The sequence below is a fragment of the Lucilia sericata genome, unplaced genomic scaffold (genome assembly GCF_015586225.1).
Source record: "Lucilia sericata isolate MDLA Ls3-8-SP2 unplaced genomic scaffold, ASM1558622v1 Contig000756F_arrow, whole genome shotgun sequence".
NCBI lineage: Eukaryota > Metazoa > Arthropoda > Insecta > Diptera > Calliphoridae > Lucilia > Lucilia sericata.
Window position 1 is genome coordinate 39632 of NW_023994753.1, and position 106210 is coordinate 145841.

Here is a 106210-nt window from a genome sequence, read left to right on the forward strand (position 1 = left end):
ACAAAATTTCAACTTTTTTGCCATCTTTTTAATCTTATACTATAAAATTATTAAAATTTTAGAAATTACTCTTTCTATTAGTTGTTAAACATTAATATGAATCCTATTTATTATCAACAAAAAATTAATTTTTTTATTTTACTTTTAATCAATAGAAGACGAATTATGAAAGTTAACAGATAGCGAGTTTGTATCAAACAGTTTTGTGTAGAAAAAGCTTAAGTATTAAAGATGATTTTTTTTCGATTTTATCTATTTGAAAATAAAGTAACATTTTTTCGTAATCGACTATGAAAGGTACTAAATGTGTCAAAAAGTCAAATTTAACTGTACTTCTTCTTCATTATTGACAAATATTATAATAACTTAGATTATTTCACCGAAGGTGTAGTCACCGCCACTTGCCCGGGACATCGTTATCATTATAGTTTGATACGTTTCTCATTGTTCACATCAACATATAGTTCATGGTACATATGGTGCTGGTATTCTCCAAAAAACACAGACAGTTCCATATATCTTTCGGAGTATTTTCTTCTCAAAGATGCCAAGGACAGTTTAAATATATAACACTGATAGAGGTACTCATTTTACCGGATATAATTGTTCCTAACATTGGTGCATGTTCGGTTATACTTCTTCTTCTTCTTTATTGACAAATATTTTAATAACTTATATTATTTCACTTACATTTTTTCACCGAAGATGTAGTCGCCGCCTTCCGCGTCCGTCGCTCAACTTTCCCGAGCCATCGTTATCATGAAAGTTTGATACGTTTCACATTGTTCTCGTCATCATATGATGCCGGTATTCTCCATAAACGCGAACAGTTCCATATATCTTTCGAAGTATTTTCCTCTCAAAAATCCGCTATACGCGACCGTCGCTCAACTTGCCCGAGCCATCGTTATCATTAAAGTTTGATACGTTTCACATTCTTCACGTCATCATATAGTTCTTGGTTCCATAAAAGCGGATAGTTCCATATAGCTTTCGAAGTATTTACCTCTCAAAGATGCCAAGAACAGTTTCATTTGCCTATACAAGTACCCATGCTTATGGTTAGGATTATGTAATGCATTAGTTTTGTCTGTCGAGAAAGGCTCTCTTTCTAAATTGCTTTGCTAAGTCTGAAGTAACATTTAATTGGGAGTATTACTCTTCGCTTTATCTTCAAACATGAATTCATAAGTCTTAGTTATGGCGGTACTGAGGTATATAAATGTTTCTAATAAGATGAAGTTATAATCATCATTGTCGAAACCATTAACTTTGTCTTAACCTCTTTCACTGCCAGACCCACTTTCACTCATTCCTTCTAAATTCCCGTAATCTCTTGCAATATTCGAGAATCATATGGTTTCTGGTGGTAAATTTTACTTATACCAGTAATCGCAACATCGCATAATTATTTTTCCAATAGTACGTTTAAAGCGATAAACTAACCCATTATCTGAAACCGTGTTCAGTGTTAAATAGGTCTGATGAGGTCTAAAACCACACTGATGTGCTTCGAGTATTTCGTTGACTCAATTTTTCACACAACACGCTTGAAAAAATCTTGAATGCGATGGGGTAGAGACTTCTAACTCTGGCTAACAGAAATGACTGATGTTCTCAACTAAAGTATAAACAAAATTCGAAGAAAATTCGGAAATACAAATGGAAATTGTGTATAACTGGTCCTTGTTTAAACTTTTCTGCAACCATGTAGAAAGTAGTAATTCTGAAGGTGACTATTTCAAACAATAAAGGTGAAAGAAGCTCCTAAACTCATTGCCGAAAAAATGTATTTATGAATGAAAGAATAATTTCCACAACTTGTGGAACTAATACATACGCTTTTTAACAATTGTTCCTCTTTTTATATGAACTCCTAAAAATATGCATTTAAAATTATTTATTCATGTTAGTGTTCATGGATGGAACATTGAAATGTTTAAATAGTACATTCTAAGAGTTCTGCAGTTCTGAAAATGTATTAACAAATCCGTGTAATAATGAAAATTAGTATATTGACAGGTATCTTAATCCATAGACTAATTTATGGACTCGTCTATAGACTAGTCTATGGTCTTGCTTACTAATTTCTACAGATTAGTCTATGGACTAGTATATTTACTAGATTATGGACTAGTCTATGTAGTAGTTTGTAAAAGTATATGATCTAGTCTATTGATTAATCTAGTGGCTAGTCTATATTATAGTCTATTGATTAATCTAGCGGATAGTCTAGTGAATAGTATATTGGCCAGTTTAGAATTAGTATATTGACTGGTGGTATACCAGACTAGTTTATGGACTCGTCTGTAGACTAGTCTATGGTCCTGTTTACTTCAGTAAACTAGTCTATTTACTAGTTTATGGACTAATCTATGGAGCATTCTATGTTCTAGTGTATTGATTAGTCTATGGACTAGTTAATGGTCGAATCTGTTGATTAGTCCATTGACATGTCTATGAACTAGCCTGTTCAGTAGTTAAGTTGATGTTTAAATCGTTTCATTAGTTAGTGTATTGATTAGTCTATGGACTAGTTCAGTCTGTTGATTAGTCCATTGACATGTCTATGAACTAGTCTGTTAAGTAGTTAAGTTGCTGTACTAATCTTTTCATTAGTTTCATTGACTAGTCTATTGATTAATCTAGTGGATAGTCTATGTACTAGTGTGTTATATATTCTATGGACGAATCTATTAATCTAGTGGCTAGTCTATGGAAAAGTCTGTTGACTAGTCTATGGACTAGTCTATTGGCTAATCTATTGAATAGTCTAGTGAATAGCCTATGAGCTAGTTTATGGAACAGTCTTCAGTCTGTTGACTATTATAGTGCCTAGCTTATAATCTACTCTATTGTCTAGTCCAGTGAATAGTCTATGGACTAGTGTATTGAGTATTCGACTGTCTATGGAATAGCGTATGAACTAAGTAGTTTATGGACCAGTATGTTCACTATTCTTTTGACTAGAATAGGTACTAGTTTATTGACTAATCTATAGGAACTAGTTTAATGTATAATCTGTGGTCTAGTCTGATAACTAGTTTACGGATTACTTTATTTTACAATGGACTACTCTTTGAACTAGTCCATTGTCTAAATAAGTACTTTAAGAAGGAAAAAGTTGTAAAAAGTAGTAAAATTAATGAAAAACATTAAATTGTAATTTTAATCTATTAACCGATTATTAATCGGTTGTAATTAATAATTCGAATTAGAAAAAGAGTTGAATTAAAGTTTAAAATAGGTAACAAAAAATCATCTTTAATACTTAATGTATGAAATATCCTCTTGAAATTGGCTAAAAGGATTTTAATATTATCTCTTCAATATAGTCTTAGTATCTTATCATTTACTTTTGTATTACAAATCAATTTATCAAAATTTCATAGACTTAAAAACTCAAAATTACCTAAATTCTAAATAGATATAAACAAGAAAAAAAAAAAACATAAAACTTGCAGAAGAATTTTTAAAAGTAAAAAAAAAAAATCATAATTATTTTTGTCCGTCCACATTGTTAGCTTTCATAAATGCAGAAAAACAAAAAGAAAATAAAAAAAACAAATAAAAGAATTTTAAAAATTAAATATTAAAGGCTAAAATTTAAACATAAATCAATACATACCGAGTGATGATTAAAATAAACGTATGTAGTACATATATACAGAAAAACCAAACAAATACATTAAAAAGCATGTTTTTTTTTCTAAAGTATTTAAAAAACAAAACATAAATAATTTTATAAAAAAAAATAAACGAAATTTATATTATTATTAATATTATACTCGTATTACAATTTAGTAGATACAAAGTATATAAAACAAGCTTAATGTAGATTGTTAAAAATAAATAAATGTGTAATTTATGAAAAAAAAAAATAAATAAATAAAAACAATACAAAAATCTATAGGAAGGAATATAACGTATGCTAAAAGGCTGTGAATTCCTTATTAAAATTACAAAAGAAAAGTAATAAGGAAATTAGACAAAGCTAAATTGCAGAATATTAGAAGAAAACACACACAAATACAACACAACAATTACATAATTTAAATTCTATTATAAAAAAAATTATTACAAAGAAATGAAAATGCATGTTACTTAAGCAACTAAAGGAATTATAAAACAACAAAAATATTTAAATAATAAAAAAAAATATTTAAAACTACATATAAAAAAACCAAACATGTATAGAAAGCAATTTCAGGATAAAGTCAACTTTAATTTTACTAAAGCGATTGGCTTATATATTTTAATTTTCAAAACAAATTCTAGGGTTTGTTTATGAAATTCTTGAGTATTTCCAGATAAAATGCTGTAAACATTTTACTTGTATGTTATTTGTTAATTTAGCAACATACTAGTTCTAATTAAAAACGTGATTTTTAAAAAATTTATAACACACAAACTGTTATAATTTGCTACTTGTTTAATTAACAGCCCTAAGGTATGCTTTACTTATAGCAATAATAGATAACATTACCAATTAAAAAGTATTTTTATACCCTACACCACTATAGTGGGAAGGGTATTATGCGTTTGTGCTGATGTTTGTAACGCATTAAAATATTAGTATTATACCCACCTTTAATTAGCACGATTTAACGATGTCCGTCCGTCCGACCGTCCGTGTGTTCATAGAAACGTTGTTATGAAAGTACAGGTCGCAATTTTCAAGATAATTCGATGAAATTTAGAATACATGTTTTAACTCAAGGACGAAGCCTATTGAAAATGGTTAAAATCGGTACATTTCACCTAGCCCCCATACAACTGTATAATATAAATGTATCTCGATGAAAGTTCGCACAACTAAGTTTTATACAAGCCTTTATGACCTTGCCGAATTTCGAAATGATCGGACTTCATTTGACCCTAGCCCCCACACAAAGCCTCCTTCAGAAAGTGACTTGAATATCCGCAATTCTTTTATTAGCACTGTTATTGCAATGAAATTTATCACAGACAAATATTATATAAATATTATATAAATACAAATCTATCCAGCCCATTTTATCGGGATCGGTCCACATTTGCTCCTATCCCCCATATAAAGCTTCTTTTAGAAAATAAGTTTTTCGCCAATAAATTATTTTTTTTTTGTCAATTATGGACCGATCCTCGTGAAATTTTCTAGAACGATTTTAGTTTAGGCAGTAATGAGCGTCAAAGTCATTTTCTGAATGGGACCTGGGTAGGATCAATTATGAACCGATCCTTATAAAATTTTACAAAGCGATTTTGGTTCCTGTAAAATATGTTCATGTCGAATTACATCGCTATAGATGCTTCTTTTAGCAGTTATGAGCGTTAAAGTCATTTTCTGAAGGGGACCTTATATGGGGGATAGGGTCAATTATGAACCGATCCTTATACAATTTCACAATGACATTAAGATTTCTATAAAATATGTTCATGTCCAATTTCATCGCTATAGATGCTTCTTTTAGACATTAAAGTCTTAAAGTCTTTTTATGAAGGGGACCTTATATGGGGGATAGGGTCAATTATAAACCGATCCTTATACAATTTTACAATGATATGAAGTTTCCTATAAAATATGTTCGTGTCGAATTTCATCGCTATAGATGCTTCTTTAAAGCAGTTATGATCGTTAATGTAATTTTCTGAAGGGGACCTTATGTGGGGGATAGGGTCAATTATAAACCGATCATTATAAAATTATACAAAGCGATTTAGGTTCCTGTAAGAAATGTTCACGTCGAATTACATCGCTATAGATGCTTCTTTTGGACAGTTATAAGCGTTAAAGTCATTTTCTGAAGGGGTCTTATATGGGGGGTAGGGTCAATTATGGACAATTTTACAATGATATTAAGTTTCCTATAAAATATGTTCATGTCGAATTTCATCGCTATAGATGCTTCTTTAAAGCAGTAATTAGCGTTTAAGTCATTTTCTGAAGGGGACCTTATATGGGGGGTAGGGTCAATTATGGATCGATCCTTATAAAATTTTACAAAGGTATTAAGGTTGCTATAAAATATGTTAATGTCGAATTTTATCGCTATAGCTGCTTCTTTTAGTCAGTTATGAACGTTAAGTTCATTTTCAGAAGGGGACCTTATATGGAGGCTAGGCGAATTCAAAGAAACTGCATCAATATAAAATGTCTGTGCAAAATTTCAACCAGCTAGCTACGTCCATTTGGACTCTATCGTGTTTTCAACAGACAGACAGACGGACGGACATAGCTAGATCGTCTTAGAATTTAATAAGGATCCAGAATATTTATGGGTCTTAGATGAATATTTCGATGTGTTACAAACGGAATGACAAAAACAATATACCCCCATCTTTTTTGATGGTGAGTATAAAAATAAAACACATTAAATATTCATAACTGGTGTAGGGTATCATATAGTCGGCCAAGCCCGACTATACTTTGTTACTTGTTTTTATATTTGCATTTAAATCTATTTTAACGATCGGATAAAGTTATTTTAATTCTATAAAAGTCTCTCCTCCAGGTCGCTTAATAATATCAGATGAATATAAATAACAATTGTTTCTTTTAAAGTTCGGTAAAAAATTTTACCGAAATCTGTAGCCCTTTAAATTTTGTGTCAGATGTACAATTTAAGAGCAATAATTCAATCAGGAAAAAAATTTAAAATTCTCTCTGGTACCTAATATATTTCCCCAAATCTAGAAAAGAGAAGATTTTGCAGAGATTATCATCCTAACAGATCACATGATGTAAGGCTGAGACTGTTTTCTGCAAGTAAGAGTCCTTCATTCCTAAAAGGATTGTAGGAAGCGTAACTATATAAGAGTTAACCAAAAACTAAACTATTAAACACTTTTCTTTCTTAGACAGCTAAGAACTTTAAACCATAGGGCTGAACATTTATTTTAATTCCAAAAGAACCCTCCCCCCTGACAGGAGCTTCATTTGTGATTCTAAAATCTTTCCTACTGAGCATTCAGACGGAAACCGGAAGGGTCAACCACTAAACCAAGCCAAGCTTCCTGAATCACATACAGATGTCCCTTTGGCGTCGTATGCAGATGATTGCTGCGTTATATCAGATGTCATAAGCGCCAAAATATTGTTTGATTTTGGGCACCATCACAAACTTTTTTTCAGGAACCCAATCTTAGGTTTTCTGCTCCAAAATACTCGGTATCACTTTTCACCTCTTGGTTCAAAACCCGAAAATATTAGGGGTAGTCTTTCACAGCCTCTTTCACTTTTCAAGGCACGAAAATAATAACAAGATTCTTCCAGCCCAAGCTGGCACCTCTTGGGTATGTATGATTTTATGGACATATTAAGCAATTGGTCGCTCTCTTCTCAATTATGCTGTCCCGTATGGACCTCTTTCCTCAGTGATAACAAATGGCCCAGAATAATGCACTTCGAATTGCAACCGGTTTCGTCAAAATGGCGAATGTGGATCACTTTCATGAGTAGAACAGATTACTGTTAGTGTTGTTGACTAGAAAAGGTTGCATCAAATGGCAGTCATAAAAGCCATTAATGGCTACAGATGTAAATGTACACCCTACGGATTGTGAGAGACAATTACCCAGGCATTCGAGAATCATCTTAGCGCAATTAAGAGTCGGTTGCTGCAGTTTCCTAAACTGCTACCGCGAACGAATCGTTCCTGACACTTTAAACTGTTGCTCTGTCTGTCATCCTTACAATACGAAAAACGAGGTTTCTCTATATTCCTGGTATTTTCTCAATGAATGCCGGAAATTTTCTCTGTATTTTGCATTTTTAAGAAGATATAACTGTGGATCTGTCAGAGTCAAGAAGAGATATCTAAACAATTCAAAACATAGAAAAGTTATGAGTTTAAATGCTAAAATTTACTTACACAATAGGCAATTTTATCACGGTAATGACTTTGGAGGCAAGTACTTATCACACTTGCTTACAAATAGGGAGTACGGTAAGTACTTACTACGATCGCCTGCAAGTAAAGAGTTAAGTAACTACATAGTTACGTCTACTATTAGTTTTTACAAAACAAAAATAGTTTGTGTAAAAAACAAAATTCGAAGTTAGGAAGTTTTGTAAAACTACAAGATTCTTAGAAATTTCTTGTAAAATAAAGGTAAACTTTTCAACAATAGTGAAAACTGAGATTTTCAAATGCTTAAGTTAATACTTGGTTGACTTTTGCGTAAATATCCCGAAATTGCTGTCTATACAAACAAATAATACAAATGCATAAAAACAAAACACTCTTTCTTTATTCTGTAATATAAACTTTAGATTCTAGGACAATTTATTTTATTCCCTCCAAATTAAATATTTGAATTTATTATTTCATTCATATTTAACTTATTTTTTTAAATATATTTAAAAATAACTATTTAACTGCACCAACGAATTACTTAAATACACAAAATACAACCACTTTCTCTTAATCACACAAATTCAAAAAGGATATACAATACTATTTCGATTAAAAAAGGATATGCAATACTATTTCGAATTAAAATTTTGTTAGAAAGTTGTTTAATGTCTCTTTTACTCTCTAACACACACACACATACTCTTTCTAAAAATCTCTTTCACACTCTTTTTGAAAAAAAAACACAAAAACTGCCTTCTTAGGGCATTCGCAAAAAAATAAAATTAATTAAACTAAAACACTAAACAAATCTTGTAATTAATTAATACAATTAAATAATAATAATAAAAACATACTACTTAAGTACCTTTAGCCAATTGGCATTAAAATGTATTTTTCTTCTACTTTTATTTCTCAATTTTTTTATATTAACTATTAATTTTTAAATTTTTAACTCTAATAAAACAAAAAACTAACAACAAAATCTAAATAAATCATTAAACAGTTAAATAAAAAACTAAATAAAAAAATTCTAATAAAAAACTCACGTTATTTCAATTGAAAATGAAACTCTATCTTAAACACCAATTAATTTACATTTTAAGCTCTAAACTAGACTCAAGACATACAAAAAGATAAAAATCGAATAGTCTACAAACTTGTAAATTTCGTTAAAATAAACAACTAAATTTCTAATCTAAATAAACAAATTTAACACAATTGTAATTATTTAAAATTTTAAGCAAACAAAACAAAAACAAAACTCTAAAGAAAAACTTAAAACCTCTTTTTTGTAAGAATAAGTCAAGTCAAATCGAATCAGTCACATCATTTTATTACAATTTTCAATTGAATCATTATGAATGAATGTGTAATTTGTTAACCGAAATGAGTTTTATGAAATCTGTATTAAAAATCTATTGTACTTAAAGTATTGAAACATTTTATTAAAATAGATTTCAATTGAAAATTGTATTGATGTTAAAAATATTAAATAAAAACAGTAATACAAAATTCTAACTATTTATCTCTTAATAAATTTAAAAATATATATAAAAAAATTTAAGTGGTTTTATTTCGAAATATTTGTTAAAGGCTTAAGGCCCGCTATCTCAGCCTCCGGTTATCATTTAACCAGGAGATATTCTGCCGATTTAAATAATTTTTATATGAAACTGTCAATCTGTCGTTTCGATAAAATATATTCAGACAATGAGAAAATTGGGGTAAGTGTATTTATTTCATATAATTTGATTTTGGCGATCAAAGTACCAAAAAAGAATTAGACTATAGACTAGACTATAAACTAAACTGTTGACTTGACTATAGACTAGACTATAGACTAGACTATAGACTAGACTATAGACTACACTATAGACTAGACTATAGACTAGACTATAGACTAGACTATAGACTAGACTATAGACTAGACTATAGACTAGACTATAGACTAGACTATAGACTAGACTATAGACTAGACTATAGACTAGACTATAGACTAGACTATAGACTAGACTATAGACTAGACTATAGACTAGACTATAGACTAGACTATAGACTAGACTATAGACTAGACTATAGACTAGACTATAGACTAGACTATAGACTAGACTATAGACTAGACTATAGACTAGACTATAGTCTAGACTATAGACTAGACTATAGACTAGACTATAGACTAGACTATAGACTAGACTATAGACTAGACTATAGACTAGACTATAGACTAGACTATAGACTAGACTATAGTCCTAGTCTAGTCTATAGACTAGACTATAGACTAGTACTATAGACTAGACTATAGACTAGACTAAAGACTAGACTATAGACTAGACTATAGACTAGACTATAGACTAGACTATAGACTAGACTATAGACTAGACTATAGACTAGACTATAGACTAGACTATAGACTAGACTATAGACTAGACTATAGACTAGACTATAGACTAGACTATAGACTAGACTATAGACTAGACTATAGACTAGACTATAGACTAGACTATAGACTAGACTATAGACTAGACTATAGACTAGACTATAGACTAGACTATAGACTAGACTATAGACTAGACTATAGACTAGACTATAGACTAGACTATAGACTAGACTATAGAAATAGACTAGACTAGACTAGACTAGACTATAGACTAGACTATAGACTAGACTATAGACTAGACTATAGACTAGACTATAGACTAGACTATAGACTAGACTATAGACTAGACTATAGACTAGACTATAGACTAGACTATAGACTAGACTATAGACTAGACTATAGACTAGACTATAGACTAGACTATAGACTAGACTATAGACTAGACTATAGACTAGACTATAGACTAGACTATAGACTAGACTATAGACTAGACTATAGACTAGACTATAGACTAGACTATAGACTAGACTTTAGACTAGACTATAGACTAGACTATAGATAGGTTAAAAACGCAAACCCTAAACAACAACGAATATGAAAAAACAATGGAAACAAGGTTACGGTGCAGGGAGTAATAAACCCAGTACCGGCGGCAGTAGAGAGCGAGAGAACAGGCTCTCCGTCGTCGATATCCAGTTACTGTAATACTTCTACTTCAGTAGCACACCTGGCTGAAGCAGAAGCTAATGCTACAGGCAATTCAAAAGACAAGGAGCCGTGGAACGTGGAAAATCCTTTTCAGAGAAGTTCTGGAATGCAGAGGACGCCACCTACACCATCATCGAGATCAACGCCGGCGCAGACTACAACAAACGCGAATTACACCAACCAAGAACACAACGCTAGTAAAAATAGCCCATTCTTGGAACTAGGAAATATGATAGATGTGTTAATAAAACTCATGAAGGGGAAAAATAACATATTTATTCCTATTAAGGAGCAGGCATGGGCCATAAAAAACATGTATAATAAGGCGAAGCTGCAAACGGAAGGAAAAGAACCATCACAAACTATGGAGATAAGCGTGAAGGCAACACAAACAACACCAAAACTGTGCCCAACTGAAGCCCCTCAGAAAAGAAGTAGAGACTCTGGAGAAGAATCGCCGAAAATACAAGCAAAAAAAAGGAGTAAAAAGGCTGATAAATTGCAGAAAGAGAAGCAAGAAAGCGAAGGACCTAGACCAGAAGAGCCTCCGTTAGATGAAAATAAGACGTGGAAAACGGTTAAAAATAAGAGTAAACCTAGAAAAAGGAGGAATGCCGCCATGATAATCACCGCGAAAGGGGACACGTCATATGCGGACATTCTGAAGCAACTCAAAGGAGATCCATCCCTAAAGGACGTGGGAGAAAGCGTATCTCGAATAAGAAGGACACAGAAAGGAGAGCTCCTGCTTGAGATTAATACCAAGGATCAAGCAAGTGTGGATCTATTCCGTGGACAAATGAAGAAGTCTATTGGCCCTAAAGCTGAGATCATGACTCGAAGGCAGGAGACAATTATAGAATGTAGAGATATCGACGACGTCACAACAAAAGATGATATTCGCAACGCCTTTCTTACTCAACTAGGCGTATCCGAAATGAAACTAGAAGACATTAAGAGCTTGAGGAGAGCCTACGGCGGCACTCAGACGGCAACAATAAGTCTTCCTTCGGAAATATGCTACCGACTCCTACAAATTGGAAAGGTGAAGATAGGATGGGTAGTATGTCGCATTAGAGAAAGGGTGAACATTCGGCAATGCTATAGATGCTTGGGGTACGGACACATGGCAAAGTATTGTACAAATCCTCAAGACAGATCTAAACTGTGTAGAAGGTGCGGAATAAGTGGGCACATAGCAAAGGACTGCCCAAATGATCCAGAATGCATGCTCTGCAAACAAAGGCAAAGAGGAGAAACCAACCATGTGGCAGGTAGCGGAAGATGTCCTGTTTTCAAAGAAGCACTGGAAAAAGTCCGCAGATGAGATTTATCCAACTTAATCTCAACCACTGTCGGGCGGCACAGGACCTGCTTTCGCAGACTATCTGCGAAACTGGTGTTGATGTCGCCATTATATGTGAACAACACAGAAATCTTCAAACAAGCGTCTGGGCCAAGGACAAGTCTAGCAAAACAGCGATATGGGCATGTGGAAAGCGTGCGATAGAGAACACCCAAAAACAATTGGAAGAAGGATTTGTAAGAGCCAAAATAGGAGGCATATACATATATAGCTGTTACGCCCCACCTAGCGCATCAATCGAGCCATTCAAACAAATGCTAAACCGGCTGAAAAGAGACGCGGAAACCCACAATCCAAAAATTATCGCCGGAGATTTTAACGCGTGGTCTACTGAGTGGGGAAGTAGATCCACTAACAACAGAGGTCGCATCTTACTGGAAACATTTTCCAGTGATGATTTAACCTTAGTTAATAAGGGCGACGCTAACACCTTCAGAGCAAGAGGTCTAGGTTCAATTGTGGATCTTACATTTGTTAGTAGTTCTATGGCACGAAGGATCGACTGGAAAGTCAGTGAACAGTACACTCACAGCGACCATCAGGCCATAATCTTCACTATTGAGGAATCAAATACGAAGTATAGCGCAAAGAACACAGCACACACGAGTTTTAGAGGGTGGGCATCCAACAAGCTTGATGAAGAATCCTTCAAGGTTGCAATCACTAGTAGCCTAACATTGGAAGGTACAGCGACAGAAATGGCTAGACAACTAATGTCAAAATTAAGAGAAGCATGTGACATATCCATGCCGAGAAGAAGGATCACTGAAAACAGGCCGCCGACCTACTGGTGGAACATGGAAATAAGTAATCTCCGAAAGAAATGCTTAAAATCCAGAAGGAGAAGCCAACGCCGACGAAACCGACATGATTTCATGGAAAGACAACAGGAATACAAAATAGCGAGAAGAGAATTCCAAAACGCTATTTCAAGAAGCAAGCGCAAATGCTTTGGAGAAATATGTCTCGAGGCAGAAGCAGACCCCTGGGGGAAAGCATATAAAGTAGTTACTTCTCGTTTGAAGGCAGGAAGATCTCCACAACCTACCTGTCCCCTCTTAGTAAGAAGAATAGTTGAAACTTTGTTTCCTGAACATATCAACGTTCTGTTCACAAGAGACACAGCTATAAGTCGCGAGACAATAACGGCAGTAACGGAGGAAGAGCTGGTTCAAATGGCAATGCTGTTATCTGACAAAAAAGCCCCAGGACCAGATTGTATTCCAAATAGAGCAGTGAAAATAGCGATATTATGCGCTCCAAGCCTATTCGCTAAAGTGTTCAATAGTTGTTTGGAAGAAGGTATATTCCCAGAAAGGTGGAAGAAACAAACATTAGTTCTAATTCCGAAACCTAATAAACCCTTGGGAGAGCCTTCATCCTACAGACCTATATGTCTTCTTGATTCCATTGGCAAGACCTTGGAAAGCGTTATATACAAACGACTACTTCCTGCTGTGGAAGCAAAGGGTGGACTCTCCGACCGTCAATACGGATTCAGGAAGTTAAGATCCACGATCGATGCAATAAACATTGTAGTGAATACAGCTAAAAAGGCGATTGAAGGACAAGGAGCGGACAGAAAATATTGTGCAATAATAACCCTCGACGTGAAAAACGCATTTAATACTGCGGATTGGGGACGTATCATGGATACCCTATGCAGACTTGGAGTACCCGAGTACTTGACAAGGATTATTGGGAGCTACTTCTCCAACAGAGAGCTTTACTACAACACTGACGATGGCAAGAGTACATACACCATAACCGCAGGTGTTCCACAGGGTTCGGTCTTAGGTCCACTACTGTGGAATATCATGTACAATGATGTATTAAACCTTAAAATTCCAGATGAAGCTAACACAGTATGTTTCGCGGACGACATCGTTATAGTCGTCACTGCTAGATATATTGAAGAAATCGAGCTACTAGCAAATGAAACAGTGAACGCTATTAGAGTATGGATGAAAACAAGCGGATTGGAATTAGCCGAACACAAAACAGAAGCTGTGCTAATAAGCAGTCGTCGGAAAAGGGAGAAAATAAATATACAAATTGGAAACCACACCATCTCATCTCAGCAGCATCTTACATATCTAGGAGTAGTTATAGACGATAAGCTAAATTTCAAACCACATATTGAAAAAATAAGCTCGAAAGCATCTAATATTGCGGCTGCATTATCTAAAATGATGCCTAACGTCGGAGGACCCAAACAGTGCAAAAGAAGACTAATCTCAACAGTAGTAAAATCGACGATCCTATACGCAGCCCCTATTTGGTCGGAAGCCCTCAAAGTCAAGTCAGCTGCAAAAAAGCTGAAATCCGTGTACAGATTATGTGCTTTAAGAGTTTGCAGCTCATATAGAACAAATTCTGAAGAAGCAGCTTATGTTGTAGCCGGAATGATCCCTATCGAGATATTAGCGGACGAAGCAAGACGGGTATATGAGCAAAAAAAATCAAACCCATCAAATGCAAAGGAAATAGCGAAAATGGAAAGATTAAAATCCATGCAAATATGGCAGAAGAGTTGGGAAGAAAGCCTAAAAGGGAGATGGACGTTTAGACTGATTCCAAAAATATAACCATGGGTACTCAGATGTCACGGCGAAGTAAACTACTACCTGACGCAATTCCTCACTGGGCACGGAGGGTACAGGTCCTATCTGTACAAATTTGGTCTGGATACGACTCCAAATTGTCCGTATTGCAAAACCCAAACTGAAGATGCTGAGCATGTTATGTTCTGCTGTCCAAGATTTGAAAATGCGCGTTTGTCAATTGAAGTAGTCATAGGACGGGTTATTAACGTCGCAAACATAATAGATGTGGCAATGGAAAAGAAAGAAAATTGGGACATCGTTTGTAGCTTCATTAAAGAAGTCCACGAAAAGTTACGAGTGGAAGAAAAGCAGAGAAAGCTATTGTTGCAGTTAGAAGCAGAGACTAATTAAGTCTATCCGGTCCTGCGAAGTAATATCGTAATAGACAGTCCCGCAGGGCTCATGGAAGAGAAAGGAGGTGTTTTTAGTCGGTAGAAATCCGACATAACCCAACCAACACCTGGGTATCTAATGCAAAATTTTCACCTACCTATCGAAAAAAAAAAAAAAAGACTATAGACTAGACTATAGACTAGACTAGACTAGACTATAGACTAGACTATAGACTAGACTATAGACTAGACTATAGACTAGACTATAGACTAGACTTAGACTAGACTATAGACTAGACTATAGACTAGACTATAGACTAGACTATAGACTAGACTATAGACTAGACTATAGACTAGACTATAGACTAGACTATAGACTAGACTATAGACTAGACTATAGACTAGACTATAGACTAGACTATAGACTAGACTATAGACTAGACTATAGACTAGACTATAGACTAGACTATAGACTAGACTATAGACTAGACTATAGACTAGACTATAGACTAGACTATAGACTAGACTATAGACTAGACTATAGACTAGACTATAGACTAGACTATAGACTAGACTATAGACTAGACTATAGACTAGACTATAGACTAGACTATAGACTAGACTATAGACTAGACTATAGACTAGACTATAGACTAGACTATAGACTAAGACTAGACTATAGACTAGACTATAGACTAGACTATAGACTAGACTATAGACTAGACTATAGACTAGACTATAGACTAGACTATAGACTAGACTATAGACTAGATAGACTCTATAGACTAGACTATAGACTAGACTATAGACTAGACTAGACTAGACTATAGACTAGACTATAGACTAGACTTAGACTAGACTATAGACTAGACTATAGACTAGACTATAGACTAGAATAGACTAGACTAGACTATAGACTAGACTATAGACTAGACTATAGACTAGACTATAGACTAGACTATAGACTAGACTAGAGACTAGACTATAGACTAGACTATAGACTAGACTATAGACTAGACTATAGACTAGACTAGAGACTAGACTAGACTAGACTAAGACTAGACTATAGACTAGACTATAGACTAGACTATAGACTAGACTATAGACTAGACTATAGACTAGACTATAGACTAGACTAGAGACTAGACTATAGACTAGACTATAGACTAGACTATAGACTAGACTATAGACTAGACTATAGACTAGACTATAGACTAGACTATAGACTAGACTATAGACTAGACTATAGACTAGACTATAGACTAGACTATAGACTAGACTATAGACTAGACTATAGACTAGACTATAGACTAGACTATAGACTAGACTATAGACTAGACTATAGACTAGACTATAGACTAGACTATAGACTAGACTATAGACTAGACTATAGACTAGACTATAGACTAGACTATAGACTAGACTATAGACTAGACTATAGACTAGACTATAGACTACTATAGACTAGACTATAGACTAGACTATAGACTAGACTATAGACTAGACTATAGACTAGACTATAGACTAGACTATAGACTAGACTATAGACTAGACTATAGACTAGACTATAGACTAGACTATAGACTAGACTATAGACTAGACTATAGACTAGACTATAGACTAGACTATAGACTAGACTATAGACTAGACTATAGACTAGACTATAGACTAGACTATAGACTAGACTATAGACTAGACTATAGACTAGACTATAGACTAGACTATAGACTAGACTATAGACTAGACTATAGACTAGACTATAGACTAGACTATAGACTAGACTATAGACTAGACTATAGACTAGACTATAGACTAGACTATAGACTAGACTATAGACTAGACTATAGACTAGACTATAGACTAGACTATAGACTAGACTATAGACTAGACTATAGACTAGACTATAGACTAGACTATAGACTAGACTATAGACTAGACTATAGACTAGATAGACTAGACTATAGACTAGACTATAGACTATAGACTAGACTATAGACTAGACTATAGACTAGACTATAGACTAGACTATAGACTAGACTATAGACTAGACTATAGACTAGACTATAGACGACTATAGACTAGACTATAGACTAGACTATAGACTAGACTATAACTAGACTATAGACTAGACTATAGACTAGACTATAGACTAGACTATAGACTAGACTATAGACTAGACTATAGACTAGACTATAGACTAGACTATAGACTAGACTAGCTAGACTAGACAGACTAGACTAGACTAGGACCAGACTATAGGACTAGACTATAGACTAACTATAGACTAGACTATAGACTAGACTATAGACTAGTCTATAGACTAGATCTAGACTAGACTATAGACAGACTAGACTAGACTATAGACTAGACTATAGAATTAGACTATAGACTAGACTATAGACTAGGACTATAGACTAGACTATAGACTAGACTATAGACTAGACTATAGACTATAACTACTAGACTACTATATTGGTAATCGAATTTTTATACTTTCGATCTGTAGTTTGGATTACTTGAACTGACTGACGGACATGCCTTAATCGATTAGGGAATTATTGGATTTCCATATATACTTAAAGGTCGTTTATTAAAACTATTATTTTCAGCCACAAATGGCTATAACCCTTAGTATTATATCATTCTGGGGTATAATTGTGTAAACGAGTTTAATATTTTTAAATTTTACGGCCGATTATGTTCATGTTGCTTAGTACTTATTAACATACTGTAAAGTAAGGCTGTAAAATTGGTAGTTATTTTAATCTGGCAATGCTTAATGTCAGAGGGGCATGCTGTTAAGTAATTGCTGCATTAACACTAAATATGTACATATTTCAAGATTCAGCTTGATATGAAACATGTTCGATGCTAATGCATGAATGTAATCAAACCATGTTGCAAGGACTGAAATTGTGCTAGTTGCATATATCACCTGATACCAGTGAGCGCACCTTATCAATTTGTTGTCATTTGATGAATTGAAATAATTGACAATGAACACCTTTTGCTCATCTTTTAGTATTATGTACTTTTACATAAAAGTAATTTGAAACTTTTTCCGTTTTTGTTTGTTAATATTTTTAGCTTATTTGTTTTTTGTTTTATAGTTTCCAAAGCCAATAATATGAACAAATAAGACAAAACAATGGAAATCTATTGTCTATTTGGAAGATAATACTTTACAAATAAAACAAATTACAAACAAACATATTGAATTTATTTCATTCATAGAACAAATGAACAAAATACGAATTTTTAAAATTACATATGCTGTTTTTTCCACATTTGCAAGGTGTTAATTAAAGACCTTAAGATCACTAACCATACTTTCACACAAATATGGATGTAAGTAAGTACGACGAACATGGAATGATGAAATGTTCTATCTTGAGAATTTTTCACCTTTTGCATGCATCCGTTTGTACTAACTACATGCAACTAAATTGAGCAGTCTGTGCTAAATTTAATTTGTTCACTTAGAGGTGGGTCTTCTAATCAATCGTCTAAACCTTTTAACAGCTGGTTACTAAAAGGATGCACTACTTTTTTTTTGTGCAACAGGTTACAACTGCCACAGGTAACAGATTGTTAACCACCAATATGGATTTTAACTTTTTTTTAAACTAAATTTGGTTTTGTATGTTTTAGTTTTTTTCTTTTGTAAAGATAAAACATGTTCAACTTTTCTCCTTTTTATATTGTTTGGCGCCAATTTTTTTGTTAAGGAATTTTCATTTCCACTAATTGATATAATATTTTCCACAAAATTTGTTCTTTTTTTGATAAGAACTGGAAAGAGAAATTGAAAGCAAATTGAAAACTATTGATAAAATGTTAAATTACCCATCAGAATGTCACACCCAGATTGCAGCAGCATTTATTAAATTTAATTTATTATTAATCGTTTGTATAATTTATTGAATTTCATGCAGTTCTTCTTATGTTAAATTGATTTTTAAATGAACCGTGAACAAATAAATGCATACGGTAATTAATTACTATTTTAACGAACTAGTCTAATTAATATAATTGGATTATAAGAAGCTATTTGTTTGTTTAGTGCGCAAATGAGCTAAGTCCACTACAAAACAACTATTGTTATGTCGTGTTGTATTGTGGTATTAATCAATTTGTTCAATACATTTTTTATTTGTTTAATAAGAAAGAGCCATGAATTTGAAATATTTATGTCTTAAAAGATTCAATCTAATTAAATTTTAAAAATGGTATTCATATGTTAAATTTATTAACCATTTATGATCTGTTCCGATTGCTGCCTACCTATATTTGTGAATTGTTTTGCACGTTATTAAAATAAATCTTATATAGGTGCTAGAGTCAAATATGGTCCGACAGTCTCTATAATTATTTCGTATTTTTAAACATTATACTAGTGCGGAGGAGGTGGAGGTTATTAAGTATTTTGCTGATGTTTGTAACTCCCAATAATAATAACAATAGGCCCATAACCACCATTTGGCTCAGAATCACTTTTAGACTCGATTTAGCCATGTCCATCTGTACATCCATCTATCTGTGTATTCATGTAATCTTTTGTTTAAGTTACAGGTCTTTTCTATGATCTGGACTGTCTCAGTAATATGTCACTAGTAAATATGATCAGATTAGAAGTACCGGCTGGTTCTTACGGAGACCACAGGAACCACATAGTTCCTGAGGTCCCAATATGGAAAGAAACTGTTCTTCCTTTATGTATGAATTTTCAGCATAAGGAAATAGTAATTCTAAGGGTACCACAATGGTTAAAAGTGATCTACTATTTAGCCTAAATGGTCCATATTCTTCTGGACCTTCTAAATATGATATTGGAGCTCATAAATATGTTAAATTGACTAATATCTCTACAAAACCAAGTTTAATATATAATGGACTCTATACTTGGACGCTTCAAAAAATAACTCAAACATCCATAATTTGTTTATAAACACTAATATCATATTCAAATCAAAGGTAATATCATATCATAATTACAACAATAATTAATTTTGAAAAAATGTTGACCATAAATGTTTGTTTCAAATCCGTTTTGTTGTTGTTGTAGCAGCATCGACACGTGTAAAGTAAGTCCATGTTGCTGGGTTGACAATACTTGGTCGTTGAACTCCGAGTCGTTCCGGTGCGAAAAATCTATATAATTCACATTGAATATATAGTTCATATACAACGGAAATTTTATATCCATAATTATTATGTTTATTATGTCTTTTTAATCATGGGTCTTATAAATATGTGTTTCTCAAATTTCATGCAAATCATTAATTTGATGTTTTCGATGTCTTTTTAATCATGGGTCTTATAAATATGTGTTTCTCAACTTTCATATAAATCATTCAAAAAATAATATAACCACGGTTTATAAGTTTCCAAAGATTGTATAACTTAACTTTGGCCTTCAGAGTTTATGGGTTAGCTTTATTCGACTGTACTCAAACTTCGGATATATGTCTGATTTAATTGTTTTGGTATGGGGACCATATAGTGTATCAATGGTAATTCTATTTGGGTTTTTTTTTCTTCAAAAAACTAGTTTCCACTTTAAATAATTCAATACAATTCCAGATGAGGAGACTAACCCCCCTATTCATAAACAAAATTTTATTTTATAAACGATTTATAACTCAAATTTCGTATGAAAATTTTGTTTTATAAACCTTTTATAAAATAAAATGTTTTTTATGAATAGGGGGGTAACTATTTAACTATTTGGAAAATTTGTGGGTGATATGACTTTTATATTGCTATTTTCGAAATCAACACCAGACATATAACACGCAAACGAATTCGGCATTTTCGTCCCATCTGAAATTTTTATGCGCCCTAGGACACCGGCATATTTTATTGCTGTTGCATATTTTCACGTAGGACTGTTTAATATGTATCTACAAAAAATCCCCATTTGTAGGTTCTTAAAAAGTACAAAAAAGTATCAAAATGTTCCATTTTCACACTTATCTTTTGAAGACAGAAAAAGTATCAAAGAGTTCGTTTTATAGGTTCTTACATACTCTACATGCTTAATTTCTATGTTTCTATGTTCAATATTATAAAAATTTCAAAAAGTACATTTTGAAGAACAAAAAAGTACCAAAGATTTCCCTTTAATAGGTTCTCATGTACTCCGGGCTTTTATTTTATATGTTAAATATTATAGAAAACTCAAAAAGTACCTTTTGAAGTACGAAAAAGTACCAATAAGTCCTCTTTTTTTGTCCCATCTGAAATTTTTTTACTTACTTTGGGCTCTACATGTTTAATTTCATGTTTCCAGGCATTAACAACATACAGCTTCATTCTTGCTCTGTATTGTTTTTATAAACAGGCAAACTAGAATTTGATTAAATTTTCAGAGGTTATCTGAGATTTTTACTCACATTTCTGTTATTTATGGAAAGATTTTGCTGATTTTAGGTAGCGTTCTTTCCGAAAACATGTATGATTGAATTATTGAAGATTCGGAACTCGCAGATATCTGACACCCCCGGGAGCATGTTACCCTGATGAAAGACCATATATTTTTGTGATTGCAATCCCGGGGAAAAGAGGTGCTACCAATACCTCTAGTCTGCCGGGACTATTAACTGGAGATGATCAAATGTTTCCTCGGTATTACCTTGGAATGATTTGACATGGGGTCGAACCAGAGAACCGCATAATTTTTTACTACAGGCGGCCAGTTGCCCGCAGGATTTGTCCTGGCTGGTCAGTTGGTTGAGGTTCCTTCGGGATCCACGTAGTGGTTGTGGTTTAAACCTTAATTCGCGGGAAGAAAATGTCGTTTAAAGGTCTGATGTAGATTGAAATCTATAATTCGGGATAAGTTCGCTGCTGTTGCAGTAGTCAACAGATATCCCACAGAGAAGTGACTGTGCCCGTATACCTAGAATGAGTGTGTCGGATGTTGTTTTCTATCAGTGATTGGTGAAAGGTATCTTATAAAAGCGATGCCATTGAATTTTACTTCCTTGTCCAGATATGTTGAGGGTAAACTATGTTCATACCAGAATTGCCACAGTGTTTTTTGCAAGTAAGAAGAAAGTCCTCGGCTTATTTGATAGATTCGCGTTTCGGACTACCGAATACGTCTCTAGGCGCTGTTGCCGATTCAACAGAGGCCATCCTATCCTATAGCTCGAGTACTTGAGCAAAGTACTTGTACATGGACCGGCAGAACCATGTACAAAAATTGCCACCCGCAATTAAGATACACAAAGCACTTCATACATACGAACAGACAGACGGACATGGCTAAAGCGACTCCGCTAGGATCGGAAAGTTATGTTATAGAATGACAAACTTATATATATCCTTCTCACGAAGGTTAAGGGTAATAAAAAAGTCTATGTATTTACATTTTAGATTCTTGCTGACTTTTACAGACACCTTCACAAATCAACATGTTGTCAATAGAATTGCAACATTGAAACACGCACATCTAATAAATATGTTTCGTATTGAAAATAAATTTTATTGATTTAATAGAAATCACGTTCCGTAATAAAATATCAATGACGGCGGCTCATTAAATCTGTCAAAAATCGAAAGCTAAAAATTAATTTGTCAAAGTAAGACTTACTACAATGTGGGTGAAAAATGCTTATAATAATTTCATATTCTTTCTAATATTATGCTAAACCTGTAAAATGGGTTAATAGGGTCAGCTATTCCAAATCAACAGAATGGATAATCAGATCAGGCTATAATAGATAAAACTAGGTTTTATCCAGTTTAAATTCTTAAATTTGTTGCAATAAAAACATCTTGATTTGAGTTCTGTATAGCTTATCAAGCCCTATGGCACGTGCAATAAATATTTTGGCCTTCAGTATTGCTCAAGAGCTTAGTTAAAATTAAGCTCTTGAGCGATACTTTCAAAAGCATTCAACCACTAGTTAAGTTTCAATAATATGTTACGATAGATTTGATACGATTAACCGCTTGTCTATGTAAATATTATTGACAGTTGACATTTGCAAAAGTTATGGCATAAATTAATAAACTATCTGTGAAACATTTTATTAAATACTATTATTTATTAATTAATAAAAAACCTATACTTAACTATGAAAATTCTAATAATTTATTATTAAAAATGGCACATCTCACGCTCCCATTCGAGAAGAAATATGCATAATTGTTTCTTTCAAGGAGTGACTTTTAAAAGAATAGACAATAAATTATTGGTAATTTTAATTATTGCAATTTTTTGACATAAATTTAATTAAATATATTGTAATGTGTATTGTATTGTGCCAGAATTTCACCCGGGGCAATATATCAATCTTACATAAAATGATTTTGCATAAAAAACCAACAAATACTAAATACAAATCAATAGTCTTTATATGAAATGATTGTTTTTTTTTTTTTGCCGCATTCAATGATTTTTTATAGAGAAAATACATAAATACAATTAAAGATTTATTAATTTATGACATTTTTGCTGAGTTACAATTAAGAAAAATTTATTTTAGACACACCGTTTACAATAAATAACACGAATTACAATAAATCACTCGCTCTACTCTGTAGGTAATTTTCAAAAAGAATAAAAAATGCACGAGATTAAGCGGTAGGAGAATAGTTACTAAAAAATTTATATAGAAATAAAATAAATACAGCAACAAAAAGAAATCTATATTGATAAAACAATACAAAACGAAAGACTTAGGAAACAAACACGAAACAACAATAGACATTAAAAACTCCCCATCGTTTGTTCGTTTGATCACTGGATCGTTTTAATGAATGAGTGGGCGTGTCTTGTTGTTTCCTCATTAAATTCAAACCTAATTAAATAAATCGATAATAAATAACACGTTATTTAAATATCAATTAAGGTATGTGTAAGATAAATCTTGATTCAAGATGACTTTTAAATAATATCTCCCTCTCTTTCTCTCTCTCTCACATTTGTTGATTTCTTTTTGTTTAAATTTAATATTTATTTATTTATTTATTTAATTTTATATACTATTATTTATGATGTTTTTTTTTTGCAAACACCTAATGATTTATTGATTTTTTGTTTAAAGTAACCCACACACACACACATAAACACACTCTCACTCATTCAGTTACACATTCGTATTACATTCATGAAAATCAATAGCCACAACTAAATACATTTATAGATAGATCGACGGACAGTTAGATAGATGGACAGACAAATAGACATACATACATACGATTATAGGTAGTGTCATATTGTATACGAGTATTTATAACATTTAACCAATTTTATATAAATAAATTTACAGCTTAATTGAAATGCTATTTTGATTTATTTTCCACATTTAACCATTCAGTTGACTGGGGCAAATACACATACAACAAGTGTTAAAGAATTAGAAACACTTTTGGTTGGGCTTAGTCGATCTGGTCGGACGGACGGCCGGCCGGCTAGCTGGCAGTTAAGCTGGATTGTTTTACCATACAGTTTTTGCTGTCTCTGTTTTTGTGATGTCCATTCTGTGCCAAGTTAACAAGTCTCTCAGTTTTGTGATTAGATAGATTAAATGTGGCGGATAACAAATAGCTTCAGCCCCTGAGCTAGTGATTGAACTAAGCGATTTAACAAACATCGAAAACAAGCTCCAGAAGAATAAATACAATTCGTTTAAACATGTGCACACATGTACACATGTTTAATCATATTTTACTGTGAGGGACAAATTAATAGCAACAACTTAATGAAATATATATTGGCCTTTTGTGGTTATGATTATGGATATTACAGTAAACTTTAATATATACAAGTTTTCAAAAGGACTGAGTAACACAAGTCGAGAAATATTTAACCCAAAGTCCAAAGTAACTCAGAATTTCTTCATTTTATCTTTTTCGTGGTCAGATTCGGATTCAGAGCTTCTCAAACCTTTAGAAATGTACAACTTGGTCTCAGGGTTTCGTTTTCTTTTTTTCAAATTTGTAAATTCTATAAATAAAATTTTAAACAAGCATTACTTGTACCTTCCTTTTCGATAGAAAAAGGATAGATATTACCTATGTCATTTACTTGACAATTTGATGATCGCTCCGGAACGACAGGAAAGTACGTGGAACTATTTTCTTTTCTTTGAAGTTTTACGCAAATTATAGTCCGAATTTGAGCCTATTCCGTGATTTAAAAATATTCTATTCTATGCAGACATCGTTAAGTATTTTTACTCTGTTATGGATGCCATCGTAAATCTTCATCCCATGAACGGAATATAGGTAAAAAAAGCGAATAAGTTGGAAAGTTTCATATGATCAATGAATTATATTATTGTGCCAATTTGGCCCAATTGAGTAACTTGGAGTTTGTTTAACCTATTGGGATACTCTTCACTCTCTCCCTAAATTGGGTGATTTACAATTTTATGAGAGTACCAATTAGTACTTAGTATCTAATTTTTGTGCAGACTTATTGTAGAGTAGATCAATCGAATAGAACACGTTGTTTCGATGCACCTACAGTAAATATTATATAATAACTCTTAACGACTTACTATCCAGGACCGAGAATATCAAAGCCCTTTTCTTATGTAGACATGGCAAGAGCATTTTGAAATATGTAGGACAGTAAGAATATTAATAAGAGAACTATAAAAAGAATTATTTTTTAATGTTTAAAAAAAGGAAAACGGAACTGGTACTATTTATCAGAAGATACAAGGTAGACAACTTCAGGCTGCCAAAGTTGGATGGCGTCGAACTATGTTTATTTAGGGGAGCTAAGTATTTAGGAACTTTCCTTGATAGCAAGCTGTCATGGAAGGAAAATACTCAGGAAAAAAAGAAAAAGGGACTCAATGCCTACTACACATTCAAGAATTCTATAGGGAAGAATTGGAGTCTACAACCAGATATGGTAAATTGGACGGTTATCGGTTATCAATAGAGCTCAAAAGTGTGCCTCTATTGGCATTACTGGTGCCATTAAAAGCACTCCACAAGCTGCCTTGGACATCATTCTATACCTGTCACCCATAGAACATTTTGTACCGGCCGTGGCGGCTTGGAATCTGCTAAGACTCCACGAGTCTTCGTTAGTTAAACCTTCACGTGGCGACTATACAAAAATTCTGTACGAAGTAAGTCTACTTGATCAGGGTAATTCCCCTCGCGGAATTACGGATTATGATATTACGACTCTACACTTCGGGGAAACACCTCTGATAGAATTTTTAACTAGGGATGATTGGCTTGTATCCGATAGACAGTTTGGTGGGTGTGCAGTTTTCACTGACGGGTCCAAGATGTATACCGGCACGGGTGCCGGTGTCTATATCGCTGATATCAACATAAAACGGTCCTTCAGGCTCCCTGACGAATGTAGTGTCTTCCAAGCAGAGATCCTAGCGATCTGGAAAGCGACGGAACTGATACTGAATCATATCGATGCGGGATCAGTTGTGACAATTTATGTTGACAGTCAAGCTGATCTCATAGCATTGGCTTGTCACACGGTACATTCGTGCCTGGTTGTAGATTGTCATTAGATTGTGTTGGGTGCCGGGGCACTGTAATGTGCATGGTAAAGAGGTTGCGGACGAACTAGCTAGATTAGGTTTGAACCTTGATATAGATGACAGAGAAAGGATGATAAAACCACCCATTTGTCACTATTACAGGCTGATATTTGATAATTTGCCACTGTCCTAGGATACAGAGTCTCAGGCTGAAATGGCTAGGAAATAGGTTCCACGACGGAATTGGGGATATTGCGGGTTTAGGCCCTCGCAATTTACTAGGCTTTGTCAAGGTTATTAGTCACTTCTTCGTCTGGGCTTTATAGGGGGACGAAGTATTTTCTCTTAGCTTTCTATTCTTTGGGGTACTGACTTGTTAATTATATCTATCCTTTTACCTTCTTCTCTGCTTTTACTTGTAGTGTGTTTTATTTTGTTTCTGTGATTTTGAATCCTCACTCTTTGAAGGGAATCACAATGGACCTTAATAACCCTTCTTATCCTAAATATAAATGTTTAAAAACTCAGTTTCCAATTGGTATTTCAAAGGGAGGTACTATCTAGAATTACAGCGCTCCGAACATATTTGGGTCTATTTTTAACGAATGATTAGCAATACGGAGAAAGTGTTAAAGCTACATTCGCCTGAATTCGTACCATGCATTTTGTGAGCAGGTTTCCCGTTTAGCTTTCATTGGGGTCACCTCATAGGAGTTTAGTGGTCCTAACCACCGCAGCATTATTCCAAAAGTTCGCAAATGTTTTTTATTCAGTATTCGTTATCGGCTTTGTTATCGTAAGGTTACCTTCCTCAAGCAAGTATATTTTTATATATATATGGCGAACCCTGTAATCGGGTTTGATAAATTTTCCTAAAGACAAGAGTCACTCGGTTGCAAGTGCCGCCATATATCGTACATGCGTTTTCATCAAAGATATTTCTAGCGATGTTTTTAAAGTTTTATTCGACACGGAGTTTTTAGCCGCACTTACACCCAAGCAAAATATAGGCTGTAGTGGTATTATGTGACATTCTTCGTCCATATTCTAGAAGCGTAAGTTAAAATCAGTATTATTACGGTCTTATAAAGCCAGTGTGCCATCGTTTGACTAAGAATTATCGCAAATGCATTAATCTTCCAAAACTGTAGCGTTCAGATGCCTTTATGTATGAATGATGCATATGATAAGTAGATGTCACTGCTATCACGATTCCGCAAGGTTTTTTATTACAAAACTTCCATTCTCATCATTCTTTTGTTGAATTTACCAAATCTCCGCAGAACTGTTCTTATTATTTCCTTTTACTTTTCTGAATTTCCTAAAGCCTCACCACAACTATACGAGACCTCTTAGTATTTCAGATAAAATTGTCTAGAACGGATAAAGCATCTTGTCCATTCATAGAAAATTGAGACTAGTAATTATGGCCAAGTCAGTTGTTTTAGGTTTACTATGCGTTTCCTTTATATCTAGTATAAGTTATATCGTGATTATCATTCCATAAATATCGGAAAAAGAGCATTCTATAATGTTAACTACTAGGGTAATGTCAATAGTTTTCTCCCTGATCTTATTGAAAAAGTTGGTATATTAACTTTATCAATCTTTCACTTTTGAATCTAGGAGCTGAAAAAATCATTAAATGACACACACTGTACTTAAAGATCGATATGCATTAGCCCTGCTCTTCATTATTACGCAGCAAAAAAAGAACTTCCAAAGAAGCGAAAAGGAAGTAGAATTTAATCTATGGAAGTACCGAAAAAGACCTCCAAATGCGATTTTAACACAGGCTTATTATAGGAGGGATGTCCTTTTCATTATAATTATATCCTTGATGATTATTTTCAAATAAGTAATGTCAAATTTGAAACTAAACTCAATTGTAAATATTATTATTTATTCCGGTTTCATACATAACATTACAAATTAAAATTTTTTTAAGAACAGGTCTAATATATGTACATTTATTCATACATTCACACATAAAGTGTAGTACATATAAAACCAATCAGACACACACATGATTTATGTTTAAAATCAAAAAAACGAGCCGGTGTAATGTAATCTTTTCATTTTCAATTCCTCTTTTTGTTTGTGTTTTGTTAAAAACAACAGTAAAAGTACATTAATAATTTGTGTTTATTGTTGTCCATATTATTCAAACAACATCCACTGAACAGAGTACCAATGAATACCAAAAAAAAAAAAAAATGATTAAAAGCAATGAAAGTCAAAGGTTTTGCCTTTTTTCGTGTCTTGTGTCCGTATAAATATGTATTTATTTCGATTTGATTTGATTCGTATTTTTATTAGGGATTTATCTATGTTAACAAGACTTATTTACAGACAAACAAATGGAAACAGAAATTGAAATAGAATGACAAGTAATATTACAAGTGATAATATTACAATGTGTCTAAACAAATTGTTAAATGTTAAAAACTTGATATGTAAACGACTAATTTAATTGATGTGATTGAATTTGATTTGATTGGTGGTTGGTTGGTTGGATGGTGGCGGTGGTCGTAGTTGTGTTTGGAAAAAATATGCAAAACAGATAGGTGGACATGCTAAGTGAGGGCGGAGAGGGGCAGAGATTGTTTCTGTCGTATGTAGGAGACACTTATCTATACTTAGGAAGAAAAGTTTATAAGGTATTAGTAATTCATATATAAAATATCGATCGAGAATTGAATTAAATATAAAATAAATTTACGGGTTATATAGGAAATATAACTTCGGACAAATTACTCCCAACGCTTTGCTGTTTTTATATTGTTCTAGTCTCCCTGAATTATTCAATTACTTCACAGTCCATGATGTTAAACCTATGTTTTTTAACTCAACAGGTAAGTTTGAAAGCAGGATATAAATATATTACAACAGTTCCGCTTTTCTAATTTCGACGAAAGCATAGCAATGATAGAGGAATCCTTTCTGTCTGAATCTGAAACTTGTGTAACCACTAGGAGTACGTCATATATCATAATAACTAATGTTGGTGGAAAAACTTTATATAACGATCTACAAAAGGAATATCGCAATGTACTTGAATCTAATTTCGACGATTTCCAGCGACTTGCTTACTCTACATTAGTGTGCATCCAAGTGCCCAATATTGTATAGTTAGGTTTGTAAATCTGTGTGCCCACTAAGAACTAGTACCATTATACTCCCCCCGGGGCATGTTTTCTTGATGATATATCCCATCTTGGGGTATTGCAATCCCGGGGTAAAGAGGTGCTACCAGTACCCCTAGTCTACAGGGACTATAAACTGGTAATGATTAAATGTATCCTCGGCCTTTCCTTGAAATGATTTGAAAGGGGTCGAACCAGAGCACCTGACAATCAGGTACTATGGGTAGCCAGTTGGTTCAGGTTCCTTCGGAATCCACGTAGTGGCTGGCCGGAAGGGACACTTGGTTAAAATATTGATGCAAGGTGAAATATACATTTTCTGGATAAGTTTCTGTTACCGCTCCTAGAGTGGTACAAACCACAGGGTAGATAATACAAATAGTGGGTATGCGTTATGTGCGACGTACTTGTCTCTGATGTATGAGAGGGATTCTAAGTTGTACTTGCAGTGCTGTCGAATGGAGTGATGGTTGGAGTGGATGTGGAGTTGATTGCGACGTTGGCAGAGTTGTTAATTTTTAATTTATCGGTGATTTTCCTTCATTATGGAGTTTATTCTAAAACATGCTCATCTTATCAGAGTAGGACCTTGTGGTCACTGAAATAAGTCTTGTAAATAAAAATGGATCCGTGCTTCAGCAACAACAGAGCCATCTCAGTATTGTGGTTGTGCGACTCTTATAGGCAAGGAATGCATTGGTGGTGAGTCTTTAGATGAAAAGAACATGCATCAATAGGGTGTTGTCACCTGATGTTAGGTCCTCCCCTTTTCTCTAGCCTTTTCCTTTGTCGGAGTTTGATTGAGCTTGATTCATGATACCTGTTATTCCTCAACGGGACTACTATGGCAAGAGATTGGATAGCTCGAGTACTCGAGCAAAGTACTCTGTACATGGCAAAACCATGTACAAAGGGGCGGTTGTAAGTCGTCAAAGAAGCTTACCCAGTGGATGAAAAAGACCGCCTTAAAATAAGGCTTACACGGCAGGTGTTCACGTAAAGTACCTTCATACTAACCTCAGACTTGTCCAGTATAGATTGATGATGTATCATGGAAATGGCATTATTCAATTTGAACGATAAGAGCCGATAGGCTATAAGTGTCTCGTATTTCAAGGGACAGTAACCTTAGTTAAATATCTGAGAAATTTACAGACTCTGATGGTATGAAGAGAATAAACTATAAACTTATTTTAAAGAAAAGTCTCAAGTCATTCAATGCGACAATTACACCTAACCAAACCTCAGTAGCGTATCAATTAAAATAAGCACAAATTTATGCGCAAAAAAACATCTATTTGGTTTCGCACATTGAAATAACAATTATCTCGCAAATCAAAACTGATTGATTTATGTGTTTGATAAAATTAAAATTAAAAAAAATTAATACTTTGATTCAAATGTATGTGCATTGTCAACATTTTTATATCAAACTGTGACATTTTTCTATTTTACTTCAATCTGTAAGTAGACCGACGACCAATAACATGGAATCCCACACTCATATGCAGCAGTAAACTGCTTGTTTTATAAACGCTTTTCATGTCAAGTAGCAAAGAGTTACTTAGTGCTTTTTTCTCTTTTAGCTGGATTGTGTTTTCATTTACAGTTTCCAAATTATTTTGGAAATATTTGAAAAAAAAAAAAAAAAAATAGAAACAAACATTGGACTCCCCACTGTGAGAACGTGCTGTAGAGAAGAAGGTTAGACCAAGTAATATATATTTACATCCACATTTTACTTTTAAGTGTGTTTGGTTGTATCTATATATAAAAAAACATAATTGTATAAATAAAGTTTCCATAGATATTTTTTCTAACTACAGGAACAGTGTAGCCAGATAAATACAATTCAAATGCTGTAATTTCCCAATTTAATGTAGCCCTCAAATAGCGTTTCAAAACTAAAGCAAGATTCTTCTGGCTCGTTTAACGACAAAGACCGAAGGCATGTTACCTTGATAAATCTTTCCCCATCTTGGTGTTATTGCAATCCAAGGAAAAGAGTTGCTGCCAGTATCTCTAGTCTGCCAGGACTATAAACTGGTGATTATCAAATGTATCCTAGGCCTTTCCTTGGAATGATTTGAACCAGAACCAGAGAACGACATAATCTGTTATCTGTTACGGGAACCGGTAGCCAATAGGGAAGAGTTTCAGACTTTGTCTTCTCCCGGTTATTGGAGAGGACCCTTCAGGGTGCACGTGGTGGCTATGGTTTAAACACTATTTGGAGTAAGTGTGTCGGATGCTTCTCTTAATAAGAGTATTGGATGAATGAGAAGTGTGCTGAATTGAATGGCGATGGATGTAAAGTATCATTAACATACAAATGATTGAATTTTCCTTCCTTGTCCGGGTATGTTCAGGGTTAACTCTTTTCATTCCAGATTTACTACATTGGGTACTCTTTAAGTAAGAAGTCCTCCGTTTATTTAATGGTTTCGTATTTCAGTCTACAGATTACGTATCTAGGTGCTGTTGCCGACTCAAGAGAGGTCATCCCATATGCATTGTTGTAAACGGAAGTGTTGTTTTTGCATCTCGGAAGTTAAGCAACGGGACAGCAATGGTCAGAGTACTTGAGCAAAGTGCTTGTACATGGCCCGGAAGAACCAGTCTAGTCTCCCTGAATTACTCAATTAATGTACAGTCCATAATGATAAACCGATGTGACGTAATGTTGAAATGAGGGTGTATTTTACATCTGATCTGAAGAAATATAACGGGACTATTGCGAGCTCCTTATCTAATGGCATTGCATATGTTTGAAAGCTTTGCAAAAACAAAGTATTTCATCCAACCTTTCTCTGTCCTCTCCAAATGATATACATTCGACTGAATACGTTAGTCCAATTTTGTATAGTTTTGCCCATACCACTGTGGCCATTAACCCTCATACAAACTAATCTTGGTACACAAATCTTATATAGTGATCTATGAAAGAAATTATTGACTAATATTCGGAAACTCTAATTTCTGGGCATAAATTTTCCAATCAGTGTTCCTACTAACATCGCTCCCAAGATATTTAGATCTCATCTCGAAGATGTGTTGGACTCACCAACTCATTTACTACTTCGGTTAGGTAAAATTGAAAGGAGGATGTATTTTACATCAGATCTGATTGAATGACTGAGAATGTCTTCCAATCTTTCACTGTCGTCTCCAAATGCTATACATTCGTCTGAATCCGTTCGTCCGATTTTGTATAGTTTTGTCCCTAAACCACTGTGGTCACGTATCAGAATACTAACTAATGTTGATAGAAATATCTTATGTATATCGGCTTATTATAGGCATTTCCGACTATTATTCAGAAACTCTGTTTTCTGGAAGTAGTTCTTAGAATTTTACAGTCAGTGTTCATAAGGTATTTAATATATAGAATAACATATTTCCTAAGATATTTGGACCTCATCTCAAAGAGTGTCTGACAATGACAAAAGTGGTTGCTTCCTAGACCTCAAAAAGACTTCATTCTTGCACTTAGTAGTCAGACAACTTAATATATCGGTCCATAATTTACTCTAATAAGAATTCCTTATTTAACCCAAGAAGTAAACAGACAGATAAACAATCAGTGCAAGAATTTCAAGTTGCAATAAATCCTATCGACACCTTATTTACTCGATGTTATAGAAGCTTAACTGCAATTCAATTTAAAATTTCCCATTTTAGGAATAAATCAATTCGTCTTATCTGACAGCTCTATACAGCACAGTAACGTCTAGATAATTAACTATTTTACTGTAAAATACGAATGCAAATGAGAATCATTGAAAAGTAAGAAGTATTTAGCAGACGAAATAAATGGAGAGGACCCTGTCTTTCAGGTACGAATGTGAGGTAATGTTTGGAAGATATGTACATATGTATGTATGCGAGTGTTAAAAATGTAAGAAACATCGTCAGCAGCAGTCAAAACATTTATCTAGCACATTAACAGCTAATTGTGGTAAATGAGAAATGTTATGAACTTTTGCAAAAAACTAAAAAAGCATCTAATATAAATTAATAAAAAAAGCTACAAAAAACAAACGCTTACTATATGACAGTCAATGTTAAAAAATCCCACATGCAATCAATGAAATTAAAAATAGAAAAATAAAGAAGATTAACAAAAATTATATGAATGGACGTCGGATGGCTGGTTGTGGACAAAGAAGATGTTGTTCTGCTGCTGCTGCTGCAAGAATATCAATATAAATACAACAATTGCTACCACTCGTGCCGCTGTTTGCTGCTACTAACACACATTTATTATCAAATCAAACTTTTATCATAAACACCACAGCTTCTTCAAAAGATGCTGGTGCTGCTGCTGTTGTTGTTCATGATGATGACGACCATAATGATATTTCTACTAGTTGGGTTAATTAACATTTTTGTTAGATGATTGTAACAAACATATGTGACCCAAAAAGGTGTCTATGTATGTATATTTCCATGTATTCGTACATTTAACAAGTATAAAACAGAGTTACATTTCTGAACTTTATATTAGTTATTGTGTGTAAACTTGGTATTTTTTTTTTTGAGAATTAAAACTGTTCTCAGTACGTGGTGAAAATGGTGAGTTTTAAATTAAACGACAAAATTACAAATGTCAGACAGTGTTTAGGCAACAGAAGTGTAAAAAAGTGTAAAATGTTATGTTATACTCTATGTGATTTGAAAATATTTACACAAGTTGCCAATAAATGTTGTATTAATTAACGATAATCTGATATAAGTTACACGGAAGGTCATTTGAAATAAGTTGTTATTCATATCAGATCATTCTACATACATACATGTCTGTATATAAAATAGACGGTTCATTTGTGTGTTTGCCTGTTCTAGTTCATACATTGAACTAGGTCTAACCTCAAATGGAATAATATACTGTATAGTATCACCATCGGATGAGAGAGCACTCTTTACACCCACTTTTAGTAAAACAGTTGTCATGTCAAACTTTGCAATCAAGAAACGTTAGAAACTTCAGCCATTCAAAATATTCGAAAAACTACTGAAGGTTTGACTTCAGAACTACTGAGGTCGGACTTCAGAAAGAACTACAGACTGCGTTAGAATCTTTTCACGCCCAGTTTTTGTAAAACAATTTTTATTACAAATTTTTACATCTAAGATATACACAAGCCCGTTTAACATTAAATTTGGTAAAAAGGGGCATGGTTGGCTGTCACGGCCCTTTGAAATTGGCCTCAAATTAAGAGCCGTTCAATTTTTTGCAAAACTGTCGGAGATTTTGTTTCAATGTTAAATCAGCAATCAACTTAAAACATTTCTTTAAAAATTATATAAAACTTTCAAATCAAATTTATTTCCTTAATCGGTAGATGTTCTTTATATGTATGTGTGTATGTATGTATGTATGTATGATGTATGTATGTATGTATGTATGTATGGTGTATGTATGTGTATGTATGTATGTATGTATGTATGTATGTATGTATGTATGTATGTATGTATGTATGATGTATGTTATGTATGTTTGTATGTAGTATGTAGTATGTATGTATGTAGTATGTATGTATGTATGATGTATGTTATGTATTGTATGTAACTGTTTTATGTATGTATGATGTATGTATGTATGTAGTTGTCTGTATGATGTATGTATGTATGTCTGTATGTATGTATGTATGTAGTATGTATGTATTGTCATTGGTATGTATGTATGTATGTATGTGTATGTATGTATGTATGTATGTATGTATGTATGTATGTATGTATGTATGTATGTATGTATGTAGGTATGTATGTATGTATGTATGTATGTATGTATTATGTATGTATGTATGTAGTATATGAAATTCTTCTAAATCGAATTTTTAGCAAAATTCTGAGTTTCAGTCAGTTCAATTTTTATTTAAACGAAAAATTAATACATTATTAATATATATGTTCAAAAATCATATGACTTGCGCTCATACATATAAAAACTATATACACCATAAAAATGCGTGTATACTTAAATACTTGATATCAACTCTAAAATGAAAATTTGATAGATGATCTTGTGGTCGTTCTTTACAAGAATTCAACAAATTCCACACCAATGAAAATATTTTAATGTTACGAGTAAATATGGCTAAAACACATCTTTATGACTTAATTTATATGTTGGATAGAAAAAATGACGATAAACAAAAATGCATAATAGAAACCCATTAATATTACAAAAAAAAAAAAAAAAACAATATTAGCAATCAAAATATATGACAACAAGTATAAAGAAGAAAAATGATAGAGACGGTCAGGCTGAATAAAGTGATACGCTAATAGAAGAAGTGGGATAGAAAGATTGCAATAGAAATAAATAGTTATATAATTCTAAAATAATCGATATAGTAAACGTGGTTAATGATAGTTAAAAAAGTGAAATGAGTAGTCGTTGAAATATTTATTAGTGATACGTAAGTGGAGTGTAAAACTTGAAAAATTACACAGTGCTGCGATGAAATATCTAAAATAAGTACTAAACAAGAAAATACATACAAGACAAATCTTATATAGTTAACTTCCTGAGTGACTTAGGGTTAACCTATCAGTAACAACAGCCATACCCAGTGTGTTTCTCTATCTTAAAAAATGGTTTCTGAATAATGCAGGTTCCCTTAATGATATAAAATAAATGAGGTGTTGAGGCACGATTGCATTGAGAATTCAAAGGGCTTCAGATCTTCATAATCTTAAGGTATGTTCAGATCTATCAAATATTTGAAAAAAAGACGTGACTCCTAGAAAATCAACATTTTGATTTAGGTTAGGTTGATAGGAGGATGTATACTACATCAAATCCGAAGAAATATACCTAAGCCACTATAGTGCGCTCGTTTTCATGAACAAAATTTCACAAAATATATTATTTTTCAATGTTCATGTACGAAATTCTTAAGAGTTTTTCAATCAGTTTTCGTCAGTAATATTATTTCCGGAATAACATCACTTCCAAGATACTTGAATATAACTTCGATGAATGCCTGACAGTGGCAAAGAAAGTGCTCCAGAGTTTCACTGTCCCCTCCACATGCTCTACATTCGTCGTGTGTGTCCACACATACTTACTAACCTTAGACTTGCTCATTTTGAGGAGATTCCTCGTCTTGTTCTCAACAGGGACACCCCATAGGATATTTGTAGTTCTACCCATTGTTTCATTATTCCAAGAGGCCTTAAGGGATTCTTTCACCCATATTTTTAATTCAGCTTTTGTTGCCTCGAGTTCCCTTCCCTTTAAAGCTATTACATTTACCCATTCATTGCCGACTACTCCCTAGTGGCCTAGTACCCATATGATGTAAACCTTCAGTTAAAGCTTTCTTACAATCCAATGCGGTCTTACATTTAATTCTATGATCTGATATTGCTTTAATTGCCTTCTTCTGGTAAATATATTAACAGCTGTGGGCGCCATATTTATTCTAATCCAATTTACACATTCCGTTATTGCTCGGCCTTCAACCTGGAAGCTTGTGTTATGATTAAGTAAACGGTGGTACATTTCTGTTTCTGGGTCTTCCGTGTAATAACGTCAGTCATCCGTTTAATAACGGATTCCTACTGGTATTTGCTTTAATGTTCCGCTTGACCAAGACATTCTATCTGGGATCAGCGTTTGAAAGTTTCCGACATATTCTGTGTCTGGACACGTCCGATTATTGTGTATAACCTTCCAATGTGTCCAGAATACATTGATGACATAACTGGTTTTGGGCAGTTCGCCTAAAGTAAAGAACCGTTCGAGTGTAAGCGCCACCTCATATCTTAAATATGTTTCAATGGGTGGAATATCTAGCAACGTTTCCAGAGCCTCGGTTGAAGTAGTACGCATGGCACCACTTATACCCAAGCAGCATGTATGCCAGTAGTTTGATATTACACTTTTTGTCCAAAACAATCCACCAGATTATTAAAGCATAAGCTAGAATTGGTCTAGTTACACTTTTATAAAGCTAATTTGTCATAGTAGGATTTAGATCACCGATGTGCTTGTTGATCCTATCCTCTATGTGGTGTCTCCATATTAACTTCCGGTCAAGGATTACACCTAAGTACTTAACTTTGTCTGTCATCGGTATCTTCTTGTCCAGGAAGCAAGGTTCAGTATACGTAGAAATGTTTGTCTTTCTTGTGAAAAGACAGTTTTCGCCGGGTTAACATTGAGGTCTCTCGTTTGATCCAAGCTCAAGGCAGTATTCAAAGCCTAGTCAGCTCTTCTCCACAATTAATGCCACCCTGTGGTATACCTCGAAATACCATTTTCCGGCTAGTTATATCGTACATCTCGGAGCTTATCCATCTGTTCCTTAGCGTGTTAGATCCAGTTACGGAGCACCCGGTCAACATAAAACTGGTCTAGGGATTGGAGAAGAGTATCAGTGTGCACGTTTTTGAAGGCGCCTTCGATATCAATGTATACGTCCAGTGTATACAATTTGCTATCGAAGGATTCACCTATGTTGCACCTCTACATAAGCATTCTGGTTATATTTAGGGTCTTTGTTATACTGTTTTTAACCATACTATCGACTATCCGTTTCAAGGTTTTAAGTAGGAATGATGTAAAACTTATCAGTCGATAGGACTTAGGTGTCGCATAGCTAGGTTTCCCTGGTTTAACTGGTGTATATGTCAATTTTAAGCATGCAGTGAATATCTGAGACAGATGTACGGAAACCAGTCCCGCAGGTTGTTAATGCAGTTAGTTTGCTATTGTAAATGGACAATATCAGTGGTGCACGATTTAACCTAACCCCCATATAAGGTACCCTCCAGAAAATGACTTTAACTTAGATAACTGCCTTAAAAAAGCGCTTATAGCTATGAAGTTCGACATAAACCAGATCTATAGGAACAGAAATATTTTTGTAAAATTTTATGATTATCGGTAACCCCCCAATAAAGATTCCATCAGAAAATTACTTTAACTTTAATGTATATCTTTTGTTTTTGACAACATCTATAACTTAGATTCTAAACTATTGAACCGTTCGATATTATTCGTGAACGGTTATAGCAGCACAAAAATAACCATAGTAAGTTTCAAATTTTCAACCAGTCATAACAGAAATAATGCGAATATTAATTTCGAGTATTTTATGGATTTTTAGTTGTTTCATATAAATTTTCAATATTAGACAAGCAAAACTGCAACTGAATGAGCATCGTAAAAATGCAGTGATGACGACCAAAATAATTGCAATGATGATGATGATGCTAAAATTGCGATTAAAAATACGATGCGCAAAGTTATAAAATATATCCGCCGACAGACAGACAGACTGACGGAATGTGCATGTGCAAAAACAACTCATCAGAGGAAGAATCATTAAATAATAAACCCCACTTTGTTTTGACTTAAAACTGAAATAAAAATAACTTTTACAACGGGTTCTACAGCATATAATGTCAAAAAATAAATTATAGAAATTGAAATTAAATAAATAAAATTATGTATTTAAATAAAAACTTTAACAAGTTTTAAAATATCTACCGCACACACACACACACGTACACACAAATATTTAGTCATAATACTTACATACATATTTATTTACATAATTTAAGAAAATTGGGTTAATGTTGCAGGTTACAATACAACATTTTTGTGGTGTGTTGCAGGTTTTATTTTTGTCAGTTTGTAGGGAATAAAAATTCGAATTTAATTCACATAAATACTTCTACACAAAACGAATGTTCATGTTTGCTGTCAGGCCAGAATTACTTTACTTTCTTCTTCTAAATACAATCTTTTTTCAATAAAATATTTAAAATTATAAATAAAACTGGTACTAATAGAACCAGAAATAGAAGTAGAAACAGAAACAGAGTCATAGAAGATGATAATTAGTAAAAAATGCATAATGTATGAATATTTTGATTGCACTTGGAAGGAAAAAATCGAAACAAAAAATAAATGCATGGGTAAAAAGGTAGATAGATCATTAGCATATGTTCAGATACCCATTTAGTAACCACTTGTAACATAAAGTTATTTACTACAGTTTCAGATATTTAATTTATTTCAACTTCAAACTAAAAACCTTATTGGGTGGAACAAAAAAAAAAAAACTATTTTCCATAATTAGTTTTAAAGCCAATAATTTCATCATTTGTGTTGTTTTTGATCTATAATAATCATAGATAAGAAATGTAGAAATCAAATTAACAAATCTGATTAAGAAATTCTAACATAAATAGTCTAAATTAAGAATCAATTATACAATCTTGATTTTATTTGTGTTATTTTAATTTGAAAACATTTTTAGAACATTTAGAGATTTCAAACAACATGAATAAGAATGTCATACAAGATAGATCTTCAGATCATATTTAACATCATCTACACAGAAGAACTAATTAATTTTCCACTTTAGAAGATTAGACTTTATGAATTCCATCCGTAAAGGCTGCACATAGCATTTCCATTGGTCTCGGTCTGAAACTTAAGTTCATTCATATTTTTCTTCGTCTCTTTTTGTTTTTGGTCCATGGCGTCTTGTGGTTCCGTGTGGGTTCCATTCCTGCGTCTCGTGGCAAATTTCGTTGTTTGGTTTTCTAAAAGTGTGGCCCAAATATGTTTTTTTCTTGGACCATCCCTCAGGGGATGATCCCTACTCATGTAGTGCATTGTTTTGGAACAAGGAAAATAAGTTGTGCGAGAGAGTATAGAGGGAATAGTGTTTGTGGACACCTTTTCACATCGAAAGTGGCGGAAAGTTCTTCTGCAGGAAGTTTGTTCGACATACGAACAATGTGGCTAAAGAATGAATCTGGAGAGTTGTATACCCTACTGTCACCGATAAGTACCTTCGCCCTCTCTTGCACGCGATCGAGTATCTCTAAAATAGACTTCGAAGCTACGGCCCATACATAAGAGTTGTATTCCATTTTCGGTCGGATATAAGAAGATCAGATGAAGAGAAGTATGTCTTACACCTTTTAAAAAACCCAAGACACCTGAAAGCTTCTTTCGACACTTGAAAAATGATTTTAGTCCAGCGGACAACGCACGGTATTTTCATGCTCAGATCTTGATGTTCTGATTCCGATTCCTTAATATTTACACCACCCATAATTACCAACATTATCTGCCATGCGTTTATGTGTTAAAAAACAACATTGCGTTTTGCGGTCGTTAAAATCGACTCAGTTAACATGACCCAATTCATTCATATTGCGCCTAATTGTCCCAACCTCTAGGGGACTCGTCCTATAATTGAATGAATGGGAATGGCATATATTGCTGTCATCGGCAATAGAGTGGATAGAGTTAGAAGTTTGACAAAGGTCATTTACGAAGATAACAAATAGGTTACGGGAAAAAACGGAGCCTTGTGGTACTCGAAATATAACAGAGCATAATGAAATTATCTCATCCAAAGTCGTGCTGAAAAGGAGAGGTGATAACATGCAGCCTTGTTTAACGCAACTTTTTGTTAGGAATGGCTCGCTTGTTCTCCCTGCATGCAACACATGCATTTTACAGCCTTCACATTGTGCCCGTATTATTCTTAAGAACTCCATGGGTACATTCTTATTCATCAGAGCAATCCATATTTGATTTCAGTTTATGGAGCCAAACGACTTTTTCAAAGTCGATGTTCTTCACAATGCCCCTTTTCTCACATAGACTATTGACTACTGTGTAGTCAAATGCATCCTCGGCCTTTCATTGGAATGATTTGACTTGGTGTCGAACCATAGAACTTTTGAATCTGGTATCACGGGAACCGGTTGCCAATAAGGCAGAGTTTCGGATTTTATCTTGTCATTGGAGAGATCCCTTCAAATAATGACCCTTCAAGTGATCGCGGAAAGAGAATGTTGATTAAAAATCTGATACACGGTAAAGTCTATAATTCTGGATAAGTTCGATGCTGTTGCCGAGACAACAGATACACCGAAGAGGCGTGCGTTACTTTGGAACTAAGCGTTGGAAATGAGATGGTGTCAAGTGTAAATGATACGGAATGGATGTAGGAGTTTTTGAGCCTCATCCATTAGTATACATATAGTATTGTGTCGGATGTTTTTCCCATCAAATAGTCAACATATCAAATCGTTTCCTAGTTGTTATAATATTCGTTACATTTTGTTTCCATAGGGAATTGGCCTAGTTCAAACTAGTTTGATAATAGGGCTGATATAAAATCTGTTCAAACTTCACATCCTAAAATTTGCAAAATTGGACATCGTATATTACTTTGAAGAAAGTGCTCCAGTCGACCAATATCTTCATATGGGCAATTCCATGAAAAGGTAAACCACGACTAAAAAATAAAACCCTTATAACTTCTGCATTTTTGAAGATAATTCAACAAAAATACCAAATTTTGTTGAATTATCTTTTGTAGCACCAAAGACGAAGACTGTTGAAGACAAATGGAACCGAAAATATCACTTTTTAGCTCATAATTCTGTTAATTATAATACTATCCCTTCAAAAATCGGCAGATCTAAAATGTTTATAAGCCTAAACCTTTGTGCCGATTTTCATAACGATTGGACCTCATTTGACTCTAGTTCCATTCAAAATTTAATTTCAGAAAAACACTTAAATGTCCGTAACTCACCTCTAATCACTAGTATTATGATAAAATTTGGCACAAATAAGTTTTATATGAATTAAAATCACACCCTAGAATTTTATGAGGATCGGTCCATATTTGACCCTAGTCGCCATATAACTCCAGTTTTTTATTTTTATCTATAAATTGCTTAAACATGTATATAAGTCGGCCATGTCCGACTGCACTTTCCTACTCCTTTTGATTTGTTGAAGTGTATGTATGCATATATTTCCAAAATATATATTGTATAACCTAAAGAAAAAATCAGGAGAAATATCTGTCACATACGATGTGTCACGTACGATATTTAAATATGTTCATTATAAAATTATATTAATGTCTTTTTTTATTAAAAATTATGAAAAATATGTCCCACAGTGTAAGAAATTAAAACAAAAAAAATACACCTACAGAATTCGCACATTTTCGTAAATATTTACATGTACTTTAAAAACACTTCCGTTTTTTGTCACGTATGATATCGTCATATTTCAATCCATATTTTGGAAAACAAGGTTCTGAATGGGATGATTCCTTTTGCAAATATAGTATTCTATAATTGGAACAGAATGACAAAATTGTTTTCCAAGTACTCCTAATTTTACTAAATCTATACCACTCTGAAGGCGTGCGAATGTCACATACAACCGTATAGAATTGCCCATATATGAAACTTGAAACTTCGAATACTTAGATGAAAGATGTGTTTTTAATGGTACTCTACCAGTGAAGATTAGATAGTCAAAAAACCCAATATGGTTCGTCGTACCCGATGGCCTTTATTGACAAAATCGTACACAATCACATCTTCTTTATGATCAGTGTACTGCACTTAAATTAAAAATCATGACTGTATGTATAGTCAGTGGAGAATTTATGTACAATATCCAATATATTGTATGTAGTTGTTTGAAAATATTGACAGCAACATAGTAATTATCTCAGCTAAAGAATACATTAAACTTTCAACATAAATTCAACTGCTAAATGATGAGCAGCCAGATCCAAAACAGCCAGTCAGTTAAAAAGAACCGAAGGTTTATTGAAAATAAACCGCATTTCATGGATCAAGGATCAGTGTTGAAAAATCATTTGAATTCACAGCGGTTGGTAGAGCTTACGGCTAGTAACTAGAAAGAAATATTTAATTTAATCATAGTTATAGTTTCCATAATATAAATACTAAATTACAATTGGAATAAATAAATGAATTAATGAATGAATGAAAAACAAAATGAATGAATAAATAAATATTTAAAGTATGAATTAATGATAAAACAATGAATGATATATTAAATTACTAAGTAAGTAGGTATATGTATTAAGCATGTAAAAGTATGTATAAATATTAGTTCATTTTATTGACTACCGATGAAGTTTGTCTCTCAACCAGTCCGTATCTGGTGAATAGTCAGTAGGTTGGCTGTAACGTATAAATTATTTATTATTTTTAGAGGTCTAATGGTAACACCATCTTACTAAATTACAGACTAGAATCCTAATTTTTATTAGACATAAGTAGACATAAAGTTGTTAAGCCTATTAAAATAACTTCAACTAATTTCAGAGCTAAAAAAAAACTTAAAATAAAAACTTATATAATGCACAAATGTTTTTCTTTTTATTTGTAATTTTAACTTAAAACTGGTTGTTATTTGATACGAATTTAAGTATTGGCTTTGATGCTTGTATTATTACAAATTTTATTATTATTAGAGTATTATTTATTTATTTTTTTAACATTATTAATTTGGTAATTGATCATGTAGTTTAATGCCTGTATATTTTAAAAATAAGTATCTTATAAATATGTATTTTATGTTGATTTCAAATCAATAAAATTGCTCATGAATAATAATCATTAAGAAGATTTTTACAACTATCAATAAAATATTTTTGATGAATTTATTTGTTATAAAACGTTTTAATTTCATGAGACATAGATATTGACTTTTTTTGGTAATAAAATTCTACACTGAAACACAAAATAAGTTCCTTAACCGGGGGTCTATTGGCGTATCCATATAGTAGAATCAAGACCCTTGAAGTTTTCACAATATCTGCCTTAATCTTACCATATATTTATTTGGATCTATCTGTGAACCAAACTATTTAGTACTCTCTTGTTAGTAGTGTACCAAAGGATCCACTGATCCTTGTCAAATGATCTAACGAAAACCAAAGTTGGTGCACCACAATCAGGAACTCGGGTATATGGTCCATTCATGAATAGTTTTAATATTTCAGTTAGAGCTCATTAGACTCATAATCTGTCACGCTTGGACTGTATATTACACCCTGTACATATCCCAGTTTAAGTTTCTAGAATCATGATCTTGTTGTACATAATCTCAGTTTCTGTCAATGTCAAATAATATATATGGTCTGAAATGGATATTTCAATAAAGGCGTGTCAGTTATGGACACCACAAGATAGGTTAGTTTAAGAGGAGAATGTCTAATACATAAAATCCCAAGATATACACCTAGGCCACTTTCGGGCCTCACACCCACTTTTTAATTCAGCCGTCATTGTTGTTGTAGCAACAATACGTGTAAAGTCGTTGTGGCTGAATTATCAATCCTTATGGCCTTAGATTTAACCTTATCGCCTGATGTTGTCTTCTAGCTGTTGGCAGTTTACTCGGGCCCATTTTATCCCTTAGTTTGGAGCGACCGCCGTAGTAACGGGGGTCTACGGGCTTTACCAAGAGGATGCGGAGCAACAATGCCGGAAGATGTTGTTCCACTGAAAAAATTGTATTGATGTTACCGAATAATTCGGTCATACGAAGAACCGGCTGTCGTGAGTGTTGAGTACCTGACTATGGTTTTCAACATGTCAGTGAGCATCCTCGTAATACCCGAAGCCTGGAAAAGGGAAGAGTCATTCCAGTCATAAAACCTAGAGAAGACGTTACGGAGGGACAATCTCAAGAGTCGCAAAGGCGTTTCTCCTCCCCCAGCTGTCCTGCCTCCTCTCCAAACTCCCTGTACCTCCACAAGGCGTGGACGTAATTTCGTAAGCGGACGACTTCTCCTCCCCCAGCTATCCTGTCACCTCTCTAAACTCCCTGTACCTCCACAAAGCGTGGACGCAGTTTCGTATGTGGACGACTTATAGCGACAGGCCACAATGTTGATGAATTATGTGTTCGGGAGAATGGTTATCTCAACGAAATACATCAGTTCTTCACTGCGCGTAACCTGCAACTATCACCAGCGAAGTCGTCAGCAACCTGAAATTGCAAAGTACGAGGTACTCAAGCGCTAGCCGGCAACACTGGGGGTATGCATAAAGAAACCTTGCTACATACAAAACGATTGGTCGGTCAGTGGTTAATTACGTTGTGGTGTGGTCACCTTCGCTCAGTGATACCCAGCTGTGATACCAAAGCTGCCAAAACACTGCCCTAAGGACTTTAATGGGCTGCTTATCTCGGAACATCATCTGTACGAGGAAATGAAGGTCCTCCCAGTCAAGGAACATAATGTCAAGTTTACTAAGCAGTTCCTCCTGGGATGTTAACAGAGGAGTCATGCCAACTGTTGAATACTCCCCCGAGGCATGTCTGGAAGGACCTTCATATATACGAAGAGAACATACGTAGTTATGTGCATGATCCAATAGATCAGTCCTCGTATATGCTGCGGAGAACAAGAGTGGTTCTGGCACAACTAAGATCGGGATGGAGCAACACGCTTAATTCCTACTGGTCACGCAGACCGCGCCATCCGCAATGAATGTCCTGCATGTGGTCAAGGTCCTCACGAGACCCTCCACATATTCAACTGCTCAGCTAACCCTACTTCTCTTTGTCCAATGGATTTATGGACACATCCAGTTGAAGTAGCACAATTTTTAGGCTTGGACACTGATGTGAAACCCCCTAACTAGATTATTGTATAGTTTTAGCTGCTACAACAACAACGACCTTTACCATGACATTCTATCTGGGTTCAGTGTCTTAAAGTTAACGACATATGCTATGTCTTGTATGGAATTGGGAGCCTCCAATGCTTTTTGTTTTGCATGAATACCGTTATGTTTTGTATATAGTTTTCCAATATGTCCTGTATACAGTACCACCTTTGATCAGTTCAACTTAAGTTAAGATCCGTTCGGCCTTAAGCGCTGTCTCATATTTTATATATGTTTATCTAAATAAGCCCACCAGATATTTGAAACATAAGAATCATTCATTTATAAAGCCAGTTTGTCAGAGTGACACTAAGGCCCCATTGGTGCTTATGGTTCTCTTACATAACGCTCAGCACCGATATGCTTTGTTAATCTAATCCCTCTTTTAATTGCAACTCAAACATTACACCTAAGTACTTAACTATGTCGGTAACCAGCATCTTTTTGGATTAGAACATTTTCATACACATAACTTACATGGTGACCTTTCTCTTTAATTTTACCACCAGATTTCAGGCCAATGGGGAAGGTAATTTTAGTTTAGTACCTTCCAAACACATCAGCGATAGGTTCGAGTTTGGCCCCATTTTAGGAATTTATCGGACATATACTCAGCTCTGGAAACTTTTTCTTCGGACATGACTTCTAAATAATTTGGCATCAAGCCATGACTTTAGTAGTGGCCCTGATCAATCTTCTTATTAATTGTTCAGAATTAAGTTCTTATAATTAGTTACTTACAGATTTTAATCATGGAATTGTTGTTAACGAGACTCTTTAGAATGATACGGAGTTGCTAAATAAAAAAATTCAATCACTTTAGAAGTAATTGTGTTAAATCAACAAAACTTTTAATTACTGCAACTAAAACCTAATAATAATTAACCTATTTGCATGAATACTGTTAACTTTATTCGTTTCGGTTTTCAACTTTGGCGCGATGATAACATGATCATTGGTCAGTTAGTAATTGTATACTTCTTATGTGTATGAGCACTCATTGGCATTAGTCTCATTATATGTATTAACAACTTGTATAAATATTCCATCGGAAGAAGACGATTTATCTGATATGGTCTGTCGATTTTGTCGAGAATTTAAAAACATTTTAGTATTTTATTATTTTTAGTGACTGATTTTGTAAAAAAAATTATAGGGAAATATAATTAAAAGAAACGGAAATTGTTTTGCTGCAAACAAACACATCTATTTAAAGAGAATGGAACACATACACAGTTGCACATTGTTTTTCGATTCATTCTATTTGTTTACAAACATATTCACACAAATAATAACAAATTTAAAATGTTTGTTTATAAATAAGTGATTGGATTGGAGTGACTGTTGATCAGTGTCACCGTGATTTGAAAGTTTCATATGCCCAATTAAGGATTTAATATGCCCCCAATGTTAGAAACATTTCAAATTACTGAACTGAACACTTCATAAAAACAGACGGATGTACATATGTATACAGAGCTAGATCGCCTTTGAATGTGAGAAAAATGTTATCGAAAAAGTGGTAATAATATAGTTACCTAGGAGGCTCTTATTTCGTCTTTACTGGCAACACTGGAGGTAGTGTAGTTTAAGTAGCTTCCATAAATAAACAATCCAACAAATAGCCAAACAAATGAAATGAATGGAATGGAAATTTAAAACCAAAACGTTGACGCGTCAAAAAAAAAAACTAAAACATACAGAACTATTGTTTTGCACCGATTTCAATTGTGTTTATTTGTTTTTCGATTTTGTTATTATTGTTGGTATATTGTAAACAAATACCTTGTGTATTGTTACTTAATAGAGTAGTAGTGCTATTCTCTATTATAATAAACAATTAACGGAACAAATAAACTGGTCATCAACGAAGTAAGTGTGCTCTATAAAATTTTGCTTATCCCGTTATAGGCCCAATAAAAACTTTATAATGTCTAGCTATAACTGAATTATTACTAAATACCATCTGCATAACATAAAAATGCCTAAATGACTAATTTAAACGCATTAAACAAAGCATTAGTAGTTATAATTCTCATTTAGTTGAGAATATTTGAAGCAAAGATTTAAGCTTTTGGGAGCACTGGTAAAGTCCTTAATCAGTCTATAGTTCATGGGTCAAAGCTAACAACCTAAAATACTATTATTTTTATTTTCAACGGGAATAGGGTCGCGATTACCCACCTCGTTAAAATAAATTAGTATAGTATTTCTATTTATATTCTAATATATAGATAAATAAAAGCTTTAAAATCTTAAGGAAGTATTGCAAGGGGTAGTAATATGCTTGTATACAAATGCAGTGTTATTTGTAGAACAAATTATATGAAATTAACATTTATTAAATACAAAAGTTAAGTAATAAAAATAGTTGCAAAATTTTTGTTTTTGTTTGTATTATAGATTTATAGCAAATTTAGCTTAACTTGTGACTACTTCTCTATCATTTCCCGTGCAATTAAAAACTTTTAATTCATTTATTTTAATAATTATTCTTAATTATTAACGAAATTTGTATAAGTGATTTTTGGAGATGAGAGCTAACACCAATTATGGACTACAATTAGGGTTGCCAGCCTGGCTGGATTGTCCAGCTTTTTTGATGCTTGTCCAGTTTCAAGCTAAAATTTAATTTGTCCAGCTAAATAGAATTTTTTTTTAGTACACTGCAATAACTTGGGCAATAATTTTTATGTTATCTTTGTCAAATCATGTTAGCCAACACTGATTGCTCATTTGTTATACAACTAAGTTATGATTTCCCTCTTCTATCATCACTGACAACATGTCTCTACACCTGAACAGCTGATGTCGTAATAAATATTATTGCGAGCGATAGTCAATTTCGTTACGCACAGCTTACGTACTTATGATTTTTTAAATTTTAAACTTCAAAAATTGCGCTTTTTCATATCTTTTGCTCTTAAAAACTAAGTTAACGAAGTGGTCGGGGAAAACTAAAAATATATTCGTACTCTATGGTCTATAACAAAACGGAATTGGTATATGAGAACCGCTGCATTTTTTTGGTGTACCACCAAAATTAACATTTTCTCAATACATACATATGTGCGTTTATATAATTTTCGGAAAAGGGCCTTATATGGGAGCTATGACAAATTGTTGTCTGGGTTGTTGACATGATACTTATTGATATTATACTTATATTGATTTTCTGGTGATACCGACTATTTTTAGGGAATTATCAACGATAAATCCATTTCAGGGAGTATTTATCACTGAATGGGAGCTAATGGATTAATATGATTTTAATAATAAACAAGTAAGAAAGTATAATTGGGCGTAGCCGACCATATGATACCTTACACCTGTTATGAATATTATTTATTTTTAATAGTAAATCCTTTATCTTGTCTTTAATATTACCTCATTTCCGCTAGGGTCAAATGAGGCCGGGTCATCAAGGCTTGTATAAAACTTAGTCGTGCCACCTTTTATCCAGATACACTTATATTTTACATGGGGGTTCATTTATACGAAGCCTAGGTGAAATAATGGACCGATTTTGACCATTTTCAATAGGCTTTGTCCTTGAGCCAAATTTTATCAAATTAACTTAAAAATTGCGACCTGTACTTTGATAACAACGTTTACATGGACACACGGGCGGACATCGTTAATTCGACTCAGAAAATTATTCTGAAAACGGGGCTTTTTCAAACTGGATGACTGGTAAACCTGATGTGTTGGATAGATTGATCTAGAATATACAAGACCTGGAATATACAAATATACATACATACATACATTGAAAATTTGGTTGAAGATCCTTTTGAAATAATTTATGAATTTATCGTCCAATGTTTATAATATCAATTTCTAGGATTCCTTAGAATTTTTCTAATTAATGTTACTGAGAGATTTAATTTGGACAAAGACCTGAATCATGTCAGATTACGGACCATCGTAAAAACCTTGGACTTACTCATCCATCATTCCATATTCCAAGCGTTAGTGTTTTAAAACCAACTTTTTGACAAAGGGTTTTATATTGGTCTAGTTAAATTCTTAAAGTGAAAGTTCTTCGCTTTATACTTTAATTGACGATCTAAAGACCCAATCTTAATCTTATCTATCAGTTTAGAGCCAAGTATGTAAAACAATCTTATTACGTTTTTAAAAAAGCGTATAGTTTTTCTAAATAGTGCTCAACACCAGTTGGTCCTATCGTCTATGTAGTTTGCGGTCAAATATTACACCTAAGTACTTCACCGGGTTGACATTTTGGTTAAACCTAAGGTTATATTGAGGGCTCCTCCTCTCTTCATTATCCATCTATTCCTTAGCATTAGCTGATTCAGTGACAGAGCGCCCGATCCAGCGAAGCAGGTCTAAGAATTTGATAAGAGTATCAGTTTGTACGTCATTAAAGGTTACTCTGATGTCAATTTAAATCGCTACAGTATACAATTTACTAACGGGAGATTTTTCTATAAACCTATACAGCGCGGTTTCCTCTTATTTGTCCTAGTTCCATATTTTGGAGATAAGTTTTTTATGAATTCTTTAAACAAATAGTTTAAATACGAAATTTTGAAGAAAGATAAGTGGACTAAAGTATCTTACCAAATAATTTTTCTTGTTAGAAAAATCATACAAAATGACAGTTTTCCAAACATTTGGCAATACTGATTGTAGGGCTAATATTATCTGATACTTGCTGTTTTACATGAGAATTTAGAAAAATAATGAAAAAAGAAGAGGAACAACTACAACAACTGAAACTAACAAAACGACATTATTAATCAGATAATTGAGATTTTATTAACAGGAATTTTGGTATATAATTACCCAAACATCATTACGATTTATTCTGCGAAAAATTAAATTATAAGAAAAAAAAAAAAAAAACAACAGCAAAAAAAAAAAAAAAATCATTCCCATATCAAAGTTCATACATACAACTTATATTAATAGCTTTTTTTTCGCAAAACGGATGTGATTGTGTATATTTATGTGTGTTGGTGTTTTATTCTAAAGTAGAAATTTTTTATTATAAATAATTTGTAGAATTTTATTTTAGCAAAAATAGTTAAAATAATATTTTTTAATAATTTGTTTTGTATTATTGATGATTTATGTCTTAATTATTAAACTATAACGAGTAATAAAATGTTGTATAATGAATCAACGGACTACAGACAGATACTTGATCGTTAAAAAAATATTTAACAAAATGTTAAATTATCTAAACACAGCAGGTGATTGTTTTAACTAAAACATTTATTTTGTTAAATTATTACATCACTGGCACTTTTGTTAACACCAATGTTTGTCATTAACCAATAGATTTTAGAATTTCCAAAAATGATAAATGGTTAATATTAAGAATTTATAGTAAATACTTTTAATTCAAAATGTTTAACATTGAGTTTTGTATTTGAAGTTACTAAAATATTTAAATATTTTTTCTTAATTCAGAATATATAGTTTGGGATCGATTGAAATGTTTACTAAAGTCATCTATTTAAAAAAATTAACCATTTCTCATCACATTGGCCCCGATAACAACATCAACATTAAGGATTAATTTCTTCAATCGCTCAGAACTCCTCATACCTCTAATAAGTAGTAATATATTTTATTATTTTATACCCTTCACAAAATTCAGAATAGTTTTAATAATTAGATATTCCGCAACATTTTCGGTACTTTTTACTAGTCTAGTCTAGTCTATAGTCTCAACTCAAAATCCCTCTCATCCATCAGATACAAGTATCCGATGGTCCATCGCACTCCAACAATAATCTTTGCATTATCAGCTCAAATCTAACATTTATTTATCCACAGCCTGGTAACTGGTAACTTATCTCGAAAATGTATATTTCAATATTTAAACAAGTAGGAAAGTATAGTCGGGCATGGCCAACCATATAATAGCCTACACCATGAGTATATTTAAAAAATTTTTATTTTTCATAAAGAAACTATTATGTTGAATTTTACCTTAATTCCAAAGTATTTTAGCAATTTATTGATAAAAAAAAATTTTTCTAAATGATGCTTTATATAGGAGTATAGGTCAAACATGGGCCGATCCTCATTAAATTTGGGAAAAGGATATATTTTTAAATAATAGTTAGTTATGTTGAGTTTCATTGCGATACAAATGGTTACAAGTCAATTTTAGACGTTTAAGACATTTTTGAAGGGGGGTTTGTATGGGGGCTAGGATCAAATAAGGGCCGATCATTACGAACATCTGCAGTGTCATTTATACTTATATAAAACTTATTTGTGCCAAGTTTTAGAGAGATAATAGTATGGTTGACGTAATTATGGCATAAAAAGCTCAAATCGGGAGGCACGGTTGTATGGGGTTAGGTGAAATAATGGACCATGTCTTAATTGACTCTAAAAGTGATTCTAAATTGATCGGTATACTTTAAGGTGGGTGTAGAACCAATATTTTTGTGTGTTACAAACATCAGCACAAACGTATAATACCCTACCCACTATAGTAGTGTAGGGTATAAAAAGCAGCCCTTCACGCGAATTTGGGTTCAAACCACAGCCACTACGTGGATCCCGAAGGAACCTGAACCAACTGACCAGCCAGGACAAATTCCTGCGGGCAACTGGAAACTCGTAGTACCATATTATGTGGTGCTTTGGTTGGACCCCATGTCAAATCATACCAGGGAAAGGCCGAGGATACATTAGATCATCACCAGTTTATAGTCTCGGCAGACTAGAGGTACAACAAGTGGATGAATGTCTAAGTGCTTAACGGTGGTCTTTTTCATCCACTGGGTAGACTTGAGAACAGTATACCACGCGTCTTTCCCGATCGTTCACCAGTCAACTACCAAGTGTCAACCTAAGAATTCCCCAACCTATACTGGCACCCTACTACGCGAAGAGTAATAGATACTCAACGAGTTCAGGAATCCAGCATATGTTGCTCTGTCGCATTACCCAGAGAAATCTGTTGAGATGGCAACAGCACCGGAGAGAGAGTCCTGATAATTATGGCATAGAATATATCAGTCCCTAAACCAACATTATCTCTCGCGAATTTAAACCACAGCCACTACGTGGGTCCCGAATGAACCTCAACCAACTGAACAGACAAGTCCTGCGGGCAACTGGCCACCTATAGTACCAGATTATATGGTGCTCTGGTTAGACCCCATGTCAAATCATACCGAGGAAAGGCCGAGGATACATTTGATCATCACCACTTTATAGTCCCGGCAGACTATAGATACTGGTTGCACCTGTTTACGCCGGGATTGGAATACAACATGATGGGGTCATTCATCAATGAAACATGCCCAGGGGGGGGTGGGGTGGTGTGGTCGATGGTGGGAAGATTCTCAACGTCAAACCATTCTTACAGGTATCTCAAAGGATTAATATGGACCTAAATGTTTTTCTTGCCGAAGCAACTGTCCAAACATAATGTAACCTTGAACCCGTTGAAACATAATACAATATTGTCAAATTATACTTACAGATATCAAAAAGTGTTAATCTGCACCCAATATATTCTTTATAACGTAACCAACCTGGAATCCGTTAAAAACAGGCAGAACTGAACAGGAAAATCCAAAAATCCTTTCTTACATACAACTACATTATAACAAATAAAATACTATTTCTTTAACCCAGTTCCCTAAACTGCTTAAACTTAAATACCAGGCTACTAAGTCAGCTTTAAGTTAAGGTGTGTTATACGTAAATAAATAACTACATATGATTGATAGAATTTCAAATGCATTAGAATTCATTAGAAAATTGCTAAATATAACTGAGTAGGAACAAAAAAAGAAAAAAAACAATAAAATATAATGAAATATGCAATTGACCATAAAATTAATAACAAATGATGGTCGATTAGATACTGATATTTTTATTATATGCAAATATGTACATTGTAAAATATACATATTTAAAAACGAAAGAGAAAAAAAATATAAAACAACTATTAAAATATAATTTATTAACTAATTAAAATTAACTTGTAACTTTGCAACAATACAACAACGATGAATACGATGATTGAAAGTTTGATTAATGTTTGATGAACGCAATTAGTTATAGTGTCACTAAGAATAAAAAATCATAAATAATTTTTAATAAGTATTATTTACACAATAATGACAACAATAAGATGTGATGGCTTTAATAATTAAAATAGGAAAGGGGGAGAGGGGTAAGTAATTTATAACACTAGATTTAAACAAATTCAATATGATTTTTAAAATTGATCAAGAAATGGCAAATTTGTTGGAATGATTGATTAATTATTTCTGCTTGAATGTATCAAGATGCTATCGAACTTGTTGCAAAGGTAAAATGCGTAAAGTAAATTACATTTGTTGTTGTTGTTGTTGATCCTAATGTAGTAGAGTTTCCTACCTGTTGTGTAGAGTTTAGTGTTATAAACCGTTACTATTGGTGGAAATACATGCTGTAAGTTGCATGTATGATTGAACGCTTAATATGGTTTGAGTTGGCTGTTGTTGTTAACGAACATAGCTCAATTTTTGTTGTATCTACAAAACACAATGGCTCTAAACACTTTTAACCAGATCGAGTTTAGTTCTTATTTGACATTCGTTGGCTTAAGTCGTGGCCATTCGAAAGAGACGGTTCGTGTTTAGTTTTTACTCTTTATAACTCTTGCCATAACGGTGTTGTTGGCTTATTTATTAAACGTTTAATAGTTTGGACCGAAAACGAAAGCTGTTAGTTAGTCAGTCTCGTTCGTCTTATTTAGTTAGTTAGTTTGTTAATCAATCGTTAACCGGTTGAGAAGAAAAATCTTCTTTTGATCGTAAGAAAAAAAATATAATAATAAAAATCATAAACGCACGTAATACGGTGGAATGTTTTGGTAAATCGTTTTCTATATATTTTTTTGGATAATTTTTCGGTTTGTTTTTTGGGGTTTTTCGTTGTAGTGTTTTTTATTTTAAATTTTATTTTATTGTTATTATTTAACACCGTTTTGTCGTGGCCTAAGAGTGTGCATGACTGATGCTGTGCTGTTTCCATTCAAATGTAAATTAACTTGACTAAGAAGTGTCTATTATTAGCCACGGTCGCGGTCAGCCTAAAGAGATTAATCTTTTGAATTAAAATTAAGAAAAAACATCTTTTTTATATTGTGTATTGGAAATTATCATAATTTAAATATTAAGGGAATTTTAATGGAAAAAAAATTATTAAAAAAATGAAACAGAAATGTGTTGCTTAATATGATTTTCACCTGCTGAGCCATTTAAGTTATAATAACCCTCAAAGTATCCAACAAATCCCTCCATTGATCTACACCAGACTTAAAGAGACAATTTACCGCCAATCAAAAAGCTGCAGCTTTAAAAAAAACAGACGTTTTTTTTAACTTTGATTTTGCATTAAAAGGCTCATTTAAATACTTATTACAAAAACATCAACACAATTGATAACAAAAAACCTCTTGAAAAAAACAGCAACAACAACAAAACACCTCTTGCAACACTTCAAGAATTAAATAAAAAACAAAATATTGCATTTGCGCATGCGCAACATACTACGTTTATAGTTTTTTGTGAATAATGATGGTAAAATCGCATACAAACAGTCATCGTCATACTTCTTCGGTCACGGTGAATTGAATATTTGAATAATATATTGCAGCTTTGGATTATTTGCCAAATGGCCAGATACTTTTCGGATCTAAATGAAAAATGAAGGTGTTGTTTTGTTGTTGTTGTAGTCACAGGATGCTAAAAGGTGCTTTTCAACGCCAAGAAGCTCGTTTAGCTGATGAATAATGATGATCATGATGTAAATGTGGCCGCATATGAAGAATGATCACAATCATGAGCAAGTTTCTGGTCGTTGTTGTTACTACTACTACTCTTGAGAATGATGATGATGATTTATGCAAATTCCCCCAATAGGCATTGTATTCTTTCTTAAGAGACTCTTAAAATCAAAGTGTTGTCAAGTGTCTGAAGTTTGACTTTGGCTGCGAGTGAATGAGTGAGTGAGTGTGTGTTCCACACTCAGTGTGTTATAATTTCCATAACAACTTAATTCATTACCCAAGCATCCAGGCAAATAAACCGAAAAATAAAAAAATTGTTTGGAACACCATGCCGTGAACAGATCTTAATGAAACCTTTAACAAATGTGTGAAAAAAATTTATAATAAAAAAAAAATCATTTTAACAAAAAGTAACAAAAATCAAAAAAAGTGCGTGTTAAGCCAAATACAAAACATAATTTATTGTAAAAAAAAAATTAAAAAGCCTAAAGCCCTTAAACAGCCACTTATATAACCGTTAATTTACCACAATAATTTAATTAATCTTGTCGTAAAATAAAACGAAAACCTTTAAAATAATAATAAATATTTATTGAAAATTTTAAATGAAATATTATCAAGTGTCAAAATCAAAATTATTCTCATTGTTATCGATCAGCATAATATGAGACAACGACGCACGAGCACTGTCAAGACATGTGGTATAAACGTAATAAGCTCTTGATATTTTTACTTTGGATAATGAAAATAAGGTGAATATTAATTTTTTAATTCAATTCTAACATCTATAAGTAAATAAATGATTTATTCTATTCCATAAAATGAAATTCTATTTCTTATCTTTCTTTTTTATATTTATGAATTTCATTATAAGCTAAAAAAAATTGCATTAAACTCTATCTATCTAGCTATTGATTGTTACAAGAAAAATCTCTTTAGAAATATTCTAAAAAAATAAATCTACAAAATCCATTAAAAACTGTCATGTAGGTACTTGTACCATTTTTTTTTGTATTTTGATAAGATTAATATCTGACATCTATGATGAAAAGTTTAAAAGCTATAGCTTTTTGTAGTTTTTATTCGCCTTTGTCATGGAATAATTTAAGAATTATTAATTTATTTAGCACACTTTTTTGTTATCGTCGTACAATCTCAATTAAATTGTAACAAAAATATTCAATTTAATGAAATTAACAAATCAAAATTGACAAAACATTTTCATTATTATATGAATATATAATGAGTTTACTGTAGTTATAATTTGTATGGATTTCTAATTATTTAGTGCTTTGAAATTAACACATCTGATTTGTTAGATTAAAACGGTTTGTTATACATATATGGGCAATTTCAAGTCAAGTGACCCAACTCAAAAAATCCATTTTGATGAAATTTGCAACAAGGTTATTACTATTGGATAGTGGGCCAGAAACAAATTTTTAGTTGTATCGGTCAAGAACTGCAGGAGTTAGATTAATTAAAAAAAATTTGGAAACTATGAAGAAATAGCTATCTGATCTCCTTTGAATAATTTTTACTAGATGAAAAGTTACCTATATGAGCAAAATGTCCATGTTTGATCACGTTTAACTCCAGCAGTTCTTGACCGATAGTACTGAAAATTTGTGTCTGACCTACTATCCAATAGTACTAACATTGGTGCGAATTCGGAAGACATCGATTTTAAAAGTTGGGTCACTTGACACGAAATTACCCATATGTATATCTGACAAAATCAAATATATGTTTAATGTCATCGTTTGTAACACATAAAAATTTTAGTCTTTATAAAATTTTAATTCGCTCTAACCCGATCTGTCTGTTAAAATCACTTTTATACGGAAAGATCTGAAAATTTTGTTAAATTATAAAACAAAATTTCTATTTTATTTGAAATTTTTCAAAATTTGCAAAAAGTTGAAACTCAGAGACCAAAGTATACCTTTCTAAAGGATCGTTCAGCGATGAATCCGAATCATTTCCAGATATTGTGTCATAAAAAAGTTTCGCTCATATTTGAAACACTATAACAGAGAGAAGATACCTTTACATATCTGAACATTTTAGTGCTCTAGCTGTTATAATTTCCCAGATATACGACATTTAGTACTTAATGGGGAATGTCCCACCCACTATTCCTGTCTACTATGGTTATTAATTCATAGAAAAAATATACTCCATTTAACATTGTAATGTCCTAGTGAGGACCATGTAATACATCAAACTAGTCCCCTGCTGAAATTATTGGAGTACATGATCCGCAACATGATCCTATATAATGCAGACTATATTCCATGTTGTTTTCAAAAATAATAAACATGATCCATGCCTGCATTACATAGGACTACTAAACGGATCATGTACTCTAATAATGTTTAGAGGCGAGCGAGTTGTCTTTGAATTAACGAAATGGATTACGTATCCCAATAAATTTTGCAGGGTATTTATACTAATTCCTTCTCTTAATATATTTTAAGACTGCAGTTATTCTAGATTCCCAGATATTCTTATATTAATATATACCTCATATGGGAGGTACCTCGCTCGCTATTGGTAGTAGGCAAATCTTTTTGCTAAGTAATTATAGGGATGTCAAAGATGGCGGTGCGATCTCTATTTTTTATAGTTTTCCGAATTTATTTAGTTTATATGGGGGTGTAATAACCAATATTGCTCCGACTACCATTTTGCATCCTAATTCTAGCTCAGAGATATAAGCCGTTGCAAAATTATCCACAGCGCAACTAGTTTTGGTCGCCGGTGGCGTTGTATAATATAAATTACTGGCGGTTGCCAAATTTATTGTTTTCTTTAGAAAATTGTTCACATAAGCTTCTGTTATATAGAAACATTTTTGTATGAAAAGTTTGTTATATAGAAATCTTTCTCCATATAATTTGTGTCTGCTATAAGATGGTCAAAAAAGGTAAAAACTTTTTTTGAACAATTTTATTTTATTACATGGGCGATGCCTTTTTAAAGTCGCTAATGGCCGTCTTAAGCTTTTAAGGCGAAATAAGTCGCCCGCTGATTGGAACTGTGTTAGCTTGTATATCTGTCCTACTCTTATAATTACCCAGTTATACGAATTTGAGTATTAACTTCATATGAGAAGTGCTACGCCCACTATTACTACCCAGCAGTTTGGTCGGACAGTCCCGAACTACCTATTTAACCTACTACTTAGACTTACCCCTAGCCACCGACTGTCCATATGACTAGCTATTTTAATATGTGCTTGTCCTAAGAGGAAGTCAATCGTCACCCCATAGATTACGAAGAGACAGACAAAAAGCTTAAGTTTGTTTTTTAAGTGTCCCCTATGTCGCTTACAAAGGGGACACTAAAGTGGTGATTATCTTCACCCTCATTTACGAAGACTACATCCGTGACGAATTAGAGCCAACCAAGTGGTTAGACGTTAACGAAAATTACTGTCTTTTTCGGATGCATTGACTCTTTGTCGAACTGCTGGGTAGTTCACCAATTTGTGTTCAAAATATGTATAGGAATTGTGCGTGACACCTAGGCATTTAGTTTCTTTCAGACATAGTGAAAATTAAAATAAAAAAAAATAAAAAAAAAATGGGTCCATCGTTAAAAGTCTATAGTACCAAACTAATCTACAAACACATACATATTTAAAAACTTTTTTGAATTCCATATTTTGGATCAGATTTGATAAGGTGCACAGATCACAATATATGTGTATAGGGGAGGATTCAGTCTATATGGAGGATTCAGTCTACAGTATAGGAATTTTCCTGTTCTCTTTAGTTCCCTAGAAGATATGGTCTAAACCAGCGGTTCCCACCGGTTTTTACTTCGCGGACCCCTTGAGGAACTTATTTAATTTCGCGGACCTCCATACATATTTTGATATCTTATTGTTCTAAATAATTGTTCGTCCGAAAATTGACCTAGTCCATAAATCCCTAGGTCAAATAAATGTAGAGATGTCATATCTATAAAATATTCCCGATAGGTTTTTAATTGCATGGTTTTGAAGATAGAAAGACTTCTTTGTTGAAATGTTAACATGATGTTTAATTTTATGATCGTGAGATCTTTCATGTTCATTTTTCTTCAAGGTAGCAAAAAGGTTTCTTTATCAAATATTGTCGACATGTGCTTAAGGAGTCACGTTTCAAAAATTTATTGCGATTGCAGAGGGGTAAAGTGAGTTTTCGGGAAAATAATATATGAAAGTTGGACTTCTTCCATGTTGTTGCGGAATGCGTTATCCGCATAATATATGACATGAACTCTTTTACTGCATGGTTTGGCCTACATATTTACGCGAAACGCTATGGATTTTCTGATGTTAATTTAATAATATTGGTTGATAAAATCAAGTTAAAATCTTTGTATCACGTCGGAAGGGAATATTTATATTTAAAATTAACTAAATTAACGTATTGAAGGTACATAAAGAGTCACCTCAATTTTTGAAATATATAATTTTAGTCCTTACAAACAAGAACACTTTTGCTTACAATTTGACAAACTTAAATCTGGTATAAGCTTGTCTTTGAATTATGAAATGTGGCCTAACTTCATACTCCGGAATACCAGTAACCCTTATTTAATTGTAAGACAGATCATTATCCGTCTGAAATAAAAAAAAACATTGTTTCACTACATATACAGGAAATAAAAATTAAATATCAGGCAATATCTTACTTTATAAAAGTGATACAATATTGTTTATTCATGGCTTTTTTCGTTTGTCTTCGCGGACCACCTAGGATTTTACTACGGACCACTGGGGGTCCACGGACTCCCATTTGGGAACCGTTGGTCTAAACTAAGAGACTTTCGTGAAATTCTGACTTAATTAAAAAATAAAGTTTTAAAACTTTTTAGATTCTTAATGACTAAAAGTAACAGTCTATTCCGAGGGATCTTATACATGTATATCTTGCAAAACATCACTCTCTAGGTGTTTGAATTAAATTTCAAAGAAGGCTTGGCAATGGCAGAGAAAGTGTTCCACTGTTTCACTTCTTACTTTACATTCATCAGATTCGGCTCAACCAAATTATAGTGGTAATGCTCGAAGTCCTGAGTTATCAGTTATGTTTTGATTTAGGTCTTCATAAGTATACAATTAGCAAACTAATGGATATCTACATATAATCAGATTGTAAGATTGTTCGGTGACTAATTACCAAACAGAGTCTCCTTTGACTACTTTTTATGACAAAAAACTGGTTAATCAAAACCTTTACTTATTATTTCACGTGTTCCCTGTGTTATTGAAGTTCTACTCAAAACACCTTGGTTTACAATATCCTAAACTTTTATAACAACTTCTTTTATAAGTTCAATAATATTTTATAACAAAAAAATAGTTTAATAATTCTAAATTTAATTGAATTCATGGCAAACTGTTATGTATATTTTGTATACATTTTTAATTGATGTATTACATTTTATTAAATTATTTATTATTTAAATTATTATTTATGTATTTAGTTGTAGTTATTAAATGAATAATGTTTTTAATGTACAGACTTTTAAAATAAAATTTTAATAAATTATTTTACGTCTTAACTAAGAGACACCTTGCAGTTGTAATTATAGACACCATTAAAATTGAAATATAGAGTGTTAAACAATTTGTATATTTAATTTACAATTGAACTAGATTTCGATTTGTAAAATACTTACATAAATATTTGAGAAGAAAAAAAAAACTAAAATATATATTTATTAAACGAGCTACACGGTACATATTATATTTAACTAAAATATACATATTAAACTAAAATGTTATTAATAGTTTTATAGATTTTGAGTGACAACCATTAAAACAGTTGTTTAAATGCAAATAAAATTTTGTTTTAGTTTTAATCAAAATAAACAAGATTTCTGTGCCGCCAACTGTAAAATCATTGGTATGTTAAGTTTTTTAATTACTTTTGCTACATGTTTAAAATATTCAATATAAATATATTAACATATATAAATGTTTATTATTCATAAATATTATAATTAAAAGGATACAAAATATAAAAGGAGATAAATTGTGATGATTTCAATAAATATCTTCTTAGTTTATATTTGTATTTCAGTTAGTTGGAACTTTTTAATAGTTAGTATGGTTTTTTTAATTCGTTTTCTATTAAGGAAACAACATATTAACTTATTTACTTTCATAAAACATAACTGGTGTTTAAGCTTGTGATAAGTCAATATCTTTTATCACTCTATTAATTAAATAGATTAATTGTATGTTTTAGTATTTGCTACATATTGATAAATAACCCGTAAACAGTAGTTTTGATGCCTAACAGTCATGTTATCAGCTTGTGTCTTTTATTAGTAACTGGATGTTCAGTCGCAAGGTGTGTCTAGACTTAATTGGAGTAATGTTTTCGATTTTCCTAATTTGTATGATCTTGTAGTTCATATCGAACATATTCTATGCTCATTTCTCTTAACTTGCTTCCAATTCCACAATGTCTCCTGACACCCATATCAACTAGACAAATCGTTGTCAAAGTTGGGTCATGTAGCGACGAACATATTAATGCTTTTGACTGAAGGTATTTAGAACTGTCTTTAGAAGGTCTTAGGCACGACACACTCACTTAAGGTATACGGATGGCTAGAGCCGTATATTTCTACATCCATCCCGTGTCATATACACTTGACACCAACTCATTTCCAACACTTAATCCCATAGTCACACCTCTGCGGCGTCGACTTGGGACGGTCTACCAAGCGTCCCCGAGTGACTTCGGTGAAGAATACTCAGGTGGCCAATATTATACATGGTTCTGCCGGTCCATGGATAAGAACTTTACTGGAGTACTGATCTAATCTCTTGCCAGGTGATAACGTTGCAGAATGACTACTAGCATGATGCTATTCCGATAGGCGGAGTAGTACCGGACGAATCAAAAGACACGAGTTTCCACAAACTCCAACGAACCCACCTGATGAATCCATAATCTCGGGAATGAAACCGAGATGGATCGAAAGGTACAAGCGCAACGTCGTAGCATCCCCATCCTTCAATGATCCACTCAGGTAGATTTCTCGTCCCTCAATCACATCAAAAGGCTCTGTTACTTCGGCGACAGCACCTATAGACATATTTGGTAGTACGAAATACCCAGCCAATAGATCAAGATCCCTCTGTGTATGTCGATATAATGTGACAAAGGATGTGGGAATTGTCAAAGTCAAACGTACCCAATAACTGCACCGACAAGTGAAGGCCCTCAACACCAAGATGGAGAGCTCACGAAGGTTACATGAGCCCGGGGGATTCTCTCAGCAAATGCAACTGGTCATCTGTAGTACTAGATTATCTGACACTCTTGTTCCAACCTCAACCAACTTACCAGCCAGGACAAAGTCCTATAAGCAACTGGCCATCCGTAGTACCAGATTATATGGCGCTTTTGCTCGATCCCATGTAAAATCATTCAACAGAAAGTTCGATGATGCATTTGATCATCACCAAATTATAGACCAGGCAGAATAGAGGTATTGGTAGAAAGAACCTTTTTCCCCGGGCATGCAATAACACCAAGATGCATGAGTAACATGAGCCCAGGGGGATCCTCTGTTGTCTTTGCAACAGAACTGAACTTATCCCGAATTGTAGAGTTTACTTTGCATCAGTCATTTAACCAACATTTTATTCCCGTGAATTTGGGCTTAAGCTGAGCCACTGCGAAGGTACCTTTTCAATAACCAGGACAAGACAAAGTCCTAAACTCTGCCGTGTTGACTAACTATTCCTGTGGTACCAGTTTATAAGGCCAGGGAGCCCTGATTTGACCCCAGGAAAGGAAAGGACGAGAATAAGTTTAACACCGAGGTATTGGTAGCACCTCTTTTCCACCACAACTTTTAAGAAATCCCACAGAATTGCAATGGTTCAAAATTCAAATTTTGAAAAGTTAAAAATTAATAGCAATTTTGAGCTGAACTTGTTAGTGGTACTGACTTATTTGAAAAATTATATTATTATATCTAATTACTAATGCGTTATTAAAAATCTCATTTTTTTCTTATTTTCTAATGGACACTGTATGAATCAGTAATAAATCAAATAATTTACCAAATAACTGTTATATACTTTATATTTTCAAATTATTCACTTTTCATTTAACTCTCTAACAATTTCTTTAATACTTAAGTAAATCGGACATGTATAAAAGCAAAGTCCAGTTAAACCAACAGACATAGAGCATTCATAAGTATTTATGTCTGTCTGTCTGTCAGTCAGTCTGTTTGACCATCTAAATGCATTAAATACAAACAAGCGGTTAAAATGTAAAGATTTAAATCAGTCCAGAGGTACTTTAACTCATTGACAACGTTAATAACAATAATTATTATAATTTACAACACAAAAGTACGATTATTTTATAAAAGTCTATTGATGGATGTGGCTGGAATGTATTTCTTTTTTTTTTTTTGTAACAATGTTTGTTGCATGTTTGGTTGCTGGTTGTTTAGTTGCTGCTTGCCCCATTAAAATTCGAAAAAAAAGTGGGAAAAATATCTGAAAAGAAAACAACTTTAAAGCTGAACTCAATCCGTTGTGGCTATTACAAAAAAAATCTATGGCACTACAAAAAATACCTTCCCATCATAAACCATTTTTTTTTCTTGTATATTTCGTTTTATTTTTTCTTATTGTTTTGGTCCATGCACGTTTTCATTGTTGTTTAAGAAAATGTTGAATCTGTCTTTTCTTTCTTCCTATTGAGCTGCAATCTTAAGATTGATGTGCGTCTACAGTTGAGTAGAGGGCAATAATCATGGGTATAGTATAGTTTTTGTTGTTATAGCATTTGTTGTGAAGAGCAAAAAAAAAAAAAAAGAGTTTTCATCCTGCCATATTCGACCGACCTCTTTAGCTTTCGGTAGGTTAGCAAAAGTAACTGACAGACGGACAATCTGTGAATTATCCGTTTTTCAAATTGTACACATGAAAGAGTTACAATAAGATAGTGATTGATCATTGTGGATAATGTTGTTACCCTATACAAGTTATGAATCAATGTAATTGATTCTTTGTATTACTTATAAAAAAGAGACAATTATTTTGTGATTATCCGTCTGTATAGGCATGGTTTTTATTGCAATCGTATTACAAATTCCAAATATGAAAACAAACGCCAGTAAGGCGTCTAAGATACCTTAGCCGTTGGAGCTATGGTGGTGTTGGTGTCAATTCTGGGAATATCGAACATTATCTATACTCAAAAATACAAGATTCCTGGTTTTACACGGTGACGTGTCATAATGTCCAGTGACATAATGTCCATGGACATTACGACACACCGAAAAGTGTCATAGTGTCCATGGACGTTATGACAATTCTTAAAAGTGTCATAAAGTACATGGACATTGTGACACTTTAAAAACTGAAATGTATTGGAAAATTTGTTGAGAATTTAGGAAAGGGACACACCGAAATTTGACGTATGTTGAGTTTCCTGCATAGCCGGCCTTTGGCCGGGCGCAGGGGTTTTCAACTCTGGGATATTTCCAAAAGCGGCTTCGCTAAATTAGTTTTTTTTATTGATAAATTGACTTTATTGTCATAACGTCTATGGACACTATGACTCAATTTAGTGTATCATAACGTCCATGGACATTATGTCATTGGACATTATGACACGCCACCGTTTTACACTATCATACAGTAAATCCAGGTGGTGCGTTATAATGTCCAGTAACATAATGTCCATGGACGTTATGACACACCAAAAAGTGTCATAGTGACCACGGACGTTATGGCAACTCATAAAAGTGGCATAATGTCTATGGACCTTGTGACACTTCTTAAACAAAAATATATTGGAAAATTTGTTTAGAATTTAGGAAAGGGACACTCTTATTCCTAAAAGAATTGCTCCGAAATTTGATATATGTTGCGTTTTGGATTCCTTTAAAAAAGTGCTCTGGATAGCCGACCTTCGGCCGGGCGCAGGGATTTTAGACTCTGGAGTATTTCGAATATCGGCTTAACTAAATTGGGTTTTATTTTGATAAATTGACTCTTTGAAATCCATGGACTTTATGTCATTATGCTCATAGACATTGTGACACTTTTGAAATTTTTATAACGTCCATGGACACTATGACACAATTTTGTATTTCATAACGTCCATGGACATTATGTCACTGGACATTATGACACACAACTGTAAATCCATAGGGAGAATATGGACATGACTTTTTTGATCTTATATATTGCCAACTGGCCTTAGACTCAATGTTCCTGTCGCCTGGTGGTCTAATCTTATTGGTCATTTGTGTATTTTAAAAAATATTGTTCTCCCACGCTCTTTTCTGTCAAAAGATTCAGAGATAGGATAATGACCAAATCATTTTATTCGGATAACGAAACGCTCGTAATCTATAGTGATACGATCCAAGTCTTTATAGAGGTGTATGAAGTGTCTTTTACGCTTCCAGTTAATGGATGAGGTACTATTGGATATACAATAGTAATATCCAGTCCGGTCAGCGAACGTCAGAAGTCTCTTAATGGCGAACCATTCGAACCTTGAATTGCTCTGCGTACAAATAACGGCCGAAATAAAAAAATATATATAAATCTTTAATATACCGATAACTTTACTAGCCTGTTCGGAGCAGATAGTCAAACCTGGCCAATTGAAAGACATCGATACTTAAAGCCTTAAAATTTGTTTAAGGTTTCAAGGCTGTGGTGCGTATGTTAAGATAGTTTGTTGTGGATTATTTAATCAGTGAGGCTTGGGTGATTGATTGGACCTTCCCATACGATCAAAAGTGTTGGGGCTGCCAATAGCCTCTGGCCGCTATACAACCAAAGTTGCATCGCTGAGTTTCAGTGTTTGTTCAAATTATTGAAGACATCTATTTATCTGAGACGCATAAGTGCTAAACTGCCAATCAGGCTTTTCCGTTGCATGATCGATTGGGGAATTAGTGTAACATAACCAGGGGATACATGACCAGTGGGCGGAAGTAATTAACTGCTTGGGCAGATGCGAGCATTCCCAAGCAAAGAGCAATTAGAGAGCTTTCAATATCAAAGACGTGGGGTCTTGACACCCCCCTTTGGCTCTTTGTTTCTTATAGGAACTATAGGACATCATCTTCCATTTAACACGTTCGACAGAAGTTGTCACAACGAGGACGAGGAATAAACTATTGAGCATTTTCTTTGTCTCTGTCCTGTCGTCCATTCGTACCTTGGGACAATTCAATTCTATATTAAACATAGACATGTAATATGCTATGGGTGAGTCGAGGAAGGATCTGTTTTCGGGTAAAACAAATTACATACATATTTCGCTGTAATTTGTTTGATACTGAGACTTTTGTAGGGTATTTAAAATAAAGAATTTAAGGTCAACTTTTATATGAATTTTGTTTTCGTTTTTGGATCATAAGTAAAGTGTATCGTTTATATTTCTCATATACTATTATTACACTCAAATTGACTGACTTCAGTCATTTTTCCATCTAGGTATTGTCAGTTTTAACAGCAACAACAACAACAGCAAATTTTTGTTAAAGCTATTTTTTTTTAATTTTTTCTAAATATTTTCTTAGTTTGATGTTGTATGGTCTTCTATAAAACGAATTTCTTTTTCTACTTTACAACATCGTTTTTTTGGGTTCTTCCATTTAGGTTATTTTCATTTATTTTTTGTTGTTGCTGTTTTTGGTTTACATTTGATCTTGATCACATTTCTGTTGTCCGTCTGTGCTGACCACCATTGTAATGGGTAATTTTTTCCTTGTTTATGCTGTTGTTGGAGTTGTCTTCAACATTGGTTGCCCATTAAAGGCAACTAACCAGCCAGCCAGTCGGCCAAGTCATTTAGCCAAACTGCTTCTACTACCACTACTATATTCCAACAACTAAATATTAACAACAACATCAAATATCCATCCCAAAAAGGTATTCGAACCATTTTCACTCAAAATCTTGAAAAAAACTAAGTTGTTGTATTTCTCTGGAACAAATGTGTGTTTGTATGCATGAAGTTCACATGCACGTACATACATATGTATGTAAGTTAAATTGTTCCAAGTCTCGTCTTCTTCGTCATCATCGTTTACAACTTATGTTGTTACTGCTGCTGCAGATGGAACGTTACATGCTCGTTTACAATCAAAATTGTTTGTTGTGTTCGAATGGGAGGGAGTACGAATGTGAGCAGTAAGTAAGTAACCTCAATTTTGTGATTTTTTCCAACATTTATTATTTTATCTGAAGCTTATTGCTGTTGCATCCATTAAAATCGTGTAAGCGCGTGTAAAAGGGATTTTTTTGTTATTTACCGATTGAAATCATCATCATTATTATCATTTTGGTGTAACAGTATGTAAGCGAATTAATTCATATCGTCTTATATTCATTGGTGCTTTGAAATTTGAAGAGGAAATTTTGAACTTTATAAGTTCCTATCAACCTAACCTAAGTTCATATTCAGAATATATCTGTAAGATACATATGTTTATGTGAAACTTGCAATTTAAGGAGACCAAATTATTATATTAAAATTGTTCCTCTTTAATTTGGCAGATCTTTTGAAAAATGTTGTCCCCAGAGAAACTTTACAAATTTTTATTAAAATCGTTAGTAACACATTTTTACAACAGATTCAGATCAATAATAATAACATTGATAATATTGAACCGAATCTTTTTCTGCAAAGCAACTTGTAAATAACTTGTGCGATCAATCAAAAATTGCACACTAAAGGGCCCTTCAGACGATCACACTTTACATACGACAAGTCTAATGAAAAAGTATAATGAAATTCCATCCGTATAACAAAAAAGAGAATAAAAGTCGTATGATTTATATTTTTCGTGTTTACACGATTGATAAAAAACAATAACAAAGTAAAATGAATCAGCTGTTTCACTTTTTTTATGTGTTTACATAAAAATACATCCCTGATCTGATGCGATTTGCTTGTTTTTTTTTTTTAATCATTTCAAAAAATGAAGAGATCCATACGATTGTCAAATTTTCCATCAGTATTCTCTCTCTGTGATGATTTCGTTAAATATTGCGTTTAGACGATCCCATCCATTCTGTTCTACACAAAATTTTGACAGACCATATTACTTGTGTACTTTTGGTGTAAGATAGAAGAAGTCGAAGAGCTTTACGTGAACACCTGATCACCGACGGTCTTATGTCATGATGATGTTGTTCATCCACAGGACAAGCTTATTAGACGACTCACCACCGCCGCTTTGTGTATCTTATCTGCAGGCCCATGTAGAAACATTTTGCACAAATACTCGAGCTATCTACTCTATGACGATTGCTGTTCCGTTACTTAACTTCCGAGATGCAAAAGCATCACTTCTCACGCAGATGGGATGTTCTCTATTGATTCAGGAACAACACTTAAGACGTAATTGGTAGACCGAAATAGGAATACATCAAACAAGTCGAGGACTTGTTCCTACTCACAAAGAACAAACTTTAATAAATCTGTTATGAACAGAGTATACTCTGACCATAGCCGAACAAGGAAGGAAAATTCAATGGTGTCACTAGTATAAGATCCATCACCATTGAACCCAATACATTTCTCATTCATCCGACACACTCACTCTACGTCTATGGACGTATATACGCATACTCATACATCCATCCCGTGTCATATACATACAGTTGACACCAACTCACATCTAATGCTTAGTCCCACAGTCACTTCTATTGTCTTGGCAGCAGCACCAAACTTATTCCGAGTTATAGACTTTACAGTGTATCCATTTTTAACAAACATTCTCTTCCCGTGAATGTGCACAGCTACCATGTGTCAATAACCAGGACAATAAAAAGTCCGAAACTCTGCCACTGGTTACTGTGGTACCAGATTATTAGACTCGCTGGTTCGGCCACAGGTTAAATCATTCCAAGGAGAATTCGAGGATGCATTTGGCTTCACCAGTTTATAGTCCCGGTTGACTAGAGGTATTGGTAGCACTTTTTTCCTGGATTGCAATAGCTTCAAGATTAGGGAATATCATCAAGGTATCTGCTGTTCGAGAAGAGAAACGCCTGAGTTCTATTTGTTATGTTGATCAATATTCTATATATATCGCTGGCAGGTAATTGTGAATATTCTTCTTGAAAACAGTTTCATCCAAGGACGATATATTCATTACCCATTCTTTGACATTCTTTCATTTCCACCGACCTGGTACCCATCAACCGTAATAAATTTTAGAGCTCAGCAATATGTTTTCACTAACTCCAAAACTGTTTCACCTTCACTTTCTTCTTCAAAAATTACTTTAAATAGTCATTGTTCATGACAATGATAAGTTTCCTTGAAGTTGCAACGCTGAACATTCCTTCATATAAGCCATAACGAAAAACTGGAACCAACCACAGCGTTATCGAATTGGCAAGAAGTTTTTATAGAGATCAGAAGTTTTTGCTTCATCACCATGCAGTTCGACTGACATATGCAATACTTAGTAGCACTCGTGCGCTAGATCTTTAAGTGGCAAACTCAATAAAGGATCTCACCATAGACTTCTATATGTTTAACTGCATTAATGGTTATAGCTATAGCATTTTTGGAAGTACTTGGAGGGAAGTCCAAAGGTACCTCGCCAGCTTAATATTCTGCGACACCAGTAGCTCACAGAATAGTCGTGATCGGTGTAATCACATGACTATCCTAGGTTGCGGCAGCATTCAACTCATCACGGCCCGTAAACTTTTTAACCCTATTAGGAAAATCAATTAAAGATCACGTCAAGATTACTACTCGTTGTAGCGTTTATTGAATCAAAACCTTTACAACTCTGAAATTCAGACAGTAAGTTTTTTTATTGTTGCTGTTATTACTGGTTAATAGTTGGTAACTACAACCATTCAACATGTTTCATTATTATTGTTCTTCTTCTTGTTGTTGTTTTGTTTTCCTTGTAGTTTGTCTTCTTAACACAATATTAGATGGTTTTCTTTGTAATTTGCCCCTTTTTGTTGTTGTTGTTGGTCTTGGCATTACTTCGTTATTACAGTTTCTTTTTTATTTACAACGATCAATCTCACGAAATTTTCCAAAGAAGGTTAAAAGTTGTTTGGAAAAATTGATTTTATTTCTTCTTCACCTTCTTATTTTGACTTTAACTAAACTTGGGTTCATTATTTTTGCTGTTGTTGTTGTTAAACTCTTCCTAGTTTTAACAGGAATAGACAAAAGTGTCTGTCTATTAAGTAATGAGTTCGATCGACGATCAATCGATCTAGTTGAGTTTGTTTTGTAAATAGTACTATTTTAAAAACGTTTTAACTTTTTCGTTTATTTTATTATTGCACATATTTTCTATTTTTAATTTAATTGGACATTTTAATGAGTTTTATTTTTTTGTTTTGTTTTTTTTTTTTGCATTTGTTTTGATTTGTGTTTTAGTGAATGTTGGCGATCGATTTTGAACCAAATCAAAAAATCAACTTTTGAGTTTAGGCGTTTTCGATAACGATTTACATGATTTTTGATGTCGCTGAAAGGTTTGTTTATTTGTTGCAAAAAAGTAAAGTGAGTAAAAAAAAAATTGCAGCGACAATACCAGCAATTCAAAACAACAATTTTTGTACACAGAGATAATAAACTAGACAACAGCAACAACAAATAGAAAATTATAGATTTTAATTTGAGATTATGACAAGTATGATAAGTCTTTTTCATGTGGTTGTATATCAAATAATTAAATGAAAATCCAAAATGTTTGAATAATATTGATCGAAATCAAAAACATATCGCAAAGATATTAAATAATAAGGAAATTTAACTGTTTTTTTTAACGTTTTTTTTTTTTTGAAAGTGATGTACAAAGTCTGAAAAGGATGTTATATTTTTGTTGTGACAAGATAAACAACATTTTTATACCCTACGTAATACTATGCGTTTGTGCTGGTGTTTGTACCGTAAAGTATAACAATCGGCTCAGAATCAGATTTGACTCTAGCCCCCATACAAAGTCCCCTTCAGAACTTGAAGGTCAAAACTCACTTACCATTAGTACCTATATTTTAAAAATTTGTTTTTAATAAAGTAACTTTTATGTCGAATTTTCCTTTAATTCCGATGTATTTAAGCAATTAATTGATGAAAAACAAAATTTCTAATAGAGGTTTTATATAGGAGTTAGGGTAAAATATGGGCCTATGCTCAACGCATTGGTAGGAGGGATATATTTTCATATAAAGGTTAGTTATCCTGAGTTTAATCGGGATACTAATAATATTTTTTAAAGGGGGATTTATATGGGGGTTTTATGGGGCGACGGCCCATCATTATAAAAATCGGCATGGTCATTTTTACCTATATAAAACTTTGTTGTGTTTTGGAGAATAGTAGTATATTTGATGTATGAGTTAAAAAACACAAATCGGAAGGTCAGGTTGTATGGGGGCTAGGTAAAATAATGGACCGATTCAATCGTCCTTGTGCCGATAAACTCGTATGGTCCAAATTTTATTAAAATATTTTGAAAATTGCGGCCTATAGCTTGCACACAAAGTTTACATGAACAGCCAGCCAGCCGGACAGACGGACGGACGGACAGACATGCCTTAATCTACTCAGAAAGTGATTCTGAGTCGATCGATATATTTTAAGGTGGGTCCAATATTTTTGTTCGTTACAAACATCAGCACAAAATCATAATACCCTCCCCACTATAATGGCTAGACGCTAAATTTAGAGAGTATACTGGGTTTGTAGCTCAATTTATGCCTTGGCGATTTCCCGGTCTATGGGTTATTGGTATTTTTCTGATTGGTTATGCCACGTTATTTCAGGGATCACTTCGGTGCTGTTGCCATCCCAACAACCAAATCACTATGGCTGTGTTTACCTTTTCCTGTCGGAGCAATTATTGCTCACTTAAAAGAATTTCGGAAGGATTTGTATTCTTCGCTCATAACATCGTCGACCTGTAGTTAGGCGCTCCAACTGTGATCGTTAGAATTCAATGGAACCATAACTTATTGACTCAACTGAGTGATTGCCTCCTCCGTGTCGGGGTATTCATTGCCTTTACACACGATGCATGTCATTCCCCAACTGTGTACTAAGAGATTAGATTCCCCAACTGTGTACTAAGAGATTAGATAGCTTGAACACTTGAGCAAAGTGTTATCATATGATCCTTCAGAATCATGTACAAAAATTTCCACCACAGTGTTCTTCTTTAAAGTCGGTCGATTTTTGCTTAAAAGCTATGTCTAATCAAATAATACTCCATGCATTCTTTTACTAATTATACCCTACACCACTTTAGTGGGGAGGGTATATTGGGTTTGTGCTGATGTTTGTAACGCACAATAATATTGGCCCTATACCAACCTTAAAGTATACCAATCGGCTTAGAATCATTTTCTGAGTCGATTTAGCTATGTCCGTCCGTCCGTCCATGTAAACCTTGTAATCACACTACAGATCGCAATTTTGAAGATAATTCAATGAAATTTTGTACATGACCTTCTATTGTCATAGGGACAAAGCCTATCGGTCTATTATTTCACCTAGCCCCTAACAACTGAACCTCCGAATAGAACTTGTAAACCTTGCAATCAAACTACAGCTCGCAATTTTAAAGATAATTCAATGTAATTTGGAAAATGATCTTCTATAGTATCGGAGACGAAGCCTATTGAAAATGGTTAACATCGGTCCATTATTTCACCTAGCCCCCATACAACTGAACCCGCCGAACAAGGCTCTTAAGTTCATAATTATGTTTAATATACTCGTATCTCGACAAAAAGCTACAAAACCAAGTTCTATACTAGCCTCGATGCTTGTCATGAATTTTATAATTATAGGGTCTCATTTGATACAATTCAACTTAAATGCTTTATTATGAAAACTAAATCACATTTTAGTTTTGTAACAGGTGTAGGGTATTATATGGTCGGCCTCGCCCGACTATAACTTCTTACTTGTTTTAAGTTAACTATGTGATTCATTCAGGTTACTTTTGAGCATCTCTTTTTGATAACGTTTTGGGAGTGAGCTAGCAAGACATAAATATTTCGATGACTACAGTTATCTGATGGCAATGATTTCTTATCCTGATTTAGTTTCCTTTTAGTTAGGAATATAACAAATCTCCACAATTTTCCTCCATTCTCCTGCTAGACTATACATATGACTCGCCCAACACTTTTTTTATATTTTTCAAAGTGAAATAGTTACGAAAGAATGTTCATATTCAGTTATCACCTTTTAGTAATAAACAAAATGTAACTTTTATGCAAAAGTTTTACTAAAAACAATATAAAAAGTTCTGCAAACTTTTTTAGAAAACTGTAAAAAATATATGGAATTTTTGCATCAACTACATTTCATAGACATTTTTACAAACGCCTTTACACTAACTCCCCTTATTTGCAGAAGAATTACTTTTATCTGCGGGAAAATACCAATATTAGTTTTACCGCAAAATTCTCATTTATTTTCGAAAGATAAAAAAAAATAAACTCAAATTGTTCTTTTTGCCGACAACAAAATTCCTTCGCATAAATATTTTATCTTTTTTTTTCTTCCCCATTTCTTAGGAGAAATAACCATATTAACCATAAATATAAAGATTGTCAGTAAGGTAGTAATTACATTTAAAAAAGTATTTATACTTAACTTTCGTTACATTTAACTATGGAGTTTTTCTTTTCGCTTTTTTTGGGAAAATACTTTAAATATAAACTGTTTTAACGTTTTCATGTTTTTTTGTGTGTTTTAAGACCAGGCACATGAAAAATACACTCAAGATATTTGGTTAGTAAGATTATGATTTATAATGTGGGAAAAAAGGATTAAAGGACGATTATTCTACCTCTTGTCTAACTAAAATTACATTTCTGTTTCTCTATTAAGTAGAGCGTTTGATCAACAAACGATCTACTCGGGACGCATAAGGAAAATGATTCTGTAAGCTGATTTTTCTATTGACAAAGATTTTTCTTCAAACATCTTTTGGTAAAATAGGCGCTACAAGGTTAAATGTATTAAGCATTATTAAGTTGAATTATTTAGGTGAAGCTATGTATCTTCTGTTAATTGAAAATATTACAACTTAGGAATCATATTGTATTTTATTGACATTTATTAGCCGGAGATATAAATTTAGATTATATGTATGTAAGTATGTCCTCTGTTGAGTAGTCACTTGCCATCGATTGAAACTTGGGTCGTTCCAGAGCAAAGACCGAATTATATTGTGGTGTTTACAGATTCTGCTGTTTTAATAAAAAGAGATTATTTTTCAACCGAAACACACATAAAAAAGATTTTCGAACTACATCACTCTCAAAAACTAAGGAATAAAAAAGCTCGACTTATGTTCCCATGTGGTTTATGTCAACACATTACGAATTAAGGTTGAGCAATCAGACTATAGTCAGAGACTAAGCTACCGAATAGATCTTTTGGGCTCATAATTATGTTAAATCTAAATCATTGATTGCAATGAATAATTCACAATCCCCTAAGGCAAGGAGTTTGCCAAATACAAAAGGGATGTGTCCTTCTTCAAGACTTTTCAATATTGTACTCGATGTAGAGATGTTACGAGTAGTCTGAAACTTCAGTAATTTTAGCGTCCTCGATTACATAAGCCGAGGTGTTTTACTTTAACGCCTGCCGTGTAAGCCTTATTTCACGATGGTATTTATGCAACCACATGTTTAGCTTTTTAAACGACTAACAACCGCCCCTTTATGCTTCATACACTCAGGCGGCAAGTTTTGTACATGGTTCTGACGGTGCATTTACAAGCACTTTGCTCAAATACTCTAGCTATTTAATCTCTGACCATTGCTTAATTTCCGAGACGAAAAAACATCGCTTCAGTTTTCAACCAAGTTGATAGCTGTTGATAGTGCAATATAGTGCACCTAGGGACGTAATCGGTAGACCGATATACGAATTCATCAAATAAGCCGAGGCCTTGTTGTTACTTATAGAGAACACACTGAGGTAAATCTGGTATGAACATAGTAAACCCTGAACATACCTGGACAAGGAAGGAAAATTCAATGGTATCACTTATATAAGATCCATCACCATTCAACCCAATATACTTCTCATTCATCCGACACACTCACTCTAGGTATACGCATGTGTGAGGTCGGCATTCCCATATATCCATCCCGTATCATATACCTTTGACACCAACTCATTACCAACACTGTTGTCTCGGCAACTGTGCGAACTTATCCTAAATTACAGGCTTTACCGTGTATCAGTATTTTAACCTTTCCGCGTTTGGGTTTAAAACACAACCACCCCACAGTTCATGATAATTACATTTCAAGGAAAGGCCGAGGATTCATTTGAAACTATCAGTTTACAGTTCCGACAGACTAGGGGTCTTGCCCAGCATTGCATTAACACCAAGATGGAGAAGATCATTGAGGTAACATGCCCTGGGGAGAGTCCTCTATACACAGAAAAAATGGAATTCAAAATCAAACAAAAAATTCATAAAGCCAAGTATTTTTTTTACTAAAATAGGACCTATCACGAAATTCGTAAAATCAAGTACTCAAATTCGTAAATTCTTTATTGAAAAAATGTCAGGATTTTTCTTATTAAAATAATATACTATTTACGAAAAACATTAATAAATATTCACAACATTTCCAAACAATTATTTTACTGAAACAATAACAAAAGTTATTAGTATTTGTACTGAAGTTCAAGTAAATATGTTATCTGAAACAGTTAAATTATTTATTGTATTTTGGCAATAATAATAAGCAAAATTTTTTATTGAATCTATAAAAATTTTGTTAAAAAATATATACTAAATTTAAACAAAAATTTTACTAAAAAATTTAAAACTAAAATTTGTAAAAAATTACATATATACTTACAACATTTTTAAGAAAACGTTTCTAATTCTAGAAACTATTATTTTGTACTGTGAAAACTGAAACACTTATACATTAAATGTTATAAACCAAATAAGAATTATATCAATTCATTTTAGTACATTCCAAAACTGGTTTTATTGTTGTATTCCATATGCTGACATAAAAATAAAACTCAAACAAAATCATTTATTGAATCAGTAAAAATATTTACTGAAAATTAAATTTATTTCAATAAAGTGTTTGTTAGAAAATATTTTCCTTCTGTGTGAACATCAAACAAATTCGTTATAAACCCAAATAAAAATATTTATAAAAATCGAAATTAAATTTAAGCAAACGATTGTTAAGAAAAAAAAATGTGCATATTTTTTTCTGTGTACGACAATAGATAACGTAAAGAAGTACAATATCCGGTATCAAAAGTAGATAAGGATGGGGCATATACTTAGAGAACCACATACAAATCGTACATTCATTTGGAACACACAGGGAGGCCAAAGAAGAATTCGATATTGCAAATGAAGAGAGGTTGTAAAGTCGGGTAACTCATGAAAACCTTCAATATTCCAAAAGGGGGAACGAGTTTATTTCTGTTTGAACCAGCAGTTACCATACAATGTTTAACTGTTCTTAGTTTTTTGAGCGTATAAACGAAAATATTTCCCAATTTCAATGGACCAGTACATTCAATGGCAATTTACACCACAGCGGTGGGTAGACGACAACAACAACCAATACAACTTTCATCCAACCAAACAACCATCCAAACTAAGAAAACTTACCGAATCTACTACAACTACTACTTCTCAAGTCCATACATGTGTATTAACTAGAGTCGTGTGGTTTTTGCGAGTTATTGGCACACGTTTGTGATCAATGCATGTTTTATGTTATGGACAAACTTAGTTCTTTTTTTTGTTTGTGGATTTTACTCATTGCATTTACCTTATAGGTTATGGCATGCCATAAGCATGGTTTAATATACATATACTGGTGGTGGCCACCACCATCAATGTGTATAACAAGTATGTACGCCTGCGCTTTGGATGAAATAAGCGCATAAAAGAAATATTAAATAAAGTATTCTTTATAATTTTATGAGTTTTTAAATGATTGTTGCCTGGGCATTAAATGAGGTTGGCCGGGGCTAGATAGTTGGCTGATTTGCTGGTTAGTTGTTGGCTTTTATTGTTTTAATAACATGAATATGTTAATCTTGTTTCGTTTTTATCTATTTTCGGTATGTCAGATATGATAATCAAAGCTCTTGACTCAATTGTTGCGCATGCAAACAATTGTGCCACATACGAAATAATATCGGAGGCATTAAAAATTATACATATGATAGGATTTTTATGCGTTAAATTGAAAGATTTTTTTTACCGACTACGTTTTTTGTTTTTGTATGTTTTCTTAACTTGTGCAGACTAGAAATATGGAATTTTTTCGTTGAAGAAATTAAAAGTTTTCAAATCTTACAAAATATCCGCAAACAGGAGCTGGCATTTAACATTCACACTTATTCGAATCGAATAGATTTCCGAGAATCAAAAGGCATAATTTTAGACAATCACGAAAACCATGTTGATTTAGGCCTTAACTTTGGTATCTATTTGACAGATTTTGAGAATTTCCAATAACATTTTTTTCTAGACCATAGACTAGACTATAGACTAGACTATAGACTAGACTATAGACTAGACTATAGACTAGACTATAGACTAGACTATAGACTAGACTATAGACTAGACTATAGACTAGACTATAGACTAGACTATATACTAGACTATAGACTAGTCAATAGACTAGACTATAGACTAGACTATAGACTAGACTATAGACTAGACTATAGACTAGACTGTAGACTAGACTATAGACTAGACTATAGACTAGACTATAGACTAGACTATAGACTAGACTATATACTAGACTATAGACTAGACTATAGACTAGACTATAGACTAGACTATAGACTAGACTATAGACTAGACTATAGACTAGACTATAGACTAGACTATAGACTAGACTATAGACTATAGACTAGACTATAGACTAGACTATAGACTAGACTATAGACTAGACTATAGACTAGACTATAGACTAGACTATAGACTAGACTATAGACTAGACTATAGACTAGACTATAGACTAGACTATAGACTAGACTATAGACTAGACTATAGACTAGACTATAGACTAGACTATAGACTAGACTATAGACTAGACTATAGACTAGACTATAGACTAGACTATAGACTAGACTATAGACTAGACTATAGACTAGACTATAGACTAGACTATAGACTAGACTATAGACTAGACTATAGACTAGACTATAGACTAGACTATAGACTAGACTATAGACTAGACTATAGACTCGACTATAGACTCGACTATAGACTAGACTATAGACTAGACTATAGACTAGACTATAGACTAGACTATAGACTAGACTATAGACTAGACTATAGACTAGACTATAGACTAGACTATAGACTAGACTATAGACTAGACTATAGACTAGACTATAGACTGGACTATAGACTAGACTATAGACTAGACTATAGACTAGACTATAGACTAGACTATAGACTAGACTATAGACTAGCTATAGACTAGACTATAGACTAGACTATAGACTAGACTATAGACTAGACTATAGACTAGACTATAGACTAGACTATAGACTAGACTATAGACTAGACTATAGACTAGACTATAGACTAGACTATAGACTAGACTATAGACTAGACTATAGACTAGACTATAGACTAGACTATAGACTAGACTATAGACTAGACTATAGACTAGACTATAGACTAGACTATAGACTAGACTATAGACTAGACTATAGACTAGACTATAGACTAGACTATAGACTAGACTATAGACTAGACTATAGACTAGACTATAGACTAGACTATAGACTAGACTATAGACTAGACTATAGACTAGACTATAGACTAGACTATAGACTAGACTATAGACTAGACTATAGACTAGACTATAGACTAGACTATAGACTAGACTATAGACTAGACTATAGACTAGACTATAGACTAGACTATAGACTAGACTATAGACTAGACTATAGACTAGACTATAGACTAGACTATAGACTAGACTAGACTAGACTATAGACTAGACTATAGACTAGACTATAGACTAGACTATAGACTAGACTATAGACTAGACTATAGACTAGACTATAGACTAGACTATAGACTAGACTATAGACTAGACTATAGACTAGACTATAGACTAGACTATAGACTAGACTATAGACTAGACTATAGACTAGACTATAGACTAGACTATAGACTAGACTATAGACTAGACTATAGACTAGACTATAGACTATACTATAGACTAGACTATAGACTAGACTATAGACTAGACTATAGACTAGACTATAGACTAGACTATAGACTAGACTATAGACTAGACTATAGACTAGACTATAGACTAGACTATAGACTAGACTATATACTAGACTAGACTATAAACTATAGACTAGACTATAGACTAGACTATATACTAGACTAGACTATAGACTATAGACTAGACTATAGACTAGACATTTGTTCCAATATCTAGGAATTAAAGTTTTTAGAAACTCTGTTCTGGCTTCATTTCCTATTGACAGACAGCAGATAGAATGGCCCAAAGCTTTAAAATAATATTTGTATGAGATATTAATGGAATATAAAGTTGTTCAGTTTACAAAAAGTTAACCTTCGTAAGACCATGCAAAACCTAGAAAATAGAGATGTATTTAACCATCACCACCAATATATTTAAACTCTTAAAAGTATATAATGAAAACTGATACGAAATCGCTGAAACTTCATTTCCGTAATTAAACTTTAAATTGCGTTCAAACATAAAACAACAACAGACAATATTTGTACTTAAACGGAAGTCCCTAAAGCCAAACCCAAATAATATTTAAAGCATTTTAAGATCGTAAAGATTTGCTCTGTGCTCTGTGCTGTGTGTTTTGTTTTTTTTTTTTCTTCAAAATGACAAAAAATTGAGTGAATGAAGTTCAAACAACACAATCATTTAACACGTGTTGAATGTCAGTCGTTGTGTCATTATATGTTCGTTCATTCATTGTCAATGAAACGGAAAGGGGTGAGAGAATTCATTCAAATCACAACTTCACAACTTTAGCTCACTTCATTCAAATGACAATTGCCCCAACTGCACTATAAAATTCACATACGGGAAATCATGACCAAACAATAGTAGAAATAAACAGACAAATGATTTTGTTTAACAATAAACAGAAATGTTTTATAAAACAAAGGCTTATGTTGACAGCAAATTAAATAAATTTTAAAAAAACAACTTTATTTATGGACAAATAAAACAAATCATGGTTGGTTAAACCCGATTATTTAATGCTCTCTACCTTAATTATGATGATAATGATTTTATGATTATATGATCTAATTAGCGTGTATATTTTTTTGACGCTTTTTAAACATTTTGTAAAATTTTACACATCAAATACATATAGTCAACCATTGGGTTCTTGATATGTCATTCCCAATAAAATGATAAAGATCGTGATCTTTCACGAAATTATTGCTGCGCATGTAATTTCTTCTCGGTGTGTTTAAAGTTTCGCAACTTGGAAATTTTCTTAAAAGAGCTAGGTTAGGTTATCTTGCGAAGCGTTGCGCTTCAAAGAGCGGTAACTCCACTCGGAGACCATAGAGATTATTCTCTATCTAGAATAGTTAATAATTAGAGATTAGAGAAAAAAGAGAACGAAATGAAACGAGACTGAATCAATCTGGTTACTGAAAATAAATAGATTAAGATTCTGATAGAAGAAAATTATGATAAATAATCTGAATCCTCACTATCTGAATACCTACAAGCGAACAAGTAGCCAATTCTCCAGATTTGGAAGTTTTGTGCAGTTTGTTCACCATAACGGGTTTAAATTATGCATGAACATAACAGGTTTGATTGGTGAGAGGTTGAACGAGACCTTAGTGTTGGACAATTGCACGGTATGTGTTCAAATATATCTGTTCAGGTGATATCTGAGACACTTTGCTATCACCATGTTTGATTGGTCCATTGGTTACTTCGAAGGAACGGCCAAAAACCAATGTCATGAACGCGGATTTATAAGTCGTTGATAAATAATTTCAATATACTTATATTCCAAGTCACCTGTTTTTAGACTGGCGATTACAGATCGGCGAATTTTACTAGCACCCGTTATAGAGTCACAGACGAGACGATAAAGTTTGTTCAGAGAAGATCGAGTGGAGGTCTGTTTCACCTTTTCCCAACAGACAGGCTAAGGAAGTATAAATAAGAATTGTCTTATTTTCGGTTTTAGACCCCATGTATTACCAAATAGCCTTTGACAGGCATATAATACTCTAATAGCTCTACTGATCGTACTGGATACATGTGAGTTCCAATTAAGGGTTTTGTCAAGAATTATCCCTAAATATTTTACTACCTCAGAGAACCTAATAATAGACCAAATTATACTTAGTCAAGGATTCTCAATTCTCGTCGTAACACGATGAATTGCAGTCACCGGATTAGTAGGTAAATTTAAACCGGTTTTGTTAAAAGATAGGTTTCCCTAATGTAATTGCCAAATAGTTTTTAAACCTGTTATAGGTTTCTCTGATGTAATTGTCAAGTAATTTTACCATTTGTTCTGGAAAAGGAACTAATTAGTCTATAGGATTTTGGAAAATGTTCAGATTTGCCACTAGCCTTTACTATGACTTTAACTCCACATCAAGATTTAGGCATATAACCTGTCAAGAGTCTCGATTTGAATAATCAGCTGTGCAACAAAGATATCTCCATCTAGTTGCAAAAGGCAGGGGAAAATGCCATCAGGTCCAGTAGATTTATACGGGCTAAAAGTCGAAAGTGCCAGACATCTACCTACCTCTACTGGACGAAGAGAATTGATTTATGTTTTCTGTTCGAGAACCTGTAAAAAGGTTGTCCAAGATAAGTTTATAAGACTCTTCCGGCGATTCGGTGTACGTTCCATTCAACGTACAGAGCCTATTTGTATGATCTCGTGATAAGGCTCTTTGTAGCCTCATGGCCTTGGGAAACTGGTAAATTTTGTAGCAATATCAGCGCTTTGATGACTTTTTTGATTTTCCAACTTAATTGTTATAATCAGTGAGTGCCACTGTATGTTGACCAGTCAGGTGACTGCTGTTGCCTTTATTTAAGTTTTTCTCGTTTATTATTCTAGATTTTAACTGACAGCTACCGATGTAGGCATTTTATGTTTGTACATAGCTCATTGGACTCAAAGTTTATCTACTTCTAGCCGTGTATTATGCTCTTGAAGCCACATCTCCAATGTGGCTAAAATTTCATAGATACAAATACTACACTGCGAGGCTTATATTATCTTATATTATATTATATTATCTCAGTTCTTCTTGCAACATATTTTCTAGCCATTGCAGCCTACAGAAGTCCCGTATGACATTGTACCACTAAATGACATAAGCCCTAATAGATCAATGCTGCTTATAATCCCTCAGAGTCCGAAGACTGCATCTATCTATTCCAATAAGTATCCTGGTTGCTTTCACATAAAGTCTTGTCATAAGACCTTAGATACCGTACAATCAATTCTAGTATTCCAGAACTGATTGATAATGTCGCAGAATCTTTCGCGTATCAACGTATAATAGTCACAAATGGGTGATTTTTCCTCCGGGGTCAAGAAACGAACTTAAACTTCCTAAAAGGGTAACTAAAGGGCTGACTTTTATTGATACAACATATAATTTCCACCAGTGAAACTCCAATAATACCGACCAAATAGCATATCATTTCGAAGATTTTCATGGGCTGGATGTTGGTGTTATTTATCCGATTAGACCAAAATCGTGGTAGCTAAAAATTACATTTTTAGCTACTGACACATTTCTGTGTCGGTATTTGGTGATTTAACTGCTGTTCGAGGTCTTCAAAGAGTGGAGAACATTTCCTTCTATTTGAGGAATGTGAATATTTCACTATGACTAATGATATCAATAGCCTTCTCAAAGTCTGTTAAACAGAGTTTAAGAGATTTCCGTTTTTCAATTGATTGATCAAAAATTACTTCCAATGTATTAACGAAATCCAAACAAGATTCTCGGGACCTCAGTTTGGATATGATGTAGCGCAATAGTTGTTTCTTTATTACGTATGTGCATGATCATCGTATTGAATTCGCCCAGTGCTGTGGTGTCTCTTCAATGTTTGTTGCCAGACAGATTCACCTTTTTCCGGCAATAGAGCGATGATCCTTTCCGTATTCCGTAGCAGAGATTTTTCAACTTTCTTAATGTTCAACGCTTATAATTTTGCAGATCGAGTCATGGGAGTATTTGAGTGATCGTTAAAGATATGTTTGGTTATCTGTTATACAAAATCATTCCTTTTTTCGGGAGTTGGTCTAATGTATATAACCAAAAAAATATACCATAACTGTAAGTGGTATGCCAATAGAAGGTAAAAAGGAAGCCATTTATTTGGTCATTTATCAAAACATTTGGTTTTACCATCCTTGGGCAAACACATATTGTTGTATGATATAAAGAGAAAGAAAACATTGAGGGCATGACGGTCACGCCAAAAACTAAAATAATGAATACCGACAACAGGCAAAATAACAGAATGTCATATTGCTATTTGTTATTACATGTTTAAATCAGGAACAATGGCAAATAATTGCTGGTAATGTTGTCGGTTTTTTTTTTTTGTTATTTTCAACAGTGTTGTTAAGGGTAACAGCAACCTAACTTTTGTTTGTATAAACTCAAACTTAGGTCTACTCAGGCGCTTCAACCACCACATTCAACAACAATAAAAATAATCCAACAATGCCCCAACGTCAACAACAACGACATCATTATCATCAACAACAGCATTGTTAGCATTTCATTTGCGCAGGCCTAGCAACCATCAACACAACACACATCATTTCGTTGTCATCAGCAATCAGCAGCAACAGATATAAATGAGTATTCCATAAAATTTACCCATCAATGTACATATTTTAATGATTTCTTTACAAAATCAAAACAAAAAATATTCAGTCATGTAACAGCAACAATATAACTACTGTTGTTGTTAATGGAACTTGATGAATCGCCGTTGATGATGACGATGTTGCCTGATGTTGTTGACAAGATCTTAATATGGGCTGATTTTAGTTTGAACCTTTCTATAGTTATTTATAGTTTGTATATAATTTTCATAAATATTAAGGAATTCACAAACATCTCATCGAAGTCGAGAATTCAAGTGGCAGTGCCTCTGTTACTGCTTGCCACAAAGCAGTCAGTAGTCAATCATTTAGCATTTAAACTTAAACCAATTATTACTTTACTACCAAATTGCTAAAAATAAAAAATAAAGTTTAAATGAAAACAGCAATTTAAAAATTAAAACAAAAATGCGGACATGTTAAAATCATGTTTAACATGTTGGTGAAAAAAGAAACAAAAAAAAAAAAAAATTGAAAGTAATAATTATAACAACACAAAAATTCACATTCTGATGAATATGAAAAAGATGAGTTAAAGATTCAATATCACATTATGGATATCGTCATCATACACCATCGAAATACTCACTATATGTATGTATGTACAACATAGTTTATACATAAAGGGTCATTTAATGACTGTGTTGTATATAGAAGTAACAAATTAAAGTTGTTCTGTTTTATGATATTTTTATATTATTGAACCTTTTTTTTAGCATCAGGGATCAATTATAAAATAAGTAAGACATTACAGTCGGTCATGCCTTACCATACGATACTCTTCACCAACACGTTACGTAAGAAGCTATGTGTTATTATTGTTTTGTTATTGGCAAAATCAAAGATGGAAATTTTGCGTGGGAAATTAAGCAGATATAGGAACATATAAAAAAATTTAAATTTTTGGTACTTTTTCGTTCTTTAACTGATACTTTTTGAGTTCTCTCTAATATTGAATATAAAACATGAAATTAACCATGTAGAGCCTGGAATAAATAAGAACGTAAAACTTTTGGTACATTTTAGTTCTTCGAAAGGTACTTTTTGAATTTTTTATTATATTGAACAGAGTCCTGAGGAAATGAAAATCCGTAGAAAAGTACTTTATTTGGTTTTTCTGTAATACTGAACCTAGAAGCATATAATCAGACATATAGGATCCTGATGAAATAAAAATCTATAAGAGTGAAATTTAAGTTACTTTTTGTTTTTCAACTGGTATTTTTGGAATATTTTATAACATGGAATAAAAATCGATAAAAGGGAACTTTCTGGTACTTTTTCGCCATTCAATTGGTACTTTTTTGATTTTCTGAATTATTGAAATTGAGTGAGTCGTGAGGGAATGAAAACTATAAAAATAGATTTTTTGTACTTTTTCGTTCTTCAACTGGTACTTTTTGGCTTTTCGGCAATATTGAATCTATAAACATATTATCAGATATACGTATGTATAGGATCCTGATGGAATGAAAGTCCAGTTTTTGTTTTTTAACTGGTTCTTTTTGAATCTGTTACAAAATTGAACCTATTTATTCATTCCATTTGTAACACAAATATCGCTCGCATACCCCATAAAGTATATTCTGCGTCCTTGTAAAATTCTAAGACGATATAGACATGTCCGTCCTTTATGTTGAAACTACGATAGAACCCAGATGAATGGACCTAGGAAGATGAAATTTTCCAAAAATATTCTACATTGATGAAATGTTTGGTATTGAAAACGGGCAATATCGGTCCACGCCTTCACATAGCCCCCGTACAAGTGACCCCCGGATTATTATTTAAATCGTTGTAAAAATTTTAATTTGTCAGTAAATGTAATGAAATGTCGCACAAGTTAGTTTTAAGTACCCAGAAACTATTCTGTAAAGTATAGCTGACATTCCCCTATAACTGACACTACCCTTTATAGAAGCCCTCCTTCAAAATTACTTTAACACTCCCAACTAACAAAAATCTTTCTACTTAATTTAATGAGGTTCGGACAAAATTTGATCCTACCCCCCATATATGATCCCCTTCAGAAAATGGCTTTAACGATTACAGCGAATTCGACACAACAAGTTTGGTATGAACCAAAGTCGCTCATTTTATGAGGATTGATCCATAATTGACCCTACCCTACATATAAACATCCCATCAAAATATTACTTTATCGGTCATAACTGGCTTAAAAATACAAATATAGCTATAAAACTCGATATGAACGTGATTTATGGGAACTAAAATCTACCTATTGAATTCCATAAGAATCGGTCTATAATTGATCCTACCCCATATAAGATCCCCTTCCAAAAATGACTTTAAAGCTTATAACTAGCTTAAAAGTAACAGTATTGCAATGAAATTCTACGAGAATTGAAATCTTTCTACATAAGGGGACCTTATATGATCCTCTAAACCCAGGTTCCCTTTCAAAAATTATTTAAACGCTCATAAGTACCTTCAAAATAACAGTATAGTAACAGAATTCATCCGAAACAAGGAATTCAAATCTCTCTGGCAAATTTCATACGAATTGGGCCATATTGGATCCAAGAAACCATATAAGGTCCACTTTAAAAAATACTAAGGCTCTCTAACTAAAATGATTATTAAATTTTATATAATCACAAGTTTTATAGGTTCCAAAAATACATACTTTTCAATATTTCATGTGGATCGGTGCATAATTAAACATACCCCCTATGTAACACCTCTCAACAAATCATTCAAACATTTTAATAATTCTACATAAAGGTTTTTTTAACATTAATATCCATTTTAAACTCTCTAGAGATCGGTTCATGAACTAAATCCTCCTCAAAGGCCGTAAAATTACTATAATGTGCATATTACTACCGATACACGATAGCAAAATTTAACATATGAATATCTAATAAATAGGTAAAGCACATGGTTTGATGGTGGGTATATAAGATTCGGCACAGAAATGTTCCTGTGATGTCAGACAAATCGATAAGATGTAAAACGACCATTAACAATCACTTCCTAATGAGAAGATATAATTATTTATAACCTTGAAATATGTATATACGAGATCTGTTTGATAAATTTTTAAACAAAAATTCAAAATATATACAGCAGAGTTAAAAACATTGCATCAGCGGATTATTTACTGTACGGAAAATTTACCAAATATATGTCTATTCACGTTATTCACTAATTATCTCTCAATGACTTATATTTTTCAATCCTCGTAATTCATGGGACCTTTATTATAAATTCCAACATATAATTATGACCAATTTTCTTTAACATCAAAAAATTAAATACATGTAAAACCTATTTTTAAAACAGTTAGAGTGTATATTGATATTATCATTTCGTTTGCAACAGATCGAAATGTTGGACATTCTTGGTATTAAAGATTCGGCTCAGTCGTATTAAACGCCCCTACTTATTTTGATTCACAACAACTCCTGCAGGTGATAAATCTGTGTGTGTATAAGTGAAATAAATAATTCAACCTTTTGGCTAAATAAAGCATTTACGAGTAGTAGTAGCACATGGGAAACAGGGAGCACATGAGTAAATAATTATATTGTTATATTCGACGGATGACTGGTGATAACAACGAATTTAATGTTTAACAACGTTGCTAAAATTAAAACTTTAAATCGAAGGCAGTAACAACATACATGTACTTTTTTCGTAATAAAGCAAAACTTAATAAAACTAAAAATAAATAAAAACATGTGAAACAACATGATTTATTAAAAGTAAAAACGAAAGGTGTGTCAAAACATCCTCACGGTAGCCCACAAAAATCTCACCTACATGGCAAAATTGCGCAAACAAACACAGCAACAAATATCGGAGAACAACATGCTTTGAACAAATGTGATATGCAACGTGTACTGTAGCCTGTTGTCTCCTTGGATTTAAATGTGTAAATATGAATGTAACTTAATAAGAAGAAAAAAGAAAAAAATGTATGCCATAGTTTGTCTATTTATATGTCTGATTGTTGGTTTGTTGGTCTGTCTAAAATTTCAATCAATTATTAACAATTTCATTTTCATCATTAACTGCACGCAAGCGCGTCTCTATCGTTTAAGTATCGTATGGATGAGACACGCATACATATTTTCATTCCTTCTTTTTGTTGGTATGCGGCACTAATACATCTGTATATTTTCCAAAGTCCAAGGAGTCAAAATTATACATACTTATTATTATTGCATCTTAATTTTTGTGATTTTGGGTACCCTACAATGTCCATGAATAGATTAGACTAGGATGTAGACTAGAATATGGACTGGAATTTAGACTAGAATATAGACCAGACTATAGACTAAACTATAGACTGGACTATAAACTGGAATAGATTATAGGCTAGACTTGACTAGACTAGACTATAGACTAGACTATAGACTAGACTATAGGACTAGACTATAGACTAGACTAGACTAGACTATAGACTAGACTATAGACTAGACTATAGACTAGACTATAGACTAGACTATAGACTAGACTATAGACTAGACTATAGACTAGACTATAGACTAGACTATAGACTAGACTATAGACTAGACTATAGACTAGACTATAGACTAGACTATAGACTAGACTATAGACTAGACTATAGACTAGACTATAGACTAGACTATAGACTAGATTATAGACTAGACTATAGACTAGACTATAGACTAGACTATAGACTAGACTATAGACTAGACTATGGACTAGACTATAGACTAGACTATAGACTAGACTATAGACTAGACTATAGACTAGACTATAGACTAGACTATAGACTAGACTATAGACTAGACTATAGACTAGACTATAGACTAGACTAGACTAGACTATAACTAGACTAGACTAGACTATAGGCTAGACTATAGACTAGACTATAGACTAGACTATAGACTAGACTATAGGCTAGACTATAGACTAGACTATAGACTAGACTATAGACTAGACTAGACTATAGACTAGACTATAGACTAGACTAGACTATAGACTAGACTATAGACTAGACTAGACTATAGACTAGACTATAGACTAGACTATAGACTAGACTATAGACTAGACTATAGACTAGACTATAGACTAGACTATAGACTAGACTATAGACTAGACTATAGACTAGACTATAGACTAGACTATAGACTAGACTATTGACTAGACTATAGACTAGACTATAGACTAGACTATAGACTATAGACTAGACTATAGACTAGACTATAGACTAGACTATAGACTAGATTATAGACTAGACTATAGACTAGACTATAGACTAGACTATAGACTAGACTATAGACTAGACTATAGACTAGACTATAGACTAGACTATAGACTAGACTATAGACTATACTAGACTATAGACTAGACTATAGACTAGACTATAGACTAGACTATAGACTAGACTATAGACTAGACTATAGACTAGACTATAGACTAGACTATAGACTAGACTATAGACTAGACTATAGACTAGACTAAACTATAGACTAGACTATAGACTAGACTATAGACTAGACTATAGACTAGACTATAGACTAGACTATAGACTAGACTATAGAATAGACTATAGACTAGACTATAGACTAGACTATAGACTAGACTATAGACTAGACTATGGACTAGACTATAGACTAGACTATAGACTAGACTATAGACTAGACTATAGACTAGACTAGACTATAGACTAGACTATAGACTAGACTATAGACTAGACTATAGACTAGACTATAGACTAGACTATAGACTAGACTATAGACTAGACTAGACTAGACTATGACTAGACTATAGACTAGACTATAGACTAGACTATAGACTAGACTATAGACTAGACTATAGACTAGACTATAGACTAGACTATAGACTAGACTATAGACGACTATAGACTAGACTAAGACTAGACTATAGACTAGACTATAGACTAGACTATAGACTAGACTATAGACTAACTATAGACTAGACTATAGACTAGACTATAGACTAGACTAGAGACTAGACTATAGACTAGACTATAGACTAGACTATAGACTAGACTATAGACTAGACTATAGACTAGACTATAGACTAGACTATAGACTAGACTATAGACTAGACTATAGACTAGACTATAGACTAGACTATAGACTAGACTATAGACTAGACTATAGACTAGACTATAGACTAGACTATAGACTAGACTATAGACTAGACTATAGACTAGACTAGACTAGACTATAGACTAGACTATAGACTAGACTATAGACTAGACTATAGACTAGACTATAGACTAGACTATAGACTAGACTATAGACTAGTTTAGACTATAGACTAGACTATAGACTAGACTATAGACTTAATTATAGACTAGACTATAGACAACTTTATAGACTAGATTATAGACCATTCAGTACATATTCCCTAAGAATTGTAAGAGAACCCTTCTCAACCAGTAAACGTAAATTAATATTTATACCTTATAGGGCATTTCGTTGTCATCCATACCCTAAAAATTCATATCCTTAGTTGTTTCCCATAAAAATCGTGTTCACTGCTTGCAACATATTTAATCACGTCGTCTCAACAATATAAACGAGTTCAAAATTTACTTGTATTTAAGTTACGAATATATTTTATATGAAATTATTTTTAATGTAATAATTGTGAGTTGATATCCTGTTTGCATCTCTCTTCGCTTTCTTATCTTACATAAATCAGGATTTGGTTTCTTTGTTTAAACAAATCTTTACTTAAGGCGTTGTTTGTTGCAACATGCAACAAGAAAACAAAATCTCATATAATGCTGCAACTAGATAGGATAGTATATATGGACGTGTGTGTGTTTTCCACAAATGAGTAAGCACAACCATGATTTATCAAATGTTACACTAGTTTCAATTGTGTTCCTATTACTAACTAAAGTATGGAAAAATATACAAAAAAACATAAAGTGTTAAAACTTGCACAGGGAATGCAATAAATACTAGTAAATTTGTTAAATTTTGCAACTTTTCGAAGACCAAAACAAACGCAAATGTGACAGATGTTCACATGACACCATAGACGACTGTGGTGGAAAAATGTAAATAAAATAAATATTATCACGCAACATAACGTTATGTTGCAACAGAAATTTATAGCAACATTTTTATTTTACTGGGTGTTATCTAAGATATTACTAGTAAATTGTTTAAAATCTGTGCATTATCGTTCTGTTCATCTTGCTGGAAAAATGTGGGAAAATTGTGAATGAAATGGTCATAAAAAGGTGGGTTATATGATTTTAGTGAAAAATTTCTTAATAAATTAATATTAAGATTTTTAGTACTTAACATTCATCACCCAGCTTGTCAAAACATTCCTGAAACCGATCAAGTTCTCTGGCAGGAATTGAATTCTGAACCTACAGAATGTTAGACCATCATACTAGCAACCAAGATAAACCGGTATATTCTTTAGAATTCATGATCTCAATATTACCTAATAAGGTCGGGTGCTTTACCAGCATTGAATTGAATAAGTTTCGATGGTTTACATAAACTTTTGAGAGTAGAAGATCAATTTGAAAAACACTAATAAAAGTCGAGAGAAGTTTTTCAAGTTGATCTTTTACTATCAAGAGTATATGTTTCGTGTTTTTATGATTCCAAAGCACAAACATGATTTTTCGAGATCTTTCAAACAGTACTTACTTGATCAAAGCTCCAATCTGACTCCTCGCGAATCTATAAATCGCAAGACTTACCTTTTACTGGATATTAGAGAGAAATATATAAGATTCATCAAAATTGTGATCCTGACTGTTGCTAAAGCTGCTTGATAGTCTTGTGAAGGAACTGTAATGGTTACGATCGATGAGGATTGTAAACTGAATTGGACTTAATAGGATCGAAGACTATAGAAATTTCTCTGTGGAATACTATGTTACCGAAAGCTCGGCGATTAGAAATCAAATGTAACGTAATGGTTACATTTACAATTACATTTGAAGTAATTGTAATTGAAGCTTTACCAACTACAAATACTTGTAATTGTAATTGAAGTTTTGCCAATTAAAATTACTTTTAATTACAATTACTCATTTCAAGTAATTGTAATTGATTATGGCTCAACTACACATTACAAGTAATTGTAATTGACCCTGTTATGAATAACATCGTCAGTTACTCGGAGCTGTTGGTCCGAGGTACAGAGTAATAATGTATAAGTGATCTTATAAACTCTCAACAAACCAAATTTTCTATCTGATTCCGCGATAAACGGTAGTCAATTGAGGTTAGGTTAGGTTGATAGAGGGATGTATCAATTCCGAAGAAATACACCTAGACCACTATTGTGGATGTTTGTTGGTAAAAAACAAAAAGAAAAAAAAACCTTATATAGTATTCACTAAATGAAATCCGATGTTCATGAACTCAGTTTTCTGGACTTAATTCCTAAGAATTTTCCAATCAGAGTTCGTGAGGGATACTATATCCGGAATAATATCACTTCCAAGATATTTGGATCTAATTTCGGCGAAAGCATGACAATGGCAAAGAAAGTACTCCAGAGTTTCACTGTCCTCTCTACATGCTCTACATTCGTCTGAATCTGCACTTCCAATTTTGTATAGGTGTGTCCGTAATACTGTGTGTCCACTTAGAATACGTACCAACATACTAACCTCAGACTTATTCATTTTAAGGAGGCTTCTCGTCCCGCTCTCGTTAGGGTTACCCCATAGGATCTTTGTGGTTCTACCCACGGTTTCATTATTCCTTATGCCTTATGGGTTTCGCTCGCCCATAATTTTAATGCTGCCCTCGTTGCGTCAAATGGTTTTGCGTTCGTCAGGTTAACTACTTCGAGTTCCCTTCCCTTTAAAGCTATTACATTCGCTCTTTCATTGCCGATTACGCCCGAGTGGCCTGGTACCCATATGATGTGAACCTTACCTATGGCTATGAGTATTCGCTTAAATGCTGAGGTAGCTTAGAACTCTCTCCGAGGATGTCATTATCTTTCACCCCCATGTTTTTACCAACGACATGCTGTGCATTTGACGCATTTTCCGCCACAGTTAAGTACATTTTAGCTTAATTTCGATATCAAAATGGGTTTCCGATACAAAAGCTTATCATGTACGCGGTAATTCGGCCCTAGTTCTTAAAAATCTCTGCTCATTACAACACTGTGTCATACGATAGCATGAGTAATTTAGTTTAACAACAATTAATTTCCAAGTTTAACCCAAATGCCAAAAGTAAAGAATAACCAACAAAAGAATATTTATTTCTAAACCCAAATGGCCCCAAAAAAAAATTTCATTCGAAATAGTAACTACTTAATATAGATCGTCCATGAATCACTAGAAAAAAAAACTTAAAAACTTCATCATGAATGATCTTCAATTTACACTCTTACTCATACACATGAGAAACTCATAAGATTTACATGGATGAATAAGTTAACATGCAGAGAGTAAAGCAGACGAATAGATGGATGTATGTATGGACGGACGGACAAGCGCACAGTAACACTCACACAAGCTTAAGAGATGTATAGAGATTTGAAATACAATTCCACCTGAAGTTAAATTCAGTTTGATTTATGTAATTATGGCGGAATTAAGACAATTAACTGCCAAGTCGTGCCACATACAATTAATGAGTTTGATGTAGGCAGGCAGGCAGCGGGTTGGTTGCTTGATTGGATTAAGCAAAATGTATTTTTTGTTTCAAGTCATGTCAAAAATATTTGTTTAGAGTAAAAGTAAATTCAAAATAAAGTTGTTAGTTCTATATAAGGATAAAATTGAGGAATGATAATAAGTTACTGATAAACTATGCATGCGGTAGTTTAACACTAGCTGATCAGTGATCGATAACAGCAAATTTTCGTAACTTAAAAGAAAACAAAACAAATGTTAAGTACTACACTCACGAAAGATCCCTACATGCAAGATCATCTAAACACTTTAAGCTAATTTCTTATCGTTTTCTCCTTACGAAAAATACTTTTTCTCCTACCGCATTTGATGAACTTTTGTTTAATTTTGTCTCTCTTTTTTTTCTAATCCAATGAATTGAAATGCTGTTAACGTCAATTTGAATTTGTTTGAAATCGAATTGACAAGAGTACAACAAAGTTGGATTGGTATTATTTACACGATTATGATCGTAAGATTAATGTAATTAACTGCTTAAATGAAATACAACAAAAAAAAAACTATTGATTATTAACAAATACTTACTCATACATAAAAAAATGCATACATTTAAATGAAATAGAAAAAAAATAGACAATAGATTGGTAGCACATTTGACACAGCATGAAATCGTCATGTTAACGCATTAATCTTTAGGAGCTTAAAACGTTTATTAACTATTATTTACTGATATTGTTGTTTTCATATTTGTATTGTTGTATCTCAAGCGACAAGATCTTAAGCACTGCAACAAAGACAACAACAACAATAAGAAAACGAATTAAGTCAAGAGAAAAAAAAAAGAAAATTGTACTCAGGCATGGGTGGTCATGTCATACCCTATACCAGCAAAATAAATTTTTCTTTTCCATTATAATTCAAATTAAATATTTTCTTAAAAAAAGAGGTGTTATATGGGGGCAGGGAGTTAAAATGGGCCTATTCTTATATTATTTATACAGAATTTCGTCGTGATTTTAGTGTTTATAAGTGAATTTTGACCATTTCATTTTTTTGAAGGGGACTTTGTATAGAGAATATGGTCCGATCATTACGAAAATCTGCAGTATTATTAAGACTTACATAAAATAAAGTTTTGCCGATTCTTAAAGAGATACAAGAACATTTAACATATTTATGAGCATTGTATGGGGGCTTCGTCTTTGGACCAAAAGAAGAATATTTGCAATTTCATCAAATTATATTGACAGACGGACGGACGTAGATCTATATTTTTCTAAATCGACTCAGAAAGTGATTCTGAGCAGATTGGTATACTTTATGGTTAGTGTAAGATCAATATTTTTCGGTGTTACAAATATCAGCACCAACACATAATACCCTCCCCACTGCAGTGGTGTAGGGTATAAGAAAAAAAACAAAATAATCATTTTGTAGTTGAAAATAAAACAAAATTTTATAAAAAACATAAGTAAAAAAAAATATAATAATAATAAGTATTGTACTTGTACGAATCTATTGTATTTTAAAATGCCGCCAGTCATTCGTTCAAGCCAAACTTACTAACTGTCAGTTTATTTATTTGTTTGTTTGTTTGTTAGTTTTGGTTTTTTAAAAGTCAAACTAAATGAGAAAAAAATTAACAAATAAAAATACTCACACACCAACTACAATCAATGTTGGAGTTTTGGAAACAAACGTTTAAAAATTATACACACGAATGAAAATGTTATTGTTGCTATTATTTTTCCATGTTAATGTGTGAGTTGTACACTACACAAAATGGTTTAAAATTATTTTCCTTCTAATCGTCCATATCAGTACCCAAATTAATAAGTTTTGGTTGATAAACGGATGTATTCACATCAAATCCGATGAAACACACCGAGGCCACTGTCGAGTCTGTTGTGCGCTCCTTTTCAGGTAAAATATTTTTTGGTACTCAGGAACTCATTTTTCTGGACATTATTCCTAAGAATTTTCCAATCTGTGTTTGTGAGGTATGTTAAGTATATCCGGAATAATATCACACCCAAGATATTTGGATCTAATTTTCACAAAATCCTGATAATTGCAATAAAAGTGCTCCACAGTTTAACTCTCCTCTCTAAGTAAATTCGCCTGAATCCGCATATCCAATTTTATCATATCATTTTGAGGAGGCTTCTTGTTCTGATCTTGTTAGGGTCACTGGTTCATGTTACCGTTTCATCATTCAAAGTTGCCTTATGTGATTCTCTCATCCACATTTTTAATTCTGCCATGTTGCGTCAAATGGTTTGAGTTCGTCAGGTTAACTGCCTCGAGCTCGCTTCCCTCTTTCGTTGCAGACTACTCCCGAGTGTTCTGTAAGTGTCTCCACATATCTTTCAATGGGTGGAATATCTACACTACACCAGATTATTCAAGCATAAGATAGAATTGGCCTAATTGGTTCTCCTACACAACGGTCAGCACCGATGTGCCTCGTTGATTCTATCCTTTATGTGGTGCCTCCATTCTCATTTCCGGTCAAAGATTACACCTAAGTACCTAACTCTGTTTGTCACCAGTATCTTATTGCCTAAAAAAAACAGGGTTCAATATACATAGAAATTTTTATCCTTCTTGTGAAAAGACTGATTTCCGTCTTTGCCGGGATAACATTGAGGCCCTGCTTAGGCCGTATTCAGGCTTACCCTGCTTAAGGCCTTATTCAGGGCCTCTTCAGCTCTTTTACACAAGTAATTTGGATCCTTTCCCTTTAAAAGTATTACGACATCGTCTGCATAGCAAATAGGTTTAAGTCCTTGCTCAGTCCGTAGGAGATTATTATTCGCGACAAATTGACACCCTGTGGTGTAACGCGAAATACCAATTTCCTGATAGTTATATCGTGCATATCGTAGCTTGTCTATCTGTTCCTTAGCATGTAGTTGATCCACTTACGGGGCACCCGGTCAACATAAAACTGATCTAAGGATTGGATAAGAATATCAGTGTGCACGTCATTGAAGGCATTGATGATGCGAATACATACCTCTATGTTTACAGTTTTTTATCGAGGAATTCACCTATAAATACAGTGACAACTTCGTTTAAATTGGTTTCTACTGCTTTGAGGTCTTTGTCTGGTATACTGCTTTTAACCATGCTATGGACTATCCATTCCAAGGTTTTAAGTAGGACATAAGGCTTATCGGTCGATAGGTTTTCCAGGTTTGGGTATAAATATTACACTTGCATCCTCACATTTAATGCGTGTATATATAAAATTTAAGCATGTGGTGCCTGAAATATATATATATATCATCCGGTACTTTGGCTTTATAGAATGCTCTTGATTTCCTTCTTAACCATACCAGTTGTACTAACTGAGTTAACCTCTTTTTCCCCAATATCGGTTCGTCTATGGCACCAGATTTATTTAATTTAGAGTCCATTAAGAGTTTCATTATCTCCTCCATATCTTCCTGCTTCCTACCCATGTCATAGATCATAGATTTCGGTTGGATATGAGTTTTTATAGCAATTTTTTATCTTTGATACGTCATCTACCTGTTTACAGAAGAGTTTCGAGGGGTCTCGTTTGGCTTTTCGAACGATTTTCTTATATTCAACAAGTTTACTACGATGTTCATCCTAGTATACTGCATACTGTATAGTTTACGAAGAGTCTTCCCAAGGTTCTGGTTCTTCCTTGTTACCCAGGGTTTCTCCTGGGCAGATCTCCGCTTTCGCAACGAGCAAACGATTTAGTCAGGGCACTTGTGAACGTTTCTACTTTGGATTCTATATCCTATTTATTTCGACATTTTTTTTGTTTCATCGATTTAGTTAGTCGCTAAATTTCAGTCTGTAAAGGAGGGGATATATGGGTACACAAGATACCAATATATGTATGTATATTTAGCTAATAATAACACATGCCAACAAAATTTGAATAAGTCGAAATCCAATTATTAATATATACTTTTTTAAAGGACTGTGCAGAGCTGATTCCAGATGTCATGTCATAAAGACGTTATAACTGTGCAAAACCATAATTATTTATAAAACATTTTAAAACGTCTGAAAGTCCAATCTGTCGACTTTAAAGGCTTAACCTCTGTTACATCTTTCTTATATTTTAAGAAATGTTTACTTAATGTAAATAACAATTCAATTAAGAAAACTTTCCTTTAAGATCTTTATAGTCCCATAATGGGATGCAACAGTACTAACCTTGGTGCAAATTTCATCAAAATCGATTTTTTGAGTTTTTTACATTGCCAATATGTCTTTGCGTTGTTACAACGTCTCCAAAACGAAGTTTTTTCGATTTTAAGATATCTTGATGAGATATAGATTTTCTGAGGCCAAATTTGGATTCAGTGCTTATCGTTTAGATACAATGTGAGCAAAAAACATTGAGTTCTACTCATTATTAATTAACTTTTAATCAAAAATGCATAAGGTAATTAGTTAATCGATCGTAGTAATAATCACAGAGAAATATTAATCAAAATAATCTATCTTCCAAATTAGCTAATTTTTTGGCTGTTCGAAGTAAACAAGAAAGATCCATATCTTCTTAATTCGTATGATTTGACAAGTTGCTTTTGGTTTAAACATTTTAAATTATAGATTGATTGACTATATTTGGACAATTTTCTTCTATTTTTATTAATCCTCCTTCACCATATTTATATTAAAATTATTTTTTCCAGTGTAATCACTGAATAACTATATTGTTATAATAAATAATCGTTTGAATTGTTGCATGAATTGTATGTGGGTTTAATTATTTGACGGCATATTTATCACAAAATGAATGGTTTTGTCTTTTTTTATAACTAAATATCTAGCAGATTTTTTTTTGTATGATCTAAGTTTTATTTATTCATATATCTCTTTGGGGAGATGTTTTTTTAATATAAATTTTATTGTTATTTTTTTTTTCTTCTTTTGATGTACGTTTTATTAACAAATTACTTTTATTTCGATTAATTATTGTCAGATTAGTATCCAGTTTTACATCATCACTTCTATGTGCCCGTATACCTGGCTTAACGCCCCAGCAAAGACAACTTTGCACTGAATCTCCAGATGCTTTGATTGCCTTGGGCGAGGGTCATCAATTAGGCGCACAAGAATGTCAATATCAATTCAGAGGTCATCGCTGGAATTGTACACAAGTGTGGAAGAAAGATGTGTTTGCACATGTCATGTTTGTGGGTGAGTCGTGCAATATGTATTTTTTTGTTAAATTAATGGATAAATTTTATTAAATTAAAGAGTTCTTGTAGTCATTACGGGTCATTATTACTAATTACACGTAATTCCATTGGGATATATTGCAAGAACAAGTCATTTGTAATTGATATCTGTTCCGTTACAATTTCATATAGTCTGATACAATAAGTGACCTCCGGTAGGTTAGTGTTCTAGTCTGGTAGATCGGAGTTGGCCCGGTAGAGGCCTAGATGTATTTCTTCGGATTTTATGTGTGTGTTAATATATACATCCTAACTAACTAACAAACTAACAAACTAACAAACTAACTAACTAACTAACTAACTAACTAACTAACTAACTAACTACTAACTAACTAACTAACTAACTAACTAACTAACTACTAACTAACTAACTAACTAACTAACTAACTAACTAACTAACTAACTAACTAACTAACTAACTAACTAACTAACTAACTAACTAACTAACTAACTAACTAACTAACTAACTAACTAACTACTAACTAACTAACTAACTAACTAACTAACTAACTAACTAACTACTAACTAACTAACTAACTAACTAACTAACTAACTAACTAACTAACTAACTAACTAACTAACTAACTAACTAACTAACTAACTAACTAACTAACTAACTAACTACTAACTAACTAACTAACTAACTAACTAACTAACTAACTAACTAACTAACTAACTAACTAACTAACTAACTAACTAACTAACTACTAACTAACTAACTAACTAACTAACTAACTACTAACTAACTAACTAACTAACTAACTAACTAACTAACTAACTAACTAACTAACTAACTAACTAACTAACTAACTAACTAACTAAAACTACTAACTAACTAACTAACTAACTAACTAACTAACTAACTAACTAACTAACTAACTAACTAACTAACTAACTAACTAACTAACTAACAACTACTAACTAACTAACTAACTAACTAACTACCTAACTAACTAACAAACTAACTAACTAACTTACTTACTAACTAACTAACTAACTACATAACTACAATTAATTCTAATGAAATTTTGCCTGATGTTTTTAATGGGATAATATATAGTCCTTTAAATCTTATTTATCTCAAGATTCTTTTGGGTACAAAATGTCAAAATTATATATCTGAGATCCTTCAGTTTTAAACTTATTTAAAATATACATATATATTTGTTAAAAATATGAAATCCTACAGAAATTTTAAAAATTTAGAGCATTTTTGAAGTAACTCCGACAAATAATTGTTTTATTTTCTCAGATATACCAGTTTAATATATTCTTTATATGGGAGGTGCCCGCGCACTATAGCCAGTCCTCTCAATTTATACTTAAATGTTCATATGTATTTGAATGTTGCTCCTGCAGTATTGAGTATTCGCTCTAACCGTTTCCCAGATATACGATTTTCTGTATTTAATTAACATGGACGGTGACACTCCCCTATTTCTAAATCAATTTATTACCCAAATGTTAACATGTATGTCAAAGTTGTCCGTGAAACATATGAGGATTCTAGCTTAAATAGTTTCCCAGATATATGGATTATTGTATTTAATTTATATGGGAGGTGCCACGCACCTATTGCTAGTCCAGCCATTTCTCCCAAATTGTTCACATGAATTTTATTGTTGGACGCGTCAAATTTGAGAATTCTAGCTCTAATTGTTTCCCAGATATAGGAATTTATTTATTTAATTTATGAGGAAGGTGCCACGCCCTCTATTTTTAGTCAGTACCTTTTATCTTAATTTATAATGATACTAAAATGGCTCCGTTGGGATTCTAAGTGTATTGTTTTCTCAGATATACTGCTTATAGCCAGTCCATCTATTTTTTGAAGGATTCGGCGCAGCTCAATCTGAAGGTATCGGCTATTTTCAAATTATGATATTTTTGATCTCATTACTTTTTAAATAAGTCATAAACGTTTTTTTTAATATTTAATTCTATTTTTTATAGGAAGTTTTAGCCATTTCTTAATTTTACTTTAACCCAAATTTTTTTTTCTTTCACAGGATCTCGAGAAGCTGCCTTCACCTATGCGATAGCAAGTGCGGGAGCAGCTCATGCAGTAACAGCGGCGTGTGCCAGAGGTAATATCTCGCTATGTGGTTGTGATGTCCGTCACAAGCCCACATCGCGTAAAGGTTCACAGGCTGGTTTCGATAGTGCACCTGGTGAGGCGCAACAGCCCTGGAAATGGGGCGGATGTTCGGCGGACATAGAATTTGGTATGAAATTTGCACGCAAATTTCTTGATGCCCGCGAAATTGAGGGAGATGCCAGAAGTTTAATGAATTTACACAATAATCGAGCAGGAAGAAGGGTAATATTATACTTCTAGTATTATAACTAAGGCAAATAAATCTAATTAATGTTATATATTTCAGCTGGTAAAAAATCTTTTAAAAACAGATTGTAAATGTCATGGTGTCTCGGGGTCTTGTGTTATGAAGACCTGCTGGAAAAGTTTACCCTCATTTCGTGTAGTGGGTGATGTTTTGATGAAAAAATACACTAAAGCCAAAATTGTTCAAGCCGCCAAAGGCAAAAATGGACTGAAATTAGTTTTAAGCAAGTGAGTACATACAATTAACCAATTAATTTAATTTAAAATAATTTTTCTATAATTTAATTTCTTTTATTTTGTCAGAAAAAATCGTGCCGGCAAGGTTATGAATTTTCCCAAACGCATGGATTTGGTTTATTTGCAAACGTCACCCAATTACTGTGAACGCAATATGCTGGAAGGTGTACAGGGTACTCAGGGTCGTGTTTGTAATCGCACCTTGCATGGACCTCAAAGCTGTGATTTACTTTGTTGTGGGCGTGGCTATAATACACACTCCATACGACGCACCACCCAGTGTCGTTGTCAATTCAAATGGTGCTGTCAAGTACAATGTGATGTCTGTGAAGAGAATTACGAAGAATTCACTTGTAAATAAAACCACTTAAATATAAATATATAAAATAAAATTTAATTTTTTTAATTATTTGCACAAAATTAATTCAATTTATATGTAATTTTGGTTGTAATTATTTGTGTGTATGTACTTATTTTACTTAATTATTATTTCACTATTATTACGTTTATATTATTATTATTAGATGTAGTTTTTTTCTAAATGAAGCTATTGTTGTTTATAAGTTCGAAATAGTTTAATGAAATTTTAACTTATTTTTTTTATAATTAGTTTTTATATTAGATATTGCAACAAAAGAAAAAAAAAACAAAAAGATAACGAATAATTAATACGAATGTAAAAATATAAAAAATCGATGAAAAATATGATATTTAATAAAGAACAAATTAAAAATTTTGAAACTGAAATATGCCAGCAAATCTTTTTTATGTTTTAGGGACTTGGATTAGTGATTTTTAACCAATTAAATATTCATAGTTGGCTTAGTTATGAGGTCAATTATGGATCTCATAAAATTTATAGTGATTTTTGTTTCTATTAAAAGTGTTATGAGCGTTAAAGTGATTTTTTGAAGGGGTCTTTATATGGGAGGTAGGGTCAATTATAGTCCGATATACACCATACAATATAATCTAATTTTTTGATACATAAAACTAAATTGAGCAACATTTTATGACGATTGCTCTATAATTAACAGATTTTTGATCCTCTAAACTTTATTTCGAGGTGCCCCCATATTATGCGAAATCATGTTTGTCCACGCAACTTTGTCAACATTGCAATATTTCGTTGTCGCAATCTAAACTTTATGTACATCCGTTGTCTAAATTTTAACAAACGTGGTAAGCTCACTACTTACAACGTATTTAGAGCTTACCACGTTTGTTACCATTTAGACAACGGATGTGCATAAAGTTTAGATTGCGACAACGAATTGTTGCAATGTTGACAAAGTTGCGCGGTCTACATTACATGTTTTTGTTGTATGTATGTAGTTGACAAAGGATGTTATTGAAAAATTTGGTACCAGGCGTGTATTTTTTTTTTCCTCTGTGTATCTGTGGTCTTCAGAAAATTGATTTTAATAAACATACAGACGGACAGTCAGAAATAGGGACATAGCTTTATCAACTCCACCATCTATAACGATCCAAAATATACATATATATATAGCTATATGGAATCGTAAAACTATTTGTAGAAATTATAAACAGAATGCGCCTTCCTTGCATTCCTCGCGAACCAAAAAAACTGGAAAAGGACAAATATGGAAAACAAAAATAATAATATAAAGTTATGGTGCAGGGCCTAAATAACCCAGTACCGGAGGCAAAAGACTTCTTTGGCTTCCAAGGCGTACGCTGCATCAAGTGTACAGCATGCCATTGGTAAAAACATAAGGATGAAAAAGAAGGATGTACACGGCGAGACCTCTATGCTACCTTAACCTTTAAACATAGCTGATGGTTCCGACTCTAAAATCTCCGATGATAATAACAACACCATCATAGCGAATCCCAAAAAGTATGAAATAGAGCAAATGGTAAAACAGGTAAATGATAGCATAGCTATCTATTACAAAAAAACGGTTTTCTGGAGCACGGAGAAGGAAATTGAAGAAGATGCTTTAGGAAATCATAGTGAAATCTCAATATCTGACAAAGAGGATCAGGTCTTAATTCAGAAATATTTTAACAATTAGTTGACTAAAAATGGATTTTCTAAAAGATCGGTTATACGAGGACAGGTGGTCCTATCCTTATAAATTTTGGTAGAGGGATTTACATCTACATTAAAGTTATTTATGCAGAATATCATCGTAATGTTAGTGTTTATAAGTTTCTTAAGAGAACTTTGTATGGGGGATAGGGTCAAATGAGGCCCGATCATTACGATAAGCTTTACCAATTTTTGGATTGATACAAGAATATTTAACATATTTATGAACTCAAAAGTCCTATTCGGGGGGTACGATTGTATGGGGGCTATCGATTCAGAAAGTGATTCTGAGCCGATTGGTGGGTGTAGGATCAATATTTTTGGGTGTTACAAACATCAGCACAATCACAAGGTATTACCCCACTTTAGTGGTGTAGGGTACAAAGATCTCACCGTTTTTAAATATAAAGTCAAAGCCAATTCATACCTCTCTCTAAGGAACCCCAAGCCAGATATTCCGAAGACAAACTCGTCGGTGAAATCTACCTCGAAGGTAGATGGGCAAAAAAAGCATCGAAAAACGAGGAAGGAGAAGCTAGACGGTGGAAAAGGAAAAGAGTCGCCAAGAGAAGAAACCGGGACGATATACAGCTATGCATTATACGATAACGGTACATAATCCATTAGGTAAAATTCCAATACATCAGTGGATCGCAATCACTTGAGCTTAGCATGTGCGTGATGTTGATCAGGTTGGCATCTTACCAAAATTTGCTAAACAACTTGGTGAAAGTATCCCCACTCCCTGGGACGGCGCTAAGCTGTGACTAGTAAAGAAGAAGGATCTTTCGGTGCTATTAAAGTCGACTGTTTATATTAAAGCATTGGGCAGTAAACTGCCTAATGAGCCAGTGGATTTCAAAATGCTAATGGGTTCCAAAATTCTAAACTGGCCATGGAAAAATGGGATGTACCTGAAGGAACTCTACTTGGACTAGATATCGACCAAAACTCCATGGCTAGTCTTGCCAAGAAAAAGGGTATGATTTATTTCGTCTCTAAAGCTGTAATTTTCAAAATTGGGAAGGAAAGGGCTGTTACAACAAACCCCGATAAGGGTTCTAAAATACCTAAGACGGTGTCCACAGCATCATTAACCACTACTGGTTACGTTGAGCAGTCATATTTCAAAAGCCAGGAGACTACCACTAACTCGCCAGAAAAAAGTGTAGCTGCCCTTTCCAAAATTGTAAAGCTGCCAATTAAAAAGGACTGCTATTCCTTTAGTACCCACTGCATTAATAGTCATTTCACGCTACCCGTAGGAATCAAATCCAAAGATCGAAGAGGTGATCACCAAATCGCTAGAAGACAGTTTAATGGATGACCATGATTGAGACTAAAAGGCATCCGAGTGCTTTCCTTAGATTGCTAACTACCCTCCATACACAAAACCTATAATATTTTCCTTAATTTTAAAGATCACCATCAAATATTTTAGACGCGTTAAAAATTCCTATTTTAAATTTATCCATAACGGTTTATTGATATGTTTACTACCTTTTTGTACGTACACTTTACGGTAATTTTCCACATTGACAAACTACTACTATGAATAACAACCATTATTCCTTTTCTTTAAATAACCGTCATTCTCCTGTCAAAATTATAAAATGACATTTCCAACATTCCAATTGTCAGTT

At 33.2% G+C, this 106210-nt stretch overlaps 1 protein-coding gene across 4 annotated transcripts; it reads left to right on the forward strand.

Annotated features, from left to right (window-relative positions):
* Positions 1–54942: 54942 nt before the first annotated feature.
* LOC119607869 (protein Wnt-2) lies at positions 54943–103200 on the forward strand. 4 transcript variants are annotated; one of them, XM_037961979.1, is made up of 6 exons: positions 54943–55386; positions 55527–56889; positions 99669–99886; positions 101937–102247; positions 102312–102499; positions 102575–103200. In XM_037961979.1, exons 2-6 carry the CDS (start codon positions 56834–56836, stop codon positions 102867–102869), a joined length of 1068 nt encoding a protein of 355 aa, XP_037817907.1. In that variant the 5' UTR covers positions 54943–55386; positions 55527–56833; the 3' UTR covers positions 102870–103200. The 4 variants fall into 4 exon arrangements, with proteins under 4 accessions (XP_037817907.1, XP_037817908.1, XP_037817909.1 ...); XM_037961980.1 differs by having other exon boundaries at positions 54943–55219; positions 55349–56889; XM_037961981.1 differs by having other exon boundaries at positions 54943–55219; positions 55422–56889.
* Positions 103201–106210: the final 3010 nt, after the last annotated feature.

Excerpts from the sequence above, each read along its gene's own strand:
- LOC119607869 (XM_037961979.1), top strand. The coding sequence starts at position 56,834 with ATGTGGTATAAACGTAATAAGCTCTTGATATTTTTACTTTGGATAATG. Across the intron at positions 56,890-99,668 it reads CTTTGGATAATGAAAATAAG|ATTAGTATCCAGTTTTACAT; the intron begins GTGAATATTAAT and ends AATTATTGTCAG. Across the intron at positions 102,500-102,574 it reads CTGAAATTAGTTTTAAGCAA|AAAAAATCGTGCCGGCAAGG; the intron begins GTGAGTACATAC and ends TTATTTTGTCAG.